Raw genomic sequence first — 144,179 nt, 5'->3', positions numbered from 1 at the left:
AGGCAGGACGGCCTGAGGGCAATTTTAAGCAGAAGGTCTACGATGAAAGAGACAGAGAAAACACTATTCTGTCTTCTGCCCCTAAAGGTCAATCAAAAATGTGGGTTCTTGAAGATTATCCCAGCTCTGGGGAAAAACCAATTATGAATTTAGAGGCTCTCTCACCTAGAGTCTTTGTTCATAAAAACCCCAGGTCTTCTTCCCTGAACCCAGGAGGATTTGCATGACAGGAGCCTGGGTCTTTGCTCAGAGCCAGCCTGCTCCAAGTAGCACTTGTACCCAAAAACGCTCACTGGGCTTTTTCTCTGCCTTCTCTCTCAGCTTCTTTGCACTTACCTGTCTGCAGCCAAGTGTCTGGGACGGGATGGTTACTGTTTATAGAGGAGGGCAACTGTCCTGCCTGTCCTGCACCCTTGGGTTTAGGAGGACTCAGCCCCGCTCCACACCTGCCCTCTCAGCCACCTCCTTTATCCTGAAGGAGCTCAAAATGACAAGGATCTAATAAACGCACCACACGGAGAACGAGGGAAAATCATTTAAGAAGCGATGAATGACACATTCCTACTTACCTGTAATTACACAGTATGCTTCAGTAAGGTATTTTACTGTCACTAATCCAAAACATTTGTACTCCCCTTTCTCGTAGTTTTCTGCTCCTTGATTCCCTTCCAGGCAGCCACTCCCAGAGTGCTCCCGAGGTGCGTGCAGTGCGCCTGCAGCCTGCCTGCAAATCTCTGCCCGTTTGGTGCTAGCAGGGAGGACGGGGATTTGTGCTTCAACTTCTCCAGCCTCGGCTTTTCACAACTATATTTGCAGGGAGGGGAGAGCAAAACCCTGAAGTTTTGTTTGCCCTAGTACCTTTTCTAATGGGCCACGTGGTACAGCATGGGATTTTGTTTCAGGACCCCACTGTACTCTGTATACCACCATAAATATTCAGGTCAGTACTGTATGCCCTTATACAGCAAGTCCTACAGTGTTGCTCTAGGTTTATCCTTTTTAAGATTCTCACTCTGTTTTTTCTAAGACTAAAATATCCCAGATTTCCACTTAAAAAAAAAAAAAGGGGAAGATGTGCTTATATGCATGATGCAAAAGTCTTTGTTCTTCTCCCAAAACTCCATAAAGAGGCACGCTGGAGTCCTTAGGTTTTCACCAAAATGGTGAAGAAGTGCTTTGCTACTCCTGAGGCCTTCAAAAGGACTGGAATATGTTGGGTCTTACCACTTCATGCAGTTCTGAGGAGCAAAGCAGTAGACTGTAAGAGTCTGCAAAAAAACATCCCACCAACCGTTCAGGCTGTGGTCACATGGAGATGTTTTAGGGATCCCAACCACCTCACAGATCTGCTGAAATGTTCTGGATTCAGTGTTTCTCCCTTGAGCTTTGTGCAATCCTCCCATACCTCCTAGGACTTGGAGGGAGAGGATGTCTTTCTCTTGGACATCTGGCACTAGTGTCCTAACAGACAAGCTTCAGGGCGTTTTGTGAAATAGTCTGCAGCTCCCAGAATCTGCCTCAGACAGAAACCCAAGAATATCAGGCAACGCAGCCCATTAATGAAATGACTCTGTCAGACATTATTTCATGGTGTCTCTCTGTGTTTCTGTGGGACCGTTATTTGCAATAGGGGCATTCATCTCCTGCACACATTTTCTACATCCTTCCTGAATCTTACCCAATAGGATTTTCCCCTTAGCTTAACTAAGGCTTTTTGGAAATCTATAGAAACCCAGTATGGTTCAAAACATTTGGCAGTTTTAAAATAATAATCTCAGAACTTCCTGCTCCAGACATCACCTAACAAGGTGCTCTACAGCTTGTTTCCAAACACTGTAACTTTTATGCAGTATTTCACCTTTAACTCCAAACTTTCTCACCATGACCAGAATGCTTTTCCCTTGGTACTCCAAAGATACACTTCATTGCGCTCCAAATTCCAGGACAGTTGAGTTTCCCAGCTCATTTGCTAGTTGTATCCTACTGGGATCCTTTCTGTGATGCACCTTCTGGCGTGGACTGGTTCAGGAGCCCACGCTCCCTCCCTGGCATTGCCCTTCCTCGGTTCTCCTGGGTGAACTAGAAGCATTTGCACATCTACAGGCTGTAAGAGAGGAAACAAGCATCTCCTTCTCTGCATTCATCCCCTTGAAGAATCAACTCTTCCATTTCAGATCCATGACATTGTTTGCACCGAGCCCCAGAGGTGCTGCCTGGACTAGGCATTGCCACTAGACCATTTATGCCCAGGCGTCTAGTTAACTGTGCAGTTGCAAAATTGACATTTTCCTTAATACTCGGACAAATTGCATTCAGGATTCCTAGGCTCACAGAATGAGCTATTGCAGGGATGCATGGCCTACCCTTACTATAGTGTTCCTCCTGTGCAAATACCAACACAACTTATCAGTAAATTTAACCACTGGCAAGAATTGCACTAGTTGAAACTGCTAAATCTCATTCTGTTGGGCACTGAAATGCTCCCCCTCTGTCATCTTGCCTGTGCAAGGTTGTGCAACCTTAGCAAATCTACAAACAAACCTGCTGTAATAGGAGCAGAGTCCTACCGACCCGCACCTCCGCAAGTGGCTGGGGAGCGGGCCAGCTCCATGCACTCTCAGTTTTGGTTTTATCAGTGGAAATTCCCCATCAGCAGTTCTGTGGCGGACCTAAGTTACCTGCTTTTGGAACAGCTCCCTTTCCTTTGGGACCAGTTACAGACTGTCAGCCTTGAACTTCTCACAAACCATGTGTACCTGCACCTACCACTTCTTGTTCAAAGGTCTCGGCATGCACCCATAAATAGCCTAAGCACAACAGACTTCTTGAAAGGCTGAGGCCATCCAAGGCCTCCTGTTTGCGTGGCATGCCATGCCTTCCCCACCAGCCTCTCCAGTGTAGCTGGTGCATTACTTAAGCTCCTGACCATCACTAAATTGCCAGACTGGGCTTTGCTGAGACAGCAATTTTCCCCATCTTTCAGCTCCGTTCTGCCTGTCAATATAGAGCTTTTAGATCTATTGTGAATGATCGAACTGAACCCAATGGTATCATCCAAGGTGTCTTCATTCACATTTCTAGTGACTTCAGATGGGGGACTTAGGGGGAAGGTTGTTTTACTTGTTCCTGATTGCTGCACCTGGAAAACATCCAGCAGACAGATGGGGATCATTTCTGTTTCATATCCACAAGATCTGACTGACTTGTTGGGTAAGAGTCTCTGGAGGCCCCAGATCTCCAGGCACGTTTCAGACCCTTCCATCAGTCAGGGCTGGAAGCAACCTCAGAGTGGAGCCACCTTTATTTTTTACTGCCCTGGGAGACAGGACAGCTTTTCATTGCAGACCAGCTACCTGCAAATAGTTTGCTTCACTTGAAACATGTCTTTAAAGGGAATTTCCAAACTGACAGGGTAAGTAAGGCACAGTTCCTGGTGTTTATCACACATTTACAACCACAGGGCACTGAGGACAACATCATGCCTCATTTTTTGCTCCAGTGCCCCTGTTTCACCAATCTGACTTTCCCAGGTTTGGAAGTGTCTACGCTCTCCTGTCACCATTATCCACTTCAAGCAGATTAGCTTGGCCACCATTAGCCCAAGTTCCAGTCTAGCTTGGCTGGTTTGGTAGACTTTGGGGCATCTCTGTTAATATCATTCATTTCACATGGCCTAGGAGTGCCTCTGTGACCAATCTCCTCCTTGTAAGGTTTTTGTAACAGTCCTGCACAAAAATGTGGTCCTGACTCTGCCCTCCAAGCTGGATCTACCCCCATTTCCCCATTTTGCAACACCGCGAAGGCTTCGTTGCATGTTGTGTCTTGTCTTGGCCTACCACCTTCCCACAGTCAGGTTATTTTATTTCTGCTTCTGAATTCAGCTGCATTTTTGCATGGCCGCTGTCTCTCTCGTTTTACATACCTTAGGTATGTGTTGCAGTCTCTTGAAATAGAAAGTTCTCTTTTCTTCTGGGTTAGCCACAGAGCTGCACTGCCAGGACCCCCGGTGACCGACCAACTTCTCACCGGTGTCTGCTTCCTGGCCCAATGCTCTGCTGCAGCCCTGATTTAAGGACCTTGGCAAATTCCTCTGCCTCTCACGCGTCTTTGGCTTCCCATTAAACACAGAGACACCGTTTCTGCCTCAGGTAGTCTGTGCACCACGAGCCACCAGGACCTGGGAGACTGGCCTGGGAAGCTTTCATTACGTGCATGCTCTGTTCATCTGCTCCTCCCGAGGCACCTCCTGCTGGGCTCCGGGACAGATGGACCTTTTTTCTCACCCAGCTCAGGTTTTTATGTGCTCTTGTTTCATTTTTTTCCCCAGTCTCAATCTGGTCATCCCATAACTGAAAACCTATTAATAGGTCAATGTCCATTTACCCTGGAAGTCTTCAGTACTATCTTGTTATTCAACCAAAATGATGCAGATCCTGCAGCTGAATTCTCTTTGTCCCCCACTTTGTAGCACACAGCTGACCAGCTCTCTCTAATTTGCTGGTTGATTCTAGTCATACAGCCAGCCTAGATAATTCAATCTTTTTTCCTGAAGGCAAGTACTCGCTGCCATAAGAGCTGAACCCATTAAGTTGGCTCCTAGACACCCTATTTCAGAGCCGTTCCCTTACGCCGTGGTTATGGACTGAGTTGAATAAACCTCCCAAATGTATTCTCCTCAAAGACCGTGGCTTTTGCACTGATTCAGCTGGGACAGACAGTCTGATTCCTTCCTCCTGCAGACTGAAAATGGTGGCGAGTGTTTGGTAGTAGGCAATCTTACGGCTAGCCCTTGTCTACAGCAGGAGGTTGTTTTTTCCTGTGCTGACCTGCAAACCTTTGATTTCCTTTTCTGAGTGATTTCTTCAGTTTCTTAACTCTTTGCTGTGGTTCATCTTGGCTTGTAAATTTGCCAAAGCTTTTCTTGTGCCTCTTATTTTCTGGAAAACATTCTTTTCCATGATAGTCATGCTGCTGATCACCGCTTTGATCCATCTTGCCATTTTAAACTGGGAATCTTCCAGGAGAATTTTGCACTCTCTCTGGACACTGAAGCCTTTTATCCTTGTCTGCAGGTGACCTCTTATAAACCTCTCTTAGAAGTTTCCAGATGTTGCTTGAACTCTTTTTGCAAAGTCTCCAGCTGTCTCAGCTCATGTTTTGCATCTTTTGGTAATTTTCGATTTCCATTCCCACTTTGTTCCAGAGGAAACCCAGCATTAGGACTTCTCCTCCTAGAAGCCGAGTCTCACTCCGGACATTGTTTCCACAATTTGAAGATTTGCAGGTTGTTCCAGAGAGGATGAAGCTGGCAAAGATGCTCCAGAAATGCTCCAGGTGCTCCATAAGGACATGCTCCAGAAATGCTCACCCCCTGCTCCCCACCCCATATATTAGTTATAGAAACCATGCAAAGCCCTGCTCTCCTGCTCCTGGGAGGAATCGGCTGGAGGAAACTGTCTTTTCTTTCAGAGTTCAAGCTCCCTTTGAGTCAGCACTCCCCCAAAAGGTCTCCATGTGCTTTACCTCAGGGTTAAGCTCCTTCTTTTATTTGGGCTGTGCCTCCAGTTTTCTTGATGCTTTCTCAAAGACCAGTTCAGCCAGGAGGAGAGGAATTTCATGCTGAAGGTCCTTGTTTCTCTCCACTGACTAGCAAAAGAGCGTGTAGCTCCCTCTTAGATGTCCAACATGGATGCCCAACTTGGGGCAACCAGTAGCCACCCTGCATGGTTAACTACCGCTGGCACATGCTGACACCCAGCAAACTTCACTTGCAGTCTGCAATCCCCTTTCCCAAGGGAGCCGGTCTATATAGTCCAGCCTCTGTAACAGTTGGCTTTTCTGACTGGCAGCGGATTCTCCCAACAATCCCTGTAGCAGTCCACAAGCCTCTCCTTCCGACATCCCCAAATATAACCTATAGGCATGTGGCATACATTTATGTTGTTTATTTTTAGCCCCCAGTTTAGTTGCACTGACAGTGTGAAAATGTCATCAGGGTAACAGGGAAAGAGCTATACAAGCCTGCAGTGCCACTCGCTCGCCTGCCGAGCAGGAGCCTCTGACACCTCATCAGAGCTGCTCCTAAAACCTCATTCGCACTTTACGTACGGGCAGCGTGGTTTCAGCAGCCCCCCGCGTGTAAAAATCACGAGTTACCCTCCTGATAAGGTTACCTGTAAAGCACGATCTCTAGAAAGGAATGATGCGAGGCTCTCGTCTCTCTTTTGGCTGGCGGGGAGGTGCTTTGTTTATTGGGGTAATTCCCTCCCAGCTGCTGTGGGAGCCCGAAACGGCCCCTTTCCTCGCTGCGCGCCGGGATGGGGGGCAGGCCCCCCCAGGAGCGAGCCTGCGGGAGGCAGGGAGCAAAGCTGGACCAAGGGAAAGGCGAGCGGTCGGGGCTGGCGGGGGGGGGATAAACACATCTCTATGGATCGCCTCTGCTGACACCTCCCGCCTGCGCTTCCCGCCGGGAATACCGGAGAGAAAGCAGCCAGCTCGGCCCTGTGTCGGGGGCGGGGGGGGAGCTCCTCTCCCCCCGCACAGCACGTGGGGACAGGGCCGCTGCACACCCCGCACACCCCGCACGTTGCAGGGCCGCACATGCCGCGCCGGCGTGCAGAGACAGCGCACACGCAGGGACACACACACAGCGCTTCTGCCCGGGCCACGGGGAAGAGCATCCCATTTCCTCGGGGCAGCAGCACCCCCCTCTTCCGCGGGCAGGGGGGTCCTGGCGGGCTGCCCGGCAAGGGGGGGTGCGGGGCTGGAGGGGCACGGCGCCCGGTACCCCGAGCTGGGGGGTGCCCGGTGCTGCCCGGTGCCGCCGGCTGCCGGCGCCTGCTGGCGGGGGGCGGCGGGGCAAGGCCGCCCGGTGCTGCCGGCGGCAGTGATGTGGCAGCAGGTCGGGTCACGTTGCCGGCCCTGTGCTCGTACCAGTGTGAGACGGGATTAGGGAGGCGGCTGTCGGTGCCGCCGCCGGCGGGGAGCGGGGGCTGCGCGGGCGCGCCCGGCGCGCAGGGACGAGGGCGGGGGGACGCGGGGGTTCCCGCCCCGTCCCGGGGCTGCCGCGGGCGGTCACGCTGCACCGGTGCAAATCCTCGCCCAATGTCACCCCCTGCGCCCCGCAGGGATGCGGGCTGCCCGTAAGGAGCGCAGCGTCAAAGTACGGATATGTTTATGTTGTATGTATACATATTTTATGTATCTATACACGCAGATATATATATATATCCGTATGGATATAAGAAACGATCTTGCGGCGGTCTGGCGTTGCAGGCAGATCCGGCTCCCGTCCAAAGGTCGGGCGGGAGAGCCGCCGGGAGCAGCGGCGGCAGCGGCGGGGGCGAGAGCTGCGGCACGGCGGCGCCGAGCCAGGGAGCGCCGCGGGCTGCCGGTGCCGCACCGCGAAAACAAGCGTGTGCGCGTCTTCGTGCCCACGCCTCCGTAAATACATGTATATAAAACGTATACCAAACGTGACCCCCTACCCGTCCCCCCGGGAAAGGCTGGCGGCTGCCCCCCCCCCCGCCCCGGTGTGGCAGTCGCTTTGCCTCACGGGCAGCTGGCGCGCCCCGGGGACAGGGGCTCGATCCCCCGTGGGCGCGTTTTCCACGGGCGGGTCTCCTCCCCAAATACAAATAAAATAATGAAAATAAAATTATGACAGTAATAACAGTAAAATTGGAAAAATCAGCCCCACGGTGATAGTGACAGCGATTGTGGCAATAATAATGACGATGATTATGATAGCAGCAATAGCAGTAACAGGGGGAAAGCCGCTGTCTGGCAGGGCGGCCCCCGGGCCGGCGGCGGGGACCCCCCCGGCAGCCCGCGGAGGCCCCCCCCCGCCTCGGTCCCGCCCGCCCCGCCCCCCCGCCCCGCCCCGCGCCCGCCCGGCGCGCGCCGCACGTGAGCCGGGTGCGGGGCTGGCTGGCGGCGCGCGTGCCCCGCGGGCAGGCACGGCACGGCACGGCGCGGCGCGGCGGCGGCGGCGGCGGCGGCGGCGGCGGGTGCAAACTCGCGGCGCAGCGTGTGCTGCGGGAGTGTGCGCGGGGAGCGGGAGCGAGGCGGGCAGGGGGAGCGGCAGCGGCGCAGGCAGGGGGGACGAGCTGCCGCACACTTTCGCCACTGCACGGGAGAGGGGGACGGAGGCTGCATGTGCGCAGCGTCGCTCGCGGAGCTCCGAAGACTGGTCTCAGCATCCCGCAGGCTCGGTCAAAAGCAGCGACGAAACGTCAGCCGCTGCCAGACATGGATGAAGGAATCTCCCGCTTGCCGGAGAGGCAGCTACTGGAGCATAGGGATTTTATAGGGTAAGGCGCCGGGGCAGTGTCTCCGTCTCGCGTCTCCACGGCGCGTCGTCTTCTTGAGAAAGTGCCGTGAAGCGCAGGGAGCAGAGCCGGCTCCCCGGCGGGGCGCGGGGCTCGCCTCCCTCCGCGGGCGGACCCGGGCGGTCCCGTGCGCGGCCCTTCGGGCAGAGCGCTCGGCTCCCCGCGCGGCGCTGGGGCTCGGTTTGCCCGCTCCGGCGGTGCTAGGCTAGCTCTCGCTCTCGCCGATGCTTTGTGTTTCTCTCCAGGCTGGACTACCCTTCCCTCTATATGTGCAAACCCAAAAGAGGCGTGAAGAGGGACGAGAGCAAGGTAAGAGTGAGTTTCTGGGGCTGTTCTCGCTTCAGCGCTTATTTGGGGTTCGCTGAATTTTACAGCGCAGCTTCACTGCCGACAGCATCCCCGGGGGGCTGCGCTTTTAACTTGCCCCCGAACTGCAAGCGGGTTTACGAGCGAGCTGGCCCGGCGGGGAGAGCGGTGCCTCGGCGACAATTTGCGCGGCATGTGGTCGGCATGACATTTGTTTTGGTTTTGATCGCCGTGCCGAGGGACTCTGTCTAACGCTTGGCTTTCCCGGATTTTGCTGAGCAGGAAACGTACAAACTGCCGCACAGACTGATAGAAAAGAAGAGGCGAGACAGGATTAACGAATGCATTGCCCAGCTGAAGGATTTACTGCCCGAGCATCTGAAATTGACGGTAAGGTGCAGAGGGGCGTATAAGTACATGCAGATGCAGGCGCCGGCAGCCTGCCCGCCGCGCAGCCCCCGGGGCGGCGGGGGCGCGGGACACCGGGCTGCCTGCCTGCCTGCCTGCCCGCCCGCGGGCTGCGGCGGCGGCCCTGCCCGTAAAGCCTCGCGGGGACCAGTTTCCCCGAAGTTAACGGAGGCGGCGTTTGGCGGCGGCCAAAGCCTGCCGGGAGGTAGCCGGGCCGCCCCCATCCCTTGCCTTTGCAGACGCTGGGACACCTGGAGAAAGCGGTGGTGCTGGAACTGACTTTGAAACACTTGAAAGCGCTAACAGCCTTAACGGAGCAGCAGCACCAGAAGATCATCGCTTTGCAGAACGGTAAGCGGGCCCCGGGGGGCGCCGGCGCGGGGGCGCACCGGGGGCGGGCGGGGGGAGGCGCGGAGCGGGGCACCCCACACCGGAGCCGCGAGCAAACGCTGTCCCCTCTCGGTCTCCCCCGCAGGGGAGCGGTCCATGAAGTCTCCCGTGCAGGCCGACCTGGACGCCTTCCACTCGGGCTTTCAGACGTGCGCCAAGGAAGTGCTGCAGTACCTCTCCCGCTTCGAGAGCTGGACCCCCCGCGAGCAGCGATGCGCCCAGCTCCTCGGCCACCTGCACTCCATCTCCTCGCAGTTCCTCCCCGGCCCCCAGCTCCTCTCCCCGCCGCCGGGCCCCCTCAGCAAGGGATCCTCCTCCTCTTCCTCCCCGCCCGCCCCGTCCTGCGCGCCGGGCCACAAGCCGGAGGGCCAGGCTAACTGCGTGCCCGTCATCCAGCGGACTCACGCCGCCGAGCTCAGCGCCGAGACCGACACGGACACGGACAGCGGCTACGGCGGGGAGGGCGAGGCGCGCCCCGAGCGCGGCCCCGCGGCGGCGGCCGGGGGAGCGCTGCCCGCCCTGGCCATCAAGCAGGAGCCGTCGGGGGACGAGGTGCCCCCCGCGCCCAAGCGGCTGAAGCTGGACCGCGGCGGCAGCCCCCTGCCCGGCCCGCCGGGGCTGGCGGCGCGGGGCGCCGAGGCGGCGGCGGCGGCGGCGGCGCTGGTGAGACCCGACGCCGCCCTGCTGGGCTCGCTGATGGCCCTGGGGGCGGGCGGCGGCGGGGTCCCCTTCGGACAGCCGGCGGCCGCGGCCCCGTTCTGCCTGCCCTTCTACTTCATCTCCCCCTCCGCCGCCGCCGCCTACATGCAGCCCTTCCTGGATAAAGGCAGCCTGGAGAAGTACCTCTACCCCGCCGCCCCCATCCCGCTCCTCTACCCGGGCATCCCGGCCCAGGCAGCCGCCGCCGCGGCCGCCGCCGCCGCCTCCTTCCCCTGCCTCTCCTCCGTGCTCGGCCCCGCCGAGAAGGCGGCCGCCGCCGCCGCCGCCGCCGCCGGGCTGCCCCCGACGCCCCACCTCCCGCACCCCTTCGCTGCCGCCGCCGGGCTGGCCGCCGCCGCCGCCGCCGAGCCCGGCGAGGAGGCCGAGACCGCCGCCGCCGAGGAGCCCTGCGCCGAGGGCCCGTGAGACGCCGCCGGCCGGGAGGCCCCACGCGCTCCCCGCCGCCGCTGCCGCGCCCTCGGACTGGCCGCCCCGCCGCGGGGCGGGGAGGGGCCGTCGGGCCGGCACCTGCGCCCCCGGTTTCCTACGGAGGGCAGGGCGGCGTCTGCCAGGGGTCGCCGGGGCCGGGCCGGGCGGCGCCGGGAGCTGGCGGCCGCGGGGTGCCGGGGCCGGGCCCGGGGGAGCGGCCGCCCCCGCGGGGAGCCCCGCTGCCAAGGCGGCTGGTCCCGGCGCTGCCCCCGCAGAGGAGCGTCAAGGATAGAATTTGCTACTCAGTATTTTTTTAATGTTTGGCTTTATAAATGCATAAATATGTTAAGGAAAAAAAAAAAAAAAAAAGAAGAAGAAGGAAGAAAAAAATAGTAAGGATACTTTTTTTTTTCCTCTCTATAAGGTAACTTAAATGTTGCACCTTATTTGGAATGGGTTTATACGGTGTCCCTAAGTCCCACTTAGGAACTTGCACTTGTTCTCCGGGAGACCGGGGTGGGCTCGGGGTGAGGGCGGGGGGCGGAGGCGAGGGAAGGAGGGCAGACCCCAGCACCTGTGCTAGCACTTTACTGAGAACCGGCGGGAGGAGGGGTGGACCCTGAGCCCAAACCTGCAGTGCCTTGAGCACCCGGGGATGCCGCTGGCTCCAGCGAGTTTTGGGTGTGCAAGGGAAGGAGGGTCAGACCCATTATGTAACCTTGTGTTTATTTTATTATTTTATTTTTTTTGGCTAAGGTATACAGGTGTGGCAAGTGCATTTGTTCTCACCCTGTCTTTATTTAATTAAGTATCTTCCCAAGAGATTTTTCCCTGAACCTTGCTGTATAAAATGAATGTTTCTGCACTGAACTACAAAAAGAACCACCCCCCCCCAAGTAAACACAGAGCAACTTGTCAGCCTGAACTCCTTTTATCCTAAATTCCGAATGACACAAACTGGAGGCCGTAGGTAAACACCTTGCTGTGCCATCAGAAACGATTAGACCGGTTGGGGTAAGTTTCCTGTATGGGTTCTCCCCTCATCCCATGCTCAAATACTGCGATTTCCCTTTCTGGAGACAAACCAGACGCCAGATAATCACACAGATAAAGCTTTTATAATAAGGCTTAAACCAAGACCTTGCCTAGATATTTTTAGTTTGTTGCCAAGGTAGCACTGTGAGAAATCTCACTTGAATGTTATGTAAGAGGTGAGACACAACAGCCTGGCGAGGAGCGAGTACCTATCCGGGGTCTGTCGGTCCGTTTGGTGCATCTGCTGCTGCTGTTGCTACTGTTTGCCTCAAACGCTGTGTTTAAACAACGTTAAAAAAAAAAATCTTACTAGCCTACAGAGTGGCTGTATGTAAATAGTTGTTAATACATCCAATTAATGATGTCTGACATGCTATTTTTGTAGGGAGAAAATATGTGTTAATGATATTTGGAGTTAAATATCTTTTGGGAGGATTTGCTGAAAAAGTTGCACTTTTGTTACAACGCTTATGCTTGATACAAGCTTATGCTGTCTTAAATTATTAAAAAAATAAATCCCGTCTGCAAGAAACCAGCTGTTTTAGAACAGTTTAGTATGTGATATATTAGAAATCAATCTTTATATTCAGTATTTTCCAGCACTCCATGAATTCTATTATCTAAATATTTCCACACTATTTTGTGATTAAAAAAATTCTTACTAAGGAATAAAAACTTTAATACACAAAATGGGGTTGTCTACTAATTAAAAATCTTACGATAATACATAATAATGGGTGCATTGAGCTTCAAAATGTATGATTGTGTGACTGACGATAATCACTTAATGCCTTTTCACATTTTTAATCTGGGTTTGAATTTGCTTGGTTTCCTTTAACTCACTTTAGCAAACTCCCTTTTAAGATACGCATGTTTCACAGCGCAAAGTGTAAAGCATGCGTGTGGAACATACACGTTTCTTCCTGACATCTACTTTTTTCTTCTTCTTTTTGCAAAATACGAATCTTTAAAATTAACACTTGACAGCCCTGGCGATGCATGGGAGCTGTCTTTGTTCACAATGAGCAAACTTTAGGATTTGCCTGACAAGCCAATGACGTATCGTAATCTCCGGAGGAATGATGTATGTCCCAGCTTGGAAATCCTCTAAGAAAACTGAACGTTTTTTGGGGGGGAGAGCAGGAGGGGGAGTAGAGTGGTGGAAACAGGCAAGTAATTCACAGTGTGGAAATGCAGCCCCCTACAGACTTCCACAGATTTAATATCTGAGCTGCAGACCACCTTTTCTTTCAAAAATTCTTCCTGTTTCAGGGAAATAAAACTGAGACAAGGCTGACACGGTAGCCAATGTTGATGTAAGGGAGGAACACGGAGGCATCGTTCCATGCGCCCTCCACCGGCTCTTCAACGCCCGCGGGGCCGTACCCCCAGCGGCAGCCCCGGCGGCTGAAGTTGGGACACGAATGTGACAGACAACTCCAAGACTAATGTTGATTCCAGCAGTCCTTTAGGCTATAGGAGGAATTATAAATCGGGTGAAAAAGAAGCGCTCCCTTTAAACTGTTCAAGTGGGATTGTTAAGAAATAGGCATACGTCTTCTCACATGGAAGCTATAGTAAAATTAATTCCTATGAGAAAAAGCTACAGGAAGGCTATCTCTGCAAATACCAATGGACAGATAGAAATGCATTTTCCATGAAGCGATGATAACGGACCACAGGCCGCTATACTGCATCAGTACACCCGATGAAGTCCATTACTTGTGGGCTGAAATCAACGCTTGTCAAAGGTATGGGAAAAAACCGTCTCCGAGTTCAGGTTTCAATCCTGTTCTGCGCCTTCCGTTATCACAGGAATGAAAGTGAACTAGGTTCAACCCTTCAACTCGGTAACTCGCCAACCACTTTACTTTGACCTGCATACTTAAACAGCTTAACGCTTGTTACATGGCCAGAGTTACACTGGGACGAACGTGCTCATATACTCCAACTCCTCATACCAGGGCGGGAATCTGCCTTGCTGAGCACGAAGCCCTTCCTGCCATTTTACTATACGCACAGAAAGGGTGGAGCCACGAGCACTTTTCAAAAAAGTCGTACCCCTCATGAACAACTTGGGTGGTCTGAAACCTGAGCGTGGGCCAGGCTTTATGCCTTTTTCAAATTTCCAGCCTTTGGGAATACAAATCAGTATAGATTTCATTGGACTATAAACCTAGATCCTTATAGGGTTTTATCAATTTCAGTATTTACCATGTACAATAACAGGAAGGCTTATTTTTATTAGCCCTTGAATCAAGCGTGCCAAATGACTTCACGCCAACTTGCAGCATCAGTGGAGTCTATTAAATTTTATTACATAAAACATAAAGACAGAATATGTGTGCTCAGATAATACCGATGCCTAACAAAAGCAAACACTTGAAAAAAAGGTTTGTAATTGAGGCTGATAACCCACTGCTGCTGGAGGCAAAAGCCAAATGACAGGAGGGACGCTAGTGTCAGCTTTAATTATTAAATTCCAGGCTTCCTCAGATACCTTTGGAGCCTAAATCAAATTGTATGCTTCGTATTTTCACGAGGTTAAAAAAATCATACGAACATTGGACAAGAGCCTGACAGGTTTACATGCACATTCACTTATGTGCAAATATGTAGTAACGGTTGTTATTCCCTACCTACTTCCTATAACTGTATGATATATGGACCCTCATCTGCACTTCCCAAGTACTAAGAGTGCAGGACTGGGTGCTACGTCTATTGTATATGCTGGAGTACATGCTCTATTTTCTCATAAACCACAAGATAAGGGATGTAAGCTGGTAAGTGTATTTTCTTAAGCAATAAACTTTGAAAACAGGTCTTATTTATCCAGTATATTATAGTGGCACGAAAGAGTCCATTATAGTGCGTTAAATAAACACGGTTGAGGTTGTTAAGCCAATGGAAGGTAGTATCACATACCTTCCGCTGAAGGTCATGAAAGTTTTATGTTTAGAAAGATTACAGTTACAGAACTCAAATTGACTATCAGGCCTGTTTAAGAAAGGCCTGACCTGCCAATTAAGCCAATGTGAGTCCTTTTCTCACGCATAATGGGCTTTGGAGTAGGTCCTAAGTCTATGTTTTGGGGTTTGTTTCTTTAATTTTCACCTCTAGTCAGGGTAAACTGAATGTCTTTGACATCCAGCAAGCCTGTGTGCAATATGTGTTTCAGCACCAGTAAATGTACAGTCTGTCCTGGACCCTGGGTCTCGCAACCTATATTTCCTTTTCCCTTCAAACATCAGCTCCTGGAGTCATGTGATCGCTGCCTTCTTTGAGAAGTTTCCTGCCTGCTAGTTACAGAAATGAACATGACAGTATGAACTCAAAGCAAGCAACTAACAAAAATGGCAAATTTCCTCTCTGGAAAAAAACACTTGGACCATTTAGAGCCAGTTTCACTCAAGAAAGTCTGAATCTCTGTTTACTATCTCTGGTTGTAGTGCAGTCTCAGAGCAGCTCACTGCAAAGCAGCAGAGAAAAGCCAGTGGCTCACCTGCCACTAGCAGCAGCCATGCAAGTCCTAGACACGTGTAGGCTGGACGTGAGCAAGGGTGAGCTGCCACTGTCACTTCGCTCTCTGCATCCTTCCTGTGGCTACAGCATTTCAGTCTCCAGGGTTGTCAATCTGTCACAAACACTAAACTCATCGCAGCCTCCATGACGGCAGTGCCGCAGGCTGCACGGAGCTGCCCTGCCCCAGGCCGAGCAGCAGAAGCTGTTCTGCCTCACTGAACTCACGGGGCACCCAGTGGCACTGCACCTGCTGCCGCTGCTGCTGCCCTTTCCCGGGGTGCAAGCGTGCCTCTTCCTGCCTGGCACTCCCGCTGCGCCCCAGAGGAGGCAGGTCACGCCTGGGACAGGCGGGAAGACGTGACCTCGTGTTTCAGAAAGCAGGGACTGTGATCCCAGGCAGCTCTACTGGGCCATGGCGGCTGGGGAGAGTTCTTTTTCCTGCCTCCATGGAGGCCTGTCAGTTGGTTGGGGTTTTTTTACTTTTATATATTTCTAAAGCTCCAATTCCCTGTCCCTGTTTGTCCTGTTTTAGTTTAAAGCAGGTGCACTGATTTTCACTACTCTTTACAGATTTTTTGGCCTCAGGTTAGATCTTCTGGGATCAAATTAGAAATGCAGATTTGTCCCTTACTAGAAGCACATCCTCATTCCCTTCCCCCTCACAGTTTATCACAGTGAGGTGCTTGATCTAACAGAAACTATGCGACGCAAACTAGCGCGAATCTTTGATGATTGCTTTGGGAATTGGTCGCCTCGATCCTCCGATATCAGCAGTTCCCAGCGTGCAGACATCTGCTGGGTATTGCTGTCCGCATGACTTGCAGCCCCACAGCCAGAAAATGGAAGCAACTCCTAATTTCATCTTGATTTGCTCTCAGACCTGAAAGGTGAGTCTAGCTCTCATTCTAAAATACTTCCATCTAGACCAAAACCTGGAGAAACAGTTACCAAAAAAGAAACCCTTGTGGCCAAGTCACTCTCACAACTGAGCAATTTCTAAAGAACAACCCCAGGAAAAGAGCTATGTAAATACCGCACCTTCTTACTCAGCAGAAAATTGCCTCCCCAAGGGTGTTTGGAGTAAAACCTGCACTACAGAGCCAACTGAGCTGACAGATACTGAAGTGGATTGTATTCTCACTGTACTTTATCAACAAAATTGCTAAGGCTCCAGCCCTGCAGTTGGTGGCAGGCAGACACACAACTTTGCTTACATGTAACGTTGTTTGCAAAGAAGCCCATCTACATAGGAGCAGTAGTCCATCTGCATGGTCCTAGTTACAGCATTAAGGGCTTCAGGCTTGGTTAGAGCCCACTGAATTGACTTCAGGTTTGGATCCTGTGAGTAGTGACCCTGATTACTATTTCCGTGGTACAGAGATCACAGCTTCCAGTAAAGGTTGTAAGACTGGGCCCTAGGTTCCAGCTGCAGGACCTGCATTCCTCCTTGGTTGGAATACAAGTATCTCCATCCAAAACAAATGGAAACGATCATAAGCCACCGAGGGCAGACTCTATAACAATAAGGCAGCCTGAGATGCAGAGAAAAAGCTTTTCTTGGCAGCAAGAGCTCCAGACGTGTTTGCAGGAGTAGCAGTCAGAGAAACAGAATGTCTTTTTTTAATGTGCAAGTTGAACTCTTTTATTCTGTGACGGAGAGGCTGAAAAGAACGGCCCTCCTAGAGATGAAAACTCTTTTATGTTATGCCGGGAAGGAAAGAGACTGACTTAGCGAATCTGCATTCCTGCAGATGGGTGGAAGAGGTAAAGCAGTACCGTGGCACTTCGGGGCGCGTGGCTGTCCGCACACCTGCCTCTGGTTTTAAAGCCAGCGCCCGCACACACGCGTTAGGGCTGGATAGCAATTCTGGGAGACACAGGCACGGAACCTGAGGGGGAAAAGAGGTCATTCAGGTCATTCTGTCAGAGAACTGCCTGCATTCCCTTCAGGGTTTTGCGCAGGCACCCAGAGGGCCGGCGGCAGTCGCTTTGCCGCGGAAGAATGGGACCAGACCTGCCTGGAGGCGGGTCCGCCGCAGAGACCACCGCGACCGGGGGTAGCTCTGAGCCCCGCAGGGCTCCGCGGGACCGCCGGGACGGCACGGAGAGCCGCCTCAGCCGGCTGCCCGCCGATAAAGCTGCCCCGACCCCCCTCCGCCGCCGCGCCGGCTCGCCGCAGTCCAAAGTGCGCGGCCGCCCCTGAGGCCGCCGGCGGCACCGACGCCGGCACGGCCCTCACGCGCGCCCCCACGTGACCCCGCGCACGCTGCCCGGCACGTGCGCGTGGGACGCGCCGGCTCGGGAGGGGGGGGGAGGTGCGGGGGGCCGCGGCGGTCCCCTGGCAACGGCGCCGGGCTGCGGGCCCGCCCCTCCCGCCGCCCGCGGCCCGCAGCCGCCCCTGGCCGTTGCGCAGGTCGCGCCCCTCCTCGCGGAGCCGCCGCCCGGGCGCTGGGGGCGGCCCGCACCGGCGGGGACCGCGGGTGTTACCTCAGGCTTACGGGCCGCCCGCCCCGTGGCGGCGGGCGGCGACTCCCCTGAGAAACGGCCGCCGGCCTGGCCGGGCCCCGGTCGCCGCGCTGCTGGCTGGCTGGCGAGGCGGCTCCGCGCGAGGGACTGCCCCCCGGGCGGTGTCTGTCCTCGGCTGACGGCGGCTGCGGGCCCCGCCGGCCTCCGCCCGCCCCGGGGCGAGAGGCGGCGGCCGCCGGTGCACACCGCCGGCGGGGGGCGGGACACGTCCGCGGCTTGAGGGCCCACCCGGGGCGGGTACGGCTTCGCTCGGAACCCCCGGCCGGGCGGCAAGCCCGTTACGCGGATCAGTCGGGTGTTGGCAGCCCCGTGTGGGCTTCGGGGCTTGACGGCCGCCTGAGGAAACCGAATTTGCCCTTGTCCCTTCAAGCCCCCCCGGAGCGTACCACGTACGTGCGGTGCAGTGGCACTCGTGGCCTTTGGACTGTGTCTGAAGAGCTAATCACGCCAGCAGTGTCACTGCAGATTAGGGGAGATGATAAGTTTTAGCGCTGCCCGGGGGCAGCATTCCAGGTTTAAAACAAGTTGGATCCGGAGTCCTGGCGTTCAAGAGGTTTGCTCAACGCATTTTGAGCAAACAGAATGCAATATTATGCAAGTATGGACCAATTCTGCTTTCTTGTACAGAAAATAACAAGGACCAAGAGGTTTGTAGCCCTTGAGGGCATCAGCTGGAGGGTTAATAAACCACGATCAGGAAACTCCTTAGTAGAGGCTGTTTTTTCACTTTGATTCTTCTCAAACAGTAATGTTACTGGGAAGGTCTGTGCATGTAAGGGAAGCGTGGTCTGTAGGGGAAGGCAAGACCTTTTATTAGCACAGCTGATGCCACTGGAAAACCAGACTAGCTTTCAAGCACCCCAGCCTTTTCGTAGCTTCACCAGGAGTGCTTAACCCCCTAGCAGAATCTGCTACGCATATTATATACCTGAACTTTTTATTTATTTAGGAGCTGCCAGTCCTCCCTTACCCTGCCTGCCATGTACCCAATCCTACCACATATGTGTGCTTCTGAAACATACCTCAGAAAGGCCAAGGCTGGAGAACTGTGAATGGCATCCAAGGGACCCTCCTGCCTGGGCCAGGGAAAGGCATTGATGCCAGCCTCCGCAGTTCTTGCGCGTTTGTTTCCTACCGCAGCTAAGGGGCCCAGAGCAGTCATCTGTCCCGGACGCAGCGTAATCCTGCTGCCGCTCACATGACACAATCTGGACACAAGAGCCGCGGGTTCTGCATGAGAGCGACAGCCACCCTGTGGACAGCTGCCTGGGACATGAATTCACTGCAGCTGGTGGGACCAGAAGAGAGCCGTAAAAACTAGTTAATAGGACATATCTGTACCCACTGCCCACTCTGGGCCTCAGATGATTGTCACTGCCTTCTACTCGGATCTCGGCCCTAAAGCCTTTCACAGAGGCAGATGTGCAAATCGGTGTGTTTCAACAGCTGAACTAGATTCGCTACCTTTATTTCAAAACTGCCGGCGGTGGCAGCACTGGCTGGGTGGCAGGGGAGGCTGCGGCTGGAGGCACCTGTTGGACAGCACAGAACGATCAGAAGATAATGTGCTCATCTGAGAGGGGAAACCCTGCTTTGCAGTATGTTTACGCATTTTACGTTACAGACCCACTGGAAAAAAAAACAGACCTTCACATGAGCTGGGATAGGAACTGGCACTGGTTTCCTCTTCCCCCAAGTGAAGACCCTAATCAATAGGCGAAAGCTATCTCGCAATAGGTGACTGCTTAATTATTCTGTGCAAACTAGGACAAGATCCACAAGAGAAACAGTACACACGTCTCTGAGAACAGCTTTTGGCCAGGGCCTTCCCACAGGGAGCGGGAGATGCAGAGGTGAACCTCCTTGGAGGAAGAATATTTGATCCCAATCACCTATTGAGAAAGAAACGTTCTAATTACCAAACTATTATTCAAATACAGGCTGCTCCTCTTCCAGCTGCAGCTTTTTGCGTGAAGAGTGGTGCCCTCTGTTGTTCTAGAGAGAAGCTGCTATGAGTGAGGGGACTGAAAGCATGAATGTGAGGTTGGTTTGTTTTTTCCAGTACTGCAAACTCTTACAGATGCCCTGGTTTTGACTTACAGGCAGTTTGCTATGTCTGTCATGCTGAATGCACTACAACGGTTTCTGGAGTGAGGTCGGGAAGGAGGCATCTGTAGGGGAGTATGTATCAACATGAGTAGGAAAAAACTGTTTAATATCAGACTGCTTAAAGAATAGAAAAGGTGGCGTAGAATAGGCAAGAACTGCTTATTACAGGTGCTACCGAGGTAACTGAAGAGTATGGGAATGTGTGTGGGCAAGGGTCAGAGTTAGGACTGCCTGTGCATCCTTCAACATCTCCTGACATCTGAGAGAGAAGGACCTAACCGTGGCCTAAGAAGCTGCCGTCATTAGACAATCTTTGTGGGCACTCCTAGTCCATCTGTAAAGAAAAATGTGATTGCGTAAACCCAGGCTGCACGTGTTCCTGCTCCTTGGCACAACAGAGAGAAGTTGTGTGCTTGGATTGCAATTTGTTCTACAGGGCAGAGGAATAAGAAAGTAAAGATATATCCGTCTGTCTGCAAAACGTGAAGTAGCTTTGCAAAATGCCTAACACAACTGGTCACAGGGCCAATTCCGGTGTTGTAAATTACAAGGTAAGTACAGTTATTTAAAATGACCTTTGAGAGTAATCTGTGTGCCATGCCCCAGGAGCCATCTATGGGAAGCGTGCTCCCATCAGTGTCCTGCCAGGCCCAGAAGGTATTTCCAGGAGTCCAGCTGTTTGCTGTGATTGCGGAACATGCTGAGTCTGCAATAACTGTTTTTAAAAGTACACAGTAATGTCATGGGTTTGCTTGAGTTTAGTAACCCCAGGGCAATACATTCAAAGGGGTAGAGGGCAATTCAGTTGCCTGTCGAGTCAGTGAGAAGGTACTGCATGTCCCTTCCTTTTGTTTTACTCGGAGATCATCTGTACCTTCTCCAGGAACAAAGCTGCCTGGTCTGGAATGGCATGCTGGTAGTTCAGGGCTACCTTAGCATTTTCCCTAGTGGGTATAGTCAAATCATTTGTATTTGTACAAGCCTGTAAAGAGAGGATCTCCTCCCTTTCCCCAGATGTTCCCGATGAGTCCAAGTGCCTTCAAGATGCATGCCTGCCCCTTTGACTGAAGGCACCTCCATGTTCCAGGAGAGTCTCAAGCTTCTGGCTGGGCCAGGAGGAGCAGAAAGGCAGTTAAGAACCAATGCCTCACAACTGCATGCTGCACAGCCAAGAACCTTCTCTTCCTTCTGGTCTATCCCTGTTATCAGTACCGCGAGGTAGGTGAAGCTGCAATTCAGCTGTGCCGTAGTGAACCGTAGCAGGAACACCACTGTGAAATGCCAACTTTTTTGGATGTGTGGTTTCAAACCACTGTAGTTTCTTGGGTGGCTCCAAATCTAAATATAATCACAGTTGGCTCTTTCTAGTTTTGCTGCATGGCTTTTCTAGCAAAACAGGTAACTTGCATAGGCTGACAAGAGAAGCAATAAACTAAGTACAGTTACCTGAAGAAGAAATCAGAACAGACTCAAATTTGTAACCCCAAACACAGCCACTCCAGAATTGCATCGCTCAGATGGAGTTCCTTTTTACTAATACTCCTCAGTTACCTTTTCACCTCCCAGCTTTAATCAGACATGGAGGCAGTGAAATGCAGTGAGCCCATCTCCTGCGCATCAATCAGAGAGTGTGTGCATTTCTATAGCCAAAATGAGGCAGAACAATGCCAGGAAGATTTCCCTTATTCGTAGTTCAGGCTCTTAAGAATATTTTACATCTCGAAGGTGAAAAACTGATGGAGGTAACTGGAGTCTTGATGATCTGCGCTATGAGAAAACACAAACCTGACACTATCATAGAATAGCTTGTTACTATTGTTGTTAATTTCGACTTCCCCACTTTGCAGTCCCTGCCAAAGAATTTAAAGCAAATGGGCTTAATTCTGCAAGGAGCTGAACTCCTTTTGCATATGCTGACAGCAGTGGGCTAAAATCAATGGTAGATGAAGACACTAATTTTGCAGAGTAAAGCTTTAAGTTTAAAACAGACTAATTAGACCCCAAAGGTAAAAGCTTTATTGGTCAAACCTGGCGCAACACTGGCAAAAGGAGAGATTAAGAGTCACTTCTTTTGAAGTGCTTAGATTGTTTAGTTTGCAAGGGAGATAAATCCTCTGCTATCAGGAAGAGGTTTAACCTCTGACTGAAGGGTTAGGGAAAGCTTCCCCTCCAAGTAGGTTATTTTGGTAACTCCAGACCAGGGTGCTGTTTACTCTTGAGCTGCCTGTGCCCATTCAGCTCTTGCTATAGAGCTAGAGGCTGAATGCTAGGCCAGACGGCCCTCCAGCCTGACTGAAGCATTGCTGCACAACTCTGTATTTCTGTGCGATCAGAACAGACTTTTTAGTGAAAGATCCATATACAAAAGTAGGTACACGGAGATGAAGGGCATGTACTCCTTCCGTGAAGGCCCTTCACCTCCCTGGGCCTTAGTTTTCCAAGCTGACGAAAGGGATAATGACTTGACTACATACACACAAGTGTGTGTGCACGTATAAAAAAATGTATATGCTTGGGATCGTTGTTATTCAATGATACTAACATAAGAAGATAGTTTCTATTTCTTGGGAATTTTAGGCTGTGGTCCAACAATGAACAAAGATACGTCAAACAAGCAGTTTCACTGGGTACTCGAGCTTCTCAGGCTCCTGAGCCTGGTTTTGTGGTTGCTCACAGTACCTGGAGTATGTGCTTGTCCTGTGTGACTGCATGGCTGGGGCAGCCCAAGTCCATTTTCCCTACCAAAGGAGAGATGTGTTCCTAGAACTAGATGCTTCCTGCTGTACAGTTCCTGAGATGAGCATGGACAAAGGCAGCAGCAAGAATTTTATTGAGCAGGACATGAGACAAGATGCTGTGGGACTGATTATTCATTGCCTTGTCAAATGCTGGCAGCTGCACTAATTATTACCCAAATGGGTTCAGATGGCAACATCTTAAAATGATCTTTAATCTCAGAACTGAGCAGTAGGGTTGAGTCTCTGTGCTCGGGCATGCTGAAGGGTGTTCGTTCCGTGCAGGTCATCAGAGTAAGTGCAGCTGAGATGTTTGTTAGTTAATTAAATTTATTTGGAGCATGTAGAAAAAAACTTTGGAATCAGGAAATGACCAAAAAAAGGCACCCTCCTACAATTCTAACTCTTGTGCACTTTATCTCTTCAGCCCGTAATACCAAAGGGCACTTAGGTATCTACAGACTACCATGAAATAGCAACCTGTCATGGTGGATTACTAGTTGCTTGCACACTGTTAGAACATCATCAGACTTGTGGAAACACTGTAACATTTAGGACCACAAGGAAATCTCAGCCTGCTCAGTCAATCGTTTCTATCGATTGGGTACCAACACACTCCCATGTAGCACTTGCAAAAGGATTTAGGCTGCCTCTTGTAATAGCATCACTTTGCAAGAAGAATAGAGTTGAGCAAAAGCTGAAATGAGAATGTTTTATTCCTTTACTTGTCTTTTCTTTTTACCCCTTTAGAAAAAGAAATCCATTTAAACTAAACAAGAATTCACCTTCAGAAACTGTCAGCTTCCCTCAGCACATCTGCATCTTGCTCTCACTGTAACGTAAAACTAACTCAGAGTGACTTCTTGTCATCCCCTTGGTATGATATAAAAATATACTTCATTGCAATAGTATGTAGATGGCACAGCCACGATCAGGACCACGTTGTGCTAAGTTCTATTTGCCAAACAAATAGGAAACAAGATGCTGTTCCCCACAGGGCTTGCAGTATATATAGACAAAGTCAAAGGGGATGAAGCAGTGTTATCTCAAGCTTACAGCTGGGGGACTCCAATCCAGAGGGATTATAGTAGCTTGCCCAAGGTCGCACAGAGGAAATCTGTGGCAGAGCTGGGAAACGAAACAAGAGCTTCCCAGTCCCAGGCAAATACGCCAGGCACAGGATAGTCTCTAAAATGGAATGTTTCGACATGCATCCGTACAGGTTTCAGAAAGGCACCAGGCCTGAGCCCTCCTCGCAGAAACTACAGGAATTGCATCATTCATGCGTCAGCTACACACATACTGTGACTAGGATGTGGTTTTTTATAAGTATTATTGTGTCCTTTCTGAAAGAACATATTTAAAGATGGAATGTTGTGTATTTTACATAATTCTCTATCATGTGTTATATGTGTCTATAAAATCTGCTTTTCAACTAGCTGCATGGCTATGCTGCTTCAGGCATGTCAGCATGTACTGCTGCCCTCTCGTGTAGACCTCCTTGTAATTGCAGGGATGTGACAGAGTTAAGGGGACAAGATTATCTGGTGCCCTGCCTCTAGCGTAACCTTTCACACCAGCCGTACAGCTAATGGACATTGTTACCTTTCCCATTTAGCCGCGTCGCTGTCTCATCCACGCTAGTTTTGTACATGAGACAGCTACATGACAATGCAGAATCCAGGTCATAGTCTTGGTAACCATGATGCAGATTTGCTAGGTCAAGAGAACAGTTAAGACAACTTTGTAGCAACAAAGCATAGTAAAGGTCAGCTGGTGTTCTCGGGTTTCTCCTCAGCTTTCCAGAAGGGGCAGTTCTACCTCGTTGATCAAAGTTCACCTCAGGTTGATTGTGACTGCTAAAGTCAAATCATCTTTCCTGGGCACATAACATTTAATGAAAAGCAGTTTGGTACACCTGATAAAAGGGATATGCTATTGCAGGTTGTGACAGGTAGTAATTTATGAGAAGCTTCATAGGCAACAACAAAGAAATTCCAGTTATTCCCCACTTAAAGGATGGCCTGAATTTTATTTTAGCAAGAGCTACTGATGATACCCTGTGATACCATGTCACTGGCTCTAAAGCTGGATGATTCCTTCCACTTTCCATCACACGGGTAGTGAAAGGGACTTCAGGGCAAATACGAATCAGATTAAAGGTGTTTTACTGGTGTACATCCCCCTTCCTCCCCCCCCCCCCCCCCCTTTTTTTTTTTAACCAGAAGCCCTCCCTTTTAAAATATCTGGGCAGGTAATTATTGGCACTCATCTGTGTTTCATTGGATAAGGTTTTTTTAAGTGGACTTCCCATAAGCCCAGCTGGAGCTCTTAATATTTTTCTTCAAAACTTTTGCTCATTAAAAAGAAACAATAGAAAACTTTTCTTCCCTCCACCTTGACCCAGGATTGAATATTAGGTCTTTTATATTGCATTTTCTCACTAAGTTTTCCAATTACTTACTGCCTTCCTCCTTCTGCAGAGGGGTAAAGCAAGACAAAGGGCAGCTGAAAAAACAGGCACAAAATAGCATATGCAAAGAAGATGCACAGAAAGGGAAAACTATAGCTTGAACAGTAGCATCATTCTCTATTTTGCAGGAACAGTATATATGAAAGCATGCTGTTGGGGAACAAGCCAATACATAGGTAATTAATAAAGTAATTACATTATGAGATAGGGGTGTAGGACATAGGTTATAACTGTTGCAGTCCAAATCCCATTCATCAGTGTGTTACTGTACAGGGATCTGTCCTGTTGATTGGACTTCACATTGTTTTCCTAACTCTGCTTTCCCTTGTTATACCCCTGACTCAGAGGACTGGAAACTGAAATCAAAGTATCATATATTTCACCCATGTGGACCAAAGCAAATTCTGGAGATGAACACCCAACTGCCAGCTCTCGCAGCTGAAGACCCATTCTGCTGTAGCTGTATTTCACCTCCTTCAACTTCCAGATGACTGAACAAAAAAAATGTGATGATACTGTGGTAACACCCTCTCACTCCACAGGAGATTGCAGAGATCCCTGCAGCCTTTCCATAGCCAGGGATTCAGATCAGAAAAGCCTCTCTAGAAATCAAACTTCAGTTTGCACGAGGGACAGATGTATGTCTTAGTCAGGAGTCAGTGCAAAGCAAATACACATTCACGGGAAAGAAACACCAGGGCTGTCTATATGACAGCAAGGAGGTTTCTTGCTCGGGGGAGGCACAGACAGACCCACCAGAAGTGGCATGAGGACACCGGCAGTGTCTGAGTTGATCAGACAAGTGTTGAGGTTGCTCAATTAAGTTTATCATTTCCGTTTGCATCAAGTTCCTTGTTGCACTAGCAAATGCCAAAAAGGCTCTTTTCAAGTCACCCATCAGACAGTAGCTCATGCTTAACAAATCAACCCCACAGTTTGCTGACCTGACAGCACATGGAACAGGGAACTCGCTGCAAAGGGTGGAAGAAAGTACAACGCATACCCACCTGGAAAAATGGAACAAAACAGACCTGCTGAGATTGTCTCCATCCAGTATTTCTGGAGCAAGTTAATGATGAAGCAGTGGCTGACCTAGAAAATACTCACTCATTAACACTAGCTACAATACCAAAGGTAGCAAATATATAATTTTCAAGAAAGTCAATAATGGGGACCGTTGCTCATTGTGCCCTACTTCAGACACTAGACAACTTAGTGGAAACAATCATTAAAAATTGGGATTCTAAAGAAATACCACCTAGCTGACAAAGATGTGACAGGCAAAAGAACTCAGTAAATTCGAAATGAAATGGACCATTGATCTGGTCTGGTTTTGCAACTCATTAGTGGTCCAGTTACACTGAGCTAGTTAGTGCTGCAGCAGTCACGCACAAATATACCACTCTGTTCTTTAAAGGCAAAGCAAAAGATCAGAACCATTAGCTGTACCCCTGGCTCTACTGAATGTGCTGGGAAACCTTAGTTACCACAAAACCCAGCCAGCTGACTTGCACAGAAGCAGAAAAGGGTACCTTTCTGGAGCAGAGGTCCTGTACAACTTACATGGTCCTGCCAATATGAATGCCACATGCTAGGGTTTCAGTGAAGCTCATGACATTCTTTGTCTTATTGCCAGTCAACAGTGCTACTACTGTTAGCTCATTTCTCCTCACATCTAATGAGATTAAGCTCCAGCTGGCTTAGGAAAAGCCATTTGTTGGGATATTAGACTAAGGACTGCGTTTGGATGGCTTAAATCACAAGTCCCCAGCTGTAGCAAGTTCCCTGCCTTGATTAACTCAAATGATCTCAAGTGATCTTTCACAGGCCCTCCGGTCTTCAGCACAAGCACGAAGCCTGAATAGGGTCTTCAGTTCCTTGTTCAAAGTTTAATTTCTTCCTGCTCTCTGAAGCATCTGTGCACCTTGTATTTGTTGTGTGAAGATTCTGTACATTCAATTCCTCCCCCTGATCATCTCCAAACAAACCCCTGCCTTTTTGGCTTTAAGTTACACTTCCTCTGAGTCGCTGACCAATTCTATCTTTTCAGGATTAATAGTAATCTTAGTAACAGTTCCCCAGCTGAAAACAAGCTACTCCATTCTCTTGTAGTTCCTGGGCTGTATCTGATTAAAACAGATACAGCATGTTCACACTTCATGATAGAGGACCTCTTTTGTCTGCCATAGAGGCCGCACACCAACCAGCTGTGTGTCCCACACGTCCAAGTAAATTGCCATTTAGGAGTGTTCATTGTGTCCTAATGCTCGACACACGGCCATTTCTGAAAGCGTTTGAGCTCTAGACACACCGAGCATTACCTTGACCTGCTTTCAGGCTAAGTGTTCTTTGACAGACAGAGTTCCAGTAGCTGTATCACGAGATGCGCGCGAGACATACGCTGCAATTCCAGCAAACCATGAACTGTAAAGACCCAAAGTTTCAGAGGGGAATTTATTGTATGGGAGCATATCCAATATCTCTTGTCAACCATTCATGAGAATAATAAAAAATAGAAGCTTTTTAAATGACAAAAAATATAGTTACATATAATACAGATTTTCATCTTGCATTGAAGCAGAGCACGAATAGAATGCTCACTCGTGTTTTCACAGTTAGTTTGCGTTGCTTCTCTAGGTTAAAGCGTCAGCAATTCAAACCTTCCAGTCAGAACCCCTGGTTAGTAGTTTCACGGGGTGATCATGAGGGTGAACGTTCTCTGCATTTTGATACCCTTTACAAATAGAGCAGACATACTTGATCCATTTCAGAACTACTCAAATTTTCAGACGTACCAGCTATGCTTGAAACAAGGCATCCTTGCTGCAACTGAAAGATTTTTGTATCAGAACATGCTTTTAGGCCCAATTCAGAACACATCTATGGAATACTCAGGAATGTGCTTAAATCCCAAGTTGGTTCAAAGGGCTCCGATTTGATCCTTTGTGATCACCTCTGCTTGTTCTGCCCCTCACAAGCACTGCACAGTGGCATGAAGCACTAACCAGTATTTGATCGCATGTGTAAGTTGCTTGCAAGACCACAAAGGATTTGAACATTCTTCAGCACTCCATTTACTTGAGACCTAAATGCATTCGCTGCATGCATATATTTATGTATATACTACACACACTTACCCCCAACCCCTCCCCACAATATTATTGCAATAATTCTTTGCTGGTATAACAGTTTATATACCAAGTTTCACTTATTTAAGTTTTCTATAAACATAGAAAAAAACACCTGAAGAGAGCTAGAACAGCTTTCAATCAGTCACTATATTGGCATTGAAAGCTTTATTTTGAAAACTTTAAGCAGCAATACTGAATAAATAGACAGAATGATTGTTTTGTCATCTCCATACAACCGATGGCCTTCATCCAAAACATTAAAATACTGTAGCAAATAGAATAAACATGCATGTTTCAATGTTCTAAGAAAAAAAAAAGTGTAATATAAAAGTAACACTTTGACACTTATTTTAATACAGTACAGACCATTAGAGACTATTTTCTGGAAAAAATATCTGAATACAGTTTTGTTATTTACATGGATCATTAAGGCCCAATTCACTCAAGTTAATGCACATCAGAAATTTATATGCTTCAAGACAACTCACTAAAAATTACAAGATCAATTTTTTTGCTCATACTCATATGATCCCAGTTCACTAAAATAATGCAATACTCTTCACGCTAAAACCAAGGCAATTATTGCCCCAAGAGGAGATTTTTATTTTACTAAAGATCTTTTCCCTCTTACCTCACAATGAAAGTATGTTTGCATATTGCTAAGGCTAGTGGTAGTTCTTCAAGAACTCCCTTCCAACTTGCTAGGGTTTAGGAAAGCAAGTAATCTCAAAGCTAACATACCACTTCCAGAAGCAATTCAGGCACTTGGGAACCTAAGTCCCACTGAAAGATAATGGGAGGCAGGTTCCCAGCTGACTTTTCAGAGTGGGACTTGGGTTTCTCCATTGCTCAGGCATTCAGAATGTTTACCTTAGCCTTAACCTACTGGCTTTTCAAACGGTCAAACCCCCCTCTTTTCCCCTAACAACATAGCATCACCAGCAAAAATAAACTGTATCCTCACAGATGAGAGAGGTACAGAGTTAATTTCCCTTAGTAATAAATTACAGGAGTTCTCCATATAAATTCCCTATACACTGGAAAATAGTGCTTGTGTATTCAACTATTTAACGCAAGCAAAAAACCCCATTTTTATCATGCTGGCCAGTAAATAATATGGCACTTGTTAAAATTAGTATGTGTAGCTTCCTTTCTGCTAATGCCCCTTAAGTAGGTTTGAAACACTTCTGAAAATAATTTTGTCTACACTTGTAAAGAAAGACTGAGGTTCTGCAGTTGATCAGAAGCAAAACTCCTAACGCCACAATGTGAGGAATTTTTATAACTGTAATACGTTGTTCAATTCACATTTAATGCAAGGGCATGCCATTTTTGGTTTATTTACAGAGAGGGTGAAAATGCTACAGAACTTTAACCTGGGTGAAATTCAATAAGCAAGAGGAGTATGGTGGGGGCAGGGGGATTTGTCAGTGTCTCGCAAATGACAGGTTTGGATACCAAAGCCTCTCCTTTGCCACAACAGTGGCTGAAGCTGTAAACGTTTTTCAGATCACCTTGACATGCTAAAGCCCTGACAAGGAGGGTCCACTCAATGATGATGCAGTGGCTGCTCCTGAGCCAGCTCCAGGCTAGCCCTTCTGTCAAACAGCTGCTGCAATCAGCAGATGCTATTTTTTAACTTAAATGGCAAATTCCTTCCTTGATTGTATTACAAAGCCATAACTCAAGCCCTCCAAAGCTGCTCTTCTCTTTCCTTTTCATGCTTTTCCTCCTCCCTCCACCTTAAAGAATATCCTGGCAGAGAAAGAGAGCAGTTTTTATGAAGCAAGAGCCCAATTCAGCTCAAACTGACAACTGTGGGAGATGGACCAGTCACAAAGTATGACAAAAACATTAACTGGGTAAGTGTGCTGATCTGCCTTAAAAATATTTCATCTCAGTACAAGACTGAAATTGCAACAGGCTTTTCCTTGTGTTTCCCCCCACCCCCATGCAGCATAATTTGGGCCAGACTTTGCAAGGTGCCAAGTGCCTCAGTTCTCTAACATCAAGAGGTGCTGAAGATGCAAGATATCCACTGGAGAGGGCCATTTTATTTCTGTAAATTGAACGCAGAATGTAAGGCATATATGCTCAAGTACCTTGGACAGATATTGTCCCCAAACTATGTGTATTTTACACTTTTTTTTACTATATATATATATACACTTTTTTAATACAAAGTTACGGGCACAGTAAACATGAGCACAGAATTGTGATAAACTAACAGTAAATTCTGTGAGCACTGCAAAGATTCCTCAGGTAGGAACATCTCATTTTCCAGTTTGCTCACAAAAAAAAAAAAGACGACCTGATAAGTTAAACAGTAAAAATTCAGAATCCATTTGGAAAGGTCCTTTATATATTCACAGCCTTATTTGTCGCTGTTAGTCTAAATACAGCAGCATTTTTAGAATATATGATGCCATTAGTAAGTGGAAAGGGGAAAAAAATGCATTAAACACTCAAGAGTCCTTCATCTTCTACTTTATCTTATAAAACTTCCATTTGTCAGGAAGCTCCTTTTTTAAGAAAGGAAATTTAAATTAACATTTATCTGCACATCAGTAAATCAACACAAGAGGATGCTAGGAGTTAAGAATTCTGAAGTACTTTCTATGGCAAAAAGCTTTGAGTTTCCTACCAGTGGTAAAATCCTGACCCTACCAAAGACATCAGGAGTTCTGTCATCTTGCCACTGAGTGAAGTCCAGGTATTCAACACTGCAGGGAAAGCACGGTGACCCCCTCTCATCTCAAAGGGATCTCAAAGGTGGGGATTATGGTATGAGTTGCTGTTAGAACAGGAAATCCAAATGCAACTAGGTAAGGCCCATCCTTTCTCCAACTCATCCATGAGGCCAGCCTCCTAACGTATACAAAGTGTCCCACTGATGCCAGTCACTTTCTCTACAAACTTGGTGTCCGCTTTAGCAATCTAATTTCAAGGCCCGTAACCAACATGCTCCTTGGTAGTGTCTTATTTTCTGCATGGAAGCCGTTTTGTCTAATCCTTGCTTGGCTTTGATTGCATTAGAGAGACATCAAGATACGATAAAGTTCTCTTTTCACGTTTCATAAAAAATTACTACCAAATGTGTGAATTTCCTGTTTGTAGGCTTTATATTCTGTAAGTGACTGAGCAGCAACACATCTTTCAAAGAGGCTAAAGGTCTACCAATTAGCACTGGGGACCTGGAAGGAAATCCTGGCCCCGCTCAAGTCAACAGAAGCTCTGCTATTGACTTCATGGGACTCTCTGCCAGGTTTCTTCCCTCCACAAAACTTGAGTGAATTCTGGAAGGCTGGAAGAGGATACTAATTTCTCTTGTGTTTTTTTTCTCCTCCAACAGCAAGAGTTACTGCAAAACAAGAACACTGTAATGGCTAGTGGAAAACAAAGTATAAAATCACACACAGTGAAAGCCTCCTACTCTCTTTTGGTAAGATATATGAAGACAACTTCTTACATTGTTCTTTTCTCAAAAGGCATATACAATGTGGCAAAATATTTCAAATATACATTTTATATAATAAAATATCATCTAACTAGTGCATCCTCAATCATATGCTGGAAATCTTTTTACCAAGCCAAGGTTTAAATTCTGTAAATCTTTTGAACACTAGGTGCTTCATTCAAGGCAGATTCAACAGCAAGTAAATCCTACAAGCTCACTTTTCAAGCCTTAAAAGGTAGCAATGGATGGAACATGAGATATTATGACCCACAACAGAAATTAACAAGTCAGTGGTGAGAAACCATTTTAATGGTTCAGCACTCCACAAGACTCTGCATTGCAAATTGTTGTACTTGATCAAATGGTGGATGTTTGTACACGCAAATTAAAGTCACCTTGTCAGACTGCCGTACAGCCATACGTGATTATTCACAAGTTAAAAATAAAAATATAAAAGGTCAACATTCACACGTCCATTGATGAAAGGGAATAAATTAAACCTCAGATAAGTTGCATACATGGTTTCCTTCACCCTCAGTCTTTTATTTATGCCTATACAAGAAACAATACTTTCCCAAACACTTCTGAAGCGGCAAAAACAAATGAAGGTTTTTGCACTCTAGCTGTGTTTACAGCAAGTTCATCCTTGCCAATTATGAATCAAGACAGTTCCTCTGTCTCTTTAGCATCAGTGCACAGGGTATGGCTCCAAGTGGTGTGTTGCAGGAAGAAGAAAAAAAAAACGGTGACTTAAAAAAAAAAATCTTCTTCCATTCATCATTGGCAGAATAAAACAAAAGTGTATCTCGTCCAGGGTACCTTGCTAGGTCCTCTCCAGAAGAGGTATGTACTGTCATACATAAATGCCCTCCGGGTTAAAACCAGACGACAGGGGATTCTGCAGAATCCGAAGGTTACTGGGGAGTTGCCTCGACGAGCCAGGGCGCTTCAGTGACCCAGACTGAAATGTTGGCTCTGCACAAGAAAAAGGGCAGTCAGAAAAGTCATCATCAAGAGTAATGTCTGTAGAACACCTCTCTTCTTCCTGCTTAGTGCAGTGTGTGCTTAGTGAAGTATAGAGAAACTGATACCACATACAACAAAAAATTCAAATGCCTGACTAGGAAGTGATGAGATCTAAGGTGCACACCTCCTACTCATTTCAGAACAGAAAGATATACCGTCTCAATATAATTACCCTCCCACAAGGAACATGCACATGGATACATGCAATACATTTATACAGTAATGTGCAGGAAGAGCTTGTACCTATACGTAACTCAAAGCTTCAGCTTCCTGCCCACTTAACAGAATTTTCATGTAAGTGCTGACATTTAAAGCCTGGCTGTCTTTCCTTCTGTCCCCACCTCCCTATCCTCCCAATGCCTTTTGGTTAGAAAGTTTTCTGAGAGAAGGGACAAAACCAGGTAAGAGGAATACAAGCAGGGTACTGGGTAAAGCACACCACAGCAGAGGCTGAGCCACAGCAAAGGAGTTTTTGCTTGTGCCACAGTTGTGACACACATTTGAAGTGCTCCCATGTTTCTGTCTAGGAAATTCTGAATTCGGATGTGGGCATGTGCAGAATGCACTGATCTCACTAGGGGCAAAGTCAATTTGCACATGCCATAACAGCCATCTGTGCAGGACTTCCGGATGGCTGGCAGCCCAGCTGGATTAGCTCCTATTCCTGTGTGGCGGCTGTCTGGGATTTCTTGAGATCCAGACACATTCCTTTTTCTACTTTGACAACACATCCCCCCAGAAGAGGAAGAACCCAGATGAACAGCAACGTCAAGACATGCAATCATGTTGCGTGCCAGCTTACATGCCTGCAGCCATGGCAGCCACACGTGAAAGCTACTGGTCTAATGGGTTACTGATGGGACAAACACATGCCTAGGCACAGTGGGAGAGAAGTTATTTACATACTGCACTTTATTTATAGCTTGCTAAACCCTTGAAATGAAGAGAAATATTTGACACTGTGCTTTCGTAATACTTTGCTAACTTCTTCGCTAACAAAGCATTCACTTCATTTATGAGTGCTAGCATTAACACAGCAGGTAAACGCATTGCCATCCCCTTCTCCCGCCCACCAAAAGCATTCTGAGTACTGCACCTCTCTCGAGCTCCACATGTGGGGCCTCCACCTCAACAGGGTCTGCTGGCAGCACCGTGACCTTCGTTCCTGTTTGCTGGATGAACTGTTGGAGATTGACCTGTCGCAGCTCCTTTGTCAGTTGCTCCAGTTCTTGTTCCCTGTCCTGCCAGGAAAGAGAAAACATCTGGTGAGCAGCAGCAAGCATAAAGCAGCACTTTCAGATTCTATTTGCAGCTGGGCAACTAACACTTCTCCTTTTGATGAGAAAGCCTCCAATTTTTAAATTGAACTGTAAATGGAAAAGTTGAAAGGTATTTTACTCTCATAATTTAGAAAGCGAATCAACACTCACTATTACTTTTTAGGGGTTACTACTAGTCTGTTTATATTGCTTCTTGGATGACTACCGGATGTTTCTCCTATCACCTGAGAAAAATTTTGGCATAACAGATGTGAGCAAATAAAGGTAGTAGTGAGCACTCTGAAAAAAGACATCAGCTGAGCATCAGTCTGGCACCAAATCTTAGCTCTGCCAGAAGCGTCCAGCATGACTTGGACAGCTCATTTAGTTCTTTTTTTCCTAAAAGGAGAATAATTCCCTTCTCTTGTTGTTCTTAACGTTTTCTATTTAGAGTGTAAATTTTTATGGACAGAACTCTCTCACTCTGCAAGCGTACTGCATGTTGTACAATGAGGCCAAATCCTGGCTGGTTCACCGCTCCTTCACAAGCACAGAAGATGATCGTTTAGGGTCTCCCTCAATGCTCTGTAATTCTAGCATGGTATACAAAACCTACAGCTCTGATAGATTACAACAGTCTTAGACTACAATTATACTCCCCCAACACACACACACAGATTCAGCTTCATTAGCAGACAGTTGCATGGGGTACTCCTTCCACAGCCAGGATGGGCTTCACCTGTTTGGACACACAAGGGATGGGCTAGCTACCCAGATGCCAGGCAGCATGTCTGTGGGCATTTCCACGCAGTGCATACTGCTACGTCTTCATTTTGGCATGGAGGTTGGGTCAACCTTCTTTTCCCTAGTTATCTTGTGTAAGCAGAATTATACATGAACTCACACAAGAATTGGGGGAGAATAGTTTTGTGGATCTGTTCTAGGAACAGTCCCCAACAGCACAACCCTCTTTCATTTTAAACTTGGTCACAGTTGAGGCTGAATTCAACAGTTAGTAAGAAAATTAACACAACTGATCTGATGTCTAAATTAGAACCTTTTAAATGCCAATTGCTTTGTCACTGATGTGTTTGTTTGACCTGTTCAGTCAATGCATACCATGTGGTTGGTCTCAGCTTCCCGTGCTAGACTTGTGTTTCCATTCACTGGCTATGACCTTTCGGAGAAACCGGACTGAGAAATGGAAACCAGGTCGCTTCCAAATTTTAAACTGAATTTTTCTGTAGAATTGTCTTATTTTAGGCCCATTAGACTCTACAGGGACACAGGAAATTCGCAATGGTCTTTACTTACTACAATGTTAATTCTACAGCTCCATGTTTTATGAAACTGTAACAAAGTTGCCACTGAAGGGAATTCAGTTCCTTTAAAAAACCTGAATCACTTAAATAGGCAGGTTAGCAGAACTCACGTCGTAAATAACCTGCTCTTGACATTTCTCAACTTTCACAGGAAATAAGGTAAAAATGTTAAGTATCACCCCAAATCCTGCTGGTTTAAGCTCTTAAATTTAGTATCTAATTGTGAAACTTTAGTGAGATCTTTTACCTGAAAAAGGGTGGGATTTTGGTTTTTTTGTTTTGGGGTTTTTTTTGCATTTAAAAAATCTTTCTCTAGGAACAGGGAGAGCAGAGTGCTGCATCTGATCCTTACTTGAACATAGGCTCATATTGTTGGAAAGTAGTGTTATTGAGGTGGCTAGACAAAGGAATGAAAGAGAAGACGTAGGATAAATTACTAGAAATTTCTCACATGCTACTAAAAAAATGCCACTTTCCTGTTCTTATCACTTGAAATCTAGTGAACCAAAATTTTCTTTCCTTCCTTACTGAAAGGCCTATAAAAACACCCATGCTCAGTTTTCTAGTTTCAGATCAGCAGTTCTATGAATATTAATATTTAACTTTCAGCATGCAAGAAAATATTTCTCTATTTCCTCCCCCCAAAACTGTATAATACAGAGGTGAGTTTTTTTTCTCCTGGACTTCTGGATTAGTACACCCTTAGGTTTAGAACAAGCTTGGAAGATCTGAATTTAACAGGAACTTTCCTGAAAAAGTGAAACCCTAGCCTACCAAAAAAAAAAAAGGCGAGAAAGATTTTGAACTCATCCACAGCCTCACTGAGTGTTACTGAGGATAGGTAAAATACGTAAAGTGGACTTGATGCTTTCTGTTAGTGCATATCCTTACGTGTAGTGTATCTGGAAATTCAGGATAGATAAATATGGCCAAAACTGCTTATAGTTTTCATCCATTTTGCTTTGGATGAAAAGATTACATTTTTTTCCCTCCTCATTTAGTAAAAACAGCTTATACTGACATGGTTCTCAGTGCTCAGAAATAAGGATGCAAAATCCCTTTACATATTCACAGCAGAATCACCTTACTGCAACTGCAGCACTGTGGAACACAGTAACTGAATCCCAGGAATACGGCAAGAATCGCAACTCAAACTGATGTGTGGTGCCTCAGTCCTATCTTACGTGGCACATTAAAATCCCAGGAGCCACAATCTTTCCTTCACCTCATCCAGCTAGCAGCTGGATTTCCATTTATATTTATTCTTTCATGCTCTATCAAGTTCCAAGTGATATCATTAACTTCAGCACGGAACCAGAGATATGTGCCACAAATACCTGAGATGTAGAGAAAATAAAGTCCTGAACACTAGCAAGTCAGACAGGAAAAGGGAGATCCTATTCTTTAGAACAAAAGCCCTGTAAGCTAACAGTTGTTTGAGCTCTACATCCGTCTATCCAGGTGCTGGTGCTGGACTGTTCTTTTTAATTCATCTACTTTGGTGGCAGACAAACCTAGCAGGAATCAGAAGTTTAGCCTCAGAAAAGGCTATGATGGTGTAAATTTCCCTGAAATTTAACAATATGAAGCACTGAGCTGCCAAGATCTAGGACCTAAATCCTCAAGATATCTAACCCCAAATCAACAGGGGTTTGAAGACGAATACTTTTAAAGGCCAAGAGCACTATGGTCCCATTTAACACCCAGCGGTACAACAATCCCCTGCTAGCCCTAAATGTGCTATTGTTCATGCAGGAGATATTATTTGTTTGAGGTGTAAAAGAGCCCAGACCCACTCGCACAGCAGCAGCTCGCTGGAGCTGGCGAGCACTCCCTCTCAGCAGGGCGAGGTGGCTAGATGCATTGCCATGGGTGCAGCCACACTGCCCTCAGCTAGTTTGGCTGATACTAGCTCTGGTGTTTCTCTATCATGGACCACTGCATGGTGATTCTCAGAGGTCAGCAGGCAGTCAGGGAATGGTAGCAAACTAAAGCTGTAACCAATGGGAAAGAAAGTGAGCCAGGACGTGGTGTGGCACTCAGCACTAACGCTGCAGGCCACCCAGACCTTCTGAACAGCCAGGGACACATCCACCAAAACACCTGCTGGTTTATCTTGAGACAAAAAACCAACTACTGTTTTTCTTTTCAGATGGTTTGAATGAGTAAAATACAGACAGGTGAAATGAAAATTGCCTGCTCTTCAAAAAAAATCTGAAATGCAATTTGAAAACGAAGGCAACACTTTCTTCCTTTTACCCAAAGTCACTGTGGAAACTTTCTCGTGTTTTCTTTCATGGGCTCCAAATCTGTGTAAGAGAAATCTGTTACAGCCAGGTCTTTGACTTTTCTTTGCTAGGGATAAAAAGGACATTCTTACCTGTAACCTTTTGGTAGCTTGGCCCAAAGACCTTTCTACAGCTTTAATGCCATTTTCCAATCTCAGACTCTGCTGGCCCTGAATATCGATCTCACCCTTCACCTTCTCGATCTTTTCCTTGACCTCTTCTTCATTCACTTGGGACTCTTGAACTTCCCGCTGCAACTTCTCTGCTTCAAGGCCACTTTCCATGTTGTGGATCTGAGACAGGTAGTCCTTCAGCTTGCTCTCGCACTCCAGGATCCTCTGCCTCATCTCCTGCAGCTGCTCCTTCAGCTGTTTTTCGTTCTCCTGTTCGATCTGCAGCTCGTTTTCCCAGAACTCCTCCTCTTCAATCTCCACTTCGTTCCTTTTAATCTTCTGCTCTAGCTTGAGGATTTCCTCTTCCAGGCTGGAGTTGTACTTTTGCTCCCAGTAGCGGATCTCGGCTTCGTTGGACTCCAGCTGTTTCTCAATGCACTGAAGTTTCTCCGTCTGGAGGTGGATCAATTTCTTCAACTCATCCGCTGTTGTTTTACAGTTGTTGAGCACCTTTTGCTTGAACTCGGATTCCTTGCTTTTCCCAAAGATGTCCATTAACCCCTTGGCCCCGCCGGTGAAGGTGAGGGACTTCCTCTTCGGCTCCCTCCTCTTCATGGATTTGTCGCCGGCAGGCCTCAGCTTGGCCAGGGGAGGCAAGCTTTGCCGGTACAGCGTCCTCTCCGGGATGCGAGCCACGCTGTCCGAGGTCGGCCGCTCGCTCAGCGAGGGCCCGGTGCGGCGCAGGATCAGCTGCACGTCGCTCGCGTACTGCCCCCACTTGTTCAGCGAGACGATGGGGTTTTCGTGCGGCGCCAGGTGCCGCTCCGTGTCCCGCCATTTCTCGATCAGCGTGTACCTCCCGGTGCGACCTGCAAGGCAAGCACAGCCGTCAGCGGGGCGGCCCGCCAGGGGGCGCTGCCGGACAGCGACAGCGCCGGGCGCCGGGCGGGGCCGGCGCGGGCGCCCCCCGGCGGCCGCCCGGCGCCGCTCTCCAGCGGGCCGCTCGCTGCGCCTCGGGCTCGCGAAGGGGAGCGGGGGTGCGCGGGGGTGCGCGGGGGTGCGCGGGGGTGCGCGGGGGTGCGCGCGCAGGAGCTGCTGCAAGGGGAGGAGGCGCTGCGGAGGCAGGACCCGCGCTCCTCTGCAGGGTCTCCTCAGAGGTGTCTGTGCCTGCGGGCACTGCCCTCCGCAGCGGGAGCGGCACAATGCTCAGCGCGCTCGTCTCGCGTCAGAGTAATGCATGCTCCTTCATTTACTGAGCTGAGCACGGCGTCTACGTATTGCTTATTTTAACTGCAAACTATCTCAGGAAAATCCTCTCCGCATACAGCGGTAACTGAACGCGCGAGTACCGATTTCCACGGCACGCACAACTGAGACGGCACAACTCCAGGGCTTTTTTCAGATCTGAGGTCACTGAAATTAAAAGAAGTGACCTAGCGATGCTGCTATCTAGCAAAGAAATACATCAAATATACATCCCTAGAAGAAGGAAACAAGAATTTCTTAGAAAGAGTTCCACACCTTTCATACAGCCACATAGAAAAATCAAAATTTGGAGACGATGTATTTGCTTCTAACTGTTATCATCCATCAGAGAGGCAACTGTTAATGACTGCCTGAGCCTTAGTTCACCATTTTGTCCCCCACCTCCAGTTAGCGGGGACACTGGGGAAAGCCGGCTGGGGGCCACGGCAGCATTATGCCAGCTCACGTGGCCCGCGGCAGCGCTGCCGACATGACAAACCTTCACAGCGCAGAACACAGGGACAAGCGTGGCAGAGGCTGGAAATGAGCAACTTGGGCTCCCTGCAGACTCCTCATCTGCAAGAGCAGTTCGCAAGCCCCCCCGGAGTACACAGCCTTCAGGAAGCAGCTCAAATCCTTTAACAACTGTCAGGATGTTTTCTGACCTCTACATGGACAGCTAGCGCTACGATGCAGTATTTTAGGGCAGGGGGAAGCACAACTTACGTCTACGGCTCATTTGTGGTGCTGCCAAACATAGTTAATTGAGTTTCCTCTGGTACTCCTTATAGGATGCTTTGAATGCTACAAAAATACAGCATTTGAGGTTTTCCACTATTTTTATTTTTTCTAACCATTCTTACTACTTTGAGATACAGCACTCTCCAAATGCAGGAGAAAGTATCCCTTATCATGAGAGTGACTTCACTTAAAAGCCACAGCATTGTTTACAAAAAGACGTGAAAGATCAACTGCTTTTAAAGCATGTGATCCTGATCAATTTCTGAACAGCTCCACAATTGCCATTAACCTTAAAAACATCATTAGCTATTTTAATGCATTACATATATCCATTTCCATGATAGATCATCATTCAAATGAGGATTTATTTCAGCACATAAATGCCTAAAATACCTGTCACATATGCAACTATGGAGTGGGGGACTTGGAATAAATGTAGTTACCAGTGGTAACCCATTTGATGCGTTTTCTTTCCTTATGCCACCTGCCCAACCACTGCACTTTTCCCAAAAGAACAAAAATATCCTAATCTCAGGCTGGACATCTGCCTCTGGCCTCCAACCACAACACTCGCGCAGACTCCCCACCTCAAATTTGTAGGAGACAAGCTCCACTGTGGTGATTAACACACTACGCGGCCCCCTACAATCTGATATTGTCAGATGAGCCTTATAAAGAGCTCCCCGGGATATAGCCACTGCGTTGGAAATGGTTCCGCTGATCTCACTTTCTCACAATTAGCTCATGATGCAAAGAACAACAACAACAAAAAATCAGCTGTACAGGCACCGCCTAGAAAACAGGCTGCTTTGGCTGACGGGTCATACTAGCGATAGTTAGCTGGCCAAATAAGAGACCAAAACGTCCATGTTCACTTCCAAGTTAGGAGTGAGAGCTCAAAGAATACGTGAAGATTTGACTGATAGAAGTCGGCAAAACAAGGCAAGCAGCATGGCAACAGCAATCCAACCCCCCCTAATGCCTTATAAATAAATGACTTGAGGTAAGCCGGGGGGGGGGGAGAGAGAAAAAAAAAATCTATTGGCATACCAACATGCTTGGTCAACACTCTCAGAAACAGATTTGAAGTTTATTGTAATAAAGTACTTAAAAAACAAGTTTACTATGCCAAGATACAAAGTCAGAGATTTTTGCCAGCCCACAATATTGTTCATTGATCCATGAAGATTTATAGTTTGTAGTAGGCATCAGTGTTATTATAGGAAAAATAAATCTAGTGCTGTTTGCCATAGCATACTAACAATAAAATCTCGGAGAAGAAAAATGAAGTAAAAACATACCACAGAACCCAGGACAAAGGTTGCATTTTACCACTCCATTTTGCTAATCTTAAAAGCTTTCAGCTTTCAACTTGTAATCATGGTAATGCTACTAATGTTCTTGTTGTGTCAGAAACAGCCAAGTTCAAAGAAGTCTTGAAATTGTAAACAAGAGTAGCACTAGGGGAGTGATCAGCATGCAATTTCTATTCACTTTGCTATTAAATGCACTACTTAAAAGAAATGTAACAAGAGGCAAAAAAAAAGAAAAGGGGGGTGTGGGGTGTGGAATAAAGCTAACAATCTCGACCAAAAGTGAATTAAGGAATTAAGCAAGGCACTTGCCAAGAACTATTTCCACCTTAGCTTAGGGGTCCAAATCAACATGCAGTCCTAAATAATGAACTCGGCACTCAAGATCCACATAAAACAAAGTGTTTTGTAGAAGGAATACTTAATACAGTTCAAGAACCACACCTGGAGTTCAGTGTTAGTCTAAACCAAAGCTGTCCTCATCCGAGATCATTACCTAGGTTTCGTGTATTCAGCCTATGTATGATGCAGATTAACAATACTTGGACAACCACAACTGTGGTGTTTGCTTGCATTAGAAGGGATTAACTCACAAATGAAAGGGTGAATGAGTTAATTCAAAACTAATGACAGAATATTTCAGAACACAGGCATCCCTGTAACAAACTGCTGGTTTTGACATGCTACCATTGACAAGGAGAAAGCAGGTTGCTTGGGTTGTTGACAAGGAACAGTTCAACACCTGCATGCTGCTTCTTGTCTTGTCTGTTGTCCACAAGCTTTCTGAAATAGAAATTCTTTGTGCTTATACAGCACCTGGCAGAACGGAGTTCTACCTCATTCACGCAAACCGTATCATTTTAAAAATTAGTCACTGTTGTATTCACGTAATGCACCCCATACCAGCAATGTATGGTATTCATTAAACCATAGTGTGTTTTTCCCAGCTGCATATTGAACACACTGAATCTCATGCAAATTTATGACGTATTTCCAGGTAAAGTTAGAGGAGCAGCTAAGTAGTCAATTCAAGGAGCTGCCCAAGCACAGCCTTGTCAGTGGATCCCTTACAACTTCTGAAATCAAACTTCTTTTTAAGGACATACTAGACCAGTTTTCTTTTTTGTTTTTAATACTTCTGTCAAAGCCTTGTACTTATGATGAGAATGGTAGAGAAAACAATCCAGACAGCCCCAAACAAGCACCAGCAGTGCTGTGTTCTATGGTTCCCTCTTCAGAAAACAGCAATTCATGGGCTAGAGAAAGCACAGAGCCTCTACACCCCATTCGTGGGCCAGCTACTTCTCATTAATATTCTGTGCTGACCCACTGACCATATAATGGTCCCCCACATGGACCATATAATATTACCATCTCAAAACAATCATCAAGAATTTGCATCTGTTTTGCAAGACAGCAAATGACAAGCTATCACAGAAGTAGGTATATATTTACATATATAAAGCACACTGCATCTGCACAAAGGGCCAGCGTCGGCGTTAACAGGTTAAGTTTAGACCTACAGCTACCTAAGCATACAAACATCACAGGTTCTATTAATACAGGACCATCTTCAAAACAATCTTTTATTTTAAAAGTGAGAAAGAGACCAAAAAAGGACATATATGGACTCCAGAATACCGATGTTCTGATGTCCCACAACTAGCTGTCATGAGTGGTTTGAACCCGGCTCTAATGCCACCGGCTATCGCTTGATCAATGAGAGATTAAAGAGCTAATGACAGCCAGTATCCTGGATCAGCCACTGCTCTGCTGCACAGCCAAACAGCAAGCTCTGGACCCAAGTGCCCATGTCATGTGCCCAAGCACTGTAGTCTTAGTTTGGGACTGATGTAATTTGGTAATTTAAACACAGATTCCATTACAATGAACGGTGATTAAACTAAAGAAATATAGGAACAAGTTAATTGAACTTTTTTTTTAGACTCTCAAGAGGTGGACTTTTAAATTACACTCCATGAAGGTAGTTGGACCCATATAACTATTATTCACTTCAAGCTTCTCTATATGCTTTGATACTTGCAGCTGACACAGTAGACATGAGCAACTATTTCTGCTGCCAAAAGTCAAAATGAAATTCCAAAGAAACGTAGCAGTAGTGGTGTTTCTCGTGCAACACTTCTGGCAGGACTGTGACCTGAGAGGTCATCAATACTGTTTTTCAGGACAGAAATGATTCATCCCTTTTCTCCCTCCCAAAAGTGCATCATTCTCTACATGCAAAGCATTTCAGGGACAGACACTATGATTCTTTTGTATGCAGGTAGCACGATCTACCATGTATAAACGTATCTGGGCCTTACCTTTCCCGTCAGGCTACAAAAGTTTATTTCAAGCACCAAGTAAGATCCAGCTTTTTATTAAGTGTCTCCCATGCTTCACAGCCAGGACGTGCAGCAGTGAGCCAGTGCAAGCAGGTGAGTCACTGCCCTGGTCTCGTGTTATTTCTGGGAAAGGTGGCTAGATGAGCAGTCTTAACCATGGAGGTACCTCTCCTTCCCTAGGGAAGGGGCTAGGGTGGGCAAGAGCAGGCCTCTGTCACTAGAGGCCATGTGGTCTGGCTCCCAGTTTCTCCTCCTTCCCTAAGATCACCAGGATGCACTTGGTGCCAGGGAGTTGCTCTCTGGCAGGCATACTCCTAACTCCCATTTTTGCCAGGGATCCCATCACCTCTGCTACTGCACAGCAGCTGTGCCAAAGACCTTCCCTGCATGGTGGCACTCTGGACAGTCTGAAAAAAGAAAATGCGACTTCTGTCTTACACGCAAGTTTTAAGACAGCCAAACTATAAAGGAAGCTGTACTAGTCTTGCCCTTGAGCTAAATCTGAATTAGCACACCAAACTCACAACAGCGCATAGTGAGAATACACACGCTGTCGCCTGTCTGCGCGCAGGTTTCCATGAAGGTAAAGCCAGGTATGCCAACACACGCTCAAGCCAAACCCAGACTGCCCAGAGCTCTGGGGGCACTGACAAATGCACCCCCTCCCCAGCCTGGATACAGCTTTCTGACCCACTTGGTTTTCCAGAGAGCGCCTTCCAGCCCTAGATGACTGGATGCTGTCTTCCTTAACAAGGCAATATACAGAAAAATAATTATACATGGGTAAAATCTTGTAAGAACTCTTAACATGTGGAACACGTGGGAGAAAATGCTCTGTCTTACCAAAGGGGCAAGAACATTAACTCCTGAATCTTTAACAGCACTGATAGAAAAGTAATTGCTGGCAATTTTAATAAACCCAGCATGATTTGAACTCGGTATCTTTGAAATATGAAGCTGACATTTCATTCATTATGTGATACTTAAGTTAACATCCGTAGCAATTTAAAAAAATACCATTCTAGCTACCCGAGAACTCATTAAATAACCAAGAAAGATTAAGAGTAAAAAAGCCTTTAAAATAGAGGTTAGAGTTTGCGTTGCTCAGTTTTCTTAACTCATGCCATATTATGCACAGACATGTACGCATACCATAGAAAACAATGAAAATCAGAGGAGGGGTCCAGTCCTAGGAAAACATGCCCACGGAGGTATTCAGGCTCAAGTCTAATGACAGTGAGGGCGGTCTGCTTAGTTCACCAGGTCCAGCTGTGCTCACAGTGTGATTACATGTCTTTATCAGGACTGAAATCTTAGTTTATTACTATTAACTTTTTGCTCAAAAAAGGGTATACAAGAGTTTATCATAATCTGACAAAACAAAGCACTTACAGTCGTTTCATCCTTTCAATTGCCTTTCGCCTAAGCACTTCGATGTACTGCACTTATTTTAGACTCATTTCCTAAATAGGTAAAACAATGCAGAGGAGCAGTTTGGCCAAGGTCAAACAGCAAGACGTGGCAAAGCAGATAAAGCAGCCCAGGTCTCTGCTGCACATGCCACCGCTACACTAAGACATACCAAATCCTTAAAGGTGGCAACAAACCATCCCGCCCAACCACCGTGCCTTTCAGCAAGGTTACTGTCACTAGATTTCCGAATCATAAAGTTTATATGATCACACCATGGGATCACCACAGTGTGCAGATTTCCTGTACTTCTTATTATCCCTCTTAATGCTGCTATTTGAAGCAACAGAGAATGAAATGTTGGGGTCAAAAATAACACAAGTTTTAAGTGATTCTTAGCAGTAAACTGCATGATTAATTCAATGTTCAAAAACTTCACTTTGTACCAACAAATATTGTTCCCTTTTTCTAATCCTCTTCAGACTCAGCGCTACGATTCAATTCAACCTCAGACTCTTTCCTCTCTCTCAAACTGTCTGACAGCCAGCTCTGGCCCTTGCTTTAGCAGAAATTATTTGGAGGATGGGACAAACATAAGAGACAACAACGAAGTGGTGTGATTTTTCCAGATACAACTCTGGCTGAGCCTTACAATGCTGTAACACATGTTTGAAACAGCATGAACAAATCTGTGCTTTATTTTCATAAATACACCCCATTTATCTCTGAGGAAAAATACTCAACTGCAATAAAAAAATTGACAGCTGCATTTGTTTAATTTTCAAGAGACAGCTGTACTTCTTGTTCACTGAAGGGTTGCTCATATTCTTCTGAGATTGTGCTACAGCCAGAAAAATCAAAATCCACAGCACTATTTAAACCAAGTCTGCCACTTTAATTATTTGCCACAGAAAATTATGGGGAGGGCAGAAAACAAAAGTGCACTTTGGTAAGAAATTCAAGCTTCACTTCTCTAGGCTAAAATATTATCTTTCTAGGAAACAAACGTGTCATTCTGAGTACAGAAGACACACTCTAGTCTCCAGAGGGAAAAGAAATCACAGCAAATGCAGTAAAAATCCTCACAGGGTCTGGGACAAGAACACTTCTGAAGAAACAGGCCAAGTATATTTGTGACCGCGCTATTCATCACGATATTCCTTTGGAAGATTTTCATTGTTTAGATTTGAATGGAAAACAACCAGTAAAAGCCAATTAAAAAAAAAATCTTCTGTAGTTAAACTACATTTGCCTAAACCATCAGCTAACATGATTAGCTCGCTTTCTTTTAGGATACCATCTGTTTTTCCCTTCAGTATTGCAATGATTTTTCGAGGGAAGCCACTACACTCACACACACTTGACTATAAGTTCATATACCACTTTGCAAAACAGACCCCTGACTGGATTCACCAACCGTCTCATCATACATACAGTTGAAAAGTATCAATAACTTCTTTTTACTTGTTTTTCAGTTGCCCAAATTAAGAAGAGGAATCAAAATGAGCAAGCAGTGTTTATATGAAGCCATTCTGGCATGATTTTCACAGAATGCACAGAAAAGCTAGTGGAAGCAGAAAAACAGGCAGAATCTGCTGTCAAATGTACATTTTTAAAATAGACAATGACGGATGTGAAAAAGTCTAGCTCATCTCTCCTGGCAAATTTTTTTTTAAAACAAGACTCATGGTTCTCCATGTAAACTATATGCTGTGGTATATTTTTACAATTTGGTGAGGGCTTAGTTTCTCATGATGAAATGATCTCTTCTCTTATTTGTATTATGAGGCCAAACCTTCCTCTTTGTAATCTGCAAGCAGCTTGAGTTAAAAAAAAAAAAGAAAGCAAGCAAGCAGCCCTGGATAAAACTTGTAAAAGGTAATATCAAGTGTTCCCCAAGATCCCAGTGAGAGGTGATTTCACTCTCTGGAAACCTGTAACTGGATAGTTTTATGTCTGTCTTGAACAGAATTCCAGAGACCCTCCAACTAAGGCATTTCTAACTCCTTCTAAGCTAGAGACACCATCAGTTACAGTATCCAAAATTATATCCAATTGATACTATTCTCTCTTGCATTCATTAAAATATAAACATGTATTTTTAAAATAAGCTTTGCTTGGATCACCACAGGAGACAACTCTCCCTTCTTCTTTGTTTTAAAGAATAAGGTTTATTTGAAATTTAATTCAAACCCTTTAATTTCAAGCCAAATGGAAGTGAAAAAAACCTAATTTGTACAGAAACCTGGAGTATAATCAGTTCCTATTCCTCAATGATCAAGAGATGGGCAACAGGGGAAGGCGATCATAGCACAGAAACAGGTAACACAAATGTTACCCATCAGGAGCACAGCCCCAAAGGAAGAGAGACGCACAGGCCTTTCCACTGGCAAGTCATAGTGGCAGACACCGATTTGTAAGGAATAGGTCAAGGAGCATTAGCCAGGCAAGTTAAGTGACAGAACTCCACTGCCAATGGATTAGGCTACGCTTTGGGCATGGGACAGAACCTCCTACACAGGGCATAGCCCAGCATGACTTGCCCTTTTTGTTTGGCTAAAATTGCTCTAGAACATAAGTCCCTGTCTTTGCATCTGGGGGCGGGGTTAGAATACTTTAGTATCCTGAAGCAAGTTATTACTGAATTTCCATGACACGAGGGGAGAGTTGGAAAGTAAATAGATGGAAACCTTTTTGTTGCTCTTATCACAGCGGGAGATCAGGAGACACGGCCGTGCATTTGATCAAGCGACAGCAAAAGAAATTTCTTGAAATACAAGGAATTCCATTTAAACATAAGGAAAAAACCTCTTACTGTGAGGGTGACTGAACACTGCGAAAGGTGGCCCAGAGAGGTCTGGAGTCTCCACGCTTGGCCACACTCAAAACCTGCCTGCACATGGTCCCAAGCAACCTACTCTAGCCATCCCTGCTTTGAGCAGCAGAGTTGGACTAGATGATGTTCAGAGGAGCCTTCCAACCACAGCCCATTCTACAAAATCTTGATTTTTCTATTTTTGAAATACATTGTAAAGCTTTACTTTTCATATCTCTAGAACAGAGGCAGCTTCAGTTTGTCCATGAGAAGTTTCTTGAACTATAGATGTCTTAATCCAAGTATCTTTGACTTGTGCTTTCTTCAGTGGATACAGCTGTAAAGTAAGTTAATTCACAGATATTCCAGGCACTGCACTTCAACACAAATAATATACCTCTTGCAGTTCATATTTCAGGCTCAGTGAAGATGACTGCGTTATGTGTCTGTGTTGTATTTTTTAAGTCAAGGACCTAGTAATAAACTGTAAGACAGGATAAAACAAAAGGAGCATCTCAAAAATTTTGCAGACAGACCAACAGACAGACAAAATAATATTGAGTCCTGCTAAGCTATGCGACTGCTGAAGAAGCCAGACAGCAAAGTGGAAAATAAGATCAGAGCCAACCAAGGAGGAAGCCAACTAAGACTGGCTACTTTCCACCACCAAATGTCAGGTGAGAGCTAGAGAGGGATACGTTTTAATAGATTCCCATTCAAACACAAATGACAATTATTCCTGGTAAGGTGGTACCTCTAGCCAAATCAAAGAAGCAGACATATGGTTGCTTTTCTGATGAACGGCCTGACAGGAGGTTTGGGAAAGCCCTATTTGCCGAAGACACGCAAGTGTAATTTGTATGGTGTTTAATACTGTCCTAGCAGCCCCAGTGAGAAACTGGAGTGCAATTGCTCTAAGTGCTTTCTAGAGAGGGTATCTGCCTCAGGAAAGAGTTTCCAAAGGATTATCTTAATTTGGCTCTGGTTGCAACTGAAATTTATCTCCACATGGAACCAGAGTCGCATGCCCCAGATGAACTGGTGACGTGTTACAGAAAAGGAAGTCTGCTGAGTCGACAAAAACTCTGTGTGTTTCCAAGGCTGATGGAGTCTTTTCAGAGTTCAAGCTAATAACTGAGGATAACAGAAAAAACAAAGAGAAATGACACAGGAGAACATTAAATTATTGCCTAGAACTGGGAGTCTGACATTTTTTGTTTTGGGGAGGAGGCAAAGGAAACAGGATGAGAGAGATATTGAAAGCAAAATAAAGAACAGAAGTCTATCACAACCAGTTTGTTTATTTTTTTTTCCTAAATATGTAACACTTCTTAATCATCGCTAGGAAATAATCATGCTAGCATAATTGTGTCTTAAAAAAACCTATGTGCAGAAAATGAGATATGGAAGCAAGCAATTCATAAAGCAATTAGCACTAAATGAAAAGCTGCAACTAACAAACAGTAAAAGCGCATTTAACAGCTAACCACTGAATACAAGATTTTAGAGACATACTGACTTTGTACAATTTTAAAATGAAACTTTAAAAGGTATCTGATGCATATAGATAGAGCATACACATGCTAGCATTGTGTTCAATCCCCTTAAGGTATAAAATAAAAAAGCGCCAGTCTTCTACTCCACCAGATGAAAGTATATGGAAATGATGTCCAGAAGTACATATTTAAATAAATAAATATCAGAGAAATTCAGAGAAACTGACTTCATGCTTACAGGTAGAATATCTAGTTGACGTTCATGGCCGTGCGTTGTTTCTGATGAGAAAATTATTATTTTGCAATCAAGTCAGACTGCTAATACAATCTTGCAAAATTGTTGGAATACTGACAAATGCAAAAGCTAGCCCTTAAATTATGAATTTAATTTTAGGTAAGACATCGGTTTTAATGCCTAAATTTAAATAGTATGTAAAGCCAATTACAAAATTTTAGCAAAGAATAAGATTCAGCATAGCAAGCACTGAAGGGATGAAGTTGAAGCTTATTCAGGATGCTCTCAATCACTGAGAAAGATCTGACAAGACTGAAGGAATGTTTTTTCTTGTAGTGGAGCCTGAAAGATTTTTTTTTTTTTTCACTACACTGTTCAGCAAATAGCTAACACTGAACAGACTTCAAGTTACCATTTCATTAGTACTCAGTTATGTGGAGTGCAGGAGTAAGAGGAGAACTGGAAGGATCTACTTCATTGATCTATACTATTCCCAATATATCTAGGGATACTTACAATGTGTATAATTTCAATGAACGTCATTAGCTTGTGAAAGCCAACCAATTATTTTGCACTGCTTTTGTATTTCTTTGGTACTCAAAACATCCGACAGTTTAGCACCTTCTTTAGTCCATGCTGTATTTACAATGACAAACGGCGATATATTATTACTTAGAGAATAAATTTGTACTGAATGAAAGTTTATAGATTTCAAAGTGTTCATTTTCTTTCTTTTTAATCTCTCTCTGGCAGGTTAAAAATCAAAGGCTGCAAGTTTACCCTGCAAGGTTATCCCACTGTGCATTAGATGTTCATGCGCTACTGATACTCAGTGCAACCCCACCTCCCCTCGGTTTAGCTTCATAAAAAGCTTCTCCCTGGTTCCCAGACACCCGGCTCACACAGTTACTTACCAATAGCCTGAGCAAGGGCTATTACAACTTCCTGGCATGTTGTGACTTCGGTGACCCCACACACAATTCTCTGGACTCCATCCACCCATACTTTGAGCTCCATGGTTCACCAGATCATCCAAGAGCCATGAATGCAAGTCAGTCAAGTCATACTTGCAGTTATACCAGAGATAATGCAGCAGACTTCTCTCAGCAGCTAGAAGAGAGAAAAATCCTGGTGTTTATAGTGAGGCATTACCAATTTAAAAAGTTAACAAATTCACCTTAACACCTGTCGGGTAGAACAGGCAACACAGCCTCCTTTCTTTAAAAACAGAAACAGGAAGCAAACATCCCTTGCTTTAGCAATGTCTAATGTTTCATTACAGTTTATTTCCTAAAATATTCAGTTATTACAAAAAAAGCACCAAAAGAAATAGCATTAAATAAACAACTCTGGAGTAAACTCGAAACAGTTTCCAGTAACAGGTGCCCCTCTTCCTTTATATACTGCCTGGATGTCTCAAGGGACTGGTTATAGATACTACCAGTGTTTGTTCAATAATTCCTAGCAGGTGGTGGCATAGCAAAACAAGGGGGAAACATTTTTAATTACAGCCATCCCCGAGAGTCCAACCTTACCCTCCGAACAGAGGTAGCTGAAGGTTCCTGGCCCTACCAAACCTCTGCATTTAGTATCAACGCTGGAAAACCCAGAAAGGAAAGCGAGCAGACGGACTGCTTCTTTCTTTCTCCAAAACAAGGAGATGCATCAGGGAAAGTGTTGTAGAGGTGGTTTAACCCCCGCCAACGCCATGCTAAAGTGTTGTCCTGGGTTTTTCCATAGGCACTGCAATGATTACCAAACCAAAAAGCAAGCCATACCATCTAGTCTAGCCAGTTCTTGCTTTTGAGTGTGGTTCTACTGCCTTCACTGAAATAACACCAGTCATACCAGCTACTACGCTGTTCTAGCTCCCAATTTCATTTTAAAAAAGAAAATTCCCAAAGTTTGTAGATGGAAAAAATGTTCAGAGGGGGTTGCTTTTTTCTGAAACAGAAAAAATCCCATGAGTCCAAAAATCTCCTTCTGCACTCAAATGCCGGAAAAACTTCGAAGCATAGAAATAAAGTTAGAAACCTCGGGAGCTAGGTTAGGACTTAGCAATCAGCCATTTGCCCTCTGCTGTCTTGTTACCAACAGATAAGCTGTTCAAGGTTTATCTAGTGTTAACTTCTAGATTAGTTACTGATCTGAACTCTAGTGGTTTTGCTATGGGCTCAGCTTTTGTAGTAGCTGCTTTTCTTCTGCATAAATGGATCCCACGAGCATCATGGCTCACAAAAGTTCATTTCTAACTGGAACTGCTGAGATGCTTAATTTCAAAAATTTCAGAGTAACAACTCCAAGCAGAATTGTCTTAAGCATTAAAAAAAACCCATCCAAAAACCAAAACAAAAACCAAACCACCCATAACAGTGATTTTTCTTAAAAAAACAACCAAACAAAAAACCAAAACAAAACCAACAACAACACAAAACACCCCACTAAAAAATCCCAACCCCAAAAACTAATGAGAGAGCTGGGTTATTTAAGCAGTCAGAGGAAAAATAAACCGTGATAATACAAAAAAGGAAGCTCATGTATTCAGGTAATCCAATATGGATAAAGTGATAAAACTAAAGACAGTATTTTTGAAGAATTAAGTACTAGGAAAATGGATAACGCAGGAATAGAGTAAATGAAATCTGAAAGTTATTTAGAGGGGATTAGTAAAGACAAGCAGGGTAGGGTTACACAAGAAACATGGAATCTGATGATGCTGATGGATTTAACAGAACTGCACGTGGAGGCAGAAATGGTGCAGGAAAAACTCGGGCAGCAAATATTTACTACAGTTCATGTTTCGCAGGCTAATCAGAACTGCTTTCTCCTGGTGAAGTGAGTATCTCTTTCTGCATCAAAAAGATGCACTAGTGCAGCCCTCAAGCTGGAGCGCAAAGACGATTTCCCTCCTACAACCAAATACTTCATTCTGCAGCTGACAAGTATCGACACCTGATCCAGAAGACACACTGATCTTCACCTGACAAGCCGTGGCGGTCAGCAGCAACACACCTCAAAGCCCGTTAGAGCCCGAGCAGGCACACCACGCTGACAGGACGAGCTTCAGGGGAGAAGCACAAAGCGAGTCAGGTGTAAAGTCAGCCCAGCACACCCCCCACACCCCCTGTCCAGCTGTACCCATTTAGAAAACAAAAGAAAGATGAATGAGTCCAAACGTGTACGTAAAACCAGATTTCAAACATGCTTGAATAATTAATCAACAAAAAAGTGATCGCTTTTAAGAATACCAGTGTATACAGAAGTGGAGACTTTTGAGACATCGGTAAGCACCTGCAAACCCAAAGAGGCCAACGAGTTTAAATAAACATTTTCCCACATAAAGTGACATACTTCAAAGAAAACTGCTATCCGCATAAGTATTAACAGTGTACTAATACAGAAACACTTCAGTCAGGTAACGCTCTTTTAATGTACCAATAAACTAAGCACAAGAAGGTCTTTTACTAGCCCGTAATATAACAGTGACTGAAAAAACACCTAACAGGCCCCATCAGTGACCTCCGTTGTTTATTCCTGGACCAGTTGTCTTCACAAATAAACAGACCTCACATTCCAAGCCCAGCCGTAAGGAACTTTATTAATTAACTTAATATCTTGCTGAGAGTTGAACAGTTCAGATTTACTGGCACAAAGCAAGCCATCTCTCCATGTGACAACGCACACGTCAGCAAAGCATCCAACAGATCTAATTGTTTTTCTGCCTGTCAACATACAAAGTATTATCTCAATTTAGCAAGCCAGCAAGCGCATTTTTTCCTCCCAGTCAGCACACAATGTACAGTGCAGATCAGTTTTGGTCATCTGTTTTCCTACCGTCCATCTTTAAAAAAACAAACAAAAAAAGACTAAAGAGAGGCATCATTTAATAATGAAATATTTGCTGACATGTCCAATTTTGAAAACAACATTCACCAAAGTGGCAAATGATCTGAACAAAGTGTCTTTGAAACAGTCCGAGCTCGGGGGAAATATTCCCGTTCATTTCTTACGGGGCAAATAGTTTTAATAAACTAAATAGCAATAGCGAAACAATAAAAGCAGCCTGTGGTATGTGCTTCTGTCAGACTAATATGCAGGGCTGAATTAAAGGACTGCGTGCCCCACAAGCTCTAATGGGATTCTTTCAGGGACCTGTCACGAAAAACAGAACGCACACAGACATCAGAAATGTAAGATCTATGTGCCAAAATTACTGCGTCTCATTATAGTTTCTAAGCAAAGCTATCTATAATAAGTAAAAAAAAAAAAAAATCTAGGATTGGTTTGGTTTCTAGGTCTCTGCAATAGAAGTTTACAGAGAGGTCTGAAAATCAGAAAACCTTTTGGCTGCATGTCTATCTCTGCTTCCCAATTATAACTCTCTAACACCTTTTCATTAGCACTTGGTTTTCCTTCATATGTATTCAGTTCTTTATTTGCTGACAATTAAGTCATGTACCATTAATAGCGTCTTTGCCTTTCCACTGAGGGCCATTCTGACAGCCCCAAATATATTTTTCAACCTGAAGTTTGTGTCCAGAATGCACATCGTGCTTTTGCAATAGAGAAGCCAAAATAACCCTTACCTCCAATACTGTACAAATTTCTCTCTGAAGCCAATGGAAAGGGTTGGGGGAAAAAAGCTCACTTGAGGTTTCACAATCCCCTAAGTTCAAAACCAGTTCACCTTATGCATAATTTCTTATTTTAGCAACGATTGAGAACAGGAATGCAAAGCTAATTTACTGAGGAGAGGCACACAAGCCAAAGCATGCCTCTGATCACAGCTTGCCCCTGAGTTTTTCAGTGATCAGTTCCATGGTGCTGGGCATTTTTGATTGGAACCAAGCATCAGAAACCCGACATCCCCCAGCTACTTCCTCCCCCACCTCTCTCCCATGTGCTTTTCATTCTCCACTACCTTGCCTGAAGCTTCCTCAATTACATTGTTTGCCATGCATTAAACAAATTTTCCCTAAATTCTCCTTTTATCCTAACTGGCTGATGATATCTTAGTCTTACAGGTATTTGTTCAGTTTTCAAGTGTAAAGAAAAATCCAGCATATACATACACACACTATATATGCTACTATTTGGCTACCCCTTCACGGCTAGTTTACAAACTACAAAAAGGCTGCAACTTCATCGAAGACAGGCAGAACTGACAAAGTACAAAGGACTGTTCTTGTATTTAAGAAAAAAAGAGCTATTCCAAGCAGATGTTTGCAAAACCTATCTATCCTTGACATAAGTGTTAAGTCATGAGAAACCCTGAGAGCTAAAATTAAGATGTTGATTTCATCTCGTTTTTGCTCTTTAGAAGGTTCAACATCATCTGAAAGCAGCGTGCACCTCAAATGAGGGCTAAAATTCTGCTGCAGCTAAAGCCAACTGCAGAATTTCGACCAACCACTTCAGTAACTTTCTGTTCCCCCAACAAATAATCACTACGCTGTTTAGTATACTTAAGTGAGCATGCTTTCATTCTTAATTAGCTACAACCAAACATCACCTAGAGTTTGGCACTTGCCCTTTATTTCTCATTCTCTGTGCACTATGACCAGGTTGTGCTCCTTGCCTTTCCCTGTTATGATACCAGATAGGGCTCTGGACAAAGAGCCCTATCTGCTTGTTCCACCCAGGTTAGAAGCTGTTAATAAGAACAGTTAGTTAGTGCAAGCCAGGCTTGATTGGGAGAAAAAAAAAAACAAAACAAAACAAAAAAAACCCCCACGACCAACCCCACAAGTACAAGTAAGTCAGTTCAGCTACCCAGAAAGAGCTTATAAGCCATCCAGAAGAGCGTGACAGTACCCCCCACGAACAGGGAGGCATTTGGCAGATCCTCCCTACCATAAGAATCTTGGTATAGAGCAAAGTAACATTTTCCAGATGAAGATGACTGCAAATAGAGAATTGGCTACTCAAAACAAGCTAACTAATATTTACCAAAAACCCCCCTCCCTTGGATTGATAGAGGAGAAATATCCTACAAGATACACTGCTTCCCATCAATAAATGGGCAAAAACCTTTCACGGCAGGTTCAAGTCAAAATATCCAGTGTGACTCTTCCACACACAAAATTCTATTAGAAAGGAACAGGTTGTGGTTTTGAAATCAGTATACAAAATATCAGTATATTTCTTTGAAAAGAAAGTGTTTATACAGAGGTAGCATCCAATTTTTTTAGTGGGACTAAGTGATTTCCTCTTGTAGAGTGTTATTCTTTACTGTTCCAGAGGAATGCTCAGAGATAATAAGCACTGCTTAAAACAAACAAACCAGAGGTCCCACAACCATGAAGATGACAGTGTTGAGAATGAGCTTGAGAGAGGGTTTAAGCAGCAACAAATTTTCCTCACATGAGACTGGCCAAAAGATGGTCTAATGCATGTCTGTGTGAAACAGGCCAAAATCCAGATGCCACAAGTGTTATTATCCAAGAGACACACACATATATACACACACACACTATCTGTGGGAGCATAGGACAGCACCAATATGTGAGTTCATATAAACTGTGAACTACAAGAGAGTGTTTCTAGCAACAATGGGTACTAGAAATCTTGCCTCCAGAGAACCTAGAATTCCCCAGAAGTCCAAAGCCACAGTTTCCCAGGCAAATAACTAGTTGACTTGCATCCAAGAACCCTCAACTGTCTAGTCCAGGAGCTGTTGCTTGCTTTGCAGTTTCTCCTTGTGCAATGCAGCTAACAATATGGTGAGGAAAAATGAGGAAGAGAAGCATTGTTTTGAAGCAGGGGAAGCTACAGGTGATATCTTCCCTAATTACAGAACAACCCCCACCTCTCCCTGAGCTACAATTTTCATAGCACAGAAAAAAAATCAAATTGGAAGTCTCTCTTCTCTTTGTATTGGTGAGAGCTGGCCAGAAAGAATTATTAGTCTGTTTTCTTTTGGGATTGGGGGAGTGATAAGAGAAGGTAAAAAATTAATCCACACTTTTTGTCATGTCTTTTAAAGATAAATTTTATTAATGGCAACTATCAAGTAAGTTATTAGTTGAAATAATTATTCCACCTTGAAAATTACGCTTGTAACGTCAGGATTTTAATTCTCAGTCTGATCTCTGACTTCAGGAAGCGCGTTTAACTTTAGAGCATCTTTTTCCCTCAAAATGTCTCAATCTCAACCCTTGCATCTCTTGATTTTTCATTGCCTGCAGTTCTAAGCCATCTTTGTCCAATACGTAATTTGTTTCCTTTTCAGATACACAGAAACAGATGACTTATCTCAAAGGCACAACCTGTCTCTTCCCCTCCTCCCCTAGTCAACAAAAGAGACAGAGGCTGAATCCAAGTCTTTACTGTCCCTGGTGACCTTTACCAAGCAAGCTGAAGGCCACACCAGTACACCAAGATCATCCTCAAATTCATTAACAGGGCATCAGTGCTCTTCCTCCACTATCATCAGTTTGCTTCATTAAGTTGGCTCATGATTACAAGTAAACAAACTGAAGAAATCAGAGATACCGTTTAGCAATGATTCAACTGCAGCACAAAACAGGATTCAACAGTTTGGGAGCTGCAGTACAGAAGACAAGGTAGCTAAAAAGCTTCATGATCACCGATTGTGTCTAAAATTCACACGCCTTCATAGAAAACTAAGTTCCAACCCGCTGACACTAATACATATTGATGGCTGGAGTGCTAATGCTTTCAAAACCCATCACAGTCTGTAACACCTTCTATCTTGACTCACAATTTTGAAGCCACAAGGCTTGACCCAACTGTGTTCTGTAACATTTTCAAATCACCACAAAATGTTTGAAAGAAAACAAACCAGCAGGTGAGCTAATGAAACAGATGGCTTATTAAAGTTTCTTCTTATTTGGTCACCGTTAAGAACATAACCTTGCATTTTTAACAGTAAGTTTCACACTCTCACACTTGAATTAATTCAACAGGAACAACAACTCTGAAATGAATACTCTCCTTTCCCTAAGATCAGATATAAAAAGCATCTGAACTTCACATAGACTTGAGGTACAAAAACCCAAGGGCATTTTGGAGACGGTGATAGCACTCAAGTCGGAGTGCCAAGGATCTTTGTTTTTACTAACCAGATGTCCGTCAGACAATTTCAAAGCAGAAGTTTAAAACTTAAGAGCATTATATTTAGGATACGTACCAGCAAATCAAAACAATATCTGATGCAGCATTTACTTTCAGCTCTTGAGATCGGATTTATCTTGATATAAGCCTGAATTCAGTTCAAGCAGGCTTCATCACTAAATCCCAACCTTGAATCTGTTTCAGGATTAGGACTGCAGGTGGTTTTACATGAAGCACTCCTCTTCCTCACTCTGTATTCCAGCTACTGACAAACCAAAGCATCAATATGAAACATCACAATCCTACTAGAGAGGCAGGACTGAATGGACCCATCCTAGAAAGCCTCACTGCTCCCCACTGTTCTAGGAAGGGCAGGACTGTTGGTAGCAGCACAGCAGAGGTTAAGACAGGTAGCAGCTGGGATGCATTTTATTCTGTGGCAGATGAATCTCTTTTTCCAGACACGTTAGCAAAGGAGGCTGCACTGCATATAAATTCTGTGACAAACAGCTCAAAAGTCGCATGCATTAACCAAACATCTCATGAATTACCATCTCAAGTCAACAGACATACATTTACCACACTGTAATGTCTTCCAAAGCCCTGTAAGTATTTGTTCTTCATTAGTATCAAATATATAGCACATTTGAGAAAACAGCAGCCACAAGTTTATTAATAACAGCAACATTAAGTGGATTCCACATTTACACATCTCTAATATGGTCTAAATACTGTGTGGGAGTGAAAGAGAACAAAATAAAGAGCAGAGGAATAAGCAAGCTATTTCATTGCAGGAGAAATACTTATACAAAAGCTACAATACACACAGCTTACTTCAAAGTTGCCTTACACCAGAAGCTAGATGCCCTAGCTTCAAAGGCGAGAAAATAGGTCATTCTCTCAGCTGATTTCAAGGAAGACACAGCTCCACCCGTTCACATTTCCCTCTCCCCTTACAGTTTGTCTGCAAACACTTAGAGCCAGTTGAGGGATTGATTCAAGACATTTGTGTGCAATTGCCAGTATTTACACTAAAGGCAATGAGGTCATTTGCTCTATTTTGGCAAGAACTGGCTTAACTCTTGGTTTTGTAAACCGAATCTGTTCTTTACACTTCAGTCAAGCCCACGTGCAATATTTGCTGTGCTTTGTCATTCAACTACAGCCACCCTGAGTCACAGCGGTCAAAGTGCGGTGTTCTTTGGACTCCAAATGTGAACCGAGGGCAAATTTCATGAAGTTCTGAAAAAAACACAAAACCCCTTATTATACTCCCCACATTTCAGGATATGGGCCAAAATGTATGTAAATGAGCCCATTTCTCCACTTCAGTGCTTGCACTGAAGGACGCAGGAAATAAAATACATCTTACAATTGAAATATCTATTTAAATTTGAATTATCTGAAGTTTTAAAAGCCAATTAAGTATATGGTTTAAAGCCATGGTACTACATGACTGCTGAAAAGAAATCTCACTGTAATTAAATGCAATTCCTGAAACAGAAATAAGGTGAGGCACTTTCAACTTAATCAACATAACTGTTTTAAAAAATCATAATCTCAAAGCTTTATTCAGAAAGCGGCTACATCCATTCATTAAACATTATCTAAGAAATTTCAAGTCACTCTCCTGGCAACCTAGAAAAGTCTGCAAGACAGAACAGAACATATTTCTACAAGGACTCTTTAAACAGTTAAGGCAAGTAAGAGAAACGACTGGGGGGAACCCATCCCTTTCTAAAATTCACACTTGGCTATGCTTACTTCCATTATTTCCCCAAGCACAAAAGAACTTCTTCGCTTCTTCTGTTCTCTATTTATAGGACTCAGCTGAATCACTTAAGTATTTCCCCTCTCTAGACAACTGTGAGCTTGGGTAATTTTATTTATTAGAGCAAAATCTGACGTAATCATAATACACAGCAACAGCTTATGGACTAAAATACTCTAACTACATTACTTAACTCCCCTAGTCCAGTTTTGAGTGCTGTGGCGGTGCTACAGCCAGCTCCAAGCCAAGTCTACACTACTTTGTCCAACTGGCCACACTGCCTCCAAATGGCTGTGGAACTGCAATACCACCTCAGGAGACAAGTATACTTGGGTATCTCTGCTCTGTTCAGCTGACAATTTTAGGGAAACTGTTAAGAATGTCATACTTTCTAAACTACTAATTCTCTTTAAGTTTGGCTAAAACTCACTTAAGAGGTCCAAAACTCACTGGGAGGGGCAAGAAGTGTAGAGATGAGTAACATCACTATATACACACTTCCCTTTGGGAAGCTGTCTTAAAGAGATCCCATATGGCATTCACAGAATGACCCAGCAAAGAGCTGTTCAGGAAATACAGGATTCTATGCCAAAAAAAAGGCAGCAACTAAATGTAAGTCACAGTCTGCAACACTACTGGAAAATGGATATTAGATCAATTCAATATAGCAATTTTCCGACACTGTCTATACATTTTGTACCTTCTGAGATACAACCTTTCATCATGGGCCATGCGGTTACAGGCTTTCATCTCAAGTCTTAATGACTGCATCTTCCTCCTCACTGCACCCTCAGCAATCCCATCTTGTCCATTTGCCCAGAATGATGATGTCAGGACAGTTTTCCCGAGTCAGTAGGCTTGCCAAAAACAGAGAGAGCAAAGTAGCCCCCTCCCCCCCGCTTTCTCTGGTACATTATATGTAAACTATTTTCATTCAGGAAGTCCTTCCACACTTACCTCCACCCTTCCTATTTCTCATACATTTTTCCAAGCGAACTGTACAGCTTTAAGGTTCATCCACAAAAGTCGCCTCAGACATGCGCATAGAACAGAAACTCCACCAAGTTACTGGGTAAATCTCATCATCCTCCTTCAAACTCTCCCTTAACCTGCTTCTGCACAGCACCTACCAAAACACAATGGATCAACTGGTGGCATGTTGTGACCCCACTGCTTTTCATGCTAACCGATCTTACTCTGCTCATCTCCATGTGCCCTACAAACACCTTGGGCAGGGTGTACCTTCTTTTAGAGAGGCCAAGACAAACAGCCATCTGCCTAAAGAGCTCCTAGAAGGCATCCAGAGGATTGGCAACTTTATCAACCCTTTTGGGAGTACATTTGTCCCACCAGAAAGAATTTTAGCATCACCCCTCCTAACACGATGGATCTTCACCCTATGTCTTTGAACTTAATTATGAGATGCCTGGGATGCCATGCACTGGTACTGAAGAACATACAGTCCAAGTTAAACAAAACAGCATCTCAGCTGCTCAGTAATGCTGTGATAAGACCTGAGGTGCTCATGTACTCTCTGGGCTACCATCATACTGCTTATGAAGTACAAAGTCCAGCTTGCATTGGTTTTCTTTTGTTTTGGTTGGGGCTTTTTGGTTTTTGTGGTGGTGGTTGTTTTGTTTTTAAAAAAAAAAAAATCCAATTAGGACATTTGTCCCTTCCAGTGCTTGCTCTTAACAAACCTCAAAAATAGCATCCACTTCTGTGGACCACTCCTCTCCCCAGAAACAGGCTGTGTAGTCTGGAAAGCTATTAGCCATTAGCAGCAGTGAATCAGTTAATAGATAGGCTTAAAGATTTAGAACTTTGTGACAGATCTTAACAAAAAGAGCCTGCCCAGTTTTCTTTTAAATGAAAAGTGGTTGCTGGGATTTCTAATCTTTATTGATACACAGCTATGGAAGTGCACAATAGCAGGTAATATTAGGAGACCAGAATGGCTTATTAAGCACCATTAGCTAGCAAGCAATCTAAATCCTGGAAAGAACTCAGGGCAAAGTGCCTACAGAAAGTTTCTGCTACTTGTAAGACAGTGAGCAAATAAAGACCTAAAATTATCCAAAATAAAGTATTAACGAGTCCAGACATCCAAAACATGACATCTAAACTAAAAAACAATTACATAAGTAAAATATATCAGAAAAGAGAATTAAAGTCTTTTTTTTTAAATGAGCAAATTGAAAAGCCACATTAGAGATCAATGTCCAAATTACCCATGTGCTTCTAAGCATCTTTATCAAAAAGAAGGTATCCATTCCTCTAAAAAAGGTATTAGGCATTAGCAATCCTGGGGAACAGTTCAACATCCTGTGGTTTGGACATCTTTAGCGCAGTCGTATATCAAGTTTTCTTGGTTTTCCATTCAAAATAGAGCGCACAATTGAGTTTTATATTACATACATGTAATGCAGGCCAGCTTAAAAAAAACAAACCAAAAAGCACACCCAGTGCAAGTCCTTCGGACATCTGCATTACTGAAGAGGTGACAATAAAGGCCTATGGTTTCAACAGCAACTAATTTAAGTTTATTCGTGTAGCACATGTTTCTATGTTTCATATGTCCGAGGGGCTTTAATTTCCAGAAAGTGCTAAGCCTCAGGCTCTGCAACTTCAATCACTTGAAACTCTCCATTTGGAATGGCCCAAAACAGATGTACTCCAAGGACTCAAAATTTTGATCTCATTTGCTAAGATCCCCATCTTCTGTTTTTATTTTGCTTAAGGTTTTCACTGCAAATTTTCATTCTAAGGACAAACCACCTTTGTGTTGATTATTTTAGATGAGTGAATGTCAACTTTTCCAAGGATCCCCTGGCAATTTAGTCATCGAATGAACCTGCCTCCTCCTGCTGCTTTCTTCTCTCCTTCACATCTCAGTTATAGAAACAGCTTCTGGTGTCACCATCCCTCCTCACAAAATGATTGCATTGTGACAAAGTCCAATATGCAAACAACAAGGTTCTGGAACCAACGCTGATTTAAGTCTTCATGATCTTCTCCCTTTTCCTTTTCTTCTTCTGCATAAACAATGCAGCCATTGGGGCGGACAGAGCTGAGCAACCTCCACAATAGCAGAGTAAGGCAATATAATAATTGAAAACATATCCTGCAGCTTGATAGATGTACAGACAACACATGTAGTTACGATTAACTTTATATTAAAGGCTATTGTATACTATACAGGGAATGTATTAGGATGGTTACAATAATTTAATGGTTATCTGCTAGAAACCAAGTATGACAAATTGGGCATTGTAACAGAATTTGCAATGGCAGTTCTTTGCATTTCATGATCCTGCTTCTCAACATATCTGTATCCATTCAAAACCAGGAGAACTGGATGGCTCAAACCTTTATCATTTTAGAGTGGAATGCTCTTACATAAGTAGTAAGTTGTGCACATAAAGGTGCCCCACGCTTCAGTCCTTTGAAAGGCTGTTTCTGAAGGGTAATACCATGTTCTGTAGAGATGCAGTTGCACCCCTCTGAAGGGAAGGTGCTGGAAGAGGCAGGATTGTGAGGCAGCAGCCTTCCATCAGGAATGGGAAGATCCCAGACTGTCCCTGAACCCCTAAAAGACACTTTCAGCTCTGCTGTCTACAAGCTAGTACGACTGTTCACTCAACTCATGCTCAGATTTTGGCTTACACACAGCTCATACTAAGGCCTGATGTATACTGGGAGCAGCACCATTAGGTCAAAGCTAGGGCAACACATAGGCAGGACACAGCGGCCAGAAAGAGCCACGAAGGTCATTATAGAGCCATTATCATCTGCAGCTTGCTGTCACTTGCAGCCATAATCCTTTCATACTCGTTGTCTGGCAGTTCCTTCAGAATCTGCCAACTCCTGGAAATGATATAGACCAAACTTCCAAGCTGGAAGGTATAAATACATCAGCTTACCCAAAAAAAGCGTTTTAAGCAGGTCCAAGAGCAGCTGGACTGCTTTCCAGTGTGACACAGGGGATGCCTGCACCATGACGGAGGAAGAAGGAGGAGCACTCTCACCATCAGTTAAGTAACTATTTTGCTCATAGGTGCATGTTATGCTACAAGTTATGAGTTGCAAGTTATGAATTAGAGAACTTGTGAGTTAGAAACCTCATGAATTAAGTGAGGAATTAATGAATTCACATGTTAGACTAGTCTGTACAAAGGGGACTGAGCCCTTGTTTATAGTCTTTGTTTTCTTTCCTAATGAGCTGATAAAATAAAATTTAATTTACAGTGTATGTTGTCCTATAAATTTGTTGGATCCAAACAGACCATGACAGCTACATACTGATATTGGTAAGAAACGAACAAGCTCTTTACAATGTTCCAGTCACAAAGTTTTGTCTGGTTTCCACTCTTTGCTTTTAGAAGCAATATAGTTCAGCAACATTTTGAAAAGAAAGGATTAAACCTGTTCTCAATGGAAGAAATCCAGTCCCCTGACCTAAAGATCACAGTGAGGTCACTTTTAATGCGTTTTCACCATAACCTGAATTTGAGCGCAATTCCCTCCTTGACATACCAGCCTAAACTTTGACCTGGAACAGCTACTATCATTGCCAGGGAATTCATCTGTGTGTATGCAACCAGTACAGTCAATAGCAGATAGTATTAGTTTGGATTTCTCTGTAAAATGAAATCACGTTGCACATGGATTGCAAGAAGAAAAGTACAATCAAAACTTCCAGCTCTTATTTTCATTCCCAGCCAATCTCCGCCTGCAGAGGAAGCGGTTTGCTTTCACTGCTATATCTGCATCCTTTGTAGGTGGTCAATTCTGTTGCCCTCCCAGGGGAATAAAGAAAAATTCTATGCATGGAAACTTATGAGTTTCCAACCCTCTAAGTGGGAGCAGTCCACAGAAGAGAAAGCCTTTAATTAAAAACAACTTTGGAGCTGAAGTCCTGCTTGCTCAACTATTTGCAGTCCTTCCACTTACAAAAGCTCCCTGGGATCCTAGATACAGGAAGCCAAAACATTTAGGCTGAACTAACCAAACCCGAGAGCTTTCAAAAGTTAGTAAAATACTTTCTTGCTTTAGTACTGCTTTAATACTAGGTGTATCCAGAGATAGAGTATAATACCTTCAAGCTATTTCTGAAATCCTTGCTTTCACGAAGTTAAGGCGCATTCAACTACGGCATAAAGCTATACTTGTACAACCTCATGCTTTTTACCAGAGAAATAAAAAAGCCAGAGAACAGCATAACTTCATCTGAATTCCACTGCTAGGGCTGGGGTCATACTGTTTCCATGTGCAAACACCATGTGGTATATCCTGCACTTTGCTGACAAGAAGCAATCTAATACTAGGCTTCTGAATCCTAAACAAACAATATTGTAATCCACTGTCAGCTGCACAATAACTGCTGCGCTCTGTCAAAACATACTTCTAAGGATAAACATGCTAAGAAAACTTGCAAGAAAAAAAAGATCAGATACTAGCCTTGCCTGAGTTCTAATGCTTTCTTCCACATGCCATCACTCCCCTCAAATATTACACTTGAAGAGATGCAAAAGCAAATGGGGGTATGAGTTCTTACCTTCACACCAGAACAAATACACTGCTGCATCAGCACTTTGAAGAATATTACTTAGAGTAACAGCATCAGAACAGATCTCCGAGCAGCATGGTTTCAGGCTTGAAACCAAACTCCAGCTGATAGTACTTCAACTTCCAGAATAGACGGGAAAGCTTTAGAAAGCAGTATTTAAGACAACAATGAATGACATTGACTGGAAGTAAGTCTCTAGGGTTGCATTTTCTGGTAAAGACAGACCAAGAGGAAAACTTCCTTACAGGCGTGCTGCACACTGCTACATTCTTTCTGGGCTCCAGGAATGGACTTCATAAAACCTGCAGCACCAGAGCTCCCTACTCAGTGCAGCAAAAGGACAGAGGTATATATGTGGGGACAGCCACTGAGTGTCTGTGCCCAAACTCCCCTGAGACAGATGCACCCGCATCTCTCTTGCGTTCAGGCTCTTCAGTCAGGCTGGGTGAGGATGGGGAACATTCACAGCTCGAAGTCCTATCTCAGGAATTTTAGTACCTAACTCTTTCCCTTGGATTTGACAGCTCGAAGTCCTATCTCAGGAATTTTAGTACCTAACTCTTTCCCTTGGATTTGAATACTAGACCCAGGGACGAGGAGGAAACGATATGTAGTAGCTCACAGCATTTATGCCTGAAGTGGGAGAGCAGGGTTCTAGACTTTTCTTTGCTTGAAGGGCCTCAAACCCCATCTTCTACTTTCAGAGAAGTATTATGTTAGATGATGGCATGCATTTTGTTGCCATGAAACAAAAAAAAACCACCCAAGGTACATGAGACTGGAAAAAACAAGAGGGATTTTAGCTCTACAAATCTGGTAATTAAAGGCATTCTTATGGTATGGTACAATTCTCAGTTCTTAATGCTGCTTACAGAGTTTGGATTAAAAAACCCTTTCACAGAAATGCGTACACAGTCCTGGCAGCAAAGATGAGAACTCAGGAAGCTCACACTGTAGGTTTCCCAAAGCACAGAGAAAAAAGCATGCATCAGGGTCTCCAGTACAGTACCACAAGGTGAGTATTAGATTAACTTTCGGAGGGTGAAACACAAAAGCCATCTCTCAAACACTCCAAGACCAGTGACTAAAAACAGGACAGTAATCGGGGAAAAAAACCCCAGAAATTAAACTTCTATGAAAAAAACGAATCGTTTAGTATGCTGAAAGCATTAAGCCAAGGGAGGAAAGAAAGCTTGAAGATAGATATACCTTCACACTAAACAATACACTGAAAATACAATTCACTGATAATCTTTTAGATTTTCAGTATTTTAATATACCCCAGGGACAGCAAATTTTGAAAAAAGCACACTCCAAGGCAAAACAGTATTTCAGCTTCATTTTAGGACATGCTTTGGAAAAGTGCTGGATTATCTAGTCCAGTCTCAGAAGTTCTCTCCATCCTAAATTGCATTGTGATTCTTATTGTCTCTCAACTTAAAAGGGCAGGTTAATACAAACACATGCATATTAACCAGGAAGTTAAGCAGTCAGTGTTTCGCTTACCTGAAGCAACTTTTAAGTCGTGGATCAAGTAAGACTGACTGTTCAAGTGAATCAGCACCAGAAACTGTTATTAAATTCTGATTTCAGCATCCAAGGAGCAGTCAGAACAGTTAAACCTTCCATCCTGTTATGCTAACAGATAACTATTAGGATTTCTTGCTTCTGCTGACACTTCTCCCTGTGATGTTGCAAGATAAGAGGAAATGTAGAGTGCAGTACAATATAATTGGCAGACAATGTTCAGGCTCCAGTCTTTTTTTTGTCTTTTTTTTTTTTTAAAAGCTCGCTTGCAGAGGTCAAGCTGCCCTTCAAGTACTTTATGAAACAGGATTTTGCCTTGAAGCCCAACCCTAGTTATCTAATCTATGGTTAGTTGTAACCTTGAAGTTGTCTCTGTCAGACAGAAGTACCAAGGATGTTGCCTTGGCCCAAACACAGTGGTAGAAAGCACTCATTTTCTCAAATGGAGGGAGTCTACGACACAACAACGTTATTTCCACACTCGCTGAAAGACAACAGATTCCCCTAAAACTTTTGAAATAGTCCAGCATGAAGAAATTTTTGTTAACTAGAACTGCTGAGATCTGCACAAAACTTTCTTAACCTACTTACGTCCTGTGGCATCAGTGCCAGCTCATTGCAAGAACATGTGGAAAGAGACTAAAATTGCACCAGCGAAGGTATAGACTGAGCTTCAGGCTCTGAGATCCTCAAATGGGCCTAGGGCAATACCTGCGTAGAGACCACAGGAAATCTCTTGCAGAGGTCAATCTACAGTCTCAATATTTAGCCAGCACTGGCACTCAAAAACCCCCAGACCCCACACTCCAAATCCCCTGCATGACTCCTGAGGGAACATAAAAATCAGCTAACAGGCCGTAATGACTAATTACGCACAAGTATTTGCTCATTGCAGCAAGCGAAAGCTGAAGAAAATGCAACACACTAAAACACAATGTAAAGCCTAATTAAAACTAGGAAGCCTTAATTCAATTCAAATCCAGTTTAGCATAAATCACTGCCAATGGAGCTTATCGTCTAAACTGTGGAACAGGCACAACCTTCCCTTCGCTTAATGGAGGAATCGATCCAAGCAGGCCAGATGTCAGCGAGCGCGGGCTGCGGGATAAAGTATTGAGAGATACACAAGTTTTGTTAAATAGTGAAGTGAACGTAATGAAAACGAAACAGGACTGCTAAGGGAACACTGCAGCGCTCAAATCCTCCTAGCTTAACACTAGAGAATTCAGCATCAGATAAGCTTGGGCAAGTGGTTCAAGACATACACACAGCTCAACCTCCAGTTTACCTCGGCGGTTTCATACAGAAAGGCAGATGGCAGTTTTGGAAACACTCTAAGAGGAACTATTGCTACTTTACTTTCTTTTATTTAAAAAAAAAAAAATCATACCATGTTGTACATTCCTAGAAGCTTTCAAGTGAGTGGATACCACATATCCATTTGACTAATACGCACTTTTTCCTCAGTATTCCTAAATTGCTGTGCAAACTTAGCAGGAAAAGTGTTGCTGGTATACCTAGGAAAAGGTTATGCTATTATAATATATGCACATGTCTTTATACCCATTTGTACCCTTTTTATAGCCCTGCAAAGGGGTCTACTGCAGCTCAAGAGCATATTTTACCAATGCTCTGCATATCTCAGAACTGAGGTAAGAAAAAACCACACATGATGTATTCAGCTTAGAATGTGACTAATAGAACAGACTTTACGCATCACAGTAAAAAGAGAATCTAAACCACTTGTGATATACTATGACATACAGGTCCCTTTCCATGTTATTTTAAAACTTCTATTTTTCTTTACCTGTAAAGCACTTCCATAACATGTTACTGGCACTGAAATAGCAAAAGATATATTGGTGATTTAAGTAATTCTGTAGGTACTTTTGACACATCTCCCAGGAAAGTAAAGGCATTTGAGATTCTACTATAAAACTGTATTACCACCTATATTTTCTAGATAAAGTTGTCTTTCCAGTTCAACCATACCTTTTGCATTGACTACAGATAGTGTAAGATTTATACAGTCAATACAGAATTGAAAAGTTTAATATGTTACTCACAGAAATCTGTATTTTCTCCTATCTCAGACCACATGAGCTGTGAGATGGAAACTACTGCTACTTACAAATAATTTTTCTAGGTGTTCCCTGCATTTACATTTAAGTTGTGTATTTTGTAGAGCTATGCTTCAGTGAAGAAAATAGGAGGTTCTTTAGCTATGAAGACAGCAAAGATTCACCCCCCCACCTTACCCACACCCCCAGCTCTCTAAAGAAACTCTTTAAGGGTATACTGAAGAGATTGAACTAGAGACTGTCAACTGCACAATACACTGCTGATGTCCTTTTCCTTTGTTTTCTTCTAATAAAATCGTACTTTTTACTACAAGGTTAGTCTTTCAGATACAAACTAAACAATGAAGAAGGGTGATTTCTTTTCCTCACTAAATTCTGAAGTAGACTTCAATACCAAGATGTGAAATTTTCTTAAACCTTACCAAAAAGCTTTCATTATACATATTCATCAGAAGCTAGGTTAGCAGTACTACTTCAAGTATTTTTGTTTAGTCATTACTCTGTTGAGAGAAGTGTCTTAAGACATTTTGTTTGGAAGTTAGAGAGTGCTAACTTCGCCAGGACCCCAGCATGCTAGGGTGGGAGAACAGAGCATTCCAACCAGCATCCAAAGAGCTCTGAAGACCAGGGATAGTATGGAGATTCAAAATGGAGAGTAGGAAAAACTTCTTTTCTGTGAGGGCAGGGCAGCCCGGGAACAGGCTGGCCAGGCTGGTTGTGAAAACTTCCACCCCTGTGGTTTTCAAGACATGGCCAGACCAAATCCACAGTTGACTTTATACTATGTTGGTCACAGTTCTCTTCAAGCACGATGATGAACTACATGCCCTCCCAAGGACCCTTCCAGCCAATACTTTCTATGATCACGTGAAAAAGGTGAGAAGAATAGGTGGAGGGGAGAAGGAATTACATAGCTTGCATGTTCTGAATAGTAGGCAAAGATTTATGACTTTATCTGACAAGGGCTCCCACACTGTGTTGTTTTTCAGAATCAATAAATAAATTACGCAAACCCTTCTGAAAATCTCTGATAATGCTACGTTTGGCAAAGATACTTCTCATGTGGCTGAAACAACCCTGTTAACATGCACATAAAGCATGTAAAGATACCTAACAAATTAGCAAAAGCATTTTTGTCACATCTTAGTTTGAGAGTCCGTACTACCGTGTACATTTACTTGTACCTCCAGCTTGCACTGTCTACATATATGCAAAATCAGGAGCTGAGCTAGAGCACAAACAAGCATACTGACCAGCAAATCAGTGATGAATGCATCACTAACATATGGCATGGCAGAAAGTAGCCTACACATGCTTTAGACACGGACTGCCAGAGTGCTTTCAGCAACAGAGAAGTATGAGCAGTGCTTCACCCTTAATTGAAGTCAAGAAAGTCATACAGGTTTACTGAGAGAGTGAGTAGAAAACTAAGCCAACACCACAAGTTAACAAGAGATGTATTTTAATATATCTCATGGTTCTTGCATTCACTTGTATGCCATGACTTTTATTTCAAAGAAAGGGATGAAGAGTGCAGTCGTGTGGAAGGGAGGAGATGCACAGGCCACGCGTGCTGCACACAGTGTTTGCAGCTAGCTGGGAAATAAGCCACTGCCACACCATTGCCCACCTCCAAAACTGAACAACTCCCATTTTTCCAAGATGTCTGATCTGTAAAAAAACCATCATTATCACCAGTTACACTGAAATGCCAAGGCCATATTAATTGCTACATTAAATTTCTTAAATAAAGCCTTTGTTTCTATAATTAAAAGTCTATCAAGCTTCTTCAATCTATTTTAGATTATACTTGGAAATACTTAAAAATGATAAACAAGCTTCATCCTTACAGGACCCTCAGTAGAACAACATGTTTCAGCTGCCTGACTGTGTATCTACTTCAGACGCAAGTCTTCTGATGTTTATATAATTATTTGACCAGCGCCAATCATCAAAACAATTTGTTCGTTTGTGTTGCAGGAAGGGCACTAACAGCATTTTCTCTTCAAGTACTATTATAGCTATCTGACCCTGTTTGAGCCTTTTGAAACCAAATGCATTTCTGAAGTCTTACATTTCTAAACCAAGTTAAAAACATATGTAAGAGAATTATTTTCAGAGAAAAAAAATCCAAACCTATCCAGAAATGAACATAACTGTACAATCACTCCTCTCCCCATTTACTGAAAACCCTGTTCGAGTAGAGTCGTTAGTTATCTGCCTTCCTGTCTGGATAGACAGGGTTCTAAAAAGATTTAAATAACATCTAATAACTTTTTCCAGCATGGGGAAGAAAAGAGGGCATACACACAGTAGCTGTGTTTTAGTTACTCTCTTTTTACCTTTTACATTAAAAAGGTTGCCAACAAAATTAAGATCTATTATCCAAGCATGCTCCAGAGTAAGGTATCTCTGTTTCAACTAACAGCAGACTACTGGTGATATATGATACTAAATTAGCGTAACAGTGTTGGAGTTTGTACTTCGCAAGTAAGGTTCTTGGACATGGTAAGAGAACACACATTGCCAATCTTTATTGCATAATCCATGAAGACCATCACAGTTTGCAAGATCATATTTTCCACTCGTAAACACAAAGAGAGCACCCCAAGCCTGAAGAGGCTCGAGCACATGCTTCGCTTTGCACGTACTAGTAGATTCACAAGAAAATTAAGCATACACATAATGCCTCTTGAGAGCAAGGATCTGGCTACAAACATTTTCAAAAATACAACCTTTCTCCAAATCACAGCAGAAGTGAAATAAAGTTATAAACCTCCTAAACTATGTTCTGACTTCAGATCAACTATTTGTGCTAGAACTATATAGTTTTACACAGTGAAATACCGTAAATGCACAAGTGCATATACCAGTTCCTTGCCAACACCCTGGTTTAAAGAGATCTTTATCCAAAAAAGCAAGATGAGGATCTCCCGTGCCCTAAGAAATTGTGCTAATCATCAGGCTACAGGACTTTGAGGAAAACCACTGCAGATACCGTCACATTTCACATGCACAACTAAGGTGTTCCCTGCAGCAGGGACTTGAACCCCAGGAATCTCCCAGAGATATGGCTGTCAAGAGAAAGAGAAGCAAACTGCCTCAATGTACCCAACTGAAGAGATTCTGCTTAGGAAATCCTGTAGCCTGGTTGTGGTAGAAATGTTAATTGAACTGCCCTCTGGCAAGGGAGAGTCTTGAACCTTATTTAGAAATGTGCTCACCACTGATGTATTAAACAAAAAATATAATGCAATGAGTTCTGGCAGTCTAACACTTTGCGTCCCTTCCTTCCTAATAATGCAAATTGATGGGAAAGCCTGGAGATGAAACAAAATGCTGAAGAAAAAAGGGAAGGGGGGGTGGTAAAAAAAACCCTTAATTTTTAATTTTTCTATTTTGAAAAGGACTTTGCTGGTGAACTGAAAAAGACCGCTCTGAAAATAAGAATTCCTCACCCAGCACAAAGAGATACATAGAACCACAGAATATTTGTTTTTAGAAGCAATCTGGAATCTTAACCTTTTGGTTTTTGAAAGCACAAAGGCCTTCAGTCTTTTTTTGTGAAGAAACAAAGCCTTGCTATATGGCATTCAAAGGGATGCTTTGTCCAAAATGTAATAATCCTGTCACAGGTGACGGGTGTCAGGCTTGGCCAGCTCTGTCACAAGTGGTGTGGTTCTACAGCTTCCTGGAGAAGCTTTAAGACTTCAGTTAGTAGTCTCCTCAGACCTAGGAAAGGTTATACAAAAGAAATCTGAAATTACTTTTCAAAGTACAAACCTAGACTTGAAGAGGGAAGTAAGACAGGCATCCACGTTTCTTTTCCTATTTAGTGATGAATGATCTGAATATTAAACTTGAAGGTATTTGTAAGTGAGATTTTTGCAGATTTGGTAAATGAGATGACTTTGACTCCATTTAGCTGCTATTTTTTCTTCCTCACTTCAATGTATTAATTACTGAAGCATGTTTCCTTAACAACTAAAACTCAAAAGGTAGACTTTTATTTCTTTAAAGCCTAGAAATTCTCATTTTAAAACACTGTGAAGCTATCCTTTGTAGGAAGCAGTCTACAGAATTGCCAAACCTTCATGGAAAAAAGAAAAAAGATCGTATCAGAATGACATGCCTCCAAAAAGCAGATTTTCTTTCCTGCCAGAGAGAGAAATTACTAACGTGCATCGCAATCAGTGCAAAAATCAATACTATCTCTGCAGTTGCAGGCTGGGAAAACTACATTTTTATTTACTGCTATGCAAACACCAAGTGTAAGAACTTTGAGCTCTTGTTAGAAGTTGGGTAACATGCACATATTTTTCCTCTCAAATGTTTGATGACTGTGTATCATTAAACACCCATCAGGTGAGGTCTTCTACATCTTGCTACTACAAAGATTAGAATATTGCAGAATTCCCTAGTGATCAATAAAATAATAAAAAACCAAACTATGACCTCAAAAAGGTCGGTCGGGTTAACTTCAAATTTGAAGTTAAGAGTCCACAGGAAATGCACAATCCCATTCTTTTCACTGCTCTGCAGAAAAAGCCAACCCAGCAAGCAGAGAGCAGTGAGAAGACACAAACCTTGCCAAAGCTCAATAAATTCATTTTAAAAAAGTATGAAATGGTTTGCCTGCAACACCCAGGACTTGGATGTGGCAACCCATGTCTCAAGTAGTAAAGAAAGAATCAAACATTTTTGAAGCAGAAAAGCTAGGCTTTCCTGTCTCTTCATGTAAGTCGCATTTCCACACACCACCCTCCCCGTCATTTATCATCAATACTTCTGTCCTCGTTTCCAGACATGCTGTCTCCACTTACATTCAGTTTTCAGTTTGCCCTCGGTTGGCAAGAAAATGATAAATCCCAGTTCTGAAAAACCACTGGCAAAACTTTGTATTTTTTAAACATAAGACCAGTGTATTTCCTCAGAAACATAGTCATAGTATTCAACTTTAAATGCATTCCAGGAGCTTGAAGTACCAGTGCTGCAAATGTAAACAAACCATTTAGATCTGGATATAAGATCTGAGTTTTATGTAAGGACAGATTTACATAGGACAATGAGAAAGGGAAGGAAAAGAAGCCTGAAATGAGAAAGCAAGAAGCTACACGTAACAAAAATGTGAACAAGTGAGGAAAAGGAAAGAAACAGATGCACACATCATGGTATCTTCAGCTATGCTATCCCACCAGTCTGAACAAGTGCAAGGTCATTAAAGAGCTGCAACACAGATAGCAAGGGAACAAGAGATACATTGTGCAGTGTTCGGCTCTGGAGCAGGGAACAGAGACAGAAGAGATGAAAAGTATTTCTTGTAATCCAAAGAATGCAACAAAATTCAAGGATGCCAGTGATAACACTGCCGAAGCAATCTTGGTTTTTTCTGTACTGACTCAATCCAAAGATGGTATGAGAAAGGTGTATACACAGTAAGTTGAAACAAGCAAGAGAAGCAATGAAAACGTGAGAGGCAGCATGTTTCCTTTGAGATTATTTCTCACCTCAACCAGAACTTCCTGGCACATCAGAGAAAAATTATCCCTGAACCAGAGATCCTTTTCAAGGAGCACCCAGGAACTTGTCTCATCTCTTCATTTCTTTCAGTAGATACTAGCAGCAAAGATGAAGGTGGAAAATCATGAGATCAATGAATGAGATATTTTCTGATTCATGACCTGGGACATTCAGGTGAAAAAGAAATTCCACCCTGCTTACATGGCAGAAATATGGTTCTGGAAGGGAGCACACTCAGGTTTTTTAGTCCAGCCAGTAGCAGAAGTATCTCTCCAGCTCAGGAAGGTCAAAGACGTCTACTTCATGAAAAAGACAAAAACACTCCAGCAGTTACTTACAGCTGGAGGATACAAATTAAGTCTCAATGCTCAAACACCGATGAAGTCTGGTTTTGTTGTTTATTAAGCTTCCCAGAAAATGTAGTAACACTACTCAAAAAAATGAAGTAGTGTGCTAATCCTGAAAGGCTCTGAAGTGACTCTCAAAACAATGGTTTTGTCAACTGTATTTAAGACTTTGTGCGAGTTAAATCAATTCAGAGAGCCGTTAGACCTACATTGAACTTCAAAGACAAAGTCAGTCTATAATGCTAGTTCAGTTCTATTTTTGTCCACTTTTCATAATTAAAGAAGAAGAAAGAAATTGCTCCAAGAAAGTCACTTCTCTGTTTTGAAATCAAGTAGAGACATGACTGAAATCCTAATTTATCAACTGAAAGTTTCATGAAGTATAAGGGTCCTGGACCACCTACTGCTCACTACTACTTTTCAACGCTGTAGAGACAATTCCAGAGAATCTACAACACCCGAAGATCATGAGAAGAGGCATACTGGACCAAGACCAAACGTCCATCCAGCCCTGTAAAACTGTCTCCGACAGGGACTCATCACTCTAAGTGGGTCACTGACACTGAGCTTACTTGACAGATCTTTGAAGCCCCTGAGGGAAAATCCATCACCCTTGAGGGTGACTAAGATTTTTCACCATCTGGTCATATAAAACACATTTATTCTGACTAGCAGCAGCTTACCTTTCCTAGTAAACAGTTCAAAGGCAATTACAACTGTGACTATGACATTCAAAAGGGAACAGTTTGCATCACTACAAAGTCTGAGCACAAGAAAGAGAGCTCTCCTACATGACTTGCATGAAGAAATAGCAAAAGTGAAAAGGGTGGTGCCCCTTTGGAGGAACATGGAGCAGGATCTGAAACCTTGACTGATGCTGTTACGGAAAAAAGATTGAGACCTTGACTCAGTAAGCTAGAAGACAAAGAAATACATTGGACATTAAAATTCCTAACCCATAAAAATAAAAGGAACAAGGAGTCACAGCAAATGCCTAGGGAAGAACAAAAAGGCTGCAAGAATATAGTTCTCCTGAAAACCCTGTCGGCTTCCAATTGGTCCCAACCCCAGCACTCACAGATGTGACTTGTATTTATTAGCCTCAACAGGATTTCTCTTCCAGTCTTCTGTCTCCACAGCTTCGTGGCAAGGAGTTCCATAGACCTCATTCCTGCAGTATGAAGAATCACCTGCTTTTTGTTTGTTCTGAACTAGGTTCCTATTAGCTTCATTTAATGTCCACTGGTTCTTGTGCTGCCAGAGTGAATACTATAATTCCTGTTTGCCTTCATCTCATTCATCATTTTGTAGGCTTCTCTCCAACATCAAGCTGTTTTTCTTTTCTACTGAAAAGTCCTAGCTTGCTAAATTGCTCACATCTCCCATCATCCTTACTACCCCCTCCTCTAAGCATTTTTCAGTTCTACTGCCTTCTCTACGAGATGAGGGAACCAGACTGCAAAGACTATCCAAAACATGTAGGAACCACAGATTTATATATGAGTATTACATTCGTTTTCTTCATAATTTTATTTATTGATTGACACTGAATAAAAGCAGATTATTTTTTTTAAAGTACAAAAATCTATTACAACTTCATAATTCCAGCTGGGAAAAAATATTTTTATAAACCACATACTACAAGCCGACCCTTTGTTTCGTGCCCCAAAATAGATAGCAAGGTGAAGTCACATAACAACAACAAATTAGATTAGTGATGCTTATGAAGAAAAAAATTAGTTTATTCAAAAGAAGTGAAGGTAAATAAGTAACTCTCCCCCTGTGAGGATAGGCAAGCACATCTTGATGAATTTTCAGCATGCACATACCTCCTGTTCTCATACAATAAAATCATTCAGAGAACATATCTCACATGGCTCATTTCAAAGTGACAAATAAAGGACTGACACTCTAGTCACCTGGCAGCTCGCCACAGACTTGCTCCACCGAAAGGAATTTACTCAAATAATAGTCACAACAAATACTTAAATATTTTAACTTGGCAGAAGAAAACCTGACTCAATACCACCACGTTCTCAGTTTCCTGGAGTTACAGGTTAACATACATACATATATATACATGCTCTGGCTAAACGCCACCTGGGAAAACAAGAGACCAGTGTCTTTATAAATTCTGCACGCTGCTTTAGTCAACAGGACTGTCTTCATTGCTGCTGCTACTCCACCATGCAGAATCATCATATTCTTTAGCAAGAACATGTTGACGGTTGTGGGTAGCAATTAATACTCTGGAAGTGTCTGCTTTAGAAATGATCAACTGATTTATATTAAAAGATATCTGTAACATGCCTAGAATGTGAGACTGAAAGTACTTTAATGAATAACCAAAAAGACCTCCCAAATACAACGCAACTTAAGACAGTGTCAGGCTCTAAAGCTAGACTCCAGGACAACACAGCATTTTTAATGCTGTACATATGTATACGTGCATACACACACGTGCTACACTTCAGCAAAGCTCCTATATAGCATATAGAGTGCATTTTATATATGTGTATGTATATATATTTCTACTAGTTAACACTCTACACTATATTAAGGACAATGAAAGTAAATACTTTCAGTCATGCAATATTACTGCCTATGCTTACAGGGCTGGAAGAACCACCAATGATGGTGTGCTTTGGCCTTTCCTGTAATAAGAAAAAGCTGCTGTATGTTTATGCTTGCCTGTACTTCTGATACACAGAACTTAAACATGAGACAAGCTATCATTTTGGCAAATGACCAAAGTATTTTATTCTGTTTAGTTATATTGGTCCCTCACCTGCTTCTATTATCAATAGTATACTACTACAAAATACTGTATTTGCAATAGAAGGAGTTGTAGAATGGTATTCTATACATAAAAATGCAGAAAGAGGTGTGGTTGGTATAGAAGCCTACTATTTAAAAGCTGACATATGTACAAAAGACAAGTTAGCTTTAAGCAAGGCCTGTAAGTAGTGACAAGCCAGAGAAGAAACTGCATTCTGCTCAGACTCCAGAACAGATTAGCAGAGTGAATTTCCCCCCACTTGCTTCACCAACTTCATTTACATCATAAACCAGAGGACTCAAAAAAATCAAAGCAATACAAAAAGTAATACCAATGCCCAATCTGACAGTATGTATTTTTACAGTGTTGAATTCTAAAGTTCTGATATTTCTACTATATCAAAAATTAATCCCATTGTCAGGAAAAAACATTACCTGCTACTGTTTTCTTTTCCTGACATCTCTTCTGGATTTTTGGTCATGTCTGACCTGCTGAGCTGAGGACAATCTCCTTATATCCAGCATTGTGTTTTAAGTGTATACTCGCATTAAAAATGTGAAACAGTTGGACTGCAGGGTTGTTGGGGGTGGGGGTGTTCTACACAGTCACAGTACTTCTGCTGCAGAACTATTTGAAGGAAAAAAAAAATGCCCCCCCTCCCCAAATGAAGGGAAGTCAAGAACTCTATCAAACCAAAGGGGATCGGGACCCTCTGCTCAGAGCACACCTAAGGCACCATCCAAGAAGCAGCCGCAGCCTGCAATCCCCAAATCTGCGTGCAGCCACAGCTGACTGCCTGACCCCCAAGTCGCCTACCAGCTGTTGCTGGCACTGGCACTGAGAGCTGCTGCCCAGAAGAGGTGACAACTAGAGGAGCCAGGGACAGGAGTCTCCTCTCATTCAGGGCACACTCCCTGGCAACAGGTTAGCCTTGGGTCTCCCTCTTACACAGCTGGAGGAGGCATATATGTGGAGATCACATCACCACGGGAGAGATAAACTTGGCAGGACCATTGCAGGTCTGCTCCGGAACATGACTGTTTTGAGAGAGCAGATGTTGCACAGAGCAGGGGAACTGGGATCTTGCTCAGATTTCTGACCTTAGGAAGAAAGGGGGAGTGATGAATATGTATTTATGAAGTTCTTTAAGCTTCAGAGTTCTTGGCATGCTTTATGGGCGAGTACTTTCAGAAGGGAGAAGGAAAACTCTTATCTGAAGTTTTTTGGTCGTAACTTCTTACCAGCAGATGAAGACAGACAGAAATGTCTGCTTATGCAGTGGGCTTAGCACGATCTGCTGCTCCAGGCAACCTGCTACTCCAGGCACAGGTGTCAACTCTGCTGACGAGGCCAGCTGCTAGAAGAAAAAATTGAAACCTTGTTATACATTAGTAAAACTACCTTCTTAAGGGTAAAGACCTCTTCCCCCTCCTCCCTTTAATGCTTTGGAAAAAACACAGTGTTCACCTAGCACCTATAGATATGGATATATAACAGCCTGCTACGTACAAGTAGTATTTTATTTTTTAAAAGTTAGTTCAAAAGAAATGTGGAATACTGCGCTTAATTTGCTGCCTCTTATACCTGGTGTGACATTTTCCTGCTATAAATAATTAAGTGTGGTAAACAACATTTCAACAGCTTTCCAGAACATTAGGAAAAACTAAGCACTGTATTAGGTAGTCACGAGCATCTACCACAGCTAAATTGTAAATATAGGAGATTATTTCACAATCTTCTTTCCTAACATTCTTTTTAAGGAAAATAATCCTCAAACTGGAGGTGATCCAGATGGAAAAACCTCCAAGTGCTCTCGAACTGCATACCCTGACTCCCTTGCAGAAATGAATCACAGCCAATGCATGCATAAGAAGTCAAACAAATTAGGCAAAGGGTAACAAATCCCAAACTGATCATTAAGACTAATATTAATCAGCTTGGACGGGATGCTTACTACAATGATGTTTAACAGCATCATTGTGACAGACTCACAAACATTGCCTAATACTATGTCATAGCCAAGGAGAACATGTGAGAAGTGGCTATTTTTAAACCTTCACCACCAAAGACTTTCTGAATAAAATTTTAAAGGAGCATATTTATTTTATGTGTAACACTAAATGACGGAAGCATAGAACAATAGATCTGAATCCAGAAAACTTTCCTCTAGCCTTTTAACGTCTCCTCTTTGGTTGTTGTCAGCCATTGAGTTTTGTCAAGACAAACTGTTTTTTCCTAGTACCTGTCAGAGCTATATGAAAAGACTCAATAAGCACCAACTCCAGCATAAGCATGTCATAAGGGTCCAGAAAACAACAAAAACCGCTTAAAGATCTGGAAAAGAAAGGACTGGCCTGTTGTAAAATACCACATCGAAGCCCTAGAGGAGTAATTACTTCTTTCGTCATGGCCAAAACCTTCAAAATAGGATATTTGGGAGCTCCAGATATCTCAGGCATGTATCAAATTGTTTTCACCACCACCAGCTGAATATGTAGCTTTCATTCACAAACCTATATTCATTAAATTCCCAAGCTGCCAGAATACATTTTTGTGAAGTGACATTTTGTGCTTTCCACTCTGTGGACCCGCTAAGAATTAGTAATGGTTCACATGAGTCTTTTACTTTAGCTCTAAAATGACCATAACCAGTTTTTGGTGAGTTTATGCCTCTCAGCTGAGAAGCTGTAATTTCATACAAGGAAGAAGTGCTTATTAAACATCCTTAATGTATTTGATTGCAGTTACATTATAGAACATGGCTTTAGATTCTCTACTCAGGTTTATTCACCACATAGTCATAACTAGAGTCAAACAGTCATAGATGATGAACATTCATTAACCCACCACATCAGGTTACATCACCAGTGCTTGAGCCCCAGTTCCTTATCAGTCCCTATATACACATGCTAGATTAGGAAAATAAATCTGGTTGCAGGATACAGATGGTGACTCAGTTAATCCAGAGACGTATATGCTTGACTTCTGCTGGGGGACAGAAATACCGTCTCACCCCAAACTATGAGAGCTCAGCTTCAAGATGCTAGAGTTGTCTTCATCTATTGCAAACTGCCCAAAGCACCAAGACACAAGTTGCAAACATTCCAGTTACTGTTCCTTGTTAACTACTCCAAAATACTTTACAACAGGCAAAGAATAGTGGATTTTTAACCTGAGAATGGAGTAGCTATAATGCTGATCCAGCAGTAAGGACCAACACTTCCACTCAAGCAGAGCCACATTATCTTTAGCTCTATTGAAGCACTAAAGCTCTTCTCAGACCACTTTGCAAACTGAGTGGGAAGAAGTAAGGATAAGAGCCACATTCTGCCTTTAGGGACCCTTATTAAATCAGATTCTCAACATCAGCCACTTCCTCTTTGTTTTCCTCAAGCCATATGGCTTCCTGACAAATTCTGTACAAACAATAAATCCATTAATCAAGCCACTGTTGGAGGAAAAGGCTTTTTTTCTTCTTCCCTTCATCAATCCAGGCATTTTAATGGAGATGTTTTATGTATTTTATTTTATGGAAGTCCCAAGGAAAATACTGAAGTCTTCTTTGTTCTCACACTGCAGCCTTGTAGACTGGAGCCCCAATTCCAATACGTACTTGTAGAAGGAGATCCTGACATGTTGAAATGCAAAAAGATACAGGGAGAGCGAGAAGTCAGTCAAGCTAATAAGAATGGGGTCCAGCCTTATTGTATCTATTAGTACGGATACAGTATAACTTGCTGCCTAGGCTCCCTAACATACTGTGTGAAGAAACAAAATAACAAAAACTACTTTTTTTTAATTAACAGGAGTAGGTAGAACAAGAGAGGCTTTAAAAGTCATTTCTATTGCTACAAGGCTCTGAGGAGATGCACACACACAAATGCCCGAAGTAGGCCACAAGTAGCTGAAAAGAAGAGCTGCTTCTAAGAGATGCCACAATAAAGGACTTCCCCAGAGGCCAAATTTCTTAGCAAGGTGAACCAAGACGACTGATTTCACAACATGCTACATAATGTTTGGCATCTCCAGACTGGTAAAATCACGCAGGTGATCGTGTTATTCTCAGATCATGAGGAAATAAACACTGCACATGTGAGGAACTCCATGGTAGGGAGAAAGCACAGAAAGAAGAATAAGATTTCTAGCTCTTGTAGGTGGGAAACTCCTTTTTTTGCAGGTGGGAAGATCCCACTCTCCTGTGGGAGAGGGGAGAAGAGAATTAAAACCAAACCTAAGCAGGCTCATTGCTTCACCAAACCACACAAACTTGAGAGACTGCTCAGCTTCAGTTCTGCTGCTCGGTGCCAGTGGGCACAGGAGTATGCCAGCTTCACGCTGCTGCTGGGTAAAAGTCTGTTCATAAAGAATATCTGTTGGGCAAACACATAAAGAAAAAGTGAAAGTATGGTAAAGTTATTCCCTTTCTTCCTACTTGATCAACAGGCTTAAAGAGGGTATGAGGCTGAGAATTCAAGAGCACAGAAAAGATAACAAAAGAAACAAAGACCTAATTTTCTTTGCTTGCAACAGCTTTTTTGCAACATCAGACCATTTTGTACTCTCAGATGTTGCTTTGAGACACATGTGGAGTCTGTGTTATCCCTGTCTATCCGAAGCAACTATTTGCACCACACCTTGGAGCCTACCCAGCAAAGAAGAAAGGGGTTTCCTAGTGATGATGGAAGAAGGAAGAACCAAAGACAATTCATCATTGAGTATATGATGGCATTACCAACAAAAGCAAACTGAACAAGCTCGACATGTCAGTCACCACTTTAGAGAATGTGAAGATGCAAAAGTGTCTGTTATGAGGATCTGTTCCCACTGATGTTTTTTCCAAAACTTCTTTGACTAAATTTTTATTAGTCTATAGTCTGCAGTGCAGGAAGAGAATTGGGAAGAACAAGAAATTACTTTCAAACTCAGGTGGTCTCTTTCAGTCACACATTTCTAAAGCAACTGTGACCCTTCCACTCACACAGAAGGAAAACAGGATTGGCATGATTAAAAAAAAATCCATTTACCTTAAATTGTATTTTATTTTCTTCACAGTTGTTCTATAGCTTACTGGATGACCAAAACTATGTCCCAATTAATGTGAACAAAAGTAATTCTCTGTTGAAATGAAGTTCAGGAGAAACATGAAGCAGTATATGATGCTGAAAAAGACCCTATGGAGAAACAGCATTAAAAAAGGAATGAAGCTGGCTTTTCAAAAGTCTTTTTTTTTTAATACAGGAAAGCAGCATCCTTGATTACAAGCAGGAAATCTTTAAAATGAAAGGCCTTTCTGTCTTTGTTGAAGTTAAGTAGCAATTAGCCATAAAGGAAAAAAACACCCATGGAAAAGAGTAATCTCAAAAGATTGAGTCATTATCTCCAAGGAGACACATCTGTAGTTTTAACAATGTCAAAACATTTTGGTCAGTTCTCTGGGGCAATGGGAGATACCTTGATAGAAACATGAGCTAACATCGTGTAATTACAATTCTGAAAGACCACAGACATCACATATAGTCTACCACTATGAATTATTCGCCTTGAGGTCACAATCAGAAAAATACACCATCATATCCAAAGTACAGATGGATTTGTAAACGCCTTGAGCTAGTGGCGAAAGGTATGTTTGTTTTGGACAGAATAGGGGGAAGATCAGGTGCTGCGAGCTAGGGAGGCCTTCCACCACATCTGGGTCAGATGGTCCCAATTATCTTCTCATCACTGTTAATCAAAAGTTATCCTTCAGCAGCTATATAATGACCTAGGTAAAAATAAATCTGGGATTGGCATTTGGCTCCCAGCAAGAAAAAAAAGCTTCCCTGTCACAAATCAGTTAGTGCAAGCAGCATCCTGGCTTGAAGTCTCATTAAAAAGCCTGTGGTATGAAGGTCTGCAGGTGCAAGATGGTGTCTTCCCATCAAGTATCGGAATATAAGAAAGGTTGACAAGAAAATTTAGAGGTATACCAGTGGAGAGGAGAAGGTAGTTCTCCCTCCTGCTAGCTCACAATTCTGTCTTTTCTGACCCTATTGATAAACAGCATGTGTTCCCAAAGTAACAGTATCTGTATCAGCCTATTTCACCTACTGCTCTTACCTATGGGGAGAAGACCGATCCAAAGTGGAAACAAGACACATTATTAGAAGAACACAAAGAGCACCAACCTCTGTTTTCACTGACTGTAGTCACTTGTTCATGTCTTCACTTGACTGCAGAAGGTAGCCAGTCACAGCAAGATCAAAAAAGTTTATTCCCCCTCTTCCCCAGAGCATCCTAACACCTTAAACAGAATTGACAGAGGAATCGTCCAATCCTGACCTCAGTGCATCATTCAATTCCATGTCTGCTTGTGTCCATTTTGTCTGGAACACTCAAGTCCTGCCTATGTTACCACTAGCCTGTGGTCACATCTGAGCGAGCAGTCTACATCTGTGATTCCCACATAGTTTTGTGTGTTTTGTGTTTTAAACCATATCCTGTGTTAGCAGGAGCAACAGTATTACATCCCTTTCTGTATCAGTCAAAAGTCGTCACCTCTTTGTTACTACTATTTAGCTCTTCAAGAGCAGAAAAAAACTTGGTTAATGATCTCTTCAAATCCAACCCTAAATTACTCCTTCACTCCACAAACATGGTATCCTAGTTCTTTAAGCTCTGGTGAAGTGTTGAAAAGCCAAGTGCTACACACATCATGTTGATACATAAACCAAAAAGAGTGAAATGAAAGTAAAGCAGCTTGATATAAAAAAATGTCTTGACCATAATCTTAAGGGCTCTGCCTGTGAGTTTTCTCCTTGCAAGTAAGTGAAGGGCATTTGCTTTCCATACTTTGTTTTCCAGGAACAACAGGCTTGAATTCATTTAATAGTTTTAAACCTTTAGAGTTCCAGTTGTTGAGAAAAGGGAAAGAAAAAACACTTGAAGTGATTTATTTTCTTTTTGTTTAAACAACATATCCAAGACAGCCCCAACACATAAGCTAAGAGGACATCATCACGTAAAGTAGAATACTTACAGGTAGGGCACATTGTTTTCTCTTCCTCCGAACTACTAACATTTTACTTGGCAACACCTATCATTAAAGCTCACTGTAAGAACGAACCCAAGATCAAAAGGGCACGCTGATACAACAGAAAGCCATCAAGACTCATCCACAGACTGTGCACGTACTACGCTACTCATCTCCTCACACATTCTGTGCGACTCCATTTGGAAGAATAGTAGAGTAATAGCAAAGAAACCAGTAATTTTCTCTTCTCCTTGTCAGCAAGTTTTTTCTTACGACAGCATGCATTGCAATGTTACACATACTGATAGGAGGCATGCTTTTGTTTGCTTCCTTCAGCAGTCTTGGAAGTGCAAAGGTTCCTGCGGACTGCAGACCTCCACTAGAAAGCACGGCCTTGGCCATACTGCTGTAGTTAGATGCATTCAGGCTCACTTCACAAGGCAATCACCCAACACAGCAGCAGAGAAGGTGTGAAGTCATAGCAAGAATTTGCTTTGTTGTTGGAAATTTCTTTTTTGCTGATAGTCTTTTTTGCTCACAATCAACCACAGTCTGCTCTGTAAAGTACAATGAGCAGCTCCATCACTTTACAGGCCTGCCTTATCATTTGAAACAAACTGTACAGTTCCCACCCTTGACTGTTAATTCTTCAAACAGCATCAAACTCTTGCCTTGCCTACATATGAGTAAGTATTTTGCACTGATTCTCAGAGAAGCATGTATGAGAAAGCATATTTAAAGAAAAAGAGAAAGAGACTGAGGTAATACAGTCAAGTGTTGTTTAGCAGAAATCAGGATTAGGTCACATCCACTGACCTGTTTGGGTTGTAGGTTACCAGAAATTGCATTAAGTTAGCTCCTGTTATTAATCCCAGCAGTTAGAACCATAGGAAGACATTTTAAAAGAACCATTCAGGTTAAAACATGTGCATTAACCATGCACATCTCTGAAAAAGTATAGCTGGACACACCACCCAGGTATTTAGGTGACATAAAAATGGTAGCACATTGGTAGCATATAAAAACGGTAGCACAATGATGTGGCATTTGCTTTAATTTCTTTCCTTAAAGATGAGTCTGGTTGTGACAGTAACTGAAAAAAAAAAAAAAAGGAATGCGATTCTGTTCTACTTGCATTAGTGTAGTTAAGGGCATGCATGCATGTAAAACTAATGAAGAATAAAACCAGATTTCTCTTCCTTAGCCACTGAGCATGTGTCCCAGCCAGCATAATGACTGAACTAGTGGCAAAGCAGTAGTTTAGCATGCAGCCTGTGTTCACAATACAGACAGAATCCAACAGTCCCTTCAGTTCCCTCAAACAGTCTAAATTACAATTGAGGAAATGATTCTTCACATTAGGCACTGCCAGACAATTTCTGTTTCCACATCATAGCAATTTATAGCCAATTCTAGAGAGCCTGTTCTATTTAAAAAAATCCTGAAAGACTGCTGTCATCTTTGCAAGCAAAGGCCATTTTTTTCTGCTTCCATAGGTTGTTTACACAGCACCATTTTTTATGATGATTTAGCCTGTTTTTATACGAGCACTGAGGTACATTAGTTTGCAGAATCCACATCAGGAACAGAAAATAATGGAGATCTCAGAATTAAACAGTCACTGCAGATTATTTGTAAATTCAAATTGGTTCAGTTTAGCATTTAACCCAAGCAAACAAAAAAAATCCAGTTTCAAGTCAGTTTTGTTTTTAACATTAGACAGAACATTAGGCATCACTCGGCATTTCCAACTAACCCTTTCGATTGTATTGAAAGTTCTCATCTAAAACAGCAATTTCCCAGGGGGTTTAAAGGTTAACTTCAGTTACCCTTACTTGGTAAAAAGAGTTACAAGCCACTCTAAAACCCCGCCGATTCCAGCCTTCTTAGAATTGCACAGGACAACGTGAAGCACCAAAGTAAAGACAGTGCTCAGTAGCAGCAAGAACTTGCGGGAAACAGAAGTCCTGTACCTTTTCTAAAGGCCTGCAGCAATTTCTTTTGTGACTGCCATCTTGCATGCAGTGCACTACAGCCTTCACATTTGATTCCACAAACACATCTTCTCCCTGTTTCAAATGCACATAGTTCCACTGACACTTTAAAGCTGAGGCCAGCTCTGCAGCCAAAAATTGTACCATTCTTCCTACCCTCTCCATTTCTTCCTGTCCCACATGGCACTCCTCAATTTAAAAGGAACTGGGTCAGGAATCAAATCCAGATTTCTAAGAGCCAAAAGCTCACAAACTAACAGTCCAGCAATACACACGAGCCAATGAAACTACAGCGCAAGCTATTTCGTATGGCTCACCACTGCTAAGAGGATAAAAAGAGCCAGTGAATTCCTCCCTGCACAAGCCAATGTTCATCTACAAGGAAAAGACTACAGCAAGAGAAAAAATTTCCAGTCATGTAAGACACCAGAAAGCCCACCTCTTGGTTGTCTTTTGTAGACAAAGCAAAGTTAAAGTGTCCAAGGGCCGAAGAGGCTTTTTATGTCATTATCAAAATATTAAGATATCTTTACTTCAGAAGTTTTGAAAAAACCTCACTAGTTCAGGCGGTTTTGTGCTGGTGCACATGAAAAAGTAGAAGACAACACATAATTCTGTTGTATATGTTGGAACACACTCAAAGTATCTCAATCTCAATGTAATAATAATACAGCAAGTTTGTTAAGTTGCAGTCTCTTTTGGGTAACTTATGTCTGCAAATAGTCAGCTTCTACAAAATGAACTTCAAATGTCTCTAACTGAAAGCACACACTGGATAATAATAGGTAAAATACTGAAGTATACAGCTGTTATGCATTTCATGGTTGTAAAAACAATCACAGATGGCACCTGCAGAGAGCAAAGTCGGGCCCGAAAGCTTGCAGATTTCTAGCTTCCTCCACAAGCATTTGTCCTAGTTGAAAATGAGCGCCCTTCATCAGACCTTCAACCAACATCTGTATGTCCTGTGTCATCACGTCCCCCCTCCCCAAGCACGTGAGGAAATGTTATTAGTAGGATTATAATACACCATTTCTTAATTGTTACTAATCAAAGGCAAAACCATTTTGTAAGAGCTACTGCTATTATATAATCATAGATTTCTTTCTGTTTGGAGCTTTAATTTCTTACTTCATCATGTAGTCAACAGAGGCCAAACTACCTTTTTCTTTCCCTGCAATTAGCAATGAGTCAGTGGAAGACAAACAGAAAGCTGACTTTCGCTGGTTTTGCTGCACTCCTTCAAAAGGAGTTTAATCAACCCTCTGGAAGCAATCCTTCCAGTGGAAAGAATTTCAAGTATGCTTGGACCTTGCACAGGTGCAAGTGTAAGACAAACGTGAGAGATGGAGACAAATTTATTTCTCTATCACAAGCCATCACCTCCATCTCAAACAGCAGTAAGTACGGAGACAAATGCTATGGCTTTAAAGACATTAACTTAGGAGAAACCTTGTAGAAAGCAATCAAGATTTCCACAACAGTTTCAGAAGTAATGATGATGTCTAGTTAGACATTTACTGGTAGTTAATTACCACCTGGTAGAACCAGGGCCAACTCAGGACCAACTACCAGGAAAAGCCCAAGAGGCAATTTATGCCATTAAAGTCTCCAAAATTTATTTATTTGACAGTATAAAGGTAAATAGCAAGTTTTTGCTTTATCTGCTACAAATCTTAATTTGTGTCATTGGCAACATAAGTCAACATTTAGAAGGCCACTAGTAAACAAGAATAAAGCAACACTTTACAGTCCAAGATTACATTAGGTTTACAATTAATGAAAACACGTCTGGGATTTAGTTCCTAGTTTGCAACAGGATGCCTATGTCTTTAAGTCACCTAGAATGACAATTACATCTTAACTCACTCACAGAAAAAACCCAGCCAAACAAAAACCCACATGGCTAATCTTAGAGATCCTAACTCAAAAGTACATAAAGAGTCAGATGTGTTCAGTAACTGACTAGTGAAAAATGTCAGGCTGCTCATCTCAGAAAGGCAAAAAAAGAGACAAATCTCAAGACATTCTGCCTACAGTGGAGGGGAAGAACCCAACCCTGAAGATATTTCTAAGAAGCTGAACAAACTCTAAATGTATGTAGGTGGCATTAATCTAAGCAGAGGTTTAAGATGGATCACAAGTTGGTACATTTTTTGTAAGTATAACACCACTAGGAAAAAATAAAACCGAACTTGGCAGACTATTAGCTCACTGCTTCTGGTCTTCTGTAAGAGGTTCTACAGTTCAGCTTACGGTACAGGCTGGTGCTGTGAAGAGCCTGATTTAAAAGTGACATCTCAAACTACTGTGGTTGTTAAATGCAAATAATTAATTGTGGCTATAACGAAAACACTAAGACCAAATTTTCTTACACAAACATGATCCCTAAGATTCAGTACTTTAATTCTCTGAAAAAAGTAAAAAAAAAAATCAGTGGATAAACACTTTTGGGTAAATGCAAGGTATGGGATGGGAGACAGGGAGAGGCTGTTTTTAGAGATGACTGCTTAAGATTATGTTACAACAAAGAAGATAATGGGTTGGTTAAGCAGTACGTTGTATAGCAAAGTGAAAATAAATGTAACAAAGCTTTTGCTAACCAGACTTTCAAAGCATTGGAACAGTGAAAATAGAGACAATCTTCATATCTCCAAGGCCTTTCCCTCAGGAGAACGTCAAGACAGGAAATCCTTTCTTTTTTTTTTTTAGATTTTTCTGACTAATGAAGTCCTCACATTAACTGCAGAGTTAGGCCAAGGCAGAAGTCACCACTTAGATTCAAAGACCTTTCCTTACAGTTCAACAACCATTTACTTATTTTTACTTTTTTTGGTAGGGGACCATCAGACTCCTTACTTAAAATTAAGTGTTCAACATAGGCCAAAGGAAATGGAAAGTTTTTCTTCAAAGTTCAAAGCAGGATTTAGGCCCTGCTGCCATCAGCAGAACAAACAAAAAAAGAACCAAGAAAAAGAGAAAAGCAGCAATAAAACCTATCATGTTTGTTATGCTGTTTTCAGACTTTTTGGCAACGTCTCTCGATGTAAAGCACAGGCCAGCAAATCCCCCAAATTCCCTTTGAGAAAGTCCCATGCACTGTATCAAGATGTGGGAGATACACAAGCACGGCAGCTCTTAATCAAACTTCTGCGGTCCAAAGCCAAAAAGCTGCAAATACTCAGGAGGAAGGCATGCTGTAAAGATGTATCGCAATGTTAATGCGCCAACGTGCAAATACCAGCACAGGGAAGGTTTTATTACTTCACTTCAACAACGTGCTTCATGGAAGGAATGAGGCTTCAATAGGTGTTGGCCACTTCCCAGGGGAAGCGTGAAGACCCTTAGAGGGGAGTGAAAGAAGCAGTTCCAAACACCCCCCTGAAAACACATTGGGATCTGAAGATCCTGACTGGCTTCAGTGTACTGCTCAGTCACTGGAGACCTGAACCTAAGTGGCCAAAAAATATGCTGTCCAGATCTGTTAATATATGGAAGTAAGTCTGTTTGATAAAAACAAAGTAGTGACTCAAAACAAAGCTCTTTTTTCAACTGCATCTAGACATGGTTTAATAAATTCTTCTCTCCTCCTCCCCAAACCTAGTTATTCGTTTGCAAAATTGCAAACATTTTTGAGAAGATATTACAAATCTAACTCCTCCTCAGCCAGCACACAGCTGGGAGGAATAGATGGGAAGAAAAATAAAATTAGCATCCCAAGATTTGGAGATGTTTTTAGTTAACACTCATCCAGATCCCATCCAGATTACACCAATTCTGATTAGCCCTCACTTGCTATTTCCTCGATTTCAATGAAAGCCAAGAAACAACTAATTCAGGCCTTAGGGTAGCTTCTTCCTCGAGGGCAAATGCAACCCATCCATATACAAAACATTTAAATAGTCAATGGCAAAGTCTGCATGTTTTCAAAACCAACATTCCCAAACAATGAAACAGTTTTTGAAATGGCAAAGATCAGAGACAAAAGAGGTTGAATAGGATGTTTTGACCTTCTTTGAAAATGACAAAGACTACAGGAAGAGTTAAAACGCTTTTAGAGCATGAGATACACAGCTTGTTGCTAGAAAAAGAAAAGTATAATCTCAACCCATTTAAAAATACTGTCTTGCTACTACATCCAAATAGTAGCACTATGAGTACACAAGATGGCCATAACATAGAAATAACCAAACTATGAATAGAAGAGTTTCATAGTGACCAAACTCTATCACAAGCCTGCAGTACAGTGCTATCACTCTGCAAATTATCTGAGAAAAATGTGTATTTTTCCCCTTTATTCTTCATATGATTTAATGAAAGGATCTTAAGAGACCAAGTGGAAACAAATGAAATTACTTGAATGAAAAGGTAGCCCAGACCTGAGCTATCCCATGACAGGAATGATCTCCCATGACTGCCAGCTCAAACACTGCATTATAAGCAATATGTACACTAGCACTTGGTACTGCAAAACTTTGGAAATAGACCACTAGTAAATATAGAACTTCCCTCCCATGTCCCCCACCAGAACAAAACACATACAGCTATAGTTATAAGCAGCTCAGTGTTTAATGCTTGGGCTTACCTCTACTGAAAAGTTTTTGCAGGTCTTCAAACTGGAAAAGAGAGACTAGGTTCTTGCCTGCATGCTGCCTTACAAACTACCCAGTCTATTACTTCACTAGGTAAACCTCACTGCAAATGGACTTAACCCAGCAGATTCCAACAGGAAAGAGAAGATAAAGATAGATCTATCAGCTGGGAAGTGTTTTATCTGGCTTTACGACTTTAGAGTCAATATCTTCCTCCAATATGCTCCAAGCATTTTTGGCTAATATCAGCAGCATTAATGATCCAATTCATTGTTCCCTTGTTCAACTTCCATCTGTTACTCAAAACACTCATCCCTATCTCGTTGCACTTTATTTTTCTCTTCTCTTTTAGAAAGAAGTCTTTGATGTTGTGTGTGCATGGTCGCCATGCCATACAAGATGCTGCCTTGCTCCAACTGAAGGTGATGAGAACTTAACAGGAGAATAATTTAACTGAGGTCACAAATATAATCCCTACTAAAGGTAATACGCAATTGAGCATAGTACTAGTGTTTCAGCCAGCGCTGGGCTGAAGCCAGAGTATTTCAACTATCCCTAGCCTAAAGGTTTCAAAACAAAGAGTTAAGGGAGGAGCTTAAATACTTACTGCTTACTTTTTCCGATAACGACACAAGAAAAGCTAGCTGTAGGTCAGATCACATATTCAGCTAACCTACTCTCCCATCTCACACAGTGGCCAGAGTAACGCTCCCAACTGCATGTAGATACTGCAGCAAGAGTTTAACAGCTTAACCACAAGCAGTTTCACAGTGGAACCATGGTATGAATTATGTGTACACTGGACAAGATTTCTTTGGACTTCTTTCATTAAGGCAGCAGATTAGAAAGGGTTACAGGCTCACATTCAAAGACTTAACCTAAAGACATTTGAAGTTTCCAAATTACTTTAACTTGCTATGCATCAAGACAAACACCAAGCTTAAGAAGGTAGAGTATTAATGAGCCAGCAGTTACCAGTCTTGGCCCTCTGTAAGTATGAGGTAAAATATACTAGCTTAAAGGCAAGCAAAGAAGTTCATACCAAAGCATTTTAACTTGAATGAGAATGAGTTAGGAACCTGCAAAGTTACCAGAGCTCAGCAGATGCATATTAGCTTGTTAAAGTATTGTAACTCAGCATGTCACAGTCCTTAGTCTCTCAAGTCTCTTTTGAAATGTTAGAGATAATGTAATAAGACAGGTACTTCACCCCGGTATTCCAAGAAGAGAAATTCTCTGGTCGAAGGATACTTCACCACCTCTAGCCCCTCTTATAATACTATTCTACCCCTGCCCCCCCACCACCCAGTAGAGCTTTACCCATAATACAGATTCATTTCTTCCAAGGTTGAAGCAGTTTATAAAGCCGCCAGAGCAACAAGGAGCAGTGAGAGGTATTGACAGCATTTCCAAAGAAATCTGTAGTTCTCCTGTACCACTGGTGTAACCAGGTGCTAGAGAAGGTGCTTTTATTCCACCCTCACACTGTTCTTTTCATCATTTACACAGATCACTTCATCACAATGTTTTGCTGTACTTTTAAATGCTCCTCAATTCCTAGTTTATGATCTTCTGTAGCTGTGAACTGAACAAAAAAATTCACAAAGGTTTTTATATTTATTCAAGACACATACTGAACGTGAATTTATGCAGTTCCTTCTTCCCTACACTAATTCCCACAGTGGCCTAAGACAATTCTACCTCCAAAGAGACCAGCACAAAACACTACTTTTATCCTGTTGATAGCATCCACTTCCAAATCAAGCAGGGAGCTGTAACACCCGCAAAGAGCCTCAATAATGCCCTTAAGAGGGCAATATTTCATATATTAGGTCCTTACGGAAATGCCATATAAGCACCCAAACTTCCAGACAGATGCAAGAGCCCAGTGGCATCAGGCACCACCAGTATCAGAGTGGAAGTGATGCACTCCTGGCTAGAGCAGAGGAGCTCACCTAGACAGCACAGCATTATACAACCTGGAACAACTTTTCAATTGATGGCAAGAAGAGGTGCTATTGAAATCTAGGTCTTCAGCAAAACACAGCAGGAGTCCCATGCACTGGATGCATGCTCATCCTCGCTGTGCCTTCTCCACGAGAAGGCAGAAAGGGCTGTCTGCAGCCACCCAGCCAAGAGCAGAGTGAAACAGTACTTTTTTGTTTCAACAGAAAAACTTCCAGAGGAGGAATGAAAGTTTAAGTAGTCCAGATCTTCAGAAGAGGCAGCTAAATTTTTTAGGGCTATGTCCAACAGCTATGAGGATTAGGAGCAACAAGAGTTATCTATATTTGATGCGTAGCAGAGGAAAAAAAACAAACCCCACCAGCATCAATATGCCCAGACACCCTTCTTATTCCCTTTAATTTCTCAGATACATTTTGGAAAGGATATTCCTTGGTTTTTTTTTCATTTGAAGATATAAATCTTATTTCTCTACTCTTTCTTCCAGTCATTTTTGTCCTTCTTGCCCTTGAGATTAATTTGATGTAGGCAAGCACATACTTTGCATAGGACATAACACCCCATATGAGAACAATTATTAGATTTCATAAATAGTGACCAGGCATCATCATGCAATTATTTCTTTGTTACACAAAATACTTTTAAGATGGAAGTAAGATAGGACAAAAACAACAAGGTAAGACATTTCACTAAGTTATCATACTCACAAAAAAACCCCCCACCAATAAACCCAAAAACATACAACCCAAAACCCATATTCTTGATGTTTGATTCTTGGAAACAACTAAAAGAAAAAAAAAAAAAAAAAATCAATTTTTAGAGTGAAGCCTCCCAAGCTACCAAAGCTGCAGTGTTAATAAGTAATTGTTAATATGTTATGTAATAGCTAATAAATAAGTTTTTGAAATGCATTAAAATCAGAATCAGCATTTTCTTGGCAGTTTGCCATTAACAGACCAACATTTTTGTGTAGTACCACCAGTGTAGCAAGCTGGTGGCAATCCAGCTGAGAAGTTACTCTGTTTCAAGCTTGTTTCCTACCCAACATTAATTGAAATTGGTATACGTTACTTGACTAATGCAATAAAAGCAAGATTGCTGTCACTTGACTATAAGAGTACATCATCCATTGGATATTATTGCATAGATGAAATATAAATGTAATTTATATGTACGCACAAAAACTCCACAATGTTTAATATTGTAGCATCTTATGTCCTAGAAAAGCCCTTGATCATAGCAGCAGGTTTGCCATAAATGAAGTCCAAGGCATAGATGATGGCAGCCTCACAGGGAAACCTGAAGAGTAAACCACACCTACACCATTTCCACTTGCACATATTTGCTTTTGTTGCATCGTTTAGAATTTAAAGTTCATTTACCAAAATAAAGCAATGTATCCAGAAAAGAAATATCCTGTGCATGTTTTATTCAAAAAGAAACACAAAAATCAGACTGAATCCAGAGTTCAGAAAGTTCCTCATATATGTAGACCACCACCTAGTCTCACTTAAAATTGCAGCAATAATACATACCTACAAAATGCCTCACCTAAAAACAACCTGAGAATCTTGCAGTGTTCTGGAGAAGGTCAAAGAAATTGGAAGACACAGGAAAGTGCTCCTGTCCCCTTACTGGAGAGGTCAACACAGACCAAACTGGATAAGGTACCTGACGTGTTTGTCACCAATATGCCTCAGCTCTTCGAAGTGTCTGGACACAGATCTCCATGACTACAGAAACTGCAAACCAGTTCATTCTTAATTTGCAGAGTTGCCTTTCACAGACAGCAACGCGAGTCTTCAAGGCCATAATTGAGGTGTCTTTGACAAGCACGCATATCCCTCCCCATAGCTACTCCATTCCGGAATACCTTCTGGGAAATGTTAGAGTTGCAGGCAAAACAAAATAAAGAACAAATCATTAAACCTAAACCATCTGCAAAATGCTGGGCAGCATGTAGAAGTATGTCATTCTTCTAAACAAAATGCTGGCCATCTCAAAATCATTAAAGGTGTGCCTGTTGGTACACTGTAGCCAAATGGCTCATTGGATAAACCACAAATTAGGAGCACAGCATGGTAAGGTAATTCTCAAGGCAATTTTCAAGTTTCACTACAGGGCCGAGATCTGTTCATCATCATTCACCCTATTTTAGTTGTCGTTGCTGTAGGAAGGGGGAAGATTAAATATTTTATTTCCCTTTGCAGCTGAAAGTAGTAATTCACATGCAATCCAGTTCAGTGCTTACATTAGACACACATCAAATCAGTCACCCCTTGAAAGTACAGAATCAACATTGCTGGCCCTTGGTCTGCTGCATCATGTGAAAGCAAATACGAAGCACCCCATAAGGCATGTGACAATACAGTTACAGAAGGCAAAACCCCAGATCTGTATGCCTTATGAAGAAGAACAGACTAAGTAGTAACTTGACATCAATATTAAGCTCTAAGAATGTTTCACATTGAAAACATAATAGGACACAATACCTCAGAATGGCTATTAAGACACCAAAAGGAAGTATCATTTGGGGCACAGAGATTGATTCTATTGGCCAACCACATTAATTAAATACATATTACCTAAAATAAACCTGGAACTACAGACATAGAAGTGTACATTGTCATAAAGGGGTACAAGGGAAATCCATCAGTTTAAGAAGTATGCTCATAAACCAACCACAATTACTATCCTAAGGACTTCAGAATTGGCTTCTTATGTATATTAGTTGAAAAGCCAACCAAAAGTTATTTTCATAGCATGGTTTATGGTCTACATAAGTCTTAGAAACATAAGATTTAGAGCTAAGTCACCAAGACAAAACCATTTTTTAAATCCAAGGTGTGAATGAATTGGTTTTATTGTCTTCAGCAAAATGAGCTTTTCACCTCTTCAAGATGAGAGCTAGAAGTCACCATCTTCTTTGAAAGCAAATGTAACTGCAGGTCTGCCACTACTAACATTTGCATGTGTTCAAGAAAAACCCAAGAGGCATGAAAGAGCTTTTTCATCTCGTCTGCTTCCACTGACAGCATAGTACATGAAGTCCTCATACAAAGTAAATCAGTTACAGTCAAGTACAAGCCCATATCTACTTTAGGGATAGAACAGCCAAACGTTTACGACCCAGAGCGGCTCAAGTGCTTTCCTTTGTATTCAGCTGTGTTACAATACAAGACTATGAGATGCTGCTAGTTTTTTTCTGTGCTTCTGATTCTTAACAAACTAAGATTCTGGGGAAAACATATATACTTCTAGTACTAGTGAGGTTATTTATTTAATGCCATTAAAACCCATTTGACCAGAACTGAGTACGTGCTAGATAATGGATCAGATCACTCCTCACAGTAATTGAATTACAACATAACTCCTTGAGCCTTCTAAAAATAAATAGTATAATGTAAGTAGTATGACTATTGGTAAGCAAATTACGTCCAAGAATGACGTGAATGAGAATCTTAGCTCTTAGATTCTGGGTGGAGGAGACAGCTACTTCCAGGCATCAACAACTAATAGCACCAGAAAACAGATTATGTTTATATATTGCTATGTTTATGTCTATTACCTAGACATATTACATGGAGGTGGAAAAAAGGAAAAAAGTTATTTATTTCTGAAGTTGTTTACCTGCATCTTAGCTTTCTACATACGCTGAACAAAGCATAAATAACAACATCCCAGGTAAACATTGCCTGTTACACTCAAACTGCATGACCATTGTACAACATGGACAGAAAACCATTTTCTGTGAGAGCAACGTAAGTTTATTCCCACTTGCGAGAGGAACGAAACCTCACAAGATTTTGAATCAGTCAGTTATGGTACACTTGCATCACACCAGGCTTTTACACAATAATACTCATCTTTTCCATTGTTACTGATTTTTTTTTTTTTTACTTTTTTCTTTAAATATGTAACCTATGTAAGTGGAGAGAAGTCAAGTAATCATGGCAGAACTGAACACCAGGGAGGAAAAAAGCAGCTGAATAACCTCTTCACTCAGATAAGCAGCAGCTGAATGATTGCCCGACTGGGCACACCGATATCCTGCCTTGGCCCTTTAAATAACACCTGCTACACACAAAGAGAAGTTGTGCTTAAGTTTACTTGAGGTTTTCATATTTATTCATTTAAATTCATGTGCAAGATAAGAAACATCAGCAGGAGGAAAGGATTTTCATAGTTAAAGCACCTCTTCAAGTAACATTTTAAAGAAGATCAGAAGCTCCATTGCACTCCTTACTGTTTCTGCATTTAGCTGCAGGTAGTTTGGGAGTATTTTCCCAAAGTAAAGGTTTACCTTGTATGTGTACCTTCTTAAAACTTGTCTTTAGCTTTTAGACTTACTGACTGCTGGAACAGAGAACAAAATTCATTGCCAAATAATCATTATGGCAACACCTGTCAAATATAAGGCAAACTTCTTAATACAAACAAACAAGATTTCTTGGCTACACCTAGTCTTTACAGGTAGCAAGAGAATTATTCAAATACAGTTATTTTTGGCTCTTTCTTCCCCAAGCCTGTATCTGTGCTCTAAGAAAAATGCATGTCTTTTTTTGCTACCAGCTCCCGGCTTTATATAGGCAAATTCCAATTTAATTCCAGCCATCACAACAGGGGAAGAGTCCCCCATATTTTAGAATGAACCTGGAACCTCCTACCTCAAGAGATGACAGACAAGGCCATCACAGCAGCGATGTTGCAGGTTCCCAAGACAACCTCCCCTTAAACAAGCCTGCTATATTGCACCTAAGCAAGCCAGCAGACTGAAATCTGGAATTAAAAAGGGAATCCAGGCAGGAAGACGGATCTCCAGAAGATTTCAGCTCATGACAAAAGAGTATGACCAAATCAAATGATTCTCCCTTTTCACTCCTGATACTACTTAGTTTACTGACCTTATGATCATTAAAGGAAAAGATATACTAACGAACAAACTGATACTTCTGTCAGATAAAAGAAACCCTAAAGTGCACAAAATCAGATCTAAGTTCTTAAGTGCAAGCAATTTTCTTAGATGTTTGGGAGACTTCTCTGCTAAGTTAAAAGTCTCAGGCACTGCGTCAGAACCACCTTACTAATTTTTTGAAATAAAAATGGCACCTTGCTGTAGCTTATTTATAGAGCTGAAAGTTTTAACTTTTTTATTTTAAAAGTAGTACTATTTACCTATCAAAACAATTCATCATCTTTCAAACTGCCGTATTACTGCACAAAAAAACTGAGCGGAGCTCTTTCTGCAACCTTGTTTCTGTTCATACACATCCAGGACAGCCTGAATGCCAATTTTGCTCACAGAATACATCACCTACATGGAAGAAGGTCACCTGCCCTGACTGACAACTAACTATTTTAAGACTCAAATACCTACCTACAGACAAGAGGACTTGAAGTTTAGTGAGAACCAAACTGGCATCAGTGTTTCTGGTGAAGCTGTTCTACATGCAGAATCAGGACCCCAACATACAGAGTTAATAGCCCACGCAGGCACTACTACACTACTATTTACACCAAAGAGTAAATCAACACATTTCTGGCTACAAATCTCTAACATAATGCTGTTTCCTCATACACTCAGTATACTTTTACTACTTCATGTTCTTGTACGTTAAGGTGAATTGTACAAGTTACAGAAATACAGAAGTGCCAATCCATAAAGACTACTACTTTCAAATAGTAATTGCAGTGATTATAATGTTCCCTGAAGCAGCTCTAAATGAAAGTGGAACACTGATAAAGTATGTCTAAGTTGTTAGGGGTAAAAAAAAAGGGTTTTACTTAACCAGCCAAAGCTTCAAGAACAGAAAAGTTAACTTCTCACAATAGACAACAGCTACTGATCAACCCAAGGATTGCAAGTTTCTCCCATCAATTCCTGTCTTGAACACAACATAGTGGTACACTCTTTATATTCTCTGACCTTCTCAAGAACCCCATTCCACTTCAAAGCAGGGAGAGCCATCAGTTCCTTCAGGCCTTCCTCCAGAAAGTTGAGCCTTCACCTATTCCTCCCGGGTTTGGCATAGCCATTCTGCCATTATAAACTCCACACAGAACAGGCTGCGGAGCTCCGTCTTACTGGCAAAAGCATAACCAGAACTAAGAAAATTTTCATAATGAGGTGGTGCAGTTGAACCCCAGGGTCACTTAGAGTGCAGATTCATGATGTCTTTAGGTGTAAGTTGTTGCTGCAGCTGATGCATGCACAGCATTTCACAGCTGGTACAAGGCAAGGGAGGACACCTGCATTACTGCACAGTCAACTAATAAGGGAATCTATGATCTTATACATTATGTACGTGACAACTCAGCAATTAGATAACCTGGCACGAGCTCTGAACATTTAGATCTCCGATCTGCAAGCAGTTAGAGTTAAGCATCTCTCAAATGAAATGCATGAAATAATTCTAGTTATAATTTCTCAGTCTCCACAAAATATGTGGTGCTAATATACCAACACGACTCTTGATTTTGAAAGGTTTAGCTAAGGGAACAATTTGGCCTCCCCAAAGCCAGCCAGCAGCTGAAGTTGACAAGTGAGAGTACTAAACTTCCAGTTTCCATGGAAATGGATTTTGGTTCTGTACAAACAGGGATTTCAGAATTTAAAACCAAACACTCTCCATCTTACAGTCTCTAGTCCAACATTCATTTTCGTGGGTAACAAGGGTTCAAAGGAGACACAGATGCCACATACATTAGTGATCCAGTAACTCATCCTGCCTTGCAACTCCTCATTTTCATTTAGAGGTAGCCAACCCCTTATAAACCATGCACCATAGTGGTCAATTTAGTGGTAGCCAGCCAGATACATTTTATAAACATGACATTATCCCAAACTGTGTATTTCAGAGGACAGATCAGTGACTAGTTACATGATGGCAATACATATGAAACAACTGCTTTACAGCCCAATGCTGAACCACGCTAAAACAGGAAAAGTCTTACAACACAACACAACCACAAGGAACAATCAGTGAAAAAAAATCTCATTTTTATGATTAGTGAGGCCCACCAGATAGCCAGAATAGCACAGCAACAGAACTGCGAGATTTTGAAACTGTAAAAATCCATTGTCTTTAGGCAAGAACAAAAAAGGTGTATTTTATCACCTCTGATGCAACACTTCCGCAGCAGCCACTGCCCAGCACTGCAAGAGAGAATTCCAACTTGTTGATTACAACTGCAGGATGCTCACTGGCAGCTAAAACAAATTGCCAATGGTATTTACGGCTCCTGTTCCTTGTGTTTGGCAAGAGTAGAGGAAGAGTAATTTTCTGGAAGTATTTACATTGATTTTGCAACTGGTGACAACACTCCATCTGCTCTCAGACACTTTGGTGCCTCTGCCAATTTCTTCCCTAATGTATTGCTTTCTCCAAGCTTCACCAAGGTTCCTCTAGTTCCTGAACTTTGTTCTTTTACCAGGTTTGAAGGCGCCATTTCAAGTTGTGAGCAAGAACTTGAGGTGTGAGCATCTAGCCCTATGCCCTAATCACAGAGGCCAGCAGACAAATAGATGGTATTTCAAATTACCCCCCCCCCAAGACTATCACATCCAGAAGCCTGAGGATATGGCTGATAGCTTTGACAGAGCTGCTGAAGTCCCTGAAATAAAAGGATCTTGAGGCCAACTAGGAGAAGCAGAATTTAAGAAGAACCAAAACCAAGTCATTCTTCTAAGAAAAACCCCAAAAGCCCCATGGAAATCAAAATTTCAACTTGCGTTTAAAATGCAGCCAAGTAAAGCAATTTCCTCTCTATAGCAAACAGTGGGCTACCCCACAAAAACTTGAGATTTGAGATTCTTACCCAGACAGCTCAATTCTACCCACAAAACTTGCAGTGTAAATTGAACAGATGGAAGGATTCCATTTCCACCTGTTTGCCTGACACCTTTCATGCACAGAGTTAAACATTAAAAGAACCAGCAAAAGCAAATAAAGATTTGAAAGCCTGAATTTTTTTTTAAGGCATTTATCAAGGCAGAAGCACACACAAATAACTTCACTGCTTTGTCCAACTTGTATAGAATCATAGAATCATTTAGGTTGGAAAAGACCTTTAAGATCATCAAGTCCAACCCTTAACTAACACTGCTAAGTCCACCACCAAACCACGTCCCTAAGGTCCTCATCCACACGTCTTTTAAATACCTCCAGGGATGGTGGCTCAACCACCTCCCTGGGCAGTCTGTTCCAGTGTCTGACAACCCTTTCCGTGAAGAGATTTTTCCTGATACCCAATCAAAACCTCCCCTGGCACAACTTGAGGCGATTTCCTCTTGTCCTATCACTTGTCATTTGGGAGAAGAGACCAACACCCACCTCTCTGCAACCTCCTTTCAGGTAGTTGTAGAGAGCGATGAGGTCTCCCCTCAGCCTCCTCTTCTGCAGGCTAAACAACCCCAGTTCCCTCAGCCGCTCCTCATCAGACTTGTGCTCCAGACCCCTCAACAGCTTCGTCGCCCTTCTCTGGACACGCTCCAGCACCTCAATGTCCTTCTTGTAGTGAGGGACCCAACACTGAACACAGTACTCGAGGTGGGGCCTCACCAGTGCCGAGTACAGGGGCACGATCACCTCCCTGCTCCTGCTGGCCACACCATTTCTGATACAGGCCAGGATGCCGTTGGCCTTCTTGGCCACCTGGGCACACTGCTGGCTCATATTCATCCGGCTGTCGGCCAACACCCCCAGGTCCTTTTCTGGGGGGCAGCTTTCCAGCCACTCGTCCCCAAGCCTGTAGCGTTGCATGGGGTTGTTGTGACCCAAGCGTAGGACTCTGCACTTGGCCTTATAACGATTAAGCTACCTTTATGTCATGCGTTACGATTCAAGATAAAGTATTCCTAAAAAATTTAATAGCTCATCTTACAGCATCACGTAAGTGAAAAATAGCGCCCCAAAAGTCACATACAGAACTCTAAGATCAAATACTCAATCCACCATAGAAAAACGGATTGCAAGGTCAGAGATTCCTGAAAAGCGACTATAACTTCCAGCAGCTCATAGAAGAATCAGAAGTATTTAAACCCCCAAGGGCTGAGATAAACAGCATCAGTCTGCTCATCTGTTTCATCTGAAAGTAGAAAAGTAGGTTAGTGTGAAATGGTGTCCCTAAGAAATAATCCCAACAGGACAAATGCAAAAAATAAATGCTTTAATCCCTTTTGTATCAGTATACATGTGTAGATTCCTTTACTATTAGGCCCAGTCCAAAGGTAACTCGGATCTGTGGTGTGCAGGTCAGATTAGATGATCTAAAGGCTTCTTCTGGCATAACACTTGTCTCAAATTATCTATCTTATTTGCTGACAACAAGAGAAAGAATTTGCCTGTAAACACAATAATCCTTTCTTCTTACAATTTGCTTTTTTCTTCTTATTTCCCTGACCACCTAAATAGAAAAAAATAAAGCAAATCATGGCAAGTTAAAAGTCAGGTGTCAGCCTTATTCCACTGCTGCAATTTGTCTTTGTTACGTTTAAAACGGAGGACCTCAGTGATAAGCCCAGAAAAAACAATGGATTTGAAACAAGCCTTTTTCTCTTCTGGGAGCCCTACACTATGTAAGCAACTTACTGCTTCAAGTTATAGGTTCTGAGAGAAATTAAAAGCTGAAAAAATTTTGAAATTACCAACCTCTTTGCATTTAGGCATTAGACTGAGGTTTGCTTTTGTATCAAATAAAAGACCAATTCAGCAGCTACATCAAATACAGCAGCTTGCTTTGGCAACCTCATTTTTAGGAGATCAGATTTAGCTACTCAGCTTTAATACTCTTGTTTTTGAATTAACCATCTGTTCTGTAACATTTAGACAGACAGACCTAGTAAAGTAGGATGGCAATCTCAGGGGTCTTGGGGCTAGAACACATATATACATGCCCACAACCGGCAAAAAGAGCCCATCAAAAGAATAGTCAACCTTCCCAACAAGGAAGTTATTCTGTTGATTTTTGAATCTAGTCTGTGGTTTCATTTTACCCAATTAGCAAGAGGAACTCGGGGCAACACAGTACATATTTTAATCAATTAACACAAAAAGGGAACAACTTTAAAAGGCTTTATAACAAAAAGACTTCCATTTACAACAGCTGTAGGTCAGAGATCTTAATCTAGGCCCTGTTAGGAAGATTGCCAAAAATAAAGCATGCTGTTCCACTGTAAATTGTCACTGTAAAGGAAGTGCAAAATTCTTACGTGAAAAGACGCAGTTAGAAAGTGCTCCATAGGCAATGATAGGTTTTTTTAAAGTACAGTTGCTGTGAAAGTATGGAAGCTTCTTTTTCCCTTTTCAAAAAGGGATATACAAGCACACAAATGCTCTGTTAAAGTTGCATCAAAAGACGACAGGATTTACAGGTGTTGCTTGACTAGTGAACTTTTAACAAACACTTTAATCAATTGATCCCTTTAAGAGAAACAAGAAGCCATTTATTTCAGCAGACTACCAACATAAGTGGGTAAAAGATGGCCTAAGTATGCTACAGAAACATTTGACAAGCTCAGAGTTCCCAGACCTTTAAACACCCTTTGCCATCTAAAAAACTGCGTCCAATAATACCAGTGCATTTCCATGCACATTGCCTCCAATACCATGAACACTATGGTTCGCAACTTGTGCTACTACAGTAGGCTCTCCAAGATCTAGTACGCCCTACTTTCACAACACAGTCGGTAATAAGGGCTTACTGGTCCCAGGCAGACGCTTAACTGACCTCCAAGACCTTCTTATGAAAGCCAGTACAGCTGCTTTTACAGCAGCTCTGGCAATGAGCCTGCATATTATTGTAAGGCTGGTAGCACTGAAGTACTACAATGTTTACTTCAACCCTAAATGAAAGTACTGCAACTACACATCCCTATAGACACAGGGCCTACTACAAATTAACTCTTCTATTCCCATCCGTCTTCTACAAGAAAATCTCAAAATCAAATCCAGCAACACACCAATATAGAGCAATTTACGTGTTCTCTCACTTTTGCACACAATAACCTGTGCTCACTGCACACCAGCTTTCCACAGCACAGATGATCATGTTTGCAAAAGTACTTCACAGTGGCTCAGTTCCACCACAGCCCACCTCAACTGGCATCAGGCCACTGACGACGGAATCGGCGTAATGTGTGCATATTCAAGAGTCCCATGCTCAGATTCCAATAGTCACTTTTCACTTCATAACACATTGCTTTTGAGTGAATAAACCAAGGAACCAAACTATGAGCTTCCAACACAAGCTAGCAAGCAGTTAAATCAAGTCTTACCTTTTTACCAAAAATCAGGAAGCAAGATACACCAAAAACTCCTCAAAAAACCATTCTGACACACCACAGTGACTGCAAATCACTATCTAATCTTGATTTAGAAAATAGAAGTTGTCATTAGGATTGATAACTATTGATGCATATGACTAAACAATCAGCAGAGGATGCCAGAATATACTGCTATCCTGAGATCCCCCTTTAAACCTCCCTCTTACTCATACTGTAGGTTCTATTAAATTAACTTTTAATTTACTGATTTTTAAATTAATAAACTCAAGATTTTGAAATTCAGGTGCCTATACGTAAGTAACTAAACACATGCTGTGATGCTCAGGTATTTGCCAAACTTTCTAAGAACTGATGCTGTAGTGGCTGAGCATTTTTGCACCAGTGACCATTTAGTGAGTTTCCTTTGTGTTCTTACTCCTGTAAAGCTTCATCCATCTCTATTCCATCTACTGTTGCCCTCTTGCAAGATTACTTAATCAGTAAATAAAATAGCGAAGAATTAACTTCCCCCCCTTTCTCTCGATAGCATGTTCTAGCATTGTTTTACCAGGAAAAAAAAAAATCAGTTAACTGAAAGGAAGAAAATAAGGTTTCCATGAAAAAGGTACACCAAGCAACCTATTCGACATACATTTTATCAACTGTATAAAATTTGTACATCAGTACTTGAACCGAAGGGGAACCCTTTCCCTCAACAAATAAAGTGACAGTAGAATGGTTTGATCAAGGATTTAATTTCAAGAAAAAGTTCTGGTGATGTAGCACCCAGTGAAGCACCGGGTACTAATCAATTATTCCCCTTCAACTTAATTAAAAATCTGCTCTTCTGCTCCCACTTCAAAGCTTGTAGCTGAAGCTTGATTTATCACGTTGGGCATGGAGTGGGATGTTTCTGTAAGTCTCAGAGTTATCAGTGAATTACAGGCTTACCTGTGACACAGGCTGCAGAAGTCTAAATACACGGAGGAACACCCACTCTACTATTCCTTTCACAAAGGAAATGGTGTGTGAACAAGCAGACCTGAAATCCTGGATCCATTATCAGGCATATGTTTTTTTCCATATGCACCTTACTCAAGTACACGCACCAATTAAAAGACAGATCTCATTGCTCCTTTCCTACAGAAGAGTCTGTATTTTTAACACCTCATTATACGTCTCATCAGGTGAATGTAAAAACCAAATTTTGTTAGAAGTACCCTGAATAAAAGATTTTTTTCTTCTTAGTCAATACATTTTGCATTATCTTCTCTAATGTTCATTATGTTTATAGCCTTTTTTTCCACTAAATAATTCATAGGTAATTTCAATGTATTACACATCTGTGACAAGTTTCCCTAAAACACAGTTTGTTTGCCTGCTGCATTCAAGTATAGAAACACTAGATTCCATATAAAATTCAGCTTCTGGAAAGCTGAGAACTCACCCTAGAGTTCAGAGAAAGGTCACATCAACTTGCCCAACTCCACCTCTTTAAACAAGGATTCCACGGCAGCCAGAGAAAGAGATGCAGAGAAAGTCCTAGATATTCTGTATTTTTCCAGTAGAAGTACTATAAAGATAAGCAAAAAATATTATTTAAAAAAAATAAATCACTTAAGAGCAAGGATTTATTTACACCTCCGGTTTAATTGCTGGACGTATCAGCAAGGTAATCCCATTGCAGCTGACGGTGGTTGTGTGGAACAAACACCTTTTAAAAAACGAAAAAGAAAATGAAGGAAACGACAGAACCCTTCAGGCTGGCAGGACCCGCAGGAGTCCAGCCTCCTGCCCAAAGCAAGGCCAACACTCAGGTCAGACCAGGTTGCTTTCACCAGCTGGGTCTTGAAAACTGACTCAAAGGATGAAGATGCTTCCCTAGAAAATTAAAGCCTCTGATTCTTTACATATGGTCATTAATAATGACAGTTCAGAGATCACTCACTCAGACTAGCCCTAAGCCAGTGACAAATCTTGATCTTTTTCTTTGTTAAATACCTTTACAGTTAATGAAGTTCAGAGCCATTAAATTACTCCAGTTTTCCAAAGCATTCCAAAAGCTTTTCTTCAAATGCAAAAAGTATCCCCTGTTATTAATGCTTAATACATTTTTTAATCAAGTCATGTTCACTTACAAGTGAGTCATGAGTAAATCTATACAGGCAAAGCTGAAGTCGAGTCTCAGATGACAGCTACTGTCAACTCATTAAAAAAGCAACTGGGTTTCTCACAGCCTGGGACCAGTGCCTTGAAGTGGAATAAGTCAACTTGAATTTCATGTGAATGACATATGTAAATAAGCTTGCACATTAGTTTTTAATACAAATTGTCACAATTCCATTGCTTTCCCCCAATTCAAGATACAATATGAATCAGTTACCACAGACAAACCCAAATAAGCAAACACACAAAAGCAAACTTACGTAAGTGATTTGTGTCACAATATTTGTTTGGGGATGATTGTTCCAACAGACTTGCACAAAATCACCATTTACCTCATTCTCTACCACCTATACTTCGGATGCTTCAAATAAGCCTCAGCATTTATTGACTGAGTGTAAGAGCATCTCACATGAAGACCAACACATTTATTCTTACAGAAAGTATATTTTTTTAACAGCATAAGCTGACAAAGTAACACATTTTTAAAGGCCTACATAAATCCATACTTTAAGCTTTTTTTCCTTTCAAATAAAACCCCCACATCTGTTAAATGAGCACGAAGCAGCTCATGTCATATGCAAATTCCGGGAGGTATAAGAAAGATAAAAATAGGTGACTTGAGATGTTTGGGAGTTTCAATACTCTTTGACCAAAACCTGGCAAGAACTAATTTAAAAAAAGAAAAGAAGGAAACACAGCCAGCAGGGTATCTATCTTTGAGTGTTAGCCCATAATCACAAACCACATCTCCTCTTCTCAGCCCACTCGAGACCAAATCAGAAAAGGCAACAGTGTAAGAGGCAGGCACACCTCGTACCACGCAGTTCTCCAACAGCAGCACTGAAGGTCAGAAGACAGGTTTCTTCCCTGAGCACTTCCTACAGCACGGGAGACTGCAGAGATCCTGGTGCTCCCATCAATAACTATGAAGGACAAGCCCTGGGGGTAAGGGAATCCAGTTTAGCCAGAGAAGAATGTTCCACTCACTTCCCAAGGATAATTCTTCCTCAAAGTCTCCCAGGTAACTCACGTTGTTGAGGCTTATGCAAAGATCCACCATATATCTCTACAGTCCTCAAAGAAAGTTCATTTTGGATTAAGGTATTATATTCCATATCAGCAGAGTCGCGAATGTGTCTTAAATAAAAGTAAGCATGTTAATAAAATGATAGAAATCTTGAAATAACTGAGAATTGAACCAAAAAACCTGAAATTTATGTAAGAGGCAAATGTAGACACAGGTCACCAATTCAGACACACTCAAGCTCTGCCTCAGGTTCACACATTGTCAAATTGGTCCGAGCAAGTAAGTAACTACCAGTGCAAACAATATTGCTGCAGACAAACTTCACAGACATGCTTGGTCTTCATTTTAGTGAAATTAAGTCACATGAACAAAACATGGAAAGAACGTATCTCGGTACAACCACAGGGTTCAGCGTGAATAATGTCTTTGAGACAAACAGAAACTATTTGCATCTCAAGAGCACTAAAGAGTACAAGGTAACCAGTCAGACACGCTGATGATGGGCTCACCATAGCAAAATAGAACCTAAAGTTCTTCCTGTAAAACGGTTGGTAAAGAATTTCTGAAAGGATACGCTCATCAGTTTGCTGCCATATGGACTTAAAAAACCCAAACAGTTAAAGCTTGTAGATTAGTATTGTTGGTTCTTTACTTAGTGATCTCTTTGAAAAATCTGTATTAATTCTCAACATCAGGAATAAATTCAGTGCAGGAAACCATATGATCAAGACTTTTTTTTTTCTTTTTGGAAAAGGGCTATAGACATGCACAGAAGTCAAAATACTCACTAAATTTGCCTTGGCTTTAATGTCTCACTTCAACATCAGGTTTAGGAGAAAGGACTCATGCTGGGCTGTACAGCTACTTCTACTTTTCTAATGACACTGCAACAAGCACAGGACTGACTTTCCTAAAGCTGGTCACAGAAGTCATTAAGACATGGTACACACCACAGAGCAAGATGACAACACTGGACATCCAGCAAGATTATTTTGAGGTTCCATCAGGCATAAGAACACACAAAGCCTCATAAGAAAACCTCTGTATGCTCTAACAGTATTAGAGCACTGGTCATTACAGTTACTATTTTGTAGGAAAAGCAAAAGTAGGAGTTGCAGGAAAAGATGCTGTAAGAGTAGCCAGTAGTTTCTTATTTGCTACACAGCATCTCAGTACCAACTCTTAGATTACACTACATATACACTTTTCAACTGCTAAAATCAACAAGGCAAACTAACAATTCACCACTGCCTCCAAAACCAATTAACAAGCTTGTAACATAAATACACTCTTCTAGTTAGCACTTCTGACATAGCTGCAAGATGAACCTTTCCTTTGACACTTGCTCCTGAAAAGGTCATTCATAAAGTACTGTTGTTAAGTATGCCATAAGAACATGAAGTTTTAGATTTCTCTTTGCTTGAGCTTCTTGCCAGCAGAGATGCTATGTGCATGCTGTTATCCCACTCAGTAGGTGCTAGGTAAATCAGGTTATCTTAACATCTTTTACAGAAGTTTCCCCTGACTTATGTGACAGCCACAGCACACAGGCACAGCTACTAATAAGTTATGCTCACAGGTGGCACCTTGTTTGACCATCATAATTTTACATCTATGCCTTTGCCACTTCAGAATAGCATACTGCTGTTAAGCATTTCAGAATACTGACAGAAGTGATCATGTTGACACACAAGTTAATCAAGTACTCGTTTGCAGACCAGGACTTCGTGACAGCACATCTTGCCGTGATTGCCAACAGTCTCCTTGACTCAGGATGGGACATACACGTATCAACTACTGGTTTAAGGTCTAATTAGTCATCTAGTAAGTATACCTGTTACATTTTCATGAAAAAAGCTGCTGAAAAGTAGCAGTTGGATATCCAAAGGAAGTTTGCCCTGTAATCTTGTATTAAGGTTTGTACTATGAATGAAGCATCTCAGATAGCTCCGTTCTCAGTATTAAAATCAAACCAGAGAGATTCTCATCTGCCCAGTACTTGAAATCCCAGCAAGTAAGAAGAGACTCAGCAGTGACATCACACTTTTTATGACCATCACAAGGGATTCAAATAATACCATCCACTGATCTAAAAAAGTCTGCTTTTTTTCATGAGATCCCAGTTTCAGAAGGTGTCTAAACTTCTGTTAGCTCCATTTCCTACTTGTGGGGCTTAGAAGCCAACCTCTTCTTGTAAGCTCCAGAGCTGAAACAGAAGTCCTGTTGGGCTTGGGATTCCACATGGGTCATGGTGCATAAGAGGGAAGCATTGTCTATTCACAGAAGCCACCTACCATGTCGCTCTGTTGAGCAATAGGATCTGTTCTCAAAACAGAGGGATGACACGATATATCCCATCCGATAGAAAGTTGAGAAGCCATTACCCATCTTTATCATGTCAGACAACATTTTACAGCAGGAATGCAGGGAGAACATTTCAGATACTACAACACAATCTTCCCTCTTGTTTAATTTTGCACTCCATTATAGCAAAACTGTCTTCTGCCTACCACATGCTTTATGTCCATGCGAGGAAGAAAGAGGAGGGTACTCTAGCACATACATTTAATGCTACTCTCATTCATACTAGTCAAGCTGAAGAGGTTAATTTGAAATGTTGTCTTCCAAAGTAAAATACAGCTTGTCCAGAGATCATTATGGACTAGTAAAGTAAATCATGGTCAGAAAGTATATAGATTTCTAATTATTTAGGCTGTTGCATATGCATTTAGAACGACAAGCATGAAGGGCACTACAAAATAGGGAAAAATACCCTTGCTGCATATATTTAAATAAATCCAGTCATCCTCTTCTCTACTACCCACATAATTAAAGCAAGTATGTTTTTACAAAAGTTGAGGTAAATTATTTAAGTCTTTTAGAACAAAATAATATTATCCAGAGGTGACAGAGCATTTCTCAAGCAGTTAAGTAGCCATAAGCCTATGACAAGAAAGTACATTTGCCATTTCCTTCTATTTATGTCACATTTTTATCTTACACTGTGTAAATACATTTTTAAAAGTCATTAACATTTACTACACAAAACAAAGTTTGAACTTACATGCCCTTACTATAGCAGTGGTTTATGCTCAGGGAGGGAAACACAGGGCTCTCATAACAGGTAATACTGGTACATTGTAATATGAAAATATAGCCATCGCATTTCCTTACCCTCTGCTGAGGATAGATATTTTTGTCATGACAAGTAGAAAAATATTTACCTGCCATAGGCATTTTCGTATTGCAGTCAAGCCAAAAAAAAACCTAAGGAATTTGACTGTTCTACACATCTGTAATGGTTAGTGTTTCTAAGCAGCTCCTGGAAAAACAATCAAAGCTGAAGAGCGAAGGGAAAAGCAACAGATAAATGAAACTCAGAATCTTGTAAAAAAAGATAAAAACGTGGTTAGAGGTCAGTGAAAGACAAGGGGAGGGAGGAGAAGAATTCTAGAAAGTTCCTGGCTGGGGTTTCCTATAAGGGACAAGCAGAGAGCTGCCAGAAACAAACAGACTATCTCCCGGGGAGCAGGGGGAATGAGTACTGACAGGATGTCAGGTTCACAACAGGACAGGTGCTCTGTGTAAGTTAAACCCAACTCCAGGACAAGGAAACAGCAAAGCAACCGTCCCCCCCGCCCCTGGCTCCAAACAGCTCAGCAGCAGAGGCATTCCTCTAACTCCTGTCTGCAGCTGTGAGGAATGAAGAAGAGAAAGTCCCAGTACCTTCCCCCCTGCCCCACCAAAAAAGCAAATGCTGTGCTGCAACCAAAGAAACACCTAGAAAGCCATCAGTTCACGAACAAGTATTTAGGAAGCCTTATGGCAGAGCGGAAAGAAGTGGCAGTGCCATCGGATATACGGAGCACAGGAACAATTCACTAATTGAGAGTGTTAACAGAATGACAGCAGGTGCAGTGGGAAACCAGTAACATCAGGTTGAACAGCAGCCCTGTATTTTTTTTTTGCAAATTCAACATCTGGCAAGACAGACCAGTAGAGGATATTCTGGACTACAGACATCTGCAACAGACGACGCAGGCAGGTGACCTCTGAGCGGGACACTGGTCTGGAAGGCAGCAGATCCGCAGTGCATTTCCAGCTCGCCCCTGCCGTGCCCCGTGGGCAGGTCACCCCAACGCTCTCACCAGCCCTCGGTTCCGGCCATGACAGGAGGGGAGCGCTCCCCTCACCGGCACTCGCACAGCGCCTAGCAGGAGAGGCCAGGATCTCATTCGAGGCCTCCGAATACTACAGTAACAAAGCACTGCTTATGACTTGTTTCGTGATGCATCACAGGGACCAGCAAGTCCTAAGAGGCCAAACACCAAAAAAACCTTCTGTCTTGCTAAAAGTTTGAGTAAACCAAACCACCACTTGAGTACTTTTTAAAGGGTGACTCTTGGCTGCTGGTGAGAACCCAGCTCCCTCCCACCCCACCTAGGAAAGGTGAGCCTCTTCCCTTAACTTCTGCTACAGAACACGGCCCATTGTGCACAAAACTTCAGCTCACCCACAGCAAACTCACATTCAAGTCTTCTCCCATAGCACATATCACCTCTTGAGGGTGTGCTCCCTTTATCCCACTCGCTTTGCACGCAGGGACTGCAAGTTCCTCTGCTTGAGTAAAAACACAAAGGAGGCAAGTAGTCAGCTTTTCCTGCTAGGAAGCAGCAGGCCTAAGGTAGAATATTACCTTAATTCTTGAGTTATGAGGTCAGACTGAGTTGTCTCGCACCGGATCACCCTTACAGATGTCCACCCTACTTGTATTAAAAAGCCTTTAAAGAGAGTTCTCCACAGTCTCACACAGAATAGCCTAATCCCATGTACCACTGCTGTATTCTGCATCAAGTTGGTTGCCTTCTGGTCTGTTCCTGGGAAACAAGGGAACAGTCACACACCATATTTGTTCTGTCAACTTTGCACATACTTCATTTTGTCATCCTCTTAAGCCTTCCATTCTTGGAAGAAGAAAAGCCCAAACACTTTTTATTTATACCTCAGTTTGAAACAAAGGCTAAATGCACAGGACATGAGGTGAGCAGGTAAACTGGTGAGCAAATACAGGAACTGCAGTGAAAGAACACTGGTAATAAGACTGAAAGTTATTTTTCTATTCAGGCTATTTTGTAAACTCTTGTTAATTCAGTTATTTACTGACAGATCTTGTTCACTAGAATGAGTTCTGATGAAAGATTTTACTACATTATTTACCAGCTCCTTCAAAAAAACCATCAATGTTCCCTTGTATGATAAATAGCCTTTGTTATCTCTTTGCAGTATCAGGTTACCAATTCCAATCCCATTAATAGCTTGAAAGCATTGCATTGTATTCAGTGACTGTTCTTCATTAGTCCTGTTGCTCATCAGTGCTGATTCCACCACTTGAAATACATAGTCTGAAACACACAGCTTATTCATTAGAAGTTTCTGTCCTCGCTCCCTATGAAACCAGTGCAAAGGCTTTGATTGACTTGGAGCTGTGGATGAAGCCCAAAGCAAGCACACACACACAACATGGAGGGAGCGGTCCTGAGGAGTGAGAACGTGTTTAAAAAGTCACACAATCACTTCCTGACGAGAAAGGACAAGGGCATTCCACTACTGCCATACGCTTGTCTCTAGATGCCAGTTGTTCCAGGTAGTAGGGCTAGTTAATATCGACAGCCATACAGCTGCAAAGGCACATTTAAGCATTTAGTATCTTGATTCCCAATATCGACCTTTAAGTATTATTATTGGCTGTGGCATCTTCTTACTTTCCTCTCCAGGAAGAGTTTGACATGTGCAGATGTCTGATGAGTTCCTTACTGTCCTTCTTTCCTTCACATGTCACATAGAGGCAGGAGAAGCAAGACAAGGATCTCCAAGGATCTTACAAGTCTTTAAGAAGTACTGGCCAAAAAAAGGTGCAATTTAGTACGGAACTGGGGGGGTTGATCTTCTAAGAGTACTCTCCCCTCTATTTGCATTGAAAACCGCTTTCTTTGTATTGTTCACTTAATGCCCCACTAGTCAGAGTTAACATTAGTATCAATCTACTGGATAATAGCTATAAATTCACTAACTGCCAAATTACATGCAGCTTTTCTATAGCTTTAAGCTTAATATTAAGAAACACAAACTGACAACAAAATACCTACTTTTTAGAAAGCAACAAAGAATGCTTTGCTCTCAATCTTAGTGTACTTAAAAGGAGGTGATCACAATCAGCACAGGCATGGCAGGAGGGAGGGGAAGGGAGAGGAGAGAAAGCAGATATGATCTGTTGAAGATCCCCAAACAGTCCAGTGACAAGAACAACAGACTCTCCAACTCCTAAAGCCACGCTGTCTCCCCACTTTGGCATAGACACAAAACATCTGGCTGCCTAGTGGAATTACAGCCTTTCCTTATCCGCGCTCGTGAAACTGCTGACTGACAATAAAACAAAGTTTCAAAAGGTTGCTCCGGAAACTCCAAACGCCTTTTGAATAACGGCTTGAAAACATTGACAAACACTTCAGGAGTCCAAAAATCTTTTTGCAAAAGACTTCCAGTTCAGTTGAAACAAAAGGAAGTTACAGCTCTCTAAAGATTAAAGGGAAACATACAATAAAAGAAAGCACCAACACTGCCTCGCCATTTTAAAACTGGATGATCTAGAGACACAGCAAGGTGCATGCTGGAAACACATCAGGTACTGTTGCAGTAAGGGAAGTAGGATGCAAGGTTACACCAAGTACACCTTTCAAAGCAAGTAAATGAATTCAAACTACACCACCAGCCCTGGAGCAAGGGCAGAAGCTGGATGGAAGTCAGTTACACTGCACGTTTCCAGAAGTTTCCCTCCCCTTTCCGCTCAAAGAGGTAGCAAGGCATTAAAATCTGACATCTCAAAATACCAAAAAACCATCAAGACTGCCGACACTGGGAGAAAGAATATCCTTTCAAAGGCATAAATGTCACATCACAGTACAAAGGCAGGAGTAATACTACAACAGAGGACAACATTCAAGCTTACCTTCAGCACTGTGCTGCTTGTTTGCAGGTGAAAAACAAATCCTGGATTGCCTCTCAATTTTTCAAAGCTCAAATATCCTCTTAGTGCATCTGCATGAAGATTTTCCATTCATAAAGAAGGTTAAACCCTCTTAACTGAAACACACATTATCTACTGTACTCATCCCAATCCTCAAAATGAATGTCAGTCCCACACAGAAAAACTCTTAAGGATCTTTACAGGTTATCAGTAGTTTACTTGTAGTCTCTCTGTTAATATCCCCCTCTGAGTTCCAGTATCTGGGACTACAGAAAGCACACAGGCCTGATTTTAATGTTCAGTTGGCAACCACAAGTTGAGACCTGTCTTGCACAGTAGACTCCGATACCAGAATTTAAGTAAAAACATAAATTATAGTACTTGGAACTGGCAGCATCCTATTGTACACAGGTTTTCTTTAATTTGTTACCGTGGATTGAATTGCGGAGTATTTCCCCAAACTCATTCTGAAGTAGCACAATGTAATTGGCTCCAATCTTTTAAGATAGAGGACTTTACTAGTGAAGTTTTGGAACTAAAACCAATTCTGTACTGCATATTGCTATCTTTGCAAACACTTGAGTCATCTGTTAACTGTACTATGTGTTTTGGCAAAAAAGTATTCACTAATATATATATAAATTTACTCATTTAAATTACAGATGTAGTTTGTTACATAGGGAAAAGAGACTACAGAGATGACCTTCTGTCCTTATTACCATTCTTCCCTTCTTGTGCTAAAGATAGCATAAAGAGTAAAAATAAATAAATCCTCAACAGCATTAGGAATTAGACAATGTCATGTTGAAAGATACCCTAAATGACGAGCCTTATCTCCTCTGGCTGGCTGGGAGGGCAGGGGGGCTCTGACCCATGGGGGCAGGGGAGCCTTTAAGCCTTTGCTAGGTGGTCTCTTTGCAGCAGGCTCCATTCCAGCTGTAATTGCTCATCAGCCCTAACTGGATGCCTGAACACTCTGGAATAGTTCAGCAAAGTATTTAAACAGATGGATGGTACAGGCCACTGGAACAAAATTCGGGTTTTTTCTGGCCACAGCTCTCTTCCAGCACATTCCTTTGAAGTCTGTGCCACTGAGGAATCAACAACAGCTGAGAAACATGTGTTATCATACAACATTGAGCGCAGCAACAATATTGCACAGCAAGATGCTTTTGTTCAGTAATCCTGGACTATAGAAAGCATTACAATGTCTTTTGTTGTGGGTAAGCCCTTTTTCCACGCAGGACAAGAAAGTAAACAGATTCCTCCCCCCTTTAAGGAGTAACTCAAAAGCATAAAAGGTGAATGAAGCAGATTTCTCCTCAAGTGCCTCCCACCTGAAAGCTTACAGTGCCTATCTCCTCAAGTCCTCTCAGATATATTCAACACTCCCCGTATTTACGTTATCACAGAGACAACTAGATGCGTGCAGAGATCTGAGTGAAGTAACAGCCCAGAGGGGCCCAGGCTGCAGTCCCTGTGGCAGATGTGACAAGCCCTTACAAGCTGCAGCTCAAACCCACCTTCCTTTCCAAGCAGGACAAGTTCTGTGATCTCAACTTCACGAGTAACGAACTGCAGAGAAGCAGCACAGCACCGCTCGGCACACGCTGCCCAGTCTCCCTCCTCCCCATATTTGAACCGGGAGAGAGAAAGATGACGTACAGTCCTCAGAACAGTCACAGGGGCAAACTACATGAACATCCTCTCCTCAGCCAGGAAAACTACTCTTGTCAAAGCTATGAGGTCACCATATACTTTGAAGGGGGTCAGGAAGGACAGCAAGAATTAGTTATTTATGAATCTGAATTTAAAACTAGACTAACTGTCTAGATTCAGAAGCACAGAGCTAGCTATGTGCATATGCAAGAGGACAGTAAGTTCTAACCCAAAGCTGATGGAGCTGCCTAATTGCAAGTTTCTACAGAATCAAGTCTCGTTTTCACTGAAGAGAAAGAGCTACCTGCAACAGGGTAGAGCCTTGTATTTACAAAGTTTACAAGTCTCAACCATTACAAGAAGGCAGGCACTGAGATTCTAATACGTCCCGTTACACTGTAAAGTCCCAACCCTGGCATGAAAAAAATTACAAGAAAACCTGAGCTTTCAAAAAAGCTGTAGAAAACCACACAACATCTACATTTAATTTCAAGATAGAGATCTTAAAAACCCAGGCAAAACCCTAAAATTAAAACGCAAACAAAAAATACATGTACTAAGCAAATCTCATAATTACAGTCCCCCAGGACTGCATGTATCACGCTGCGGGGGGTCCTCAGCCCAGTCCCCACAAGACAGTTTTCCACCCTGCAATTCGATTTAATAAGTTTCTTTCTGGAGAGGCCAACGGTGCCCTTCAAATTCAGCCTGAGGTAGACTGTTAAGGTACCACAGAAGCAGCATGCACCGATATTGTCAGAGATATACAGGGGATAAAAATAACTCTGGTCTCAAAACCATTACAGCAATGCAAAAAATCTTACACCACTCAAAACAAATGGCGATGATTAAGAGTTCTACTTTACAACTTTTGAAAAATTAGTATTAGCACAAGCAAGACTACCACTCGACCAGCATTCAAAACCACAGCTAAACAAGGAGCAATACATTTACACGTAATTATTCTTAAAATCATGTGTAAAAGCACTTAACAGAGATTCAGGAAAATCTCCACATCCTATGAGGTGCAGGCAGGAAGGCAGCGTAGGCAGAGGTCATACTGCCATGCGATGGCAGAAGCAGGAACACAACCCATCATCCTCAGCTCTGCATTTCAGCAACTGCATCTTCTTCTTTCTATCATGTTCCTTCTCCGGGCTTTCCTCAAAAGGATTTTAAGAAGCGCTGCTAATCAACTTAATTTGGCTCCTTAGAATTATTGGTGGTGTTTCCAGAAACAGTCCAAGGTACAGTTTTAAGACTTAAACTTCTTGCTAATATGACTTGTTATTTTCCTCCTTTTATTTCCCCCTACCCCAAAGTTTTTCATCTCCAGGAAAGATAAAAAAGATTAATTCAAACAACTCATCAAATTCGGTTGGGCTTGTGGGGGTGGGGAAGGAGAAGGATGGAGGGATTACTTAAGTGTAAGAAGTGAACTACTTTGACTCTCTCAGTTGTCCTAAAAGGCAAACAACTAAACACTACAAACACCAAGCAATCATTTCGGTTCCCTCAGCAATTCATCATGTATCAAATCATTTTTTGCTATAAGACACAAAGAGAAGTGCTTCTAGTTTAATGTCCAGCCTACTTTCTAATCATCATCATACAAAAGTCAATCTGAAATGGTATTTTCTCTCTTCTTTAAAGAAAGTGTAAAAAAAAAAAGTAGGGCTTACTTGATTTGCAATTTAGCCACGTAACCTTGTGGTCTCCTGGAACAGTATCTGTCAAAAGGGGTAACACAACACAACCAAGATCCACAGTTTCCTGCTGACCTAAGAAGTTGACACTTTATTCATGAACAACATATTCTCTAGTGAAAAAGACACAGCTCTTTACTTTTACAACACTTGACACAATCACACCATTACCGAACACAATTAACTGGGAGCTTGAAAACCCTTAAACAGGTGTCTTTGCAGAAATCATTAGGCGATCGATTTGCTTGCTCTCCCCAGCCCGGCACACACTTCATTTTAACGCGTGAGCTGCGGCAGAAGCTTGTGAGGTCCGAACCAGACTTTGTAAACCACACGACAGCACTTTTTAACACGGATGTAAGCCGTTTCCAGCAATTTTGTTAATGTGCCAACCTCTGATACATCTGCAGTTTGGGGATGGAAAGCGTGACAGGTGTAACTCTAAAAGGGACACCGAAATCCGTAACCTTCCCTCCTGTCTGGTTTTCCACACGGATGAAACCCACGAGCAATACTGAACCGCAATTTAGCGTGCCGCTCTGTTGGCGTATTAAAACGCCACTTTGCTGAACAGAAAATAGGTTGGCACACACCAGACTACTACAACCCCAAACCAGACCCCGGCCCAGACCTTCCCAACAATAGTTTAGAACTGCATAAACCAAGGAGCAGAATCCATTTTCCTACCCGTTAAAGTTCATGCCTCTGTATCGTCCTACTGTACTGTATTTGCTTAAGCTTTCCTCATCGATAGTCTCCCACTCTCCCCCATAAAAAAAAATCTCATACATTCCCGGCTGGCAAAACAGATTTTCTTTTAATCTTTTTTTCTTACTGGGGGAGGGAAAGAGAGAGGGAGGGGTTGGGGCAGGAATAAAAGAGATTAATCGTGAAACAAATCGGCACTGTCTGGAGAGGGGAAAAGACGACCAAAACAAACAGTCCACGTCGCAAAAAAAAAAAAAAAAAAGAAAGAAAGAAAAAGAAAAAAGGTTTAATTTTCTTTTCGGGGACACTAAGGGGGGCGGGGGGGAAGGAGAAAACTACTCCAAGGATTTCCCTGTGTAAGAAAAGTAGCTTCTGAACTCCCTTTCCCAAGGACACAGAGAAATATCCCTTACTTTTCCACACGATGCCCGAAGGAAGGAGAAAGACAAAATGCCAGGAGAGAGGAAAAGCTGGAGGGAGCTGGGGAAGTAGTGAAGGAAGACGCGAAAGGACAGGACCGAGTGCGAGCGGGCGGGCGAGATGCATAAGGGGGGACGCGAGAGCCGAAAACCCACAAAAAAACCCCCACCAAAATTGCAAATCCGAGTGGAGGTGGGAAACGGGCAACACGGACGGGAAAGTTGGCGACTGCGGGCAGAGGGGAGAAGGGGGCAACGGGGGAGAGGCGGCAGAGAAGGGTCACAAACCCCGCAGCGGGGACGAGCCGAAAGACGCCGGGGAGGAGGAGAGAGCGGGGCGGGACGCGGAGCCGGGCGGGCTGCGGGAGCGGGGCTGCAGCGGGAGCGGGAGGGAGCGAGCAGGGCGGCGGGGCAGCGGCAGCCGGGGCAGGGGCGGAGGGCGGGCTCCGGCGGGACGAGACCGCGCCGGAGTTGGCCGCGCACTTACCGCTCGGCCGGCGGCGTCTCGGCGCCCGTCCCGCGGCGGCTCCCCGGGCAGCGCCAACGGCCCCAACGGCCGCCGGCTCCGCCTCGCGCCCCGCGGGGGGCGGCGCGACCGGCCCGCGGCGCAGCGCCCGGGGGCTCGGCTCGGCTCGGCCCGGCCCTCCCGGGCGCCCCGCTCCTCCCCCGGCCCCGGCCCCGCCGAGCAGCCACCGCCGCCCCTCGCTCGGCCGCGCGTGGGTGTCCTCCGCCCGGAGCGGCCGCCCCCGCCTCCTTCCTGCCTCTCCCTCACTCCCCTTCACCGGGAGAGACATGTAACGGAACTGGGACGCCAGCACGGCATTGTGGGAGCTCTTAAAGCCGCAGCCGCCCGCTGCCCCCCGCCGCCAGCGCCGCCGCCGCTCCCCGCCGCCGGTCTGGGCGAGGGCGCGCCCGCGCCGCGTCCTCCCCTAGCCCCGCCGCCGCCGGGGGCAGGCAGCGAGGCAAGCGGCAGCGGCAGCCGCCTCTTAAAGCAGAGGCGCTGCAGGCTTGCCTGAAAATAAAGCCCCCAGCGGAGTCCCTGGGACCGGCCGATAAAGCGTGCGGGGCGGCGGGAGGTCGGGGCGGCCCCCGGGGCCGGGGCGAGCGGGGCTGCCCGCACCCACCTCCGCCGGGGCGGGCGCGTGCGGGCAGGGAGCCCGCAGCCCGGGCGGGAGGCAGGGAGCGAGCCGGGGGTCCCGCTGGAGGGAGAGCTGCGGGAGAGCTCCGGCCCCAGAGGAGGAAGAATAGTGAGAGCCCTGGCTGGGACATAGACGTGGGGGGGGGGTTGTTTTCCCGGAGATTTTTCTGTTGTTTCTAGAAGCAGCAAGAATGTCTTCGGTGCTTATTTTTAACTGAAATGTGGAAACCCGGCAGTCAGTGTTTTCTATTGTTTCTGCTTTGGGTTTTGATGATGGAAAATCCCCCCCCCCCAAAAAAAAAAAAAAAAACAAACAACCCAAACAACTCAGAGCAGCAAAGACTCCTAAGCAAGCGGCTATTTTGGGTAGAAAGTTTTGAATAAGAAGTTTTAATCAGTTTTGTGTTTGTGCAACTTGGAATAGGAAGAATGACCGTTTCTAAAAAAACCCCAAACCTATCCGAGAGTGAACTTCAGAGCTGTGATTCACAGACGTTTTTCACTGCCTACGACCATTTCCACTGGGTCTGCTCTCGGCTACCAGCAGCAGCGCGGCAGTAGTCATTCCCTGGGCTGGTGGCCTTTTCAAAACTGCCTGTGACCATGTTCAGAGATCAGGACACTCTGGTCATTTAAAGAAGAGTCTCCTCAAGAGAACTTCCTCTGTTTCTTGTCTTATCACCATTTTACTAATATTCCCGTACCATTCCTCTTGGGGGGGGTTGAGTGTAGCACACTTTCTCTTTTTGATTTTTATTGGGTTTTTTCAGTCCTGATCTCTTAGATGAGAGCAGGATTTTTGTTCCATGTGACTCTGCATTGATGCTACGTGGAGAACGTTTTCAAGAGCACACGCATGCTTCGATTTAAATGCAAGCATGTATTTGCAAGATTTGGTTTTGGGGATGTTTCTACAAATACTTCTAGTGGGTCTGGATCTTGGGTTATGATCACATCTTCCCTCGTGGCTTTATACCACCGAGTATGTTTTTTGTAAGCACACCTGGCAAGATGTAAAGTTCCTGCTGAAAAAATCTTCCGGACACAGAAAGTCGTCACTTCTAGTTCTGACCTGCGTCTCTGCCTTTTTATACTCTTTAAGACAGGAAGAGGTGCCAAGCAGCCTGTGAGAAAGACCTTAAGCACAACATGAAATTAGGTATGGTTAGGAAGAAATTGCAAAGATGAGGTGAATCTGTTGGGCAGCATGTGGTTTACGTGGTCAGCTACACACACACCCCTTCACCTTAAGAAACCGAAAAACCCAAGACTGGAGGGATACCTCCGGGAGAAAGGAACGGTGCTGATGACCAGTTCTCCTGCAATCTACTGGATGAGATTTGTCTGCACTAAGTATTTTTTACTATGACTTTCAAGAGTGTCAGCAGACAACTTACAAGCAGGAAAAAGGGATATGTTTTCCAGGTAGATTATTTGTTGCAAATATTTAACCAAATATTCCTGTAAAGATCCCAAGAAACACTGTGCTCAGAATATGGCTGCTTCCTTTTTTCATGAAGCCTGTAAACACAACAGGAGCTATAAAACTCATGGAAGAGCCTTTCTCAAAAGCCAGGCTTCTCAGGGACTCTGAGGAAGGAAGGCGAGTGATCTGGGAAACTATGGAAACTATATGACCTGGGAAGTTATTGCTAGAAGGAGAAAAGCCTTTTTCAAGGAGCTAATGGTTTACTGAAAACACGTACTTAATAAGTCATTGAGTTTGTATTGTTTACCGCCCCAGGTGTTCAGCAGAACTGGGAGCCAGAACATCAAACATCACGTTTTCTATTGAAAGCTAGCTTGCCTATTAGTGTCTCAAACCCAACAAGTTTTTATACACTTGCTATATAATTTCCTGTTAGAAAGTTTACATTAGTGAATGAAAATCACCCTTTTATAGAGGAGAAATTAATGGCCACAATTAAGACATTTCTGGTGAAGATGTTCAGAACATGCATAACAAGGCATAAGATGTTTATGCTCACTATTGGCATGGTATTCCACTTGCTGTGAAATACTGTCTGGCTGTGACAGAGCTTTTGTAGCTAGAAAGAGCATTGGCATTAAATTCTAATGTCTTCTTTGTCCTATTTCCCTTTTGTAATTTAGTTATGAAGGCACCGAAGATAACACATTTCTGCTGCTTCAAAATAATGTTCATGAAATTTTCAGAGTCATTTTTGCACAGGTTGATAAGCCGGTATGTGCAGGGAGGGCATCAAATACATTTTTGAGAGTGATTTTTCACATCAAAAATGGAACTCTTTGGGAAGGTGAGGTGGTGCCAAAAAGAGAAAATCAAATCCCTATATTGCTGGGACTGCATAAACATACAGAATTTGACCAAGGCTATCTCCAACAGGGAAGATGACGATGGTCATTTAAGAAAAAAGGGGGGAAATTAGTCTCAAATCCAGCCATAAAATAGGGCTAAAATTGTACAAATACCCCACTATGTATCATAGCAGCCTAGTTGCTCTTTGAGCTATATTGAGAGAACGAGATTCCTTGTTTCCCCAGAACATTGCTTAGGAAGATATTACGGAGTGGTGGTAAATTGTACCAGCCAAGGACATGACTCTGTGCTGTTGTAGGTTGTCTCTGCTGTAGCAGTCAGTTCCTCACTCTCGGTGCCCACCCCAGTTTCTCCTTAACTTGGTTACATGATGTATAATCCTAAATAATTTGTGCTTTATTCACCTTCAGTCAATCCTTCCTTCGCACATTGCTGGAGAAGGATAGGGACTGTAATTCAGTAAAACATTTAAGCACATCCTTATATTTATATGGAAATCCTGAGGATCTAGCCAGAGATGTTTTAAGATCTGGATCACTGATTCATGTTTTGGGAGGCGGATTTCCCATAAAGATCCTGCTTCATTTTGGCCAAAGAGGTAATTAAAGTATTGCAGGAAAGGCGTAAGATGCTCTTTTGATGCTAGTGCTGAGTGTTGCCCAGGGAATTCCTTACACCACACAGCCGCACACATGCAGAGTCTTACACATATGTTCTTAATGAGGAGAAAAAGGAGAAAACAGGCCCACATGCCTTTTGGTTATGTAAGTTTTCCAAGAATTATGCCTTTTTGACCCAAACCAGGAAGATAATGTTTTTGAGGTTCCTTAATTTCCTCCTCTCCTTCATCTGATCTTCAGCTACTGCTGCCCTTTCCACTGTCATTTCACCTTGGGAAATCCAATGTCTCGGTGGGCTCTTTAAATTTAATCCGGACTATAAAATCAGGCTCACTGAGAACAGAAAGAGCTCTGTGTGACCAGTTACAAGTAATCAACGCAGCTTTCAGTATCATGTATTTGCAGTAAACTCTTCATGGTCGGAATAAAACAACTCTTGTCTCTGCAAATGCTTTCTTGAGAAAAAATAAAGTAGATCTGGATTCAGCAAATTATTTAACTGTGTACATATATTTAAGCATGTGAATAGTCTCAGTGGGCCTGCTTGCATGATCAAAGTTATGCATGTGCTTAAGTACTTTGTTGAATTTGGTCCATAGCAAATAAATCTGAACTGATACTCAACAAGCAGAAAAACAAGCTAATTTGGAGTGGAGTTAATTTATGTCCTGCAGTGTATTTGCTTAACTGTAAAACAAACATTTCAAGAGGCTGTTTTTTTAAAATAGAGCTGCTGTCTGAAATTCAGGGGAAGCAAACAAACATCAGATTAGAATTTAAATGCATTCTTCAAGCTCTTTCTTGTTAATTTTGTTATTCTCTTCAGTTAATATTTATTTCTTGGAGCCTGAAGAGCAATAATTCCTGGTTGTTTCTCATCCAGATTTTCTAGATCTTGCCTTGTTATTTGCTCTTTACTGAATATGAGTGACATGCTGTGTTAGATGTACAAAAAAATGCAATCTCTGTCTTAAAATGGTTGAAATCCGAAAGACTGATATTCTAAGATGCAAAATATGTTCAATTTTCATTTCACACAGCAGATTCTGGATGCTCCCAGAGATGTGCAGATTTCAAGACTCAATTCCATGGAAGAAATCCAAATTACCTCAAACAAATAAACAAAAAATTCCTGACCAAATTCATCCCCCTTCTTCCTTACCCGGCCACATACGTTAACTCACATTAATTGTGGAACTAGCCTTGAATAAGTAACCAGGGCAATCATATACTCTTATTTTTGTTGTCAGTACCAGCAGTAATACCTGGTAACTCTCCAGTTCATGGTTCCAGCCTAGGCACAGTATGAATATATCCAGGGATAGTTACAGTTCTGGCAGGCAAGATAGTCATTACTCATGAGGAATGGGAGTCAGGTAAGCCTGGTTCTATCTGTTAATCAATAAATATATCTTTTCCTCTGTTTTTCCTTGATTAATAGAAAATAATCTCCTTCCTTCAGAGAAAGCTCAGTTCACTCAAGTTAGAGGAATATGTCAAAATCTATGGGGTGGGTGTGTTTCAGAGGAGTGAAACATTACTAGTGGACCTCAGCCCTGTGCATTAGCCATAAGACTATAAGATCCGGATGGATACCTGTGAACCAGGTTTTAACGTTTTTACTGGCCTGTTTAAATCAATAGTTATCTGGCATGGTCAGTTGTAAACCGTAATTTTAAAAGTATTCTTCTTAAAGTTCTGTCTTCCGTAGATCACTGCACAAGAATCTCTGCTTTCATTAGAAAAAAAAGCAAGTTTGTAGTTGTCATGGTTACAAAGAAAAGCAAGAAAGGTGTGAACCTTGACAGTTCCAAAACCAAAATGCAAATAAGAGGAAATCTAAATGTCATATGATTTAGGGGGAGAAATTACCAGTATTAGCCTTTAGACATTTAATTTTAATCTGAATGACAACGAAATGCTTTGCCTTTTAAGTTTTATGCAAGCACTTTACATCATCTCTGCCAGATCCTGGCAAGCAATATATCAGTATAAATCTCCAGCAATGTAGATGAGAGAAAATGACTTACTATAGCTCTGATAAAGTATGGGCAGATATCAGCTAAAACAAATAAACATCCCTGTGGGAACTCCCATATGTCTTCGCTAGAGAAGCTAAATGGTAGCAGTACCACTACGCTAAGGACTGAGAAACTATCTGAAGATCAAGCTACCTAAAATGAGTCTTCTGGTGAAGAGGTGGTTTAGTATAGAAAAAAAACTCACACCTTAAAAAAAATCCAATGATGGGGACAAAAATAGTTGATGTAAGTAGGAGTGAATGACAAGAAAAAGATTTTAATTGGTAAACCTGGAAACGTGCACTTGAAACAGGTATGATATTTAATGCAGGAGTTAATTTGCTTGATGTCTGGAAATCTGTGCCCTTCTCTGATCAAGGATATTTAGACAAGAATATTCTTTTGTAATACACAGAAATGTTGTAAAATCTTTGTGATTCCAATGTTTGTTTGTTTGTTTGTTTGTTTTTCCTGTAAAACATAGAGGAATCCCCTCTCTCTCCAGGTGTGATATAAAGCTTTAAGATACTAGGATGTCCCTCCACGAAGCTCACAAACCAGTGATATCTGAAGGGCCTATCATGGTGCTATTGCTTATCATTTATTCTGATTATAATTTCCAGTGTAAGATATGGCTCTACGAGCAATATATTTAAATACATTTATAACTATATTCACTTTCAGTTTATAAATCACAGTTTTGTTATTCTTCTGTAAAGCTGGCAAAAGTATGCCAAAAGACATGCCTACTTTCTTATTATGCACAAATTTCTAGCATGGACATAAAAAGAAATACTCAACCCCTTTCATATTTTGCCCTTGTCAATAAATTCTAAAACCTCTATTTTTCCTACCACACAGTACTTCATCTCCATCAAAAATGATGGGAATTACCTGTCCCCTGAAGCAGCAAAATCAAGTCTAATATACTTTAAAATACAAAGAGTGCAAAATTTCAAAAACACTTCAGTAATTCCAGAGCTTAAGCCCCATTTTCATAAGTAAGTTAGGGCCAGATTTCCAAAGCTTTGGAAAATGCAAATAGATGCCTAGAGGGCTTTCAAAAGCACACATCAAAATGGAGAAGGAAAAAAACCAGAACAAAGTATTGCTGCTGAGGTTTCCATATTAAGAAGTTTGCATGGGAAAAAAGAAGAGTTTTTTACTTCTCATGGATTTTTGGAAAAGCTTGGGAATAAACACTAAATCATCACTGTACAACAGATCTTCAAAGCTTTGTAATAGATGTTTTAGGCCATCCTAGCAGACCTGTTGCAGCAAAAATTGGTGCTTTGCTTTGCAAGGTCTGTATTTAACATGAATTCAGCAGATTGATTTCTTTGTTGAAAACAGTTTCCCTGTTGTTTTGTAAAGTCTTTTTCTCAGTCTCATTCCTTGCTTTTGTGGTCCGTCAGTTGGGAAACATGAGAGGGCAAGATAGGCGCTTTCAGCAAAGAACTAATTTCCTGATCCTTATGACCTAGCTTCCCCACAGAGAAACAAATTGGATTACTATTTTAGGATAATTGGGTAGTTTGATGCCTTACAAGTTATTGGAAATCAGAGCTGTGAAAAGCTCTTTCCTGGCTTTACCTGTAGTTGCCTCTCATTGAGGGCTTTGTTTTTGAGAGGTTCCATTCTTCGTCTACTTCAGACGCGACTGCAAAAGAGCAAAGAGAATAGCAAAAGCAGGTTTGTGAGAAGGTTTCAGATATGTACGTTATAAACTGGTTGTTACTGGGATTAAAGTTTCCTTCCTGTTCCTTTTCTTGTCCCTTCTCTTCCTTTTACATGGTGTCTTTTTAAGTCCAAAATCTTCAAAAGACTTGTGTGCCCATGTGAGGCTCCATCCACAAGCACATGTATATTTACATATCTATGCACATCCTCACTGGCTTAGAGGTTTCTATGTTAAACTTTTAAGAGCATGTATCTTGGCTTCTTACATCTATTGGAAGTACCTAGTTTACTGGTGTTGCATCTAACCCCCATTTAATAACAGTTTTGTTTTCAAGGTGGGAAATTCTCGCTATTGGTTAGTGCCTTGTGTTTTACCCCAGCTCACAAATCTCATAAATTTGTCATGCAGCACCATCATTCCTCGTCCTCCTTGAGGCACCCTACGCTGGGAGCACTGATGGATCTGATCAGTCACGCAGTAGCATGTGGAGTCACAACCTAGGAGAGGCTGTGCCGGCACAAGGTGCTGGTCTGCAGGGTCCCTGAGGTGCTCCACGGGAAGGTTTCCCGGTGGGATCCTCCCTCCTGATGCCACACACAGGCCGGCCAGGTGGCCTGGCCCAGTCGCGTGGTTGTACCTTCATATAACCCACATCTGGGCTGACGATTCTTGGCCCAAGAGAGAGTAGAGAGCTCCGTTGATAGCTATCAAATGGGCTGCCAGGGATAACGAAGTGTAAATCTGTATCAGCAACTTTCACTTGAGCAGACCTGATGATCTTGGGGACTATAAATGAGATAAAGCCTTCATACTCCTTTGAGGTTCATAATAGTTTTATGGATGGGTGGGAACTATACCCAGGAGTTGAGCAGGCCAGCTTTAAGAAGAGGGCACAGATCTGGGGTTCTCTCAGATCAGGTGTGTAAAAATACCATTTATCTGGTTACAAATCACTCAGCTAGTCAGTAGCAGAGTTTGGCACCTGAGCTTCAGGCTCTGAAATCGCATGCTCTCACTGCTTGACAGCACTGGGCTGTTCCGCAATCAGAGTAACTCTACAGCCGGTGTTTCAGCTCTAGGCACAACCGAAGGCCAATGCCTGACGAAGCTCTGCTCGACTGCACAGAGGTGCCTCTGAAGAAGCATATTGGCACCTCTTCCCACAGGCTGTTTTCTGCACAGCCAACACTCAGCATAAGAAAGGTGCATTTTCCAGCGTCCCGATAAAAGGGAGAAAGCCTCACCCAGGCTAGCTGAAGATGCTTTCCTAGAAGGAAGAGCAGAGTCCTGGTAGGAGGGAACTCTCTGAGACCGTCTGCTGGTGGTTAAAGGCAAGTGGCACCTTCTCCTGAATATAAATCCACAAGAGAGCTCAGATCTACAATATTTTTTTTCCAAGAGAAGATACCATGGTCATATATGACAATACAACTGCAAAAACTCTGAAAACGTTCATGCATGTAACTATAATGCCTGGAGAAGGGTAGTTTTAATTTTGGGTCCAGGGCCATATTCACAGCATTGCTTCAAAAAGAGCTATAGCAATTTATACTAAATGAGGACCTGGTCTATAATTTTCTATACCAAGTAAAAATGAGCACTGGTTTCAATTTTTTTCCCCACTGCTCCTTACAGCCTGAAGCACAACCCTCCAGTGAACAGAATGATGAATATTCCAATGTCCTGAACATGACGGATTTTAATTTCTTATTAGAGGAAGCAGAGGAAGAGAGAAAGTAATAGCTTTAGAGAGAATGTCTCTGTTTGCTTTTTTAAATACCTACATTTGCCTGGTACTCTGCTATGTAAGTGAATTTCCTTGAAATCTGATTATTGATATGCCTTTTTATTTATTATATCTTTTATGTCAGACAGCCCACCAGTGTATTTCCTCAAGAGAGAATGAAAGGAGTGTAAAAGTAGATAAAGAGCTGTAATGCTAAATGGAAGAAAAAAAATTAGTATGAAGTATATGTGGTCAAAACCCAGCAAAATAGTTTTGTTAAATTATTGATGTTTTTCTAAATAACTCAGCTGTAAAAGGAATCTGTTATGTGACATGGTAGAAATTCAGGGTAGAAATTTCTAACACGAAGACATCATTTTGTTTGTGCACTAAAATTTTCTATTGAAATGCCAGCACAGGAGGTGTAAATAATGCAAGCACAGCCCTCTGACGCTAACTGGATCAATACTGGATGTATTCTTCTTCATTGCTGTAAAATCACAGCTCCAAGCTGCTTTCAAGGGTCTGGTCAGTAAGTAAAGGCAAACAGTGTGCCAAGCAGGAAAGCAGTAAACACACACTAAATTGATTTAGGCCAATTTTTATTCTTTCAAGCAATAGCAAGTAACCTCTGAGCTCTCTGTTTTTCTGACCTGTCCCTGACTACTTCTGCTGTTCATTTGCTTTTTCATGTCACTCAGTTTGTGTCATGCCTAAATGAAAAGATGGAATGATCTTTTGTTCTTGGTCACTTTTAATTTGTTTTCTACGAGCTGTACTTACAGACGGTAGAGTTATAAGCATTGTAATACTAAGGAAAGCTGAAAAACAGAAAGTCTTGGATAAGATTAACTTATTTTAAGGTATTGTAGCAGAAAAGGGTTTCTCACCTAATTAGCCGGCCTTTTGACCAAAGAAAGAAACAAAGGAAGAGTCAAGCTGCTATAAGATAATCATTCTGTTTGTCTGCGCTGTACAAACACTGCTTGTAAAGTAATGATAAGCCCTTTGCGCTTAGATACCAGAGTTGATCTCAGGAAGGGACAGAGGAAGGCAGATTAAAACTCCTTGCTCCGTTTCAGAGCAGGAATGCCAGCCGGGGTCTTTTTGACTCTGCCTGTCGTCTGTCTGCAGGGGTGCAGTTAGTTCCACCTCACCTCAGCCTACCTTCCTTTCCCTGCCAAGCAAGCGGCTGGCTCACGTCAGCGAGAGGGGCGTCAAGGGGCCGATGCTCCCTTTCACTCCTGAGCTTTGAGGGAGGACGGTTTAACCTCGCCCTGAATCCCCACCGTTCAGCGTCTTGCTCTCTTTGGGGTTCTCACTGATTTTAGACGTGCCACACCTGAGGAGCATTCCTGTCAGAAGTTGTGTTGAAACATACATTTTTAGATTGACTAACAGATATTTTCTGACACATCCCCCCCAGCCTTTCCTGTTGATCAATACCTTCTTGGCTGTCTCCAATTATAGGAGCTGGGGGTCTGCCCCATCTCAGCTTCCCTTACACAGGCTGATGTTGAAATCAGAGGCACTTTGGGCAAGCAAGAATAGTTCCTGTAGGCTGTAAAATGAAAAAAAAGCAATAATAGGGCCTTGTTACTTGGAACACATAGAGAGAGGCAGGCTGACTGTAAGGAAATTTGGTGTAGACGGAGTTTTGTTTCTTAGTAGTTATGAAGACTATCTTGTTTGTTATTTGCCAGTTATGCCCTGCTGTGAAACTTTTGTTTTCTGAGGGCTTTGTTTCTTCATCCAAAGGCAGTCTTCCTAAAACAATGTTCCCATCCCTGTTTCACACCAAACTTTTGGGGAAAGTTTGGCAAAGTCATACACCTATTTATGCCTAGCACTGTGTGAATATTTCATCTTTCACAAGCCGTGCCAAAGAGACTCACCATGAAAACAAGGATCTAAATAATTTTGGGACAAATGAGGGGTGGTTTTCTCTCTGCCGGTAGTAACTGTTTGTAAACTTCAAAGGAGTAATAACCTTGAAAAAATTACAAAACCAAAAATTGCTTTGAAAAAACAATGCTTTATTTCAGAAATGCTACAATGAAGCATCTGGGATGGTTTTGATTCTTTTTTTTTTTCTCTCCCCAGAACAAGCAATTTGTAGATAGCCACAAGACCCAGCATCCTCAGGACTAGCCTGGCATCTCTTCCATCAAAAAGAATGGAGTGTAAAGACTTCTCAGAAGAGCCTCATTTTGTGTGTGGTACTACGTGCCTCCACTGACAGAGAGGGCAGGTTGCATATCTGAGCAAGTATTCCTTTTTAATTTGTTTTCTCTGTCAGTATTTGCTTTCCAAGTGGGTGAAAGAGTGCTGCTACTGATAATCCCCTGAGAGGAGATGCCTGCACAGATAGACTACAACCGAGGAGCAGGAGCGTGCCTTAGAGCAGGGCTGCTGACCCTGTGAGAGGGAAGCCAAGGGGATGAGGGATGTGAAGTAGTGGCCTGTTCTGCAAGTCCTATGTTCAATGTGTGAGACTTGAGAGGCCTTGTTATCTGAGGGCTAAGACCGTGTATGATTATCACATTGGCCTTCAGGAAACAAAAAGGCCAATTTCACCTTCACTACTCTTTCTTCAGGGTTTGGCAGTAGTTTCAGAGCCCAAGCACGTGATGATATGTTTTGTTACACGGCAGGCTAACACAGGGTGTCATCTGGGATGTCAAGGAAATGTTTTTCACTCAGTATCATGAAAATTCCTGGAGTGTGAGCAAAACCCCCTGCTTTCTGCTGAATGAATGTATGTTTCCATCTTCCTAATTTGTGTAGACACAGAAATCCCCCAAACAAGCATTAGTGTTCAAAGCCATTCTGAGAAAATACATATATTCCTCTGGTACTGGCTAAGTCTGCTGGTACAATCAGGTACCCTTTGTATCTGCCTTGTGCATGCACCCTTTGTGACCTTACCTCTGCGTAACAGAGAAATCCCTGTGTGTAACAGCTACGACACAGGAAACTAGTGCAAGTGTCAGACAGCTCTGGCCAAATGATTTCTGACTAGGGTCCCCGAAGAAAACTTCACACATCTGCAATATATCTATGGCTCTGCTTACTCATGATTTCTCCTCCCTGTGGTCCCTTTTAATGAAGGGTATGAAAAATTAAACTCCTTCATAGACTCCAGCAAACTAAAGAGACGTAACAAATGAACGGTATGTTCCTCAAACACCATTATACCAGTTACTGGTTGACAAATTTACATTGATACATGGCATGGGATCTGTTATGAGTTTCCTGCAACCCGTAAGACGCTCCGGACCAAACAGTGCCAGAAGTGGGAGTCATGTGAGTCCCACGCTGTGACTGAGGGCACTTTTATGGCCCTCAAATGGGCAGTGCTGTTTGTGGAGCAGTAAGAATGGCGAAGTGAATTTACAGTGCATAACTCCAAAATTACATTTTTTAACCATGTAGCAGCAAAATAGCCCAGAGAGAGGTTGTGAACCCAAACACCCTTTATGGTGTATGAAGCAATGAAAGGGGAAGGTTGGAACCGTTGTTGTCTATACTGTACCTTTAGAAAAGGTAAATCTGTAAGCTGGAGGCAGATCATTCAGTCCTTTCAAGGTGGATATTACTATAATACACTGCCTGATTTACGTAAGACATCTTTGGTTAAATTCTTTAAAAAGGATACCATCAATTTAAAGGTTACATTTTCCTGGGTCATTGAAGTTAGGCACATACTAATTTATTAAAAGGTAATGTGTTATATCTAGGAAGAGATAATATCTGCCAGAAATTCCAGGGAGGCTTTAGAGGTCGTGCTGTGATGAGTCAAGCTGATAACGGCATACAGTGAGACAGCTGCATTATGGAGCTGCCTGTTCACCAAGGAAAAGGGGTGCAGTGCGGCGGCAGTAATCGTTTGGGAAGGTAGCGTGGAGAGACACAGCAGTGGAGCCAATGCAGAAAAAAGGAAACGCATCAAACCTTATTTACTGGGTAGCATTGCAACACATCACAGAAGCGGCCGCTAACTTCACTTAGCATGTGCCAAATACTGCCCAGCCATGTGCAAGTAAAAAGCTCCTGTGCCTAAGAGCTTTCACAGTCACAATGTGCGAAAACCCAGTGTGGATGCCCCATCAAGTAGCTAGCCTGTCAGGAGATTTGAAGGAGGTTTACATTGTAAATAACCCTTCCCTACGTTACGTCTTGGTAGATCTTTGCAGTTAAAATGACCCCGTGGGAGTACATGTCCAGATGACAGTGGCTGAGGTGGAGGGAGCATGGCTGTGTTCCCAGCCATATCACCATTTATCTTTCACCAGCACTTACATCTCTCAGACCTTCCTCTGATCACTGTCAGAAGACTAATCCAGCCACTGTCTGTGGGATTAGTGAGCTGAATTAGGGGAGCCCATGGAGGGGCCTGATGGGTGTGAGTCAAACCTGAAGGCTACACAAACTCCATCAGCGAGAGGACGAGCCACTGAGGCTAATAACTTGGCTGGGGAGTGAGATGCTTCAGCGTAACAAGCACTGGAGGAACAACACGCTGGAAAGCAGCAGTGTCAGCAAAGAGGCAAGGAGACAGACATGAGCTGGAGGAAGGTGGGTCCCTCAGCCTGGCTCAGTGCACTGGGATCATCCCTGCAGGTCCACTGCTTTTGCCAAGAAACTCTCAGAGGAGGGCTGTTGTTAAGTAGAAAGAGGAGGAGGAAAAAATCCCTGTGGGAATCAATGCTGAATTGCAGAGGTTGCTGCAGCAGTACAGGAAGGACCTGGATAGAGACAACCGTGATGGAAAACCTATGGCTAAGAGTGAGGAGGAAAAGAGCAAAGGCTGATGATATGAGATAGCAGCATGAGAGGCCCTGGAAGTTGGTCTTGGCTTGAACTTGGCCGCTGTGTCAGCACGATTGTGTAAGCAGGGAAGTTCCTGCCAGTGTCTCGCTCTGGGGCTGGGGCTGGGAGCCGGAGGCTAGCGGGGACGGTATTGCTGCGATGGCTGAGTTTCTCTTACGGCCAGGTAATCTGTACAACGATTTCCCTTACGTGAATGCCAAACTAGGCTAGAGGGAGAAGGCTGATATAAAGAATATGAAGGAAACACACTTTATGCTGAAATTATTTTGTTAATTATTGCAATTCTAAGCCAGTCCTAAGAATTTAAAAATAACACCCTCAAAGTTCAGCACTAAGTGCCCTACCTGATGTCCACTGTTTCGAGACCACAAATCATTTCCAGATCTTTGGCTCCTAACAGGCACCGTCAGCACAACGCTTTTCCCCAAACCCCCTCTGTTTTTAACCTCTGAGAGGGTCTGGGAAGCTCTGATGTTGTCTGCTTTCTCCTAACTCATGGGGAGCCATCCCTGAGAGCTGGAATGCCATGGAGTGGGAAAGGCGTGTCCCAGAGGCCAGAGCAAAGATATTTTTCTGCAAGGCATAGTCTAGGCTCCATCATCCCATACCATGAGTAAGACAGAGCCTCCTCCTGCCCCGCCTGGGAGCGGGAGGAGCAGGGAGGCAGGATTCGGGCAGCTAGCCAGCAGCAACCCAGCGACAGACCCTGACTCAGAGCGTAAGCAACCTTGCCCTTCCTGTGGATGTTTCCTTGAAAGGAGCGATTTGGCCTTAGGCGTAGGAGCTGAAAGGGAACACCAAGAAATCATTTGTACTCAGGAATCGCTTGCTTTCCTTTTGCACAAGTTCGGTTGGTTTTTTTGGTTTTTTTTTTAAGGATGAGCCTAATTGTTTCATATGCTCATCTTCTGGTATGTAGCGACTTAATGTGAGAAGGACACACAGGAAAATTAATACTTATAGTTTCTGAATTGTAAGATAGCTTTCAGAGGAACTGAATGTGTTTTTTTCAGTGTTATTGTCAAGAAATCTTTGGGGCTTTGAAACGAACATCTTTTTTCCTAATTTATTAAAAAAAGTTGCCTTCATTGTGAAGTTTTGATCTGAGCACAGAATCGGAATTGTGCTTTGGGCTCCGACTTGAGATGAATTTGTGGCTTAAACAAGGAATTTCAACTTCACCTCTTCCCTAGTTTTCCCATCTGTGAATTATTGTTTTTCTTCCAGCAGAGCTTTATAAACATCCAAGCAAAAGGGCCTTGGAGAAGTATACTGTTATACAACTGCTAATCATTACTATTCTTCTATTGTATTTGGTGACGTAAGAAAGTCCTAGCCAGATGCCTTAAAATCTGAGGAAATGTCTGCAAGGCATCTTTGTGGTAACACATGGGTGCAGATCCCATTCATCATTTCCTTGACAGTTTAACTAACTACTCCCAAGCCAAAAAAGATCACTGAAATCCCTTCCAGAAATATTAGCTGAAGGACAGGAGCAAGTCACTAAAAGCTCAGGCAGCCTGTATAATTGGAAATGCCAAGGCTCGCGGACTATCAGGAAGGGGTCTGCAGAAGGTAATAAAAAAAATGCTAGCTTGCTATGCATAGGCTTAAATTCTATACGCAGGGATTTACACCTCCACTGGAAAAAAAAAGAAAAGAAAAAAGTTTAGAGCTCTGCACATCGTACGCAGTTGGAACCACTCATCCAGAAACTCTGGTTTGAACTTTCCAAAGTACCTGTGGGATTTAGAACAAATCCCGGTTAACTTCAGTAGAACTGGGGCCCTCACATCACTTAAATAATTGAAAGCTCGAGTCAGAATCGCCAGAAACATGTTTTTCAACCTTTTACAATTTGCAGCACCTTAAAACTTTTTTTTCCAGTGGAAGCGTCAGTTCCTGTATAGTGATTTAATACTGCAGAAAATGGGTTTGCTTTTCTTAGTTACCCTCTGCAGACCCCTTAAAAACACTCTTTGAACACACAGATTGCAGGTTAAAAACTGTAACTTTGACATATCTCAAAATGTTTATTGTTTTCTCTAGAGCCCTTTGTCCTAGCATCATTCAAACACTACATAAAAGGCAGTGTCTAGTCCTTGTGTTCAGAAAAAGCTGAAAAACATCAATTTTAAATGTTTAGTATTTAATTTTTTTTTTTATTTGAAAGCCAATTTCATTACTTTTGAGCTCTAGCTTACGATTTTTGAATGTTTGATGTTGGTAATGGTGCATTCCTGACTTTTTCCTAATGTTACATGCCTTAGGTTGGTCCTCTATGCATTATAAGCCCAATATTAAAAACATACTTATACATTGAAGGGGGGGGGGGGCCCTCCCCCCACTTGTTTCCTGCTGAGTACCTTAGAAAACCTGGGGAAGCAGTCTGCCCAGGACCGTCAAAATATAACGTTATAAAATTATATAGGGACTTATGCGAATTTCAGATCCAGATCTGTGCTGGCTTCTCAGCAAACCCTGTTCCAGCAAATGTGAACTCATCTCTACTCCTTATTAAAGCCCGCAAGAATGACAACCTGAGGAGACCAGAGAGAGCCAGGAACAGGCCATCAAACACAGCTTTAAAGGTTGTATTACTCTTGGTACCAGAAGGAATAATGACCATAAGCGATTTGCTTTGTGTTTATAGCTTTTACCTTGGTATGTTGTTTGTTTTATAATAAACTTCTTGACTCACTAATCAGCCATTCAGAGGAGCTTTCTAGGCTGTGACGGGGGAAAAGATGAATGCGTCCAGTTTTGAAATTATGCAGTGAAATGCTACTCTGCATATTATAGCTACAGCATGATATATTAGCTAATAAAACACAACATGAAAAAGGCTTTGGACGACGCAGAGCAGTCAACGGACTACTGAGAAAAATGTGAAGGAAGGGTTCAGTGAGCTCTGTGATGAAGGGAGGCAGTCCAGGGCAAAGGCTGAAGGCGTTAGCCTTGGTCACACCTGGCAGGTAACGGGAGTCGATGGCTGAGGGGCTTTGGAGTGAAAAATCTGTGCTTGATATGGTCTTAAGAGAAATAGCCTTCGTAGGACTGTAAAGAGCAGCAGATGAAAGTGATGATGATCTGTTTGATGCAAAGAGACAAACCACCACAAAAATCTCTTCAAAATTGCAGTATAACTCAGCTGGATACAATGGGAACTGAAAATCATGGGTCAAGATTTGCCACTTTACCACAGACAGCTTGACCACATCAGGGCCACTGTCACCATCCCCACACACTGCAGTAATACCTGATACCTACACAGTAACAGGATTTTAGGGACTTGGGAAAGCAGCAAGGCCCTCTCTAAAACAGAGTGGCACACAGGGGCTGGGGAACAAGTGAGGGGCATTGTTTAGGTGTTTAATTTAAACTACATCCAGCTTGGAGGGAGTGCTCAAAAGAACTTGAGGTTCTTCTGTGTATTGGGTCAGCTTTCTCCCTGAGCCTCAAACTCACCAAGGATTGGTAGTGTCTGACCTGAAGAGCCTGACCTGGCTGTTTGTCTAATGGTTTGGGTTGCTCTGTTTCTTTTGGTTTGGTTCCTCTAAATAAGGCCTTAACTGAGGGCATTATTAATTGGAGTGGCTGCAGTGTTCATTGTCTAGTTTCGTGGGCAGAGACAAGCCTACATACACATTTTGGCATTGGAAAGAAGTTGTTAATTGTTGCAGTTTGGAAAAACAGACTTCTCCAAGGTTAAATATCTAGAAATGTTAATAATATGAAACAGAGACTTTCAATTCTGAACCACAGATTAAAATAAACTCCAAATGGGGAGGAATCCAAAGTTGCTACTTCTTGGAAAATGCTTGGTAGCCTATGTTAAGTTAGCTTAGCTTCCTCAGATGAGGTCTGCCCTTTGATTTGCACCAATTTGGTCAGTTTTTAAAGTGATTGAATTAATCTAGTCTGCAGCCATGCTGAGGTGTTCACAGCTGAAATGTAGCAATGTAAGCAGAACTGCTGGAACAGGTCATATGAGCACTTATTTCATCTGTTCATTTGTTTCAGTGGTTAGTCCCATGGCTTAGTTCAAACAGCCTTTCATGGCCGCTAAATTAAGGGAAATCTTGGGAACTTGCAGCCAACATGGCAGTTTTGGGGTCAAATTTGCTTTTAAACCTTTGGGGATTGGTTATATGGCAGTACAGCATAACAGTGTGACTGAGCACAAACATTAAACAAACCATTAAAAGATAATTTCTACTCTGAAAAGACAATTTCTTAAGTGTCAGGAAAGGCCATAGCTACACGGTCACTGAAAACTTTATCTGGTCCCTTGTTCACAGCCACTATGAACACGTCTTTACTTCCATGACCTTGTACTTTTTTTCTGTAGAAAAGCAATGGCTTCATTAAATAAACCTGACCAATCTGATCCCTATTGCACACCCATTCTCTGTGTACTAAGGGTCGCAAGGACAGAAATAAAAAGCTATTACTCTACTGAACCTTGTGATATGCATAAAGAACATGAAGTAAGAGTATATATATTGAGAACTGGAGCTTTCTGAATTTCAAGAACCTATTTTTACACTGGATTAGCATTTCCCCTGCCCCTCCAAGCCCTGTTAATAGAGTGTCATGCGACTGTCCAGAGTGATCAGCAGCAGGAGGGGGACCCTCTCTTCTGCTCAAGCATTTCTGCTATTTGGCCTTATGGAATGCCAAGAATGACTATGAACTTGCCACTGGAGAGTTATGACACACTTTGGAGCTAGGTTTTGCAGGTGTTTGCTGACAGCAGAAAACCAGTGGACTCCTGATTTCCTCTCCCGGCTCCAAACAGGTATGTGCTTTAGTGGGCATAGTCTTCTGCCTGTCTCTTTGAAGCATGGTCTTTCCTGCCTCTCCTTTTCATTCAGCAAAGTGCTGCCTGTGCATTCACCCACCATCTTGGGTGGGTTTTACAAACCATGCGGAGTTCCCAGGGGCGCCACAGCTACAATCAGCAGTTAGATTTAAGGTAGGTTTGGTATACCTGCGGGAATGGCAATGGAAATTGTGTGTGCAGTATATACATACACCTAGTCCTGTCTCTTCCTCACTGCAGCTCTCGTTCAGCTAGCAATCTCTCTCCCCTGCACTGTCAGTACCGGCATAGCCTGCCTCCCCGGGACAACGACATTCACCACTGCTGACCCCTCCTCGACTTCTCATCCGGTCTCGGCATCTTCTTTCTCCCCACCTCTCAGTCTTTCTGACAGCTAGACTCCGGGCCCACGTCCTGACCCTCATGTCATGCCTAGCTTCCCTCTTGCTACCCCTTGCACCCAGTCCAACCTCTGTAAACCTCAAGTCTCTGTCCTCTGCCTCGGGTATTGTCTCACAGTCTAATCTCCCTCTTTTGTTCCCCATCTTGCTTCTCACACCGCTGTACACTGCTGGTAGCTTCATTCTTCATGGGGCATGTTGAGGAAGAGGGAAATCCTGGGAGAGCAGGAGGGAAGGAGTGCCTGCTATATGCTTCAGTGCCCCAGTCCATGGGCTGGGGGAGCCAGAACTGCAACTAGAGCAAAAGTCCTGCTTGCCTCTAGGATGCCAGGTGCGTAGTGCAGATGAGTTTTAGCAAATCTTTAGAAAATCAAGCTGTGAAGCTTTATTGAGGCTCAATTTTACAAGCACAGGTGTGCTGATCTAACAGCTCACTACCAGCAAGTGTGAGGTCTCCCTGCCTCTTCTTCCTGAGGGCCTGCTATCACTATTTATCTTTCACCAGCACTTACATGTCTCAGACCTTCCTCTGATCACTGTCAGAAGACTAATCCAGCCACTTTCTGTGGGATTAGTGAGCTGAATTAGGGGAGCCCATGGAGGGGCCTGATGGGTGTGAGAAGTGACACATAGAAGGGGCTGAGACAACCTGGCCAGGAGAAGGACCAGGGCAGGGACCTCCTTGTTCTGTTAGCCCAGAGCCCCTTGAAAAGCTCCGCTCTTCAGAGAGATGCAGTCTCTGATTCTAGTCAGATGGTGCTGCCTGAAGTTTTTCAAAGCCTCGTAATGTGGTCAAATTGGGGCAGACTTTCACAAAAGCAAATTTCATGTTCCTTTTTCAAAGGGCAGGGGCATTACAGCCTCTCTGAGAAAGACTGCCAGAATATTTTGACAAGGCAAAATGTGTCCTAGCCCTGGTCTTAGAGATAAGAGAAACTTCTGACTAAGAATGTCTCTCTGTAATTCAGGTTTAGGTAAATAATCAGCGTGGAAATTTTAGCTAAAATATCTAATGTTTGGTAAATGTACTTAAGCAATCTTAACAATAGAACTGCCAGCCCCACCTACAAGTGGTTTGCACACTTTTGGCAGAAAGATCTAAGATTGAATGGGTATAAGGCAAAGCTGGGAAAATTATGTTGTTCACTATTTCCCAATGAGTCATCAACAGGTTTTTTAAAACTTTGTAATAACAGCATTTTTTAAAAACACATGAGATGCTTTCTTCAAAAAGTAGCATTATAATGAGGGAGGAGTGGAAACGCATGTGCTTTTCATCTGCACAGAATACAAAGAGACTATGTAATGTAAAGCAGACCTTAAAAGAGACAAATAAGCATGTTAAAGAAAAATGCTGGTACACTAAATCTGGAAAAAAACGTTTCGAGTGCACATTGAAATCCTTTCATATCATCTGAAGTATATGAGCTACACAGAGAAAACTACACCAAGAGTCACGGAAAGGCTGATATATAGCCTCACACGCCCAGGACTGATAAAGAAGTTTTGTGCAAATCTCTGTCATACTGTTTTGCTTTTCTTCTGATAAATATTTAAAAAGAGATTTGTCTTACCAGGATGACTTTAGTATGAGAAAGTGAAAAAAGCAGGGGTTTAATATTAATGGATTAGAAAGAGCTTTACAAACTGTTTTGGTTTGGTTTGGTTTACTTTATTTTATACAGTGAGCAACCGGTATCACTTACAAACTCCCACATAGAGTCTTTGCCATCCTATGCTGCTGTGGTTACAAGCCACTCAAGTAGAAGTCTGAACAACTAAGGCAGGTACCTTTATGGTCTTCCAGTTTCCCTACTTTTCTCCTACTGCCCCTCCGGCTCTGCAGAGCCCTGGAAACACAATAGCCCAGGCCCCACCCTGCTGGTGGAAAGTTCATGGAAACCATCAATCAGAACTAGTTGCCTTTAGCAACCAACAACAAATCTGCCCGAGGTAGCCACAGGGATGGAGAGTAGGTGGTTATTGCTACATTGATGTTCAGCTGAGAATTCCTGGCATCAGGAAGGCTTAACCTGTAGGAACTTCCAGAAAGAAAGTAAGTATTAAGTAATGTCTGCAGGGTTTGATAGGAGTCTCCTCCAGCTTGGCTGCACCCCAGTCACTGTCGCTTAGAGCAGAAAGAGACCCTATGCCAGTTTGGAAACTAATGACCAGGGGGTTCCTCAGCTGAGGTGCCTGTCTCAGTTGGGGGGGGGGGGGAAGGCATGCTAAAAATGCCACTGGACAGCCTGTCTTGCAGTCCACGGCAAGGTTTCTTCTGGTTGAAAATCTGCAGGAGTGGAAATGTCGCAGTCAGCATTTCTAATAGCCTGAATTGTAGTATATTTTAATGTTATTATTGCTGACTTGTTACGTAAAACCTTAAACACCTTGACAGGCGAAGATATATATATCTATTTATATTATATGTATAGGAGTGTGTGAGATATATATATATATATATTTGTATTGAGAAACTGTATCTGACTCTTGATACCTGTACCAGGTAGTCCTTGATGTGTGTGCAGTAACCGTCTCCAGCCTCACCTAGGACCACCTTCTGCCCCTTCACACCGCAGTAAAATGAGACAGCACAAGCTGCAAGACTACGAAGCACAGGAATGCACACAGAATTGCATTCATGTGTAAGCCTTATCCGCGGACCAGTTGCTGCCTCCCGCAGAGAGGGTCTAAAAAAAGTGCGGCAGTCTCTGAGGCTGGGTGTTGGCAGAGGGATTATGGATTCTGACCCTCCCAGCCCAAAATGTTTTCCTAGGTCAGGGCAGTGTGGGTTTCAGCAGCTGCCCCTGTGCTAACACCTATGCCCTTGGGAACAGGAGGCAGAGAGGAAAAGAAGGGAAAATGTGGACATACACTTCAAAATTGGCTCAGGTTTCAAGGGGGAAAAAGCTGGAGAGGATGATTTCTCTTCATTCTTTTCCTGCCCTGAGTGCCAGATGTGGGGAAAGAGCCTGTTGTGGTGTTGGAGGGAGGCAGAGCTGTTGTTACACAGATCCCAGCATCTCTGTTCAGTACAACTCATCCTGCCTTTGGGGAAGTTCAGCAATTTCAACACCGTCTGTGGGATTTTCCAGAGGGCACAATCTACCAGTTAGTTAGTCATTCAGCCTGTTCTCCTAGTGTTCTTTTGAAAGAATCATGGCATTTTCAAAGAAGTCAGAGGTCATCACTGGCTTGGCTTGACATTTACACTTATATTTTTTATCAGGAGATAGGGGAATGGCATTCAGTACTGGTAAACCTGAAAAGGTGGAATCTTTTTTTTCCCCAGAAGGCTTTTAGAGCTTACTTTCTCACACTTATTCACAATCTAAAAATAATTATCTCCTTTCATCAATTAATTAGCAGAACCACATTGCAGTACACTGCACCTTGTTATTGACATTCTTAGCAATATAAACACTGCTGCAGAATAACTGCCTGCCCACTTCTGCTGGACAATAAAATACCAAAGGATATATTCATTCCATTAATAGACCAATTAATTACTTTTTAACTTCCCCTGCTCTTTTTATACCTGGCTGAAAGATACAGGAATGCCTGAAGCCAGAGGAACTGCATAGGTTCTGCTACCTGAGCATCTGGTCTATCATTTGGTAGGTCTGGGCATCAACATCCTTCCTGAACGTAGCAGGTGCTGCAGGGCTGAAAGTAGAAGAGCCTAAAATAAAATACCCAGTTTTGCATTCTTTGGACTTCCTGATGATAGGATGGAGAATTTTTATTGTTATTTAGATTCACTATGAAGTATATACAGTAGATTTTCCAGAAGATAAAGGGAGAAATGTTAAACAATATTATTCTTAATTAACACTAAGCGAATATTTTGAAGTTCCATCAAGCTCAGAATCTCACTCTGCTGGGCTAGGTGAGAAGACATTCCTTGCCTTGAAGAGTTTAAAACCTAGAGAGACCAGAGAGTCGTCAAAGTCAGGGACAGCCCTTTTTTCACAGATGGAGAAATTAGACCTGCAGAAGCCCCGTGTCCTTCTCCACAAGAGTACCCCTTTTCCCAGAGATTCTTTCAATAATAAGGCAAACTTTCCTTATTAGCAGTATTGTACACATGATCTGTTCTTTGGCAAGCGTGTTCCTTAATGTGCCAATTAAAATAATTCAGTTACCTTCAACCCTCTCGGTTTATTTAGAGACCTCAAAGTACATCAGCATACACTCAGTAATAACCGATAAGGGAATAGAGTTATAAACAATCCTAATTTGTATTATGCTGGGTATATCAAAAAGCTACTTTTCCTTAATCCGCTTATTGCCTTTGTAATCCTCACACAAGACCTCTGAAAATCTCCCTAGAGCATAAAGATAGAAAAGAATCAAAGAGGGAGGGGAAAAGGGAAGCATAATTGAGGAAAATCTCATTTTAGCAAAGGCTAATTTATGAGCACATGAAGCTTCGTATGGTTCCATGTAAAGGCTCCGAATATGGCTGGAATGGAGAAAAAACAGTTGCGTCTAGCAGATCTAGACCATACATCTAGCATCTAGACCTGGACTGATCAGTATCGTGGACCTAGGGAAAACCTGAGCCTAGGATGGAGGGACTTTGTTGTAAAAGGTATACAAGGAAGCAGGCAGAGCTAAAGCAGCTTTGACCCTCCTATCCGATTCAGAAATACCAATTTCACATTTGGTGGCCCTAGTACTGAGAACTCATCTGTTTCCAGCACAAGTAAACATGGCTTTACTTCACGTGGGGGAGCTTTGTCCCTAAAATATAACCTATCCGTGGGGATAGTCTTCTGGCCATGCCATGGCAACCAGGTAAATTCAGTTATTTCAGCTCTATTTTTACTACAGTTTTGAGACAAAAGTGAAGAGAGCCCCACAAATCTCTTTGAATTGAAGATGCCGTGTTTTGGACAACTCAGTTTCAGTGCTGGTTTCTCCCATATTTCTGCATGCCACACAGCCCTTGGGACAGAGACTAATGCATAGGTCCTGTTAGCCCTCTGAGTGCTAGTGTGCTAGATGAATACCCAATGTACAAAAAAATGCTAGACTTAAAGGGAAGTATATCTCCATACCTGTGGCTTGCATTCAGATAGGTTTAAATATATTTTGAATTTATTCTCCTTTATTTTGGGGCTCCCATATTATTTTCTGGTATTTTCTGAATAAGTAGGCATTAACAACCATTTGTGTTGGGCTGCACGCATGTGGAGGGTCCAGCATGTTGTAGACATGCTGAGGGCACTGCACATCCATTGCACAGAGGGTTTGTGCATGCATGGTAATTCTGATGCAATCAAGATGTGTAGGACCCACTGGGAATGTGTTATAGAGTGTATCTGTACATGCATAGTGAACAACTATGCAGCATAGTCAAATGTTAGACTGTCTGGACAGAAATACTGTTCTGACTCAGTTCCCAGAAAAGTAAAGGGATCCTAGGAATATGTCTGAACTCCCCTTTTAAGCTAAATAATAAAATTTCTGGCTAGAAAATCTGGCCACAGCCAGGAAATGCAGGCGTATGTATGGTAGTCCTACCCAAATCATATCCTGAGTTCCCATGGTGGGAAACAGATGCAAATAAAAGGGTATTGGGCTGACATGCATCTGTGTGCAGAGGCACGCATAATGCAAGAAAATGCTGGGCTACATTCCTTGCTCAGTACTGTTGCTCCTAGTAGTAAATCCACACCCAACAGGGATGGAAGAACGAAAACCAGCCACAAGAGACAGAGAACAGGCACAGAAGTGACTGAAGCCAGTCTAGGGAGAAGCAAGTTTGGGGAAGCGTAATGCTCCCGGGCAGGCTCTGGGGGCCCTACGCACCCCACTGACCTGGCAGACCCTGTAGCAGATCCCTGGGGGCAGTGCTGGTGTTGCTTTTGTTCCCCACTCCTTGCAAGAGTTTGCAAGTAAAGGCCACACGATGAAGGCAGCTTCTTTTTTTCCTGTGGTCTCCCTGAAAGCAGAACACAATTTCTTCAGCTTTGTAATTCAAAAGTATTTTAATTCTGTAATGGCATTTATTCTTCAGGCAGTGAATTGACCATAAATAGTTCTCTGCAAGAATTTGCTATTGGGACTGTGGTATTTATTAGAGACAACTCAGATAAAGCACCTTAGGCTAGACTGCAGCCCTTTTGGTCTCTGTTCATAGCAGAAAGGAGGCTGGGAGGACCTGAGGGGATCTCCCCACCCGAAAGCACGTCACAGGCTTTCCACACTGCTTCCTCACCACATCAGCAGCATGGGAGGGCTGGGAGGAAGAGAGGGAATGATATGGG

General features: G+C 43.0%; 2 protein-coding genes across 3 annotated transcripts; one reads left to right on the top strand and one right to left on the bottom strand.

Moving 5' to 3' along the window:
• Positions 1 to 8,169: 8,169 nt before the first annotated feature.
• BHLHE41 (basic helix-loop-helix family member e41) lies at positions 8,170 to 10,559 on the top strand. Its single transcript, XM_059817097.1, has 5 exons — positions 8,170 to 8,312; positions 8,576 to 8,639; positions 8,919 to 9,026; positions 9,284 to 9,395; positions 9,520 to 10,559. The coding sequence occupies exons 1-5, from the start codon at positions 8,251 to 8,253 to the stop codon at positions 10,557 to 10,559; spliced, it is 1,386 nt and encodes a 461-aa protein (XP_059673080.1). The 5' UTR covers positions 8,170 to 8,250.
• A 16,861-nt stretch (positions 10,560 to 27,420) lies between these two features.
• Positions 27,421 to 118,869, bottom strand: RASSF8 (Ras association domain family member 8). Of its 2 annotated transcripts, none has more exons than XM_059816785.1 (6): positions 118,848 to 118,869; positions 78,070 to 78,185; positions 50,073 to 50,268; positions 37,538 to 38,427; positions 33,673 to 33,817; positions 27,421 to 32,525 (listed from the first exon to the last, which is right to left on the bottom strand). In XM_059816785.1, the coding sequence occupies exons 3-6, from the start codon at positions 50,173 to 50,175 to the stop codon at positions 32,404 to 32,406; spliced, it is 1,260 nt and encodes a 419-aa protein (XP_059672768.1). In that variant the 5' UTR covers positions 50,176 to 50,268; positions 78,070 to 78,185; positions 118,848 to 118,869; the 3' UTR covers positions 27,421 to 32,403. The 2 variants fall into 2 exon arrangements, with proteins under 2 accessions (XP_059672768.1, XP_059672769.1); XM_059816786.1 differs by having other exon boundaries at positions 78,070 to 78,182.
• Between the last annotated feature and the right edge of the window lie 25,310 nt (positions 118,870 to 144,179).

Source organism: Gavia stellata, chromosome 4, assembly GCF_030936135.1.
Source record: "Gavia stellata isolate bGavSte3 chromosome 4, bGavSte3.hap2, whole genome shotgun sequence".
Lineage (NCBI taxonomy): Eukaryota > Metazoa > Chordata > Aves > Gaviiformes > Gaviidae > Gavia > Gavia stellata.
Note: the sequence above shows the minus strand (reverse complement) of the source record. Positions and strands in the feature narration are given on the sequence as shown.

What these genes read in the sequence shown, in the direction of transcription:
- BHLHE41 (XM_059817097.1), top strand. Translation starts at nt 8,251, where the DNA reads ATGGATGAAGGAATCTCCCGCTTGCCGGAGAGGCAGCTACTGGAGCAT. An exon ending in GAGCATAGGGATTTTATAGG is followed by an intron (nt 8,313 to 8,575) that starts GTAAGGCGCCGG and finishes GTTTCTCTCCAG; the next exon opens with GCTGGACTACCCTTCCCTCT. An exon ending in TGAAGAGGGACGAGAGCAAG is followed by an intron (nt 8,640 to 8,918) that starts GTAAGAGTGAGT and finishes TTTGCTGAGCAG; the next exon opens with GAAACGTACAAACTGCCGCA.
- RASSF8 (XM_059816785.1), bottom strand. Translation starts at nt 50,175, where the DNA reads ATGGAGCTCAAAGTATGGGTGGATGGAGTCCAGAGAATTGTGTGTGGG. An exon ending in AGCCCTTGCTCAGGCTATTG is followed by an intron (nt 38,428 to 50,072) that starts GTAAGTAACTGT and finishes CTTGCCTTGCAG; the next exon opens with GTCGCACCGGGAGGTACACG. An exon ending in AAGCTACCAAAAGGTTACAG is followed by an intron (nt 33,818 to 37,537) that starts GTAAGAATGTCC and finishes CTTTCCTGGCAG; the next exon opens with GACAGGGAACAAGAACTGGA.